At 48.0% G+C, this 115,873-nt stretch overlaps 3 protein-coding genes across 3 annotated transcripts; 1 reads left to right on the top strand and 2 right to left on the bottom strand.

The window, feature by feature from the left end:
• Positions 1-13,988: 13,988 nt before the first annotated feature.
• Positions 13,989-30,182, top strand: NOS2 (nitric oxide synthase 2). The gene is made up of 26 exons (XM_066563372.1): positions 13,989-14,095; positions 14,729-14,825; positions 15,408-15,530; positions 15,620-15,768; positions 17,191-17,353; positions 17,746-17,837; positions 18,213-18,354; positions 18,757-18,896; positions 19,446-19,620; positions 19,961-20,062; positions 20,645-20,839; positions 21,189-21,271; positions 21,563-21,707; positions 21,939-22,043; positions 22,204-22,253; positions 22,346-22,520; positions 22,972-23,104; positions 23,490-23,568; positions 24,013-24,191; positions 24,820-24,983; positions 25,753-25,963; positions 26,300-26,387; positions 26,778-26,899; positions 27,425-27,573; positions 28,276-28,470; positions 29,417-30,182. Exons 1-26 carry the CDS (start codon positions 13,989-13,991, stop codon positions 29,495-29,497), a joined length of 3,444 nt encoding a protein of 1,147 aa, XP_066419469.1. The 3' UTR covers positions 29,498-30,182.
• Positions 30,183-32,610: 2,428 nt separating this feature from the next.
• On the bottom strand, positions 32,611-82,236 carry KSR1 (kinase suppressor of ras 1). The gene is made up of 20 exons (XM_066563436.1): positions 81,982-82,236; positions 56,618-56,758; positions 48,935-49,082; positions 47,651-48,047; positions 47,423-47,427; positions 45,611-45,671; positions 43,959-44,042; positions 43,321-43,382; positions 43,106-43,212; positions 42,653-42,821; positions 41,452-41,493; positions 40,854-40,908; positions 40,146-40,191; positions 39,656-40,035; positions 39,474-39,570; positions 39,091-39,224; positions 38,556-38,687; positions 38,145-38,280; positions 37,682-37,815; positions 32,611-35,319 (listed from the first exon to the last, which is right to left on the bottom strand). The coding sequence occupies exons 1-20, from the start codon at positions 82,204-82,206 to the stop codon at positions 35,241-35,243; spliced, it is 2,634 nt and encodes an 877-aa protein (XP_066419533.1). The 5' UTR covers positions 82,207-82,236; the 3' UTR covers positions 32,611-35,240.
• Positions 82,237-103,484: 21,248 nt separating this feature from the next.
• On the bottom strand, positions 103,485-111,504 carry WSB1 (WD repeat and SOCS box containing 1). Its single transcript, XM_066563594.1, has 9 exons — positions 111,397-111,504; positions 110,709-110,877; positions 109,565-109,833; positions 108,603-108,734; positions 108,080-108,180; positions 105,779-105,951; positions 105,368-105,481; positions 105,091-105,198; positions 103,485-104,600 (listed from the first exon to the last, which is right to left on the bottom strand). Exons 1-9 carry the CDS (start codon positions 111,434-111,436, stop codon positions 104,441-104,443), a joined length of 1,266 nt encoding a protein of 421 aa, XP_066419691.1. The 5' UTR covers positions 111,437-111,504; the 3' UTR covers positions 103,485-104,440.
• Between the last annotated feature and the right edge of the window lie 4,369 nt (positions 111,505-115,873).

The following is a 115,873-nucleotide window of genomic DNA, read 5'->3' as shown; positions in this document are numbered from 1 at the left end:
AAGCAGGAAGGTGATGGACTTTCTCAACAGAGTAGGTGTTTCTCCATGTGAGGAAAGCCACTTGTCTTTCTACCTAGGTACATTTTTTTTTTAAATTGCAGCCATTTTGGTTTAAACTTTCAAAATAATTTTGTGCAAGGTAGAGCACAGAAAGCTTTAATCCTGGCAGTTGACAAGGAATATCCAGTATGATCTTGAACACTAATAAAAAAGCTCTAGCATTTTTTGGTAGAAGCTCTCTGAATGTGCTGCTTCTGATCAAGACCAGCAAACAGGTGACCTGTGCTGTTCTCCAGGTCTGTTCTGTGTGTGTGGTCTATAGCACAGAGATGCACTGAGTTTTGTATCATTGCAATGGTGATTAAAAACTCTCAGACTTAGTGGGATTAACAGTGTATGGAAGCATGGCAGTTTCCTGAAGTTTAGAAGTGGAGTGATCACACCCCTCTATGGCTTTAATTGACTTCTGGTAGTGTGAGATGTAGTATTTTGTTCAGTTACAAAAAGGATAATTGCGTGTGTTTAAATCATTCTTACATGCCTGTTATTTAATTTATGGCTAGTTCAAGAGGGAAAGGACCATGGATCTGGAAGGTAGAGCTATGGCTTGTCTGGAGCTCCAGATGTCTGAGGTGCCAGCTGGGATTTGGGAGCATCAGACCAAAGGTATGGTAGATGTAATTGCTATGGAGGACAAGGATCTGTGAATTTTAGGGTTTGGAAAGTGATAGAGCATTCAATTCTCAGTAGGGTACAGACGGGGAGCGTGGTTGGTGAGGCAGGAGACATCATGACTAAATATTTTGATAGTAGTGATTCAGCTGGAGGCACGAGGAGAAGTCTGAAGGACTTTTGTACAAACTTAATCCGGTTTCCAAAGTAAAAAGGCTTTTAATAGAGTCAAAGATAACTTTATTTACTCAATATGCAAGTAATTTTCCTGCTGGTGAGGAGATATGATGCTAACAACTATTTACTTCCTTGTAATAGTAACCCCAGTACTTCAGACATGTTTCTGTAATGACTGGACTGAAGAGTCTTTCAGCTGCAGAGCTGAGGCTTTTATGTTTTCAGCACAATATATAAATTCCATTCTCCAGCAGCATAATTTGAGACCAAAGATGTTACAGTAACCCAGATGTAGATGAGAACTCTGAAAGGGGTTTTGGGTAGAGCTTCAGTACTTTCGACCAAAATTACTGTTCCAAAAACAACTGCTCAGAAGTCATTTGACCCTGGAGTTGTCCAGATTTATCACTCACTGACCTGCCTGACCTGAGAGTTACACAGTGAGTTCTCTTCAGCTGTGTTTGAGCAGCTCTCTGCCCCTCTGCCCCCCAGCCCTGCTGAGCCTGAGGAGCTGTTCCCTAATCCCTTGGTGCTGCTGTGCTGGCAATTACTGCCCACAGAGACAAAGGTACAGTCACAGGCAGCATCCTCCTGGGTTCTGCTGTGGCAACTGGGGAGAAAATAGCAACCCCAAGTACACTGGTGCACCTGTGTTCCCAATTTCAGTCCTCCAGAATCTCTGACCATAAAGATGGTGGGTAAATGAGGCTGTGTTGTGTTCTGTAATTATTTTTGAAGAGTTTAAAAAACTCATGGTGCTCACGAGGCTGCTGACAGAGCAAGGGATAATGTGACTAAAAGGAACCAAGTGTATTCATAGGCTTCAGTTTCTTTTACTGCAATGAGGAACCCATTTCTGTGCCAGTTCTGGTAAGTGATGAGCCATTGATAGGTGATTGCAGTAACCCCAAAACACTGCCAAAACCACTTTTGCAGCTAGTTCCAGTAGGATCTTGAGTCCATAACTTCTCCTGGGTACTCCACAGATAGGAGTTGAGTGAAGTTAACAGTTCAAATGTTATGTGCGGGCAACTCTTGATTAAGGTAGTGAGGGTTTCACTGGAGGCTTGTTATGCAAGGGCAAGACAAACATTAGAACAAGGAAAGACAGTGGGAGACTTCTCATTAATAAAGTGATATCATGCTTTACATTCTTGAAGTATAGAGAATTAATAATTTAAATCACTTCACAGACTTACCATCATCCAGTCTATGCCAGAACCAGCACTGGTGCTATACTTTTTGTTTTGTGTATACACAGCCTTGGAAACCTAAAGCTGAAATTGTGTGTGAATAATCTGGACATTACAAATATGAAAGTAACATGTCAAAAAATGGAGCAGTAGCAGTAGATGGGTCAATGTATTTTTAGTGTTTAAGTCCACAGAGAAATGGTAAAGACCACTTTGGTTATGACCAGCCTTGGAGCCTCATGAAGAAGCTTCCTGTGTAGTGCAAATCTTTCCCTTTTATTTATTTTTGTAATTCATTTATTCATTTCAGGTTTTGGTACGGATGAGATTGTAAATTCCTGGTTTATGTAATATCCAGGATAGCATTCCACCCTTTATGTGGCCAGAGACAAATACACTTCTGATCACATTCTTGTGTCAGAAGTGTTACTGATTTCCATTCACACTCTCCACCAAAGTAAATTGAGCCCGGTGGGTACTGAATAGAATATTTCCAACCCAAGCCAGGCCTTGCTTAGCACCATTTGTCAGTAATGGAATATTCTTTAAATCATTCTTTAGCACTTTGTAAACTTCCTCACGTGGTGGGTTATGTCACAGGTATTGCCTTTTGTTTAGGGACACTTGAGCATGAGGACTTGATGCTAAACAAAAATCTCTCCTCCGTGGTGTTTGGCTCATTTTCAAATGTCATAAGGAAGTAATCTTTACTGTGATGCTATAAAGAAGAGGAATGCACGCTATTTCTGGGAGAGACAAATAATATTCTCTCATATCTTTTTTAGAGGAAAGTTTCTTATTTGTAAAAGCTTTTAACGTGGCATTATAAATTGTGCCTTCATATAAAACTTTGATAAGCTGCAAACTGAACAGGCAACACATCTTTGAGTCTTAAATACTCAATATCATGATATCTATTCATTGTGAGAATCCCTGACCTTACACTGTAAGGATGAGTTGTTAGAGCTTTATGCTCCACAATGTCATGTCCCTCAGTGTCACCCCAAAGACAGGGATGGTTTGGGGTGAGCAGTGTCTTGGCCAGAGCAGTCCAAAGCAAGCCCCTGACCCACAGCACTGCTGGACACAGACCTGCACTGCCCGCTTGGTCTGTCCCTGTCCTGCAGCATTGCCTGCTGCTCAGAGCTGATCTGCCTCTGCTGGAGCACGAGCCAGCTGGTGCATCTTTCAACTTCTCTATTATTTGATTAATTTATCTTATACTTCTGTCAAGCCAAGTTTTATGAAATGGTGTTAACTGAAGTATCCACCAGTCATCAAGTACTCCTTTCAGCTTGTGATTAAGCAGGGCAGACACATTACTTTAAAAAAACCCTGTTCTTTGAGGACTATTTTCTGTTTTCCTCATAATTGTGTTTGATATTTAAAATAGGTTTTTAAAAGTTTAGAAGCAGAGGGAGGCATCTGTCACTTGCACCTTAGAGCTTAAGGGTGTTTGTGTTTGTCACTGGGGAGAGGTCCCTGGCATTGCTCACTGCACTTGGAGAGTCCAAGGAGGAAAGTTCTGGGACTGCTGTTTGCTGCCCTCACCTGTGGACACTGAACTTACCCCTTCTGTAACCATCAACCTGGGTGACTTTTCCCCCAGAAGAATCTGCCTTCATGTTCTGCATGAATCCATTCTGAAAAGGATTGATTTGATTTTTGTTTTTTAATCAGCAGCTTCTGAGCCAGCTTGGTTTGGGTGCTTCCAGAATCATTCGGGCAAAAGACTTCCCGGCCCATGGAGTCCAAGCTGTGCCCAATCCCCACCCTGTCCCCAGCCCAGAGCACTGGGTGCCACATCCAGCCCTTCCTTGGACACCTCCAGGGATGGGCACTCCAAACCTCCCTAGGCAGCCCCTGCCAATGCTTGACAACCCTTTCTGTGAAGAAACTCCTTCTGCTGTCCAACCCAAACCTCCCCTGGCACAGCTCGAGGCTATAGCACTAGCCCATATAGAATATTTTCTTTCAGCTGCAGCTGCACAACTTCAGACTGAGTGGCCTCATTACCTTTGGGCTTCCTTCTGCTGGGGTTCAGCATCATCTGTTCAAAAAACACTGCACTTAATATCTTTTTAGTGTTACACCTTATATTTTGCACCATCTCTGGTATTCATTCTTGTTGAGAGGAATTTAAAACTGCTGGTGTTTTGATTAATATTCTCCCCTTCTACAGAATGGATTTTAAAAGATGCAAAATTGACAATAAATTCTTGTGGCTGATGAGGTTGACTTACATTCTGCATTAAATAAAATCACACAAGATCTGGGATTTTCTCAGTCTTGCTTCAATTTCTTAGCAGTCATTTCATCTACAGAAAGTGGTCTGTGTCTCAGCTAGTGTGAAACAAGGAACAAGGAAAACTGAAAAAAAATGTGAAACAGAAATTAGTCTGGAAAATGTTGTGTCATGATGGTGGGCACAGGCAAAGGTTGTATATTTTGGAGCCACCTTCGTTATACTGAGTCAATGTGGGGAGTGACTTTTCATGCTTAAAAATAGAATATTTTGGTTTCCACAACTGCAACTGCAACGGCTGCTTTCTCTTTTATTTTCTGTTTTTCCCTCCCATTTCTAGAGGTCACAGAAATGGTGTGTTAAACCACAGTTTACAGTACAGAATGCAGACACCTGTTGAGTCTTGGAACTTTCTCTCCCCCAAGAGCTCTGTTGAGTTTGTCCTTTTCCTAGCTGGAAGTATCTCACAGAGTACATTGCAGCTTTCTGGCCAAGATTTCAAAAGTAATTCTCAGATTGCATTTGAGGTGCTTAACTCAGGAGACCTTTAAAAGGCACACAGCAGCTCTCAGACAGGTTGAGACTCAGGGGACAAACAGCAGGAAATTGCTTATTCTCCACTAGCATGGCTCTGAGGTGGGGGGTACTGACATGGTAATGATCATTTTACAACTATTTCAGAAATATGGTTTAAAAATACTGAGCTCTCCAAATCCTGCTCCCAGCTGACAGAACAGAGCCTGCAGGATGTCACAGTGACACTATGGCAGGTCTGGTTATTTCTAATTGATTAAATGCAGTGAAAAGGCATCCAGGGTTTATTATGAAATTTGAGATAGAGAGCCAGTCCCTGCACTCTAACTTCATTATCCTCATAAGCAAAGGTGCAGATTTTATAGCTGGTAATTATACAAAGAATATACACAATATGCAGGGTATTTAGCATTAAAAGTAACTTGAATGCAATCCATGTCTGGTTGAGAGAGGAACAGAACCACAAACCCTTTGATGTAACAATGAGGCTTTGAAAGGAATAGATTGGGTACAGTACTGAACCTGTAATCTGCTCACTTTATTGCACTATATGGGGAGGGCCTTATTTATTTACTACATAAAAAGTGTTTTCAATTTTATAAGTATCTGAAAGAAATCACAGCTCATAATTATGTAGCTTTGCTCCACAGAACTCTGTAACACTTGTAAGAACCTCTGGAATTCATAGGGACTGTCTGTTAAATGGGAGACACCAATCCTGCCTTCCTTCTCTATCAAATTCTGTCTTGGTCTGTACTAACAGAGGCAGTCTGGTTATTGCTTATCAGGATGTTTACCTTCCATGCTGTTCTTGGCTTCTGAGCTGAAGCCACTGGAATCAAAAGCAAAGGCTCCCATGTACACTCCATGACTTCAGTGGTGTTCACCATCTTAAACCATTTCACACTACCTGGAATACTCAGAGGAGTGGCCTGTGCTCAATCATGGTTACCAGAATTAAAAGTGAAACAGTTTTGTTTTTTCAATTTTACAAAACATAGTGTTTGCAGTGGCCTGGGTGGACAAGTTCAAGAGGTGGGTGTGGTGCTGAAGGCAAATATATTCTCCATAAATCAGCTTGGAATCTGGGCCCAAAAGCATCACTTGATGTGAGGGGAAGGCAGAAAGAATTCTGAAGTTTTTTTGTCCAGTAATTAGTTGCTTTCTTTTCCCATGCTTATATGCTCTTTTGGAAAAATAAATATTAAAAATTCTGCTACTGCCTTTAGTGCTGAAGAACTGCCTTCCTTTTTTCTTGTTTTCAACTTTATCACTGTTAAATCCAGCAGTCTGTTTAAAAATGAGCTGATGGTTTGCTGGGCAGTGGTTTATACTGTGCTCATTTGTTTGTCTCACCACTGGCCTGGGTCCTTCCTTCTCCACGGTGCATTCAATTTGCTGGTTAGCCAGGGATGGGGTGTTTCCTGCAGAATTATCATCCACCTGGGTAAGAACTTATTACAAGACCCTGCCAAAACCATACACAGCTCTCATTTCTTACATCCTTTTCAAAAGGTGGCAGAGACTTGAGAAGTCACCTTTTCTGCAATGGTCATTCTACCAAATGAAGACATTAACTGCGAGGATTTCTCTGTTATGAATGTGGAGTCATTGCAGTCATCTGTCTTTCACACATGCAGCTTTGCTCTTCCATTAAAAACAAGTGGGACTTCAAAAGCAAAACCATGGGAGAAAATCGGGATCAGAGATGTTACGTTGAACAAGGACTTTGACACTTCATGGAAGAACAGAAACTGTTGGTCCTCAAAAACACTACTGGGAAGAGCAGTGGTATGTTCTTTGGGAGAATTCTCAGATTGCAATTAAGTCTTGGAAGCTGGTACATGAGAAGAAAGAAGGAAATGTCATGGTGGTGTTCAGCTTCTACTGGTCAGAGAGGTCTCTTGAGCTGCCCAAACCTAATGGACAGTGTTGTAAGTCACAGGAAATTCCCCTTTATTTTCCCTTCTGCCAGGTTTCAGATTACTAATCAAAAGTAATCATCATAAAAACAAGGTGATGCAAGAACATGGTTTTGACCAAAAAAGGTGCTATTTCTGCCCTGTAAATAACATACACACTCTACATCAGCTCCTCTTGCTTTGGAGGCTGTGGTCCAAATACCCCTCGCTGCAAGAGTTGGGTGAAACATTTAGACTGAATGAAGTAATTGTTTTGCATCTTATCCTTTCAGAAATTAAATCAAAACCTGTTATGGCTAATAATAGCACCTGCTAGTTAATCTGTAACAATCCTTTGATATGTGTACTAGGAGAGTTTATTATAGATTAACCCCTGTGACTTAACCCACTCCATAAAGCCATCACTTTCTAGAACCTGACCTTGCCAACACATATTCCTCCACATCTCTTTTTTATATTTTCAGTAAGTGACTTTTCAAGCTCCCAAGTGGTGTCCCCCATTCCAAATGTAGCTTCGAAGACCATCCTCTCTGTCACTGTGGCCAGCAATGAGTTGTCTCAATCAGCAGCATGTTTTTTCACTGAATGAAAGCTAAGCTAGATGGTATGTCCCTAGCCTGGAATTCCTATAGAAGGAGAGAAGGAAAAGCAGCACCATTGGAGTATCTGCATCCTTCACTGGTGAGCTACTGAGTCCAGTCTGGGCCTCCAGTGCACAGAGTGAATTCAGTGGAGGTGGTTGGGGCTGGGGCACGGTGCTGCCTCATGAGGAGAGGCTGGAGGAACAGGAGAAGAGGAGCAGCCTTCCAGTGGCTTTCAGGTCACTGAGGAGATGGAGCTAGGCCCTTTGCAGGGGTGGGAAGATGAGAACCAATTGAGCTGGACTTGCAGCTCCAAATCAATGAAAACTGACTAAAAATACTCTGAAGAATGTGCCATGGAAATTGTCCTTTTCAGTCGGGGAAGGTAGATAGCTGCTAGAGAAGGAGCTGTAAGCTCACACCCCACACCCTCTGGCACCACTTCCCTGTCGGGAAGGGCAGAGGGGAGGCAATTTCATTCTCATGGAAAGTTTTGAAAATGTGATGTAATTCATGCAGACATTGAAAGTCATGCAGGCATAGGCAAGACTGGCCCAACTGTAGTGCTTAGCAAGGAGTCCTTAAAAACAACTGAGGTAGTAAAATAGTGAGTATAGATAAAGCAGAGCCATAAAATTACCTGAGAAAACCCCTGTCTCCATGCAGGAAACATGGAAAGCGGGTCAGCGTGCTTTGGTTTGTGTAGACTAAGGTACACTGTCCAAAGTGTGACACCTGAATGTGCAGAAACAACTGAGTAGATAAAGGCAGGTGTAAGGAAAAGAGACCCAGAGGTCACCAATAAACAGAAGCGCATACATTTTACTGAAGTTGTTCCAATGCTGTGTGTTCTGGAGTAAAACACCAAAGTTTTTAGATTCAGAACTCAAATTACTTCTATATTTCAATATTCTGTTCTTCATTTTGGCCCAGAAATTTATGGGTTGTTTTTCCAAAACCAGTTTTTAAATCTCTTCTGTTACCTGTCCTTGGTTAGAGATTCTGCTGGCCTCAGCCAGTGCTCTGTGACTGAAATTGGAGTTTCTTCTTCAGACCATGATTTTGCTAAAGAAGACATTTGCAGCTTTGTAGTTCACCGTTATTTTTAAATCATAAAATTCTTTTTGCACTTAGTAATCTCACAGTAATTTTTTTTTTTCCTGTTCTGCTGTGAAAAGCATGGATTGCAGGAGCAGAAGTACCAAACACTGTTCTATACTTTTTCCAGATCCACATGCCAGCTTTCCTTATGCTCCACACAGGGACATCTTCAGTGTAGTGAAATGATGGCCAGGAGTGCAGGACACAGAGCCTAGCGTGTGGCAGCCACATGCAGGACACCAAAGTTTAGGCCCAGTCAACTGTTAATTGCTTTTGCTCTTTTTTTTGCTGTAATTTTGTCTTTGCTGCTGCAGCTGTGGCTGAGGATCTCAGGGGTGAGTCAGGAGTGTCAGCAATCACTGCTGCCTGAGCCAACGTGCAGCCAGGCACAACGAAGTCTGGCTATTGACTGCCTTTGGTCCTCCCTCACTTCCTCATCCCTGGGAGTTTTGGAGAGGTGACTGATGAGGGAATTCTGTTCTTTCTGCACGTCTGAGTTTGGCCTAACTGACAGCGAGCAGACAGGAAGGGATGGGTTTACTGGCACATCTCTGCAAATTTAGCACTCTCCTTAACTTTCATTTTCGCCCTCAGATGGTCAGACTGGGAAATTTTCCACCCTGCCCTGCCATCATTTGACAGTCAATCTTCCACTGGAGAGCAGGACATGGTAAACAAAACATTGCACTTTCCACACTAAACTGCTGCTTTAAACATACCTTAAATCTGCAGAAACTGAAAAACAGTCCAGACTGGGCTGGGATCCTACTTTTATTTGCATGTTTTCAAGTACCAAGGCCTGGATCTTTTATTTTGCTTTTGGTAGAGTTATTATCCCCACTTTATCAGGAACATTTTGAAATAATAATAAAGAAGCCAATGAAGAAGGGGCTATAGTTACTGGTGAATATCTTAAAGTCCTTAAAGGAATAGTCGGCGATTAGAACACAAACAAAAAAAAACCCCAGAGTTGCCATTGCAAAGTCTGGGGGAAGATTCAAACCAAACAAATTTTCTTTGGGGAATGAAAAACCAAACCAGTGTAAAAGAAGATGACTGACAGTAGTCAATGAGAGGAGACATTTGGGAACAGCAATAGTTATTATTGTTATTAACTGTGTCTTTGTCAGAAACCACCAGATGTGAGAGTAGCTCTAACAAATCTGAGATGCTGAGTGTTTACAGGGGTTGCAGTACTGTATTTATTGTGCTGTCACATGGAGCACTGCTGCAAGAGATATCTCACACAATAGTTACATTAGTGAGGAAAAGAGAGTCAGAAGGAGTTCACTAATGACCTATGAAATGCTGGGACAGTTGAACATCTCCCTGGGTTTCCATGAGGCTGGGAAGATCAGCCCTCCTTGTCATCAACTTTGCCTCGGTGTCGTGGTTCTTTGAAGACTCAAAATGCCCTGATCTCAGAGGAGCAACCTTGCAACCAGAGCTTGATTTGTAAATGTTTTCAGGAATATGACTGCTTGAGCTCATGCAGAATCTTGCAGATATGATGTATATTATAATATCAGACACAGAATGTGACTCACTTGGAAGGAGATTGCAGAGAGCTGATTGTTGAAGCTGCAAACCATCAGACACTCAGAAAGAAAACAAAATTTAAGTCAAGACGACAGCATTGAATAGGTCAAAGTCTGCTCTGAAAGGGCAGCTCTTTCATCAAAGTTAATGCAAGGAAAGCAACCAGTTTTTTCACTCTGATATGGCAGAGGAAGAAGTGTTTGTTCAAATGGGCAGAATTGGTTTTCTGAAGGAAAAACCTTCCAAGCCCTGTAGAATATTTGTAGAAGGAGTTCCCAGTGAGCTTGTTTAGTTCATCTCTGATCCACCTGAGGATTGAATGGTTCTCTGTTGTTCTTACTATATAGAGGGAGTTTTATTATTCATTTCAAGTGAGTAAAATATCAGGTCCTGTTTGAGCAACTGGAGTGATTAAGCAGTTCCCTGAATGGCTGTACCTGAGCCAATCCTTTTAACAATTATCCTAAGGAAAGATGCTTCTCCTCCTCTGGTTATCCTAAGGAAAGATGCTTCTCCTCCTCTGGTTATCCCAAATCTGATTTTTCATATCCAAGCCCTACCTGACCTTTCCTAGATTTCAGCAGTTCCAAGCACAGGGAAATAAGGAGGGTGAATACTAAAAGCTTAGAACCCACTGAATTCGAATAAACTTCTAAGATATGTTCTTTCTTCCAGTACTAAACATTAAGATTCCCCATGTTCTGTAGAAGAAAGAGGTTAATAAGAAAGGAAAGGATGAAAAGAGAATTTTTTAAACCCTGTTACAAGGTAGCAAATGCAAAAGAAGAATGTAAAGGCAGAATTTTCTGGCATGGCATTGAGTGGCACAGTTCTCAGACATCGTTTCTGCCTGCTGATTACATCTGCCTGATGACTGGGATATTTAAAACAAAGGGATTCACCTGCTAATTCTGGTGAGAAGAAAGTCACCACATTAAAGAAAAATCCAACTGTGAAAATTCATGAGCAGTGGATGCTAAGCAGAACAGGCTTGATAAAGCCAAGCAGATGAATGCTCAAAAAGCTCAGGTCTGTTTATCAGGAGGTTCATCTCTAGCAATCCTGGATGGGATGCATTCAGGGGATCTCGTGCATGAACACGTGTGCATAGCACTTGTTTTGCCTCTAGAAATGCTTTACACAATCATCTAATATTCATTTTCAAATAGAGAAGCTAGACACAGAGAGAAGAAAACACCTTGCCCAAGCTTGCCCAGTAAAAGAGTGACAGATGAGAAAAGAACATACATTTCCTCATTTCTCTGGCTGCCTTATGCCTCCTTTCTGTAGATCTTTGGTCAGCAACTGTAAATCTTTCCCTAGTTATCAATGTACCTCATTTGATTCACATTATTCAGCAGATTTATTAGTCATCTTTAATTTGTAAGCAGTTTCCTTAAAGTAGCCATAGATAATATCAGAAACAAATAAGACAGGTCAAAATCCTTGTTGGGGCACTCTCTGGCACCAGACTCGTGGGCTGCAGGTGCCTGACAGCCCTGGGCACTGCTGCCAGCCCTGTCCTGAGGGGGCTCTGCCTTCCAGACTGCCGGGAGAAGCCTGGTTCTGTAAAAGGTCTGTGTCCACGTGTTGTCTGAGATTGAAAATCAGCTCAGCAATCCCATCTTCCTCATCCAGCTGTCCCTCTGGTATTCCCACAGAGCATGGTGGGAATGGTTTGTACTTCAGGAAGTTGCAGTTTCCTTCCAATATTCCCAATACTTTGGAAAAGTGCCAAGGGACAAATCTCACAGGCAGCAACAGGCAGAACAGGGAGCTCTGGAGAGCAAGAAATTCTACAAATACTCTATTGAGAAAGATCCTTTAAAACTTGATAAAAAGTAAGGAAGTATGTCTAGGTGAAACTTAAAATACCTGTCCTTAGTTATAAGCACATGGTTAAATGCTTTCCTGGCCTGAACTGTAAAACTCTACAGCTCTTTACATTTCTCTTGAAGTTGCTCACTCTCTTCCTACAGCCATGGGTGGTGTACAGGAGGGTGCCTGGAGACTGGCCACACAGGGGTAAAAGCTGTAAGAAGCCCTTCAGCATTTATTTCTTTTAATTTTAACGCTGTGGGCAAGGCTGCAAACAGTGTTTGGTGTGATACCCTGCCCTCTCCAGGAGCACCAGCAGGAGGGAAGGCTGCAGCACACGGAGGGAGGGAAGGAAGGAGGGATGCTGAGAGCTGCCTCCCTCCTCAGCCCGGTTGTGTAACGCTGCTCACACGGCAGCACACACCCTGCACTTCTCCAAGTGGACAGGACGGGAGTCAGGGGAATCCCCGATTGCACTATCCCTGTCCAGCCTTGCTCAGAGCTATTTGCATAGATGCTCTGCACTATAAAATGCTTTTGCCTCCCGGGAGGGATACAGAGCCTGAGCTGGAAGGCAAGGAGCTCTGAGGGAGAGAGGAGTCTCTCCTGGCAGGGCTGGGACACCTCTCACAAAGCGCGGTAAGAAGCACCGTGTCCAGGTGCTGTTCTGTCATTCATTTACTGCCTCTCACAGGCAAAGTAATTATATGGCAAACTGTATCTTTTTTTCTCTGTTAGGAGCAAAGTGTCAGACTCGGTCTCCTGCTCCAGTTCCAAGCTGTCCAGCTGCTCTGAAAACTTTGTCCCTCCTTTCTGCTGATTTAAAGGTTTGTGCGTGTAACTGGTAACACTGACAGTGCTACCCACAGAACCCACGAGGCTGGACACAAAGCAGCTTCTTGCTCTGAGTGCCAGTGAAGGGAAATGTGAGTCTGCTCTCTTTCTTTTTGTTTTTTCTTATTTTTTCTTTTTGCTATTATCTTTCTTTTTTCCTGTTATTATTTTTCATCTTTTTATCCTTATCCTCCTTTTCCTTCTTTTCTCCTTTTTCTCCCTGTGTATTTTTTTATGTTTGTGTGAGGTTCCCCCTTTTTTTCTTTCTTTCCTTCTTTGTTTCTTTCTTTCTTTTCTTCCCCCTCTCCATTTCTTCTCTCTTTCCCCCCTGTATTTTGCAAAATTGTATAGGCATCTCACTACATTTTTTTATTACAGAAAAATAATTTAGATTTTTTTTTCCTATTTTGTAACTGCAGAGAAATGCCTATTACACATTTTTTCTCTCACCTGGAGTGGCAAACAATCCTAACACCTTGCAGTTTCTGCACACACAGTTGGATGGATTTCTCTTCTTGTGTGACTTTATAGCAGACAGTATCTTCAGAGCCCAGCATAAGTTTAACTGTAAAAGTAATATAAATATCAAAATAAGACATAATTTACAAAAGGAATATGTGACAATGTCTGTTTTCTCCCTTTGTCTCTAACTTCTTGAAAACATCAGGTTTTGATTTCTGTTATGAACCAGATTCAAATGCTGAGGCTAATTGTCTCTAACCCTGCAATTTACTGGTTTGATCTTTCTCTTCTGTCACACCTTCCCTAGCACAAAATCCATCTTATGTTCAGAAATGAGCAGAAAATGTATGTTGAGATGAATAGCATAAGCTTTGTACACCCTTATGTAAATGCTATGTGTTACATTGAAATAAGTGCTACAGATCTTAGAAACTACAGACTTCAGCCTCTCAGAATCCTGTTTGTCTCTGGCAGGTGGGTACACTGCAACGTGGTGAGGTTCATATATGAGCAAGATTTTTTCATTACTGTGTGATTAACACAGCAACACTTCACATCCCTTTTCTAAGCTTGTGGTCTGCTCTGACACCAATATTTGCTGCTTTACACGACCAGGGGTCATGTGAAATTCTCTTGCCAGTCTTTTAGATTAGTGCATGGCTGTACATTACACTGGCAGTGTGTTAGTTTTAGTATCACTATCCTAAGAATCGAGCCATTTTCATTTTAAACACAGACTGTTGCATCAGATCAGTTAGGCTGGCGAGTTTCTGAAAGATGCAAAAGGGAGCTGCCCTCTTGGGTAAAAACTGACCTTGTTGGTTTTTTTATGTCCTTAGAAGTGTTCCCACATCACACAAAACAAGGTTTCAGCGCAGTGAAGTAAAACCACCAAAAAAAACCGTACGAAATGCTGTGCCCGTGGCAGTTTGTGTTCAAATCTCATGCTGCCAGGAGCCAGTACCCCAGGGAGAAAGACATCAACAACAACGTGGAGAAAAATAGGAACATCCATGGGTAAGATCCTGGTTTTAATGGTTTCACAGTTTATCTTTGATTGGAAAAGGGAAGATATTAAGTGGTTTGGGTCCTGGAGGAACCCATAATGTGTTTTCAAAATACTGATATTAACCAAAGAACTGTGGGTCTCTGGATGGTGTAACTTGGTAATGAACATTAAACACTTGTGTCAAACAGTCATTGAGGATATAAATCATCTTGCTTTCTCTTTCATAGTCTTAAATTTATTTGGTGTGCTAACATGGTTTCATGTATTCTAAGTCTCAGGAGGTGTGTATGCTACAAAAATAGCAAAGTGATTATTTATACTGTAATTAAGTTGGTGAAGTAGTTCTGTGATGCATACCCAACACTTGTATACAATAAGTTGCACATGCAGCTTAAATTTCTCAGTCTTCAGGGTGTTACTTATTTCAGGTTTCATACCCTGCCTTCCTTCCTTTCCTTCCACACAGAGCTCTGGGCAGGGGGTACTGTGGCTTTCCTGCTGATTCCTGCCCACTGCCACTGCTGGGTTATGGCTCAGTTCATATTTCAGAGACAGCACTGAGCATCTCCTGCTGATGCTGAAAGCAAAGCCTGACATAAAGAACGTTGCCTTGTGCTGACTTTTCTTTCTCTCTATTGAAGCTCAGAAAAGGATGATGCCAAATTGCACAATCCCAGCAAGAAGCAGATGGAGAGGCTGCCTATCATAACTTCAGCAAAGCCCAGTGAGGGAGGAGAGGTCTGTTCCCAGCAGCATTGTTTGATGGTAACAGTTCACATGAGTGGTGCTTGCTGCTCACAACTGCTCCACGTTCTCCTGAGAGGTCTGACTGTGGTTGCAGGAGGTTGGGACTGCTGGGACATCTTTGGGTGAAAGTTCTTTTCTGCAAGAACAGAGCATTGATAAGATTCGAAGGAAGAGGGGACCCCACGGGGACTGGGATGCCTGATTCCTTTATATACCTTTGCAAATCTTTAGTAACAAACCTGTCCTGTCTCTAAAATTAGTTCATTGTTTTCCTGAGACTGTGACTATAATGCTCAAAGATACTCAGAGGGCTTACTGAAATTATAAAGGTATTTGCAGTGGCAGACCCTGTTTGATTAGTACAAAAATACTTTTTTCCTTCATTTCACATCAAACTGTAGATTAGCTCAGTAGTTTTGTAGTCAAATAATCATGTTGGAGCAGATCACATTTATATCTAGTTTCTTAAATTTAAACTGAAATATTTTGATGATAACATTAAATCTAAAATGAAACTGAAAGATATTCAATAGGTCTGAAGACAGTATGCATTTTTATCTGTTCTCTGCCCAGAATCTCCCTTTAAATGACATCAAAGTTTCAAACCAAATATCAGGATGTCCAAGACATGTTAGAGTAAGAAACTTGGAAAATGGATCCAGCTTTCTGGACACACTACACCTGACTGCAAAAGAGGTAAAATATAGAAATATGAAAGGAAGTTTTCATAAATTTTAAAATATACAGAGTGCAACATTGTTTTTTGACATTTGATTGTTTTTCAGGTTATCAATTGCCAGACCAAAGCCTGCCAAGGGTCACTCATGACCCCAAAGGGCCTGGTGAGAGGTACCAGAGATGGGCCAGTTCCACCAGAGGATCTTTTACCTCAGGCAAGAGACTTCCTCAAGCAATATTACAGTTCATTTAAAGAGTAAGTCAGCTTGATTTTTGGCTACCTCTACCTACCTCTCTGTGAGCCTCCAGGAGGGTTTGGTTTCTTCACAGCTCTTGGTAACTGTCCTGTTACACAGCATGCATTCAAAAATATATAAGGACTGTTAAAAATGCCAGATAAAACTGTCAGTGCACTTCCTGTGCTCCATCTGTCAATCCAAGTTCTTGGGAACACAGGGAAGGACTCTGGACCATGCACTCCTCAGCTCCATCCCCTTGGAGTGTGCTACATTCCAGGACATTGAGGACTCTGCCAGCATTACCTTCTGTTTTCTTGGGATTAGCTGCACTCAGATCAGTCTCAGTGTGGATAATGCCTTTTGTTTGTGCTGTTCCAAGTATCTTTTCTCTGTGTTCTTCTCAAGGCTTTGGCCAAAGATTGGAAGGCCAGTGTTGCTTCTCAGCCTTGCTCTGTGCTATCGGCATAGGCTCACTGAGCATTCTGAGAGGGGTTTGTGTTTTCACAAACACGGCCATGGTGCAGAGGCATCTTGTGGCAGGAAATGCTGGAACAGCTGCTTGATGTCCAAGGGCTTGCAGTGACATTCCACATGATGAGCTTTCAAGCAACAGTTCAGTGTTTGCTCATCCCATTAGAAAACATTATCAAACTTTCAAAGGGACTCAGCCACATAATGGCCACTTCTTTAGACACTTTGAACTCCTTTCAAATCTTTCTTCCCTCTGAATCTTCCTGAAAGTCCCTGTCTTACACACAGGCTGTCCTCACCAGCCCATTGCATCCCTGTGTCTCTGCTCATGGCTGTTTGATCACATTGATTTACACTATCTCATATGCTTGCCCTTGATCTTTCATCTTGCTGAAAATGTGAAACTCTCAGACAGTGCAGGCTATTTTCATTCTGTCTGTAAGACAACAAAACAATTTTTGTCTCTGCTGTGATAAATATTTTCTAATGTTTTGACTTCACTCTCTGTTATCAACTCAAGAATTTTAGAGTTGGTTTCCCTGACAAAGGAATTGCTCAGCAGTTCCCTTAGGAATGAAAATCCTACTTACTTAGAAGAGCTGTGGCCTTGTAAACACAATGGATCTTTGAGAGAACAGTCACTCTCAGCCTACATGTGCCCTGAAATTCACCTGTTCTCTGGTTTTTATTTCCTTGTGATTTTTTTCAAATTTATCTAGAAAATCCAAATTTAAACCAAAAACTTACACAGAATAGCTTGTGGCCAATCTGTGCATGTCTTGGGTGGTGAAAGGATAGTACCACCACTAAAATTTCTAGTATGTTAGTTTCTTCATGGGGCCAATAAGCTCTGTCCTTGCACTCCATAAGGACAAGTCTTAAATTCTGAAGCCAAAATATAAAGAGAATGTCTGCACTTTGAATGAAATTCTCATTGTTTCTTTTCATTGCTGTTTCCTGTTCAAAAGGCCAAAAATCAAAGAACAGCTGGCTCGGCTGGAAGCAGTGACCAAGGAGATAGAAACAACAGGAACCTACCACCTGACAAAGGATGAGCTGACCTTTGCTGCCAAGCAGGCCTGGAGGAATGCGCCCAGGTGCATCGGGAGAATCCAGTGGTCCAACCTGCAGGTGAGCTGTGGATCCACACCTGAGCTGTAGCCAAGTAGTCCTTGCTGTGACTCAGAAGAATGGCCTTGCCTTTGCTAGAACATGTCACTGTTTCGATGCAGGAGGACTCCCTCCTGTCCATATCAGGAGATTGCTTTCTTTGTAGTTCTCTGCTTCGTGGCTGAATGAAAATGTGTAGCAGTGTGAGTGTGGGAACCAGGTGTGTCATGGAACCAGGTACATGTTTTGGTCCTTTGTGGATTGTTATGGGTGAAAATGATGGATATAAGAACTATAAAAATGAACCTTTCCTAGTGGAGCCACAATCTTTCCTTAAGTGCATAGGAAAAATAACAACTTTGCATAACTGTTTCAAAATTAGTCTTCTTTGCATTTCTGTTGGAAACACACAGGTGTTTGATGCACGGGACTGTAAAACAGCCAAGGAAATGTTTGAGCATATCTGTCATCACATTCAGTATGCCACAAACAATGGCAATATAAGGTAGGTCTCTAATATTAATTTAAACAACAGCAATTTTAACTTAACCAACAAAAATTATATCCAGATCTGGCATCAAAAACCATGAAATGGTTTATCTAAACATTTTGACAACTTGTCTCTGCTCTTAATTTTCCTGGTACTTACATTTTCCTCTCATGTGTTCCATCAACCGTCTTGAAAATTTATAACTTTAATGGCTGATGTTACAAAACCTTTTGCAATTCCTTGGAAAAGAGATGACTTGAAGATTTGGGGAGGTGGGTAAAGAGGACAAATGATTTTATTTCTACTGATGTTCATTTGGAAATGTAAAGCATTTTCTGCTGGTCCCAGTTTCTGTGTGCAGAGTGAGGATGTGTCTGTATGTCCGGGCAGGTCAGCCATCACGGTGTTCCCGCCCCGGACAGACGGGCAGCACGATTTCCGCGTGTGGAACAGCCAGCTGATCCGCTACGCCGGCTACCCCATGCCAGATGGCTCTGTCCTGGGGGACCCTGCCACTGTGGACTTCACTCAGGTACAGCTCCAAACTCACCACCACAGCTGCTTCCCATCTTGGCTAACCCACCTCCCTGGGGCTCCCTCCTCGCGCCCTTATGCAGAGGGGTAGGGAGGTGAGGACTGAATGGGATGGTCTGCCCCACAAGTTCCAGGTGCAGGCTGGAACAATAATTCCCTACAGTTCTGATACAAAAATGCTGCCCTCCATCTCAGAACAGGGTGAGCTAATATTGTCAGGGAACACAGCCAGCACACAACCAGCACTTCATCAGCATGGCTCCACGTTGTTTGAATGGCAAAGACAACCTTTCTCACTTAGAATTTACCTCAGCAGATTTCAGAGGGTTAAAATTCTTTTGTCTTCAGATCTGGAGGGGAAACCTGAAAAGAACACAAAATGTGCTTTCTGTATTTGCAGTTGTGCATCGAGCTTGGGTGGAAGCCGAAATATGGCCGCTTTGATGTACTTCCACTTGTTCTCCAAGCAAATGGCCAAGACCCAGAAATATTTGAATTACCTCCAGAAATTGTCCTCCAAGTGCCAATGGAGCATCCAAAGTAAGCACACAGGATTTAGATAATTGCATTTTTGCCTCTGCCTCACCTTGGCAGGTTATTGGGCTGCGCCTGTGGCAGTTGTTTTATGAGTTCTTTGTCAGGATGAAACGATGGTAAATCATCCTGAAAGATAAAATGCCTGTTAGAACAATGAAATGAGATTTAAATTAAGGAAGCAAATAACCATTTTGTTGGAAAGCTTTTTTCCCAATCTACATTTCAATCATATTCAGAATTTTAAAAATCCTTATTTCTTATGCTAGTGTAATACACATGTAACACTGCACTCATAACAGGGTTTATTGCCTTTCTCTCATTGCTTTTTTCTTCTTGTTTGTTTTGGGACTGGCCTGCAGACTGCAGAACTCTGTGAAATGGTTCTGCAGTTCCTGTAGCTGGTGATTCCCAAACACTGCAATAAAAACTGGTGTGAGTTTCTGCAGACCCTGGTCCAGGGGTTCCTCCTAGAACTGGTACTCTTTATCTTCCTGGGCTTTCCTGGTTTTCAAGGAAAAGACACACAAATAATGCAAGCTGCTTGTTGGGCAGGTACGAGTGGTTTAAGGACCTGGAGCTGAAGTGGTACGCGCTGCCCGCGGTGGCCAGCATGCTGCTGGAGGCGGGAGGGCTGGAGTTCACCGCGTGCCCTTTCAACGGCTGGTACATGGGCACCGAGATCGGAGTGCGCGACTTCTGCGACGCGCAGCGCTACAACGTCCTGAAGGTGACTCTGCAGGCAGCGGGGCTGGCCTGCCGGGGAGGGAAGGGGCAGGAAGTTTTGGAAAAGAGACACTACCAGTGTTCACTGCGATGGGAGAGAACCACGTCCTGCTTTGTGAAGCTGGAACATCCTCAAGGACCAGAACTCCAAAATTCCATTTTACCTTTAATCTCAGGTGTTTCTGCTGCCATCACTTTCCCCAGCATGAGAATGACTCTTTCCCCTTCTTCTTCTTCTGCACAACTTTTTCCTGATACAAAGCTGATGAGGTTGACAAATCATGGGGTCTCAGTTCCATGTAGTAAATTTGCTTTTCCCTTTTGTCTCTCTTTATCTCATGTAGGAGGTAGGGAGGAGAATGGGACTGGAAACAAACAAACTGTCATCATTATGGAAGGACCGAGCTGTTGTAGAGATCAATGTGGCTGTGCTTCACAGCTTCCAGGTAAGTCACTGAGTGTGGGATCTGGACAGACACTGAACACTCACTGTCCCTTTTTCCTCTCACTCAATGGAGATGGCATTATGATTCCAATAGAGTTATTCTTGATTTTCACCCGAGAAAGTGGAGGAATCCATATTTCCTCACAGGTAAAGGCAGAAGACAAAGAAGCAAAGAAAGTTAAGGGAAAGATTTTCCATCCCTTTAACACATTTATCTATGTTTCAAAACCTGTGTAAAGCCATTGGATTAATATATTTTAGTTTCAATTCAAGTTTAACATATCATGACAATATGAAAAGTGGGTAAAAGTGAGTCAGAGGCTTTGCAACATGCACTCCCAGTGCTGCAGAGGTAAAATGCTGATGTTAAAGAAAAGATCTAAGAGTTCTTAATCAAAGGCCCGCGCCTCAATCTGTATCTTTACAGTAACTGCTGATAGTATTTATTTCCCATAAATACTCCCTTTACTCTGAGTAAAGTCCGTGAAATATTGACCAAAGCAAGAGGATTACTTTAGCTACCCCAGGTAGAAGGGCAGAATAGGGTTTTTAATGCATGTTTTTCTTTGTGCCATTGTTCTAGAAACAGAATGTGACCATCATGGATCACCACTCGGCCTCCGAGTCCTTCCTGAAGTACATGCAGAGCGAGTACCGCGCGCGGGGCGGCTGCCCGGCCGACTGGGTGTGGATTGTGCCTCCCATGTCAGGCAGCATAACCCCCGTCTTCCACCAAGAGATGCTGAACTATGTCCTCACTCCCTTCTATTACTATCAGGTACACATCATCAAAAAGAAAAACCGACTCTAGCAGACAACCTCAGCAGTGCAGATGCGATACGGGACCTGAGGGAGTCTGGGTGCCAAGCCCTGGTTCATGAAAGTTCACTAGACAGATTCAGAATAGCAGACAGGAGCTATTTTACGTGGGAGGTGCTGTTAGTTCTGTTGAATTCTCTGGCTTTAAGTAAAATGCAGTTTAATGCAACAGAGACTGATACCATAATATTTTTACTCAGTGGATTGTATATACAGGTTCTATTTAATCCAGCCCCTTAAAGATACACAAATTGTTTATTTACCATTTTGCATTCCTTCCCTAAAGCATAACTTCTTTTTCTTTAAAGGTGGATGCATGGAAAACACATGTGTGGCATGATGAGACCCGGAGGCCAAGGAAAAAAGAAATAAAGTTTAGCATCTTGGCAAAGTAAGTTGTTCAAATAAGATTCTTCATGCTTTGTCCAACTATTCTATTCTTGTAATGTTTCTGCTCTACTTCTTTAAAAAACATTTTTATAGTTAGGACCACTTGAGTGGTTTGAATCATAGCCTTACCTGTCCACCCTGAGGTAACATTCCTATCTAAGGTTCTTGCTCAGCTTCTGAACGATCTTCCAAAGAAAAGCCATGCTCAAGCTCAGTCTTTCCTAGCTTGTTTGTGAATCAACCTGAAGTAGTGTAGCTCCATTAAAAGTTGTGTGTGATTGTTCTTCCCCAGGGCTGTGCTCTTTGCATCCTCGCTCATGCGAGGGGCAGTGGCCACCAGGGCCAAGGTCACCGTGATCTACGCGACAGAGACGGGCAAGTCGGAGACCCTCGCCAACAACCTGTGCAGCCTGTTCAGCTGTGCCTTCAGCACCAAGGTGAGCAGTGCGAATCAGACACACCTCGTGGAGACAGGAGTTTGGCTTCTGCAGGCTTGTCCATTCTCCAAACCTGTGTTTGGAATGTTCTGTAAGTCTGAGCTGGACTAGAACTTTGATTTAGTATTCATTTAGCATAATGCCGTGTGAGTTTGGTCAGCGGTCATCTGAGATATCTAAGGCTAGTTCTTATGTGTGCTAGCAATGTCTCATGAGCTTTATTCCTTCCAGATCCTGTGCATGGATGAGTACAATATTTGTGACCTGGAAAATGAAACACTTCTTTTAGTAGTTACTAGCACTTTTGGAAATGGAGATTCTCCGGGTAACGGAAAGGTAAAGTTCACCTCAGAAGTGTGTATGAGACTCAGCTCAAAGGCCAAAGACAAACCTTTCGTTTATCTCATGTCCTTCAGTAAGATATGGATCAGGTTTCAGATCAGAGTATTCTGTCTTAAATCAGAGTATTTTTCTAACCTTAAGTATTTTTATGCAGGCCTTGAAGGACTCCTTGCTCAGACTGAAACTGCTGAGAAATAAAATTAGGTAAAAATACTTTGTTGTTTGGTTTGCATGCGATTGAGTCCTTTAGCAATCCATAGGGCAGAACACAGCGATCTTCTTTTCATCTCCTGCAGGTATGCTGTGTTTGGTCTGGGGTCCAGCATGTACCCCGAGTTCTGTGCCTTTGCTCATGCCATTGACCAAAAACTGGCCCAGCTCGGGGCTTCCCAGCTCACTCCAGTGGGTGAAGGGGATGAGCTCAATGGGCAAGAAGAAGCGTTCCGCAGCTGGGCAGTCAGTGCTTTCAAGGTGAATATAGAAATACAGCTCATATTCTGCTCACTCAGCCATTCACTTCAGTTCAGTTCCCATAAAAATGAGGGAAAATGAAGGAAACCAAACATCTGAATTTATATCTGAATTTGGAACTCCCCTCTTCTCTACTGCTTGCCTAACAAGGAGAGAGAACTGGGTCCCTTTTCTATTACTTTTTAATATCCACACAAAATTGTGTGAACCCTTTTGGATAATGGAATGCTCAGTATGAACAAGTTTAGCATCAAACATATTTTGCAGTAGATCTTTTTTGGCAATACTGTTATAGAAGTGGAACCTTACTGTGAACTCACTGAACCCACACACCAGAGGCACTAAAAACCAGCAATCTTTGAAACTGATAGCTCCTTATTAGGATTATGACAATGCTAAGAATCATTTTTTTACTGTGAATAGCCTTTATTTTTGTGGGTTTTTTATCTAGGCTGCCTGTGACATTTTTAACGTCCGTGGGAGACACAGTATTCAGTTGCCTGAGATCTACACCTCTGAGGAAAGCTGGGACCCTACCAGTTACAGAGTAGTGCATGACTCCCAGCCCATGGACCTGGCTAAAGGTATTGCTCCCACCTTCCCTCCCTCTGCCTTTGCTGCTTCAGAGGGGCTGCACTGTGAAGGTTTCTCAGAGGTGCTCTTGGCCCTGCTGGATGCTAGAATGCATCTAATGAAGTACATGGTCAGATTTAAAAAGACACTGGTTTACATTGTGTAAGTTACCTTTTCCAGCACAGTAACACTGGAACTATCACACGTTTGTACAGCCCCAGAGGAACAAAAGCTGAGATGAACTGCTTTTAGTCAGGGAATGGGGCACACACAGCTGACTGGTGGTTGGTCACCTAGGGCAAGCGTGGTTCAGTTCTCCTCTGCATATTATTAGAAGGCATTTTAAACAAACCTAATCACAAGGTTACCAAGAATCATTTCTTATTTTCTCACCAGCTCTTGCAAACATTCATGCCAAGGATGTAATTCCCATGAAGCTGAAATTCAGGCAGAATCTTCAAAGTTCAAAGTCCAGGTATGCCACCTCATTCTTTTGAATATTACAATACTACATTTTACTAAATCTTAAACATCTGAAGTGCCTGGTTATAAACATCTTCTCCCTGCAGTTATTACAAAAGATACTGGATTTTTGTACTGTCCTTAGTAGAAGCATGTGAGCTGTGCAGCCTGCAGTGGGACAGCACTTCCACTGGCTGATTCCAGGCATGTTTATTCTGTACTGGACAGAGCAGGCAGAACTTCAGCACCCAGTTTGTTTGGATACAAGTACTTCACATGCCTCGACTCTGATTTGTTTAAGTCTCTGTGAAGCCCTAAGCTGGTCTGGTATTTGGTAATGAGCACAAGGGAGCCCTTGCCAAGAGCCACTGCAGATTTATTCCTTTCCTGTGCAATCCAAGGGAAATCCTGTCAATGTAACCAAGATCTGTCTCATTTCTCTTTCTTTGCTATGCAGTCGTGTCACCATTCTGGTTAAGCTTCACTGTGAGACTAACCAGGAAGTGCACTACCTTCCTGGGGAGCACATTGGGATTTTCCCAGGCAACCAGGCAGAATTAGTCCATGGCATCATTGCCCATGTCAAGGACGCCCCTCCAGCTGGTCAGACCATCAGGCTTGAAACCTGCATTGATGGTAAGTTGAGTCTCTTTAGACAAAACAACAGAGGATGTTGGACAGATTCCTTTAAAATTCCTAAGAATTTTTGCTGACTGAATTTGATTCTGTGATCTTTTTCTCAAGTTTCAATAGGATTTTGTTGCTGCTTTTTAATTATTCTTATAATTCTTGGTTCTGATTTTGCCCTTTCTGGAAAAACCATGACTTCACCAGGGTTTGCAGAGGTACCCGAGGTGACACTGTAATTCAGTTGCTGAATTGGCCATTGACTGCAATTAAATTAATCAGCAGTTTGCTTATTGCTACATGTAAATATCCTAAAATAGACATATATGTCCTGCACATCTTTCCCATATTAGTAGGAACAATCATAGGATTCTGGAACACAGAAAGATGGTTTCCCCAAATGAAAAACTCTGCCTTTCCAAGTGGTGTTTTGTTGTCATGAAGTTTTCCGTGTCAGATCCTCCCCTTACAAAACATTGAAAACCTCACAATAACGTCTTTCAGAAGGGCCCTGTGCTCTGGACCTGCTGCACCCTCACCTGAAGGGTTATTTTGAAGGACACTGAGTTTTGCAAAGCCCTACAGCAGTCAAATACCACAGGTGTTGCTAAGTCCTTTTTCTTTCCCTCATTTCCAGGTGGGTACTGGGCAAGTCACAAAAAGATTCCAGCCTGCACGCTGCCTGAGGCTTTGACATACCTGCTCGATATCACTACTCCACCCTCCCAACAACTGCTGAAGAAACTCTCCCAGCTGGTGACAGCAGAAGGAGACAGGCAGAGGCTGGAGGTGCTGTGTCAGGTGAGCCTTAGGGCTGGAGTTTTGTTTGCACCACTGTCCACTGGGCCCTCTGATGCCCTTTGACTCTGTAGCAGAAGCTTAAGAATTTTTGTAGTGATGGATTTTTATGCCTCTGTTAGATATTCTGTGGTCTTAGAAAGCCAGCCACAGTGAGAGAAGGAGGGGTCTGAGGCTCAGCTTGGGTGTGGGAGCCAGCATCTGATGTTTCCTGTGTGGTTCTGGGTGGGTCACTTGCCTGCCTGGTTCTCTTGCCTCGCGGTGGTTTCTGATGAGACATCCCTGAAGACCTTACCTTACACTTGGCATGTGGAGGAGCTGCAGGGGAGCCGGTAGATGGTTTTGTCAGAGAATTTGCTACCCTGAGAGTCAAGGGATGTGGCTTTAGTAAGGTGTGGTGAGTGCTGGCTCCTCCTACCAGCTTCAGGGAGGCTCGGGAGGGGTCAGGACCTGGGACTACACAATTTCATGGATGTGCCATGACAGGGAGCTGAGAAATGAATTCTACTTCAGTTTCTGCATCCTCACTGAGAGAGCAGGTGTCTAAGAACATTGTAGTGGGGTTCTGAACTTCTGTGTTCAAAATTAAATTATTTCTTAGGAAACCCCAGTATTGGTCCTGACAAAGTTTTGAGAACTCTTTGTTGATTTACCTGAATATTTAATTGACTGTAAAGCAGGAATCTTATTTATAAGTGATGTTTCAAATACGCCCGCTCTCCTGAGCTCAGCATGACCTGGTAATGTTGTGGTGATGCCCTTTGGCTTGTAGAGCACAGAGGAATACAATAAATGGAAGTTTTACAACAGCCCAAACATCCTGGAGGTCCTGGAGGAGTTCCCCTCTGCTGAGGTCTCCACAGCTTTCCTGCTGACTCAGCTGCCACTTCTGAAGCCCAGGTACTATTCTGTCAGCTCCTCCTGTGACATGACAGCCAGAGAGATTCATCTGACAGTTGCAGTTGTAAACTACAGGACAAGAGGTAATGAACTGTTGTTTTCATCTCTCTCTTAATTAAATGGTATTTAGACTACATTGTGGTTCAGGGGAAAAAACCTGTCTGCCATACAACATGAAGCATATCTGTAATAAAAAATTTGCATTGTCATACCTGCAGAATAGTATCTGCAGAGCAGGTGCTCCTCCTGGGCCAAGATTTGCTAAAATCCTGCACCATCATCAGTGTATCCATGTTCTATAAATCATTACTAGACATACATTTATTTTAAAGCTATAATTTTAAGTATAAAGAATGCTTTTTTAAAAACAGAGGGCTTTTGGGTGCTATCAGAGGTGTTCTGCCTTGCTCTGCTTTTAGATGGAGAAGGGCCTTTGCACCATGGAGTCTGCAGCACGTGGCTGAACACAATAGAGCTCAATGAAACCATTCCCTGCTTCATCCGCAGGTAAAGAAAATTAGACAAATAACAGCAGCTCCTAGTTCAGCTTCTTCAGTGGGTTTTCCTTTGGATATTTTCAAGTGATTGATGAGTTGAAGTTGGAACAGCTGGGTCTGAGAAGAGAGGGAATTCCCTGTCTTCCAGAGATTTGATCTTTTACCATGCCTTTCATTTAGTAAAATTACACATCATTAGAAAATTTTGAAATAATTTTATTCCTATGACCCCATTCTCCACTGCAGAGCAAGGAAAGGGGAGGGAACAAGGAGCACCCAGTTCAGCCCCGCTGCTGCTTTCACACCAGGGACTTGGGCTGTGCTGCTCAGTCATTCAAGCAACTGAGCATGAGTTTTGGTCAGAGACCAGTTACCTAATTAACATATTCTTGCCTTTTAGTGCTAATGAGTTCCACCTCCCCGAGGACCCAGCCAAGCCCTGCATTCTGATCGGCTCGGGCACGGGCATTGCTCCCTTCAGGAGCTTCTGGCTGCAGCGCCTCTATGACCTGGAGCACAGAGGTACCTGCAGGGCCCTGGGGCAGGGCTGGCTCAGGGACACCCCCAGCCCTGCAGACACCCCCAGCCCTGCAGGCACCTCCAGCCCTGCAGGGACTGACACCCCCAGCCCTGCAGACACCCCCAGCCCTGCAGGGACTGACACCCCCAGCCCTGCAGGCACTGACACCCCCAGCCCTGCAGGGACTGACACCCCCAGCCCTGCAGACACCCCCAGCCCTGCAGACACCCCCAGCCCTGCAGGCACTGACACCCCCAGCCCTGCAGACACTGACACCCCCAGCCCTGCAGGCACTGACACCCCCAGCCCTGCAGGCACTGACACCCCCAAAGGTCAGCCCAGAGCCCCTGCAGGGATCAGCACCTCAGGCTCATCGGGCACTGCACTGGCACAGCCAGTCCATCCCCCAGGGACCATTCCCATGGGCAGGGGTCCTTTGGGGACCAGGAGGGCACAGCCTGTGTGCCAGTCCTGTGTGCCAGTGGCTGCCCAGGCACTCAGACTGCCACTGTCCCTGCGGGTTTCAGGGCTGAGAGGAGGGGACGTGACCTTGCTGTTCGGCTGCCGGCAGCCAGACCTGGATCACATCTACAGGGAGGAGACTGAGGAGATGAAGAGGAGGGGAGTCCTGAGAGATGTCTACACAGCTTACTCCAGACTGCCAGGCCAAGAGAAGGTAAGGCTGGTTCCTTTGTTCTTTAAGGGTTAACGCCTCTAGAATCATCCCTCAAGTTTAGATCTGGACTCTTTTTGTTCTTAAAAAAATGTTAGCATTTTGCTTCAGTGTATAGTGAGCAGGTTTGAGATTCTTCAAATGAAGGAAAATCTCCCTGTGCACTCCAGCACAAGCAAGCTGTGCTATAAATTGCTATAAATATAACCCCTCACTGCCATAGAGAGGTATATCCAGTGCAAGCAGCCTTTGGAACTAGAACTGGAACATTTTCAGAAACCTTGTATTTTGCAGGATTTGATTAGCCCATGAGTTAGAAATGAGTAGGCACTGGCCATTTTTCCCCATTTCAATGATACAGAGACCATGGAAATTAATTTTATGTAGAAGAATCTTGACTGGGAAAAAAACCACAACAGAATAAAAGTTATCCTCTTTTTAGCTCTCCTGGCAGTTAGGAGGCTTTGGCATGTACAAGAGTTTTTGTCTGCTCAAGTTTGATCAAGAGACAGGCCCCAGCTTCCAAATCTGGGCTTGTAAAGGGCAACCTGAAGATATTTTTCACCTTTGCTGTGGTGCAGGACAGAGCTGGAGCAGACAGGGCACTCGGAGCCTTGGTGCTCAGACCCACGATGGACTCCGAAGAGCCGGCAGCCAGAGCAGCGTTTCAGAAGCCGGGTGTGCTGATGGTTTCTGTGTTCGCAGGTCTATGTCCAGGACATCCTGCAGAGGCAGCTGGAGGCCCGCGTGTGCGAGGTGCTGCACGGGCAGCAGGGCCACGTCTACGTGTGCGGGGACGTGCGCATGGCGCGGGACGTGGCCGCGGCGCTGCGGGCGCTGCTCGCCCGGGCCCTGCGCCTCAGCCCGCAGCAGGCGGACGAGTACTTCCAGCAGCTCAAGGTAGCTCGCATCGCCGGCCGCTCCCTGCAGCGGGTGCGGCACGGCCAGGCTCGGGTGCTGGGCCTGCCGTGAGCGCCTGTGTGTGCAGGCACAGGGACCGGGCTCTGGGGAGCAGCCTGGGAGCGCCTGTGAGTGCAGGCACAGGGACCGGGCTCTGGGGAGCAGCCTGGGAGCGCCTGTGAGTGCAGGCACAGGGACCGGGCTCTGAGCGAGCAGCCTGGGAGCGCCTGTGAGTGCAGGCACAGGGACCGGGCTCTGGGGAGCAGCCTGGGAGCTCCTGTGTGTGCAGGCACAGGGACCGGGCTCTGGGGGACACACAGAGCCTGGGAGCTCCTGTGTGTGCAGGCACAGGGACCGGGCTCTGGGGAGCAGCCTGGGAGCGCCTGTGTGTGCAGGCACAGGGACCGGGCTCTGGGGAGCAGCCTGGGAGCGCCTGTGAGTGCAGGCACAGGGACCGGGCTCTGGGGGACACACAGAGCCTGGGAGCTCCTGTGTGTGCAGGCACAGGGACCGGGCTCTGGGGGACACACAGAGCCTGGGAGCGCCTGTGAGTGCAGGCACAGGACCGGGCTCTGGGGGACACACAGAGCCTGGGAGCGCCTGTGAGTGCAGGCACAGGACCGGGCTCTGGGGGATCAGCCTGGGAGCGCCTGTGAGTGCAGGCACAGGACCGGGCTCTGAGCGAGCAGCCTGGGAGCGCCTGTGAGTGCAGGCACAGGGACCGGGCTCTGAGCGAGCAGCCTGGGAGCGCCTATGAGTGCAGGCACAGGGACCGGGCTCTGGGGAGCAGCCTGGGAGCTCCTGTGTGTGCAGGCACAGGGACCGGGCTCTGGGGGAGCAGAGTGCCAGTGCTACAAATACAAAAGGCCTTTTAGTTACTGAACTGATGGATAAGGAGTAGCTGGCAGCATTTCATTCATCTCTTGGGTGTCCTTTCTTTTTGCAGAGCCAAAAGCGATACCATGAAGATATATTTGGGGCTGTGTTCCCACATGAAGTCAAAAGAGCTTTGCAACCCACCAGCTGAAGAACAAATCCACTTGTGTTTTAGACAATACTTGCACATTTGTTGTTATTTTCAAAAAACAAAGAGTCAAATCCTCCTTCTTATACTTGTTCAATCATGCATGGGTATAGGATTGTAGGATTTGACTCTTAAACCTCAGCCTTAATTAAGTAAAATATTAAATTTAACTTTTATTGCTATTTATTCTGACATTTTAATACATTACCTGAATAGTGAAAATGCAAATTATTTTTTTAATACCATCTATGCTAGTGTAATCTGGTGTTTTTTATACATACAAGGAAAATCTATAGTTTTGTACTAAGTTAACTAGAGCCGAAATCTTTTTTTAAAATGTACTGTTTATCTTTGTGACCTTATTTATATCAGATTGGTTTACTTGCATATTATCTTCACTTGAAAGCAAGTGAATTCATGGTTGTGTTGCTGGCCACGTGCCTGGATCTGGAGCAATGTTTGCAAATGAAATAATCATGTGCTGGTCCCCAGGTGGCACCACCTGCTGCACCCACCTCAGATGAGTCTGCTCAGCAGGTAGCAGTGGGGAGTTCTGCTTTGTGGACTCAGGTACATGAGCATCAGCTGTTGTTGTTACAGAGCCCATAGCAGGAAGGTTCCAAAATTTCCAAAGCACTTTGTACATTTGAATTCTATGCTCTGGTTTACTTGATTTGTTTGTAATAAATCTGTCTTTATACTCACACAAGCATGTGGATCAGTGAACCTCTTCTTGCTCTTGGCTCCAGCCTGCAAAGGCAGAGGTAACAAACAGCTCCCAGGCTGTGGTGAGGTGGGTTTGGCTCCTCCCTGAGCTAAGGGCATCTCCAGCAGTTACTGTCTGCCTAGCAGCAGTTTTGCACTTTTGTTACTGCCAGCCAAGTGTGAGTTTGCACCAGGGAGTGACACTGGCTTGAAACTGCCCTCATTCTATTTGGACTTGGGCCCTTTCTAGGTGTTGCAGTTACATCAGAAATAGTTCCTTCTCTGAAGTTACCAGGACTATTTGAGCATATTAAAAAGGTGAGATTTTCCTGCCATCCCTCATCTCCAGGAGCTGGAATTGATGAAGGCAGAGTTGAGACTCTAAAGCAGTTCTGTGTGTGAACAGTGTGTTTGACACGTGCTTCAGGACAGCCCTTAGGGCCTGGAACTGGGCTGGGTTACTGAGGTGGTTGTGCACCTTGCTGGGCTGGGACTGGACTGGGAGTTACAGATCAACACTTGCTGAAGCAATCAGTGGCTTGTTTCACTTACATTTAAGCCAAATTTATATGGCTTTGAGGGAATGCAGCATCCAGAGCAGGCTGTGTGCCAGGCACTGAGGTGCAGACAGACCTTGCTCACAGCCTCATTCTGTACCTGGTTTTGGGTGCTGGTAAAAGCCCAGGAGCTGGGCTGAACTGGGGCAGCTGGGAGAGGCTGGGCTGGCAGCACAGGAGCACTGCTGGCTGCCCTCCACCCCTGAGTGCACAGGGTGCATTCCTGGGCTTTGGGGAGCAGTCTGACATTGGGATATACTTGGAACCTGATTTTCATAACACCATTGACTGAAGGAAAAGGAAGGGAATGTGTGGACAGAGTCCATGAGTGCAGGGAGATGTGAGAAGGTTGGGCCCTGCATCAGGGAAATGCAGGGAAGCTGGGGACTCACAAGGAACACCTGAGGCTCATTAGGGACACCTGAGGCTCATTAGGGACACCTGAGGCTCATTAGGGACACCTGAAGCTCGTTAGGGACACCTGAAGCTCGTTAGGGACAGCTGAGGCTCACAAGGGCCAGCAAAGGTCTGTGGGGCAGGGAGGGTCTGGCAGTGTTGGGGTGATGTGCGAGGCTGTGGAGCTCTGAGCCCTGGAGACAGTGAGGCCAGGTAAGTGAAAAGCTTTTTCTTCTCCTCGGTGTTGTGGCAATGCTGTGTCACGTTGTCCGTGTGCAGAGGGGCTCTGCTGCCCAGTAACCCTGCTGGGAGCCAGGGCTGGAGCCAATGCCTCGGCTGGGAGGAGCAGGCTGGCCTCTGAGGCTGAGGCCCGACGTGCTGTGTCCAGCTTTGCTGCACTCAGTTCATTTGTAGCCTGAGCTGTGCTTTGTGAGTTGTTATTTGGTGCCTCCTTTGAGTGAACCCCCATTTCTGTGGCTGCTCTGGGATGTTTTGCCATCGAGCACCCAGCTGGGCTGGCGAAATGTTCCTGTCGGCTGTGGGGGTTTTGGATGCCATTGAGTGCTGCAGTGCAGCTGGCAGGGGCTGGAAATGCTCCCTTTGTGCTGGGCTGGTCTCTGGTGGGGGGTGTGTGCTGGCTGCTCCTGTTCCTGTTTGCTGAGGCTCTCCCAGGGCAGAGGGACCCGATGTTGGTGCTTCCTGGGGCAGTTCTGGGGTACAGCTCTGAGCAGGGAAACATCAAACTGCTCCAGTCACAGCCAGGGCAGAGCCTTTGTGCTTGGGGACTGGAGTCTGTGTGGTTTGGTTTGTTAAATGAAACATCTCTGCCCTTAAAATATAATTGAGAATTAAATTTATTATTTCTTATTCTTTATAAAAGACAACAAAGCTCAACTTATCTTAAGCTTTTTATTGTTTGCATGTGAGATGTAGATAAGATAGATGAGATGTAAGACTGTGCTTTTATGATGCCCTGGCCCATTCCTGGCAGGATGGCACAAAGCTGCCGTTATTGCCAGCACAAAGCTGCTGGCAGCAGCAGAACCTTCCTGGGATTAATGAACACCCGATAATTGCCCTGCAGTGTGGAGGGCTGGGTCTGTCTGGCAGAGCTCTGCCCCACTGCAGGTGGTGGCAAAGGACAGAGAAGGTGCTGGGGGGCCCAGAATGGCCTCAAGTGCTGCTCTTGGGAGGGAAGCAGCTTCTTAAACAGTTCAGTGCTTCGAGAAAACTCCGTGGTGGTTTTATTACCCATTCAATAATGTGACTCATCATATCTGGGAGGGAAAACTTTGGTAATTGCAGGGGGAGATCACCCGGTGTCCCTCAGGGAATGGGCAGGGAGCAGAGGGGGTGGAGGAGCTGTTGTGCTGGGGGTCTGTGGGAATCTGCTCCTGTTGTGGTTCAGTTACAAGTCAGTGGGAGGGAGAGGTCAAACCAGGACTCAGTAACACTTGCTTGATCCAGACCAAAGATTTATTCACTGAAAAGATTCCTACATATCCAGAATCCCAGTAGCATGGAGTGCACTCTTTTTTTTTTTTTTTTTCCTGGTTGCATAAACTAATACAGAAACTGTTGTTAATTCTAACAATTTGTAATTAATTTAATAGCAATTCTGGAAGACACTCAGTTCATAGAAAATATAAAAAAAAATTTGTACTGTACAAAGTTTACATCACATTTGAAAAGAAAACGTGTCCATGTTCACCATGTAACGACCATTTACATTCACTACTGACATGTGGCTCCTGTAGCAGCATTGCACAGCATTGTCACATTGACAGCTCCACGGGGCAGGACGTGTGACACAAACACAACCCAGGGACAGCTTGGTGTGCGGGGCTGGGGCAGCTCCATGGCCCCAAGCTCTGTGCCCAGAGCCCTGCTGGGCTCGGCTGGGTGCCCCTGGCTGGCCAGAATAAAAACACCCACAGAGGCTGGCCAGAATAAAAACACCCACAGAGGCTGGCCAGAATAAAACACCCACAGAGGCTGGCCAGAATAAAACACCCACAGAGGCTGACCAAAACAGAACCACTCAGTGAGGCTGACCAGAACAGAACCACTCGGTGAGGCTGGCCAGAACAGAACCACTCACTGAGGCTGGCCAGAACAGAACCACTCACTGAGGCTGGCCAGAACAGAACCAGCCCACAGACACTGCCAGCCTCTCCTCTGGCTGCGCTGGGGCACAGGATGAGCTTCGTGTTCAGGGGCAATTTCTGGGTGTCCCACAGAGCACCCAGGTCGGGCTGGATCCCAATCCCCTGCTAAGGGCAGGCTATGAACAAGCCCCTGTGCCAGGACTGGGCACATCCCACAGTGTCCAACGCCCTGAGCCAGGGCATGGCAGGACACAAAGGGCTTCACAGCCAGGGCCTGCCCTGCACGGGAGGGACCAAGGCTCAGTCTGGGGCTGCAAGGAGCCAGGGCCCGTGCATAGCCAGGCCACTGATCCCACACAGAACATTCTGGGTGTCCCAGCTCTCAGGGCCTGCTTTATGCACCCAAAAGCTGAGTGGGGAGCACCCCGAGGCCGCTGCTGCCCTGAGCCAAGGGCCGGTCTGCACCCAGCAGCAGCTCCTGCCCTTCCCTCCCTAAGGCAGGGCTCCAGCCAAGGGCAACACCTTTCTTCCCTGCTTTGGGTTTGTGCTGTGCTGCTCTTAATTAAGCAGCACTTGGAGGAAAACAACTTCTGCTTCAGGCTGCTGACACACCATTAGTGAGAACAGCAGAGCCTGAGTGGGACAGGGATCAGGACAGCACTGCAGTGCCCAACCATGCCAAACACATTTTGTTTGATCTGAGACACATTTAAAAAGCCTTTGTCAACACTTGTAAGAGGCTCCAGCAGACTTGCACACAGGACTGAGGCTCTCTGCTCAACAGAACTCAGGTTTTGTGCCACTTAGTTCCTCACACAAGGCAGCCAAACTGAGGGCTGGTGCTTTGCCTGCTCAGAGATCTAGGAGCTCCCCTGAACCTCAGGGATGGGAAAGGGGAGCCTCTGGTAACGGGGCCTGCACTTCATTTCCAAGGATGATGCCTCTGTCACCTCCATAACCTCCACACTGTGCACTCAAGGAGGGGGTGGGTTTTGGTTTTAAAACTAACCTCTGAAACAAGTCTGAGGTCAGGGGTTGGGGTCAGGCAGAACCTCCAGGCCCAGATATTGCCCTCTTGGTTACAAGATTTGTTATTCTTAAAGGTTTTTTCCCTCAAAGTAACGGCTTTGGTCCTATGTTTCTCAAAGAAAGAACTTGCAAGCTCAAACGTGGCCAACTGTGGGCAGTGGCAACACTCTGTGTTGTGTGTGTGCAGGGCCACTGCAGCTCTGTGCATCAAGGCCTTAGTTAATGCATTATTTAGGGACAGCTTTTCCCTTGTCCTGTTTCTCTTGCCTTTCCCTGCACTCAAACTTGTGTCTGAACCAAAAGAAGAATTTGGTCCCTGTGCAGAGCTGTGACAACTCATGAGTTTATTTTTTAAGGCCAGCAATTCTTCATTCCTCTGGGATTGTATGAGAAGGAGCAGGTTTTAGTGTGAGTTCTGTGGAGAAGAGCACTTGAGTCACTGAGAGCCAGCCCCCATGGCCAGACACTCCACCTGCAGCAGCTCTGTTCTGCTGTAGCCCAGTTCAGGGGGAGCCAGAGCTGGAGCAGCCCTGCTGAACAATGGGTGGTGAGGGCAATGCCAGGGCAGCAGGCTGGGCTCTGCCTTCAGCAGAGAGCCAGCGCTGGAAGGCAACACCTGCAGGAGCCACGTCCTGTTCCACTGCCGGGACCCCGCTCTGAGGGCAGAGAGTGGCTCCTACCGACCACGGACACGAGGAGGAACGGGAACAGCTCAGCTCCTTCTCAGTGCTGTTTGAGAATGGCTGTAGTTCAACTTGATTCACTGTTTATTATGTTTAAAAAAATACAGTTCACACAAAAGTATCATGTAAACATTGTTAAATAGCTGCTGGTGCTCAGGCAGGACCCGGGGCTGAGCTGATGCTCCTTCAGCCTCGGCGGGGAGCAGCCAGGGAGGGTTTCTGGTGCTGTGTGGGAGCAGGCAGCCAGCATGGTCACAATGACACCGGCCTACAGCTTTGGGTTACTCGGCTCCAGGATTCCCAAGCCAAATCTTTCAAAACGCAGGACAACTTTGCTACTGTTAATGCTGCAGAGAGTGGGGAGGGAGAGGAGAAGGGAGGGGGAAACAGTTACTGATGATTCATCTTACAAAGCTACTGCCCTGTCACAGGAGCTGCAATGAGCTTGGTTCTGCTCTGCATCACTTCAGTTCACCCAAGAGATCCTCAAGTAATTCAGCAGCAAACACATGAAATTATTCATGCAAACATTATCAGTGGGAAGAGACTGCACAATCTGATTTGCCCAAGGGGGAGGAGTAGGAAGTTTTCCCAGGTCTCTACCGTGGGTAGGAGCCTGACACTGGTTTTCAGTGGGCACTTACTTCTCTTGAAGTAGAAGGGAAGGAAAAACTGACATAATTTTCTTTGTAAGAGAAAGGGGAGTTTTGACACAGTACAGGAACAGGCTAAGAAACCTCAACAGAACAAACTCAAACCCATTTGCTCTTCCTCAGGCTCTACAAACATATAAAGGGGTCTCTCCCCTTGCTCTCACGCTGCTGGCAGAGCCAGAAGCACTTTCAGCTCAGAGCTTTCCTGAGGAGGCTCAGGGAATGATGTGGGAGCTTGTCCTCAGGCAGCAGAAACCCTCTTGGAGTGTGCTCTCCCCTGTCCCTGTCCTCTCCCCTCCAAACCAGGGCAGACAGACCTTTTCTAGAAGGCACATGTTTGCTGTGGTAGCTGTGACTCTGCCAAGGCCCTACATTGAGTCCTTCTGCTGCCCAGCGATGTAAACAGAAGCAAACTGTAACATTCCAAGGCCTGGATCTGCAAGGGGAGGAGCTGAAGGCTGCTCTTGCTTTCCTCCTCTTTTCCACAGCTTTAGCGGATCCCAGCTGACCCACGTGGACCTGCCCCGGACACTGCCCCAGCCTGGTTCTCAGTGGGCACAGGAGCCTCAGCTGCTCCCAGCAGAGCAAGGACCATCCTTCCTTCCACTCAAGAACTGCCCCTGGCTGCAGCGCTGGCTCTGTGCCTGAGGGAGAACCGGCCCGGCCTCAGCCCCTGCTGGTTTGCAGCGCAAGGGCTGTGACAGTGGCCCTGTGACCGCAGGCACAGACTGCAGCCCAAGGAGCAGCCCCAGAGGGGCTCAGGAGGACACGCAGAGGTGCAGCAGTGTGGGGACAGCCCTGAGCTGCAGCAGGACAGGCACCCTGCCCTGGTGTGCACCTGCTCGGGCAGAGGGGCCCCGTGCCCTGCCCAGAGGAGTCTCAGCTGCCGTGGCACAGGAGCCCGGTGTTAGCCAGGAGGGTCTCGCAGACAGGAGTGGTTATTGAAGCTACAGCCCACACCAAGCCAAAGGCAGAGAGGAGAATCGGATAAAGTGTTGATTATGTCCGTGGGTTAATTTCGTGGTTTGGTTTTGCTTTTTTAATGGAAGGTGATTGTCCAAGTTGCCGGTTAGGATACGACACATGGAAGCATGCAAGGTGGAGCCCGTTATTGCACCAGTAGCTACAACCTACAAAGAAATATGGGAGGGAAGGGAAAAAGACACCATGAGAGTTAGTTTTCAGTTATTTAAAGCAAGCCCTTGAGAACTACACGCTGTACAGCTTTGACCAGGCTGCAGCAGGGGTTAGTGCAGTGTGTGAAAGGATCTGGGTGAGGTGGGGGAGCTCCACTCCTCAGTGCATGTTCTTTGTGTGAGGGTGAGCCCAGAGCCTGGGGGAAGCTTTCTGCAGTTTAAAGTTGTTGGACACCACTGGTGTGTCAGGGATCCAGTACAAATGGGGGGGAAATTGCACAGGAGAAGTGACAGAATTTTCAACCAAAACTCCAAAGCCCCCACACCAAGCAGAGACCAAACTGCCATGACAGTTCCTGTGTCAAGAGTTTGGGTGGTTCTGATCAGGTGTTGCAGGAAGAGAGTGAAGGATTATAGGAAGCGAAGGGGTGGGTTAAACATCAGAACAAAGAGAAAGTAAATACGAGCAGTTGAGGAGATGAAGAGAAACACTGAGCCAAGGACATGGTGAATGGGCACGGGGCACAGATGAGTCTGTGGCCTCAGACCCACGCAGTCTGAACCACTTCAGAGAGAAACAGTTCCTGGGTCCTTCCCTTCCCCAGGCAGTGCCTGCCATTACCATCACTGGGGAAGTTCTGACCACTCTGGGCTCAGTGGGGCCCTTCCAATGCTGTTGTGGATATTCTCTGACACAAACAGGGCAATCAGTCAGCTGCTGGAGAGAGGTGAATACGGTGAAGTAGGAAACTGTCTGAGGCTCATGGCTTAGTCACATCATTTCCCAGGAACTAGAGAAGCAGAGAAGCAGCGCTCCCACCCTGTCAGGTCTGACAGCCCCAGGAAAGCAAACAAAGCTCAGAAATGACCAGTTAGCAAATTGCATGGCATCAGTGTTGTGACCAGCAGCAGGTACTCACTCAGCAGACTTCCAGAAGTGCCCTGGGTGGGAGAGCCGGCGGTTCAGTTTTGGCAGTTTTTCAAGCATTTCCATGAGGACAGTGAAGCTGGGCCTCTCGCTGAGGTCAAAGGCCCAGCAGGCCGAGAGGATTTCCTGCAGAGGACAGTGGTGACTCATTATCTCCGTTCATGGGTCAACTGTGCAGACCAGAGAACTGTCTGAGCACTGGGATATGTGTGAACCCAGGCAGACGCTGCTCACAGAGGGCCTGGACGCTGTCAGAGCCCAAGAGTGTCCCGTGCTGGGGATGTTCACTTCTGCACCACAGTTACAGGCACAGGCTTAACCCGGTCTCCCATTCTCATCTGATCTCTTTCCTGCCCTTTCTCTTTCGAGTTCTGAGTATAGTAACTCTCTTGAAGCAGCCCCCTCTGTCCCTGACAAGCAGCTGTGTGAGGGGCTCCTGCAGCTGAGCTACTTACATTGACCTCTTTGCCCAGGCTGACAGTGGCAAGGACTTGTCTCACTCCCTCGCCGCTGCCGATCTGCCAGATGAGAGCCTCTGCAGGCTGGCTCCGGAAGGGCCACTCCCGTGCCTGCAGCTCGTACCACACGGTCCTGCAATGGCAACAGACTGTCAGGCCTCTGCCTGCTCCTGACAGACAAAGTGCCCGATGCTGGCACTGTTCCAGCTGCTTCAGCTGAGCTCTGGGAGGTGTCCAAGGCTGTGCAGCAAACCCCTTCCACCCATGACTTTTGGAATAGGTGAGGAAAATGTGTCCCAGCTGGAATCCTGAGTCTGAGAGAAGGGGAGGCCCTGACTGGAAGGCTTAGGCCAGTAGCCAGTCTCACTTAGCAAGCTCTCGTGGTACCCCTGGGTGTTCCTTTCTTACCCAAAGGCATAGATATCTGCAGCTTTGGAGAAAGGCAGCTTGTCTTCATCTTTCCCTGGGGCCATCTCACGGACAATCTCAGGGGCCAGGTAGCACAACCAGTCATGAGGCAGCTTCAGCTCATTCTCCCTCCTGAGTCCGAAAGAAAGAAGCAGGACTAAAACATTGGTGTGGAGGCCATATCTGTGCTGCACTGATGCTTTGGCTTTATTTACTCCAATGCTTTTGCTGATGTTTTGTTTCTAATTTTCTTGCCATGTTAACAAATAAGCACATGTCAGCCTGACACTCACAGCTCCTTCCTGGCCTTAAGGTCTTGTTTGTTCTGTGCTCTGAGGCTCAATCCAAACTCTCTAGCTGTGCTACTGCAACTGTAGGAAGAACTCTGCTAAAAAGGAAAACAAAGCAAACATGCACAATGCAAACTGAGGGTGTACTAAACCAATGGATGCTTTTTGTGCACTGCAGGAAATGTTTCCCTATGTGACCATTTGTAATTCCAGAGCTGGAACCAAGCACTGAAACCTCCACTTACCTTCCTTCCTGAACCACACCCGAAATTCCAAATAATCCAAAGTCGGTGATCACAACTTTGCCATTGTCATAGAAGACATTTTTGGATTTCAGATCTTTATGTACAATGCCCTTTGCGTGGAGATACCCCATGCCCTGGGAAACACAGCAGAGATGGAAATGTTTTTGGGGTTTTATTATTTCCAAGCATACTCTGCTTTCTAACATATTTCCCCTTCCTAACTCCAGTGTCAGGGATTAGTTGTAACTGGGGGCAGGGCCCCTGTGGGACTTGTGCAGGAAGGTGTGGGGAGAGGCTGAGGGAGCAGCTCCCAGTCCTGTGTGCAGCTCTGAGCTCTGGCTGAGGCCCTACCCAGTGCTTCCCTTGGCATAACAAGCTCTTACCTTAATGATCTCCTGTGCTATCTGCCTGGTTTTGTTGATGTCCAGGGAGATCTTGGGGTCCCTCACAAAGGAGTGCAGCGTCCTTCCTTTGCAGAAGCTACAGGAAATGTTTATATATGAGAACATTAGCTAGCTCTACAATACATATCCAGTAGAACCAATAGAAAGATCTCTCTCCCTACCTGGTAATGATTGCTAGGTGAGGGGGGTTCATGCAGGCTCCCATGAACAGCACCACGTTCTCATGCCGGGTCTGCCTGTAGTTCATCACCTCCTTCTTGAAGAGCTTGAGGTGATCCTGGTTGTTGCCGTCGATCTCCAGCAGCCTGATGGCCACCTCCCCGTGCCACTTGCCCTTGTAGACCTTGCCCCAGCGGCCCTGGCCGATGGGGTCCCCCAGCTGGATCTGCTCGAAGGGGATGTCCCACTCCTGCAGGTACACGCTGGTCTGGCTGGGTTTGCGGTAGATCATCCCCTGCAGGTGCGGCCGCCGGTTGGGCAAATCTTCCACCTCATCCTCATCGTCCTCGGGCTCCGACTTACCCGCCTCTGCTTCCTCCACCTGTGCCCAGCAAGGGAAGGGAGAGGGGTGCTCACAGTCCCCCGGGGCTGGCAGAGCAGCCCAGCAGCACAGGCTGCTCCCGAGACCTCCGGGGCAAACCACAAACCCACCTGTGCTTCCCGTGCGCCTCCGCCCGTGCCCGGCTGCTGGGCAGCGCTGCAACAGAAACAGGGAGGACATCACTGGGGAAGGGGGCCTGTGCTGCCATTAGGGAGCAGAAGAAGCCAATACAGAACAGATCCTGACAGTTGCAGAAGCAGAGAAAAACACAATTCCTGCTCCATATAAAAGAGAAGGACTCTAAGCTCACTTTGGCAAATGAGGGACAAAGATTGGAAGTGGTTCTTGATAATTAAGTGGCAGGAATTGATTTGGCAGTGGCATGGCTCTGTTATTACACTGTGTTCCAGGAATAGATGTCCCATTCCTACCCCTGAAACACCTGCAGTGGAGCAGCTGGCAATGCAGGCTGGAAGCTTTTCCATGCCCTGCAATTGGGATCCTGAAAGAGCTGTTTGCTTGCAGCTCAGTGGGCCGTGCCCTTCAAGTTACAGAACTCCAGCTTCTGTTTCATCTGACCCTTCACACAACCAGGACAAGATATTAAAGGCTTGGACTCCTTAGTGAGCCATTTAGAGTTAAGTGTCATATTCAGCTTTATAAAACTGGCAATACCAGCACCACCCTCACTGACCAAAGTTACCCTGGGAGTTCTCGGGTGTTAAATCTGGTTTTGGCCATAACACAGCACTTCTGGGCTGGCTTGAGGATTACCAGCTAAATGATGTGCAAATGAAAAGATTTAAAACTCTACTTACTTAGTGTCTGCAGCAGTTTCTGGAAGCTGTGCTGTTTGTGCAGGACTGGGAATTTCTGGGAAAGTAGAAACAGTTATGATACATCTTCTACACTTCAATCTCCTATAGACTGCAAGTTTTAACACTGCAATAGCAACTATTTGCTTCTTGTTTAGGAATTATAAACTCAACCACAGACAAAGTGATTTTATTCTTTTACTGATTTAAAACTATGCTCATCTCTCCTATGCCTGCATGTTGGCTGAGCCCAGTCCTCTTCCATTTCCCCCACCTATCTGTGAAGTCCTTTTGGCCAGGCACAGAGCCATAAAAGTGAATCTTTAGAAAGGAGGAACATGGATGTGAATAGAATCCCACAGCAGAAAACAAATGTTCTACAGCTAAATATTCAAAGTTCCATCTCAATACATAAATCAAGTCACTACCTCAGATTAGGGGAGAGAGGCCTGAGTACACACTGAGATAAGAGAAAGTCTGGATTGTTTTAGACAGGTTTTTTAAAGCAGAATGATTGTTCTTGGGCAGCATGCAGAGGTTTACAAACAAGTTATATTTTGGCAGTAGAAGTTGGTTAGTGGAATTAAAACAATCAACTCACCTGGGAAGACAAACTGTTGTCTATGCTGAAGGTAGTAGGCAGCTTTTTAATTAATTGGGGTTTTGTAAAAAAGGAACAGTGAAAAAAATACCAGGAGAAAAAAAAAAAAAAACAAAACAACACAAACAAGTTAGAGGATCATCCGTGAGTGCCTCATATGCATACAATGAATTAGCCCCAGGTCACTGCTGGGAACAGATTAGTGGATTATCAGCCTGCTGGGGGGAATTTCAGCACATGCATTTTGGGAGGGCCCTGACAGATGACAGGTATCACACACAAGCTGTGCCACCTCTCTCAAACAGCCCTGTGGGCAAAGGGGGAGCCCAGGAATGTGCAAGGCAGGCCCACATCAGGTGTGATGTGATGTGCTCTGTGTCTCAGCTTTGCAGAGGTGCCCCACAGAAGCTGAAGCTCATGAACCATCTGCCTTTTTTATTTTTTCAGTGAATCTGGGCAGTTTGTCCCAATGCAAAGTAGCTGCAGTGGAATCCTTACACTGAACTGCCTCTAGTCCTTTTTAGCAGACTCAAACAGCAACTTGAATTCACAGGTCAGAAGCTGATGCAAAATTCAGCAGTGTTGAAGGCCAGATGTAGTAGCTACTGAGCACCATATGACTTCAGGTCAAAGGAATTGCATTTATTCTCACTGTTTAGATCTTTGCCCTTGTCAGAGATACTTGCCCCTCTCAGCTCTGGTTAAAGCTGCACACTGGGGCTCTCAATCCATAGGGCATGAAGGGTAAACCTCTCTCCACCAGTTATGCTTGACAGTGGTTTAAAAGTTGGTGTTGATTGTGGGTTATATTTTGGAAGGGTCTGGTAAAGTAATTCATTCCAGCTCTCACTTTTACAGCCTGCTCCACCAAGCACCTCCCTCCTGACTGAAAGCCCCTAGTGAGCACTCATTGCAGGCAGCATGCATTGTACAGCACAAAGGGGAAAGGAGGAGAAAAAAATAGCTCTTTTCTTCAGTCCTTTTCCAAAAAGGAAAAGGAGAAACGTTCCTCAATAATCTGTTCCCTGCAAAGATATCTTGCTGATACCCTTTAAAAGTTTTAAGGAAGACGTTTTCATTTTATCAGATAATAAGATACACTTTTACACCTTGTTTATAAGGCACAACCATGTACTCAGAAACCCACAAGTGCCTCTGAATTCTGGTCAGCCTCTGCAGGGTCTGGCAGGGAGGAGTTTACCTGGGAAGTTGAACCGCCCGTCCCTCTGGCCCATGGGGGATGCGTTGGGGGGCGGCGTCGCACTGGGAGGGTTGGAAGACTGGAAAGGTGCTGGAGAAGAGGGAGTGGATGAGGTTGTGGAGGAAGGATTACTGCTGGAGTCCAGGTGGTTTATTGCTGGTGGATGCTCCTGCAAAGAGGGAAAGCCACTCGTGAGAGAGAATAAAGAGAAAGGAGGAGTTCCCCTGGGCCTGCTGCACAACAGACAGAGGGAACTTGTTCCTTCCCAGGCTTGATGGTGGCATTGCTGTGCTGAGTAAGCACCTGGAGCTCTGCACAACCCCTGTTTTACAGGGACAAAATGTCTCATATCCAAGCCTTGCAAAGTGAAAGCTCTCACTCCAAGCAGTGAGATCCAACCTCTCCCTGCTGCAGCTCCCCAGGGACTCTGGACATGCCCCAGCCACCTCGTACCTTTTTAGTTAGTGCTTTGGGGAGAGTTCCAAACTGGGGTTCTGTGGGTCTGTCTACTGGATTATTGATATCAGATGGGACAGACTCTGTTCTTCTTATTTTTGTTACTGAAAAACAGTTTGAAGAAGGGAGAGAAACAGCTTTAATGAGACTTTTTATTGTTTCCATACCATCAATTACATTGAAGTCCCAAGAATTTGTAGAAAATTACTTACTGGGAAGGAAGGATATTCTACAAGCAGGTGCCTCTTTAGTACATTTGTTGTGACATTTTAATCTGAAAGATAACCATTACATGTTAAATAGCAACTTGTTCTTTCCCAAAAAGAGGAAGCCTACCCTTAATTTGTAATTCTTATGCTACTCTCAGAAGGAGTTCTGGAATGCTCAGCCCCAGAGCAGCAGGCATTCATTCACATGGAGAATTCTATTATTCAGCCTAATGAAACCACAAACATATCTTAGCATCTGATTTATTTTTAATAGAGTTACTTTCACTGACTCTCAGCCAGCAACCATGAAACAGTGAAATCTCAGTCCTCTGGACTAACAAGCCTGAGAGAGAAACAAAAATTAATATCCTGGCTGTTATTTAGGGATCCAGCTCCCACTACAAGATTTGCCCAGGACGAGCTAGGAAGCCTGTGGCAAGGAAACTAATTTGGTTCATTCATGTGTCAGGCTGCCACCTTCAAGTGTGAGTTGTGCCAGGAGCATCCCTTTGCCAGGTCAGAAGGACTGAAAAAATGATGCCACTGCCAAAAGTGCATCACATCAAGAGGCAGGAGTTACTGCAGGCTGTGGTGAGTCCAGTTCCAGGCTGTTCTGAAGGAGACCATCCCCGTGTGCTCACCTGCAGTACTTACACTTCACCCCGAACATCATGCTCTTCTGGCACACTTGGCAAATCTGAGATAACCAGGACTTTGTAGAGAACCTACCAGAGACAAGAGAGGGAAAACTGACATTAGCTGGTGTCTGAGGGAAAATGAGCATTTGTAGGTAGCTGAACTTGACAGCTGAGACACCCAACCCAACTGCAAACCCATCTCAGAGTCCTATGCCACCATGGCCCTGCCTGGGCTGCTGGGCTCTGTCCCTGGCTGCTCCCCTGTGAGCTACAGCCAGCCCCAGTCCCTGCTCACCTGTGAGGCACAGCCAGCCCCAGTCCCTGCTCACCTGTGAGCTACAGCCAGCCCCAGTCCCTGCTCCCCTGTGAGCTACAGCCAGCCCCAGTCCCTGCTCACCTGTGAGCTACAGTCAGCCCCAGTCCCTGCTCATCTGTCAGTCACAGTCAGCCCCAGTCCCTGCTCACCTGTGAGGCACAGCCAGCCCCAGTCCCTGCTCACCTGTGAGCTACAGCCAGCCCCAGTCCCTGCTCCCCTGTCAGTCACAGCCAGCCCCAGTCCCTGCTCACCTGTGAGCTACAGCCAGCCCCAGTCCCTGCTCACCTGTGAGCTACAGTCAGCCCCAGTCCCTGCTCATCTGTCAGTCACAGCCAGCCCCAGTCCCTGCTCCCCTGTCAGTCACAGCCAGCCCCAGTCCCTGCTCACCTGTGAGCTACAGCCAGCCCCAGTCCCTGCTCACCTGTGAGCTACAGTCAGCCCCAGTCCCTGCTCATCTGTCAGTCACAGTCAGCCCCAGTCCCTGCTCACCTGTGAGCTACAGCCAGCCCCAGTCCCTGCTCACCTGTCAGTCACAGCCAGCCCCAGTCCCTGCTCACCTGTGAGGCACAGCCAGCTCCAGTCCCTGCTCACCTGTCAGTCACAGCCAGCCCCAGTCCCTGCTCACCTGTGAGGCACAGCCAGCCCCAGTCCCTGCTCACCTGTGAGCTACAGCCAGCCCCAGTCCCTGCTCACCTGTGAGGCACAGCCAGCCCCAGTCCCTGCTCACCTGTGAGGCACAGCCAGCCCCAGTCCCTGCTCACCTGTGAGGCACAGCCAGCCCCAGTCCCTGCTCCCCTGTCAGTCACAGCCAGCCCCAGTCCCTGCTCCCCTGTGAGCTACAGCCAGCCCCAGTCCCTGCTCACCTGTGAGGCACAGCCAGCTCCAGTCCCTGCTCACCTGTCAGTCACAGCCAGCCCCAGTCCCTGCTCACCTGTGAGGCACAGCCAGCCCCAGTCCCTGCTCCCCTGTGAGCTACAGCCAGCCCCAGTCCCTGCTCACCTGTGAGGCACAGCCAGCCCCAGTCCCTGCTCACCTGTGAGGCACAGCCAGCCCCAGTCCCTGCTCACCTGTGAGGCACAGCCAGCCCCAGTCCCTGCTCCCCTGTCAGTCACAGCCAGCCCCAGTCCCTGCTCCCCTGTGAGCTACAGCCAGCCCCAGTCCCTGCTCACCTGTGAGGCACAGCCAGCTCCAGTCCCTGCTCACCTGTCAGTCACAGCCAGCCCCAGTCCCTGCTCACCTGTGAGGCACAGCCAGCCCCAGTCCCTGCTCCCCTGTGAGCTACAGCCAGCCCCAGTCCCTGCTCACCTGTGAGGCACAGCCAGCCCCAGTCCCTGCTCACCTGTGAGTCACAGCCAAGCCAAAGTCTCTTCGTACCGTCTGGGGGGATCCCTGGGGGAGCTCTGATGGAGAACAAGAGGAGGGTTTAGGGAAGCATTGCTGACATGTGCTCACTGCACAGAAACTGAGCAGTCACTGCCCAGGTCAGCACCTCCAGCCATGAGGAGTCACAGGAACACAGCTCAGACTGATTTGCCCCCTGTGAAGTTGCTCTTGTATTTGTTTCCATATGATTGGATAAATCATGATGTTTTACATTTAGAGATTACAGAAGTCCATCTGATCAGGTCTAAGCCATTCTTAAAGTGGAAAGTCAGACTTTACTCCTAATTGGTTTACTCCCAGTTGGTTTACCACAAATGCCATCACCCAGTTTTCCTGCAGTGTCAATAGATTTCAGAATATTCTATTTCACTGAAAATTATCTCCATTTTCTACAGGGCCAGCATGACCCAGAAGAATGAAAACATACATGTTCTGGAAAGCTCACCTAACTTTCTGCTAAGTGCAGAAAGTAAGATATAGACTTCCAAATGCCAAACCAGCATGCCAGTGGTTAGAGCACACAACTTCCTGAAAACTCTCCAATACTCAGAATTCTGGCATTATTTCCTGAACAAAATCTACAGAAATATTGCACATCTGAGGCAAACCCCAATGTGCAAGTGTCAGCACAGCAGCAGGGCGGGCTCAGAGCCAGTCTCCTCATTTGACCATAGATGGCACCACAGTCTTTTTTATCATTAGTCCAGGGAGCTCCTAGAGGCATCTGTGATCCTCAGCCTCTTGGAAAAGGCTGGAATGGCTAGCTGCTGTTCCTAGAAATGCTGCTGGCCTGGTGTGGCCATCCACACAATCCCAGCACAGCAGTAAAGAAGGCTGTGAACATCGGGTCAGATGGTTAAATCCTCACTGAATGAATATCAACCAGTCTGGGATTGTGCAGGACTCACCAGAGCCCACAGCAGACACCTCACCCCAGCCAATCGGTCTACATGAAAAGGAGCACCACAATCCTTGATTTCTGTTTGAGTTTATTCTAATGCCTTTTTCATTTATCACAGCAATTATCTCGCTCTCCCCAGGGAAATGCTCAGATTTCTGCTGGCAGTTTCATTTTACAATCTTTCTATTTCTGAAAGTAATTCCTGAGATTTTTGTTTTAGAGGCATTAGCTATATGTGCAGTGCTTGGACTTTCATACTTGTTTTTAATACTCAGATACTTCTGGACACTTTCCAAGCTGCTCCAATCTCTCTCCATTAGCTTCCAAGGTTTCTGGGACACACCTCAGGGATGGCCAGAACTCCCGGTGGCCCTGGAGAAACCCAGCCCTGCTCCTGCCAGCCATCACCCACATGAACAGACTCCTCAGCACACAGGGAACACCCCACATTCCAGCACATGCTGCAGCTTCCTCAGAAAGCTGCACACAAGTGTCTTAACTTCACTGCAGAAACACTGGGCAATGCATATCCAAAGCCACTGAATGGTTAGGTGTGAAATTCCTGTACCAAGAGGCATCTGTGCCAGCTGTCTGAGGTCATAGATAAGCACCCCCCGGCTTTAACCCCTGAAACATCAGTATTCCTTTGCCTTGCTTGTGTCATCCTAGAAAATACCAGGTGCAACCAAGTAAAACCCTGTGGTTCTGTGGCAGACCAAGCTCCTGCTCAGTTAACAGAAGCTCTGGGATAGGAGGGCCCGTGGAGAACCTCCAGAGGCTGCCCAGGGATGGCCAACAGGGAGCTGACAAGCACAGGTTCTTCTCTCTCAGCAAGGCACTGCAGACACCCCTGTGAGAATCTCTTACCGAACCTAGAAAGAAGAAAAGATATATTTTTTTAGGCACTGATACTCCTGTGACAGGTACACCCTTTGCTAGAGCAGGAACTTCTGCCTGCAGCGTGTGCTGTCAGGTTTACAGACACCTCTGGCTTTGCACAGGCTCCTGAGGCTGCTGCATTGCCAGTATTTTCCTGCCTACCTAGGGCAGCCTTTGGCAGGGAGAGCCCCAGCTCCAGCCTGGGAGGAGACTTACTTTATTGGAGGAACTTCGTCTATCCTGTTGCCCAGCTGGGACTCGTGGGACTTGCTCCTGGTGAGGGTGGGGAAGTTGGGCAGCAGCTGGAACACCTTGCGGCAGGGGGGCGGCGGCGTCCGCGGCGGCTTCAGGCGGTGCCGGCGCTTGGGCTGCGGCGTGGCCGGGGGGGTGACGGTGATGCTGTGCGGGGTCCGGGGCCTGCCCCCCGGCAGCACCAGCGGCTCCAGCAGCGTCTCTGCCGAGGGACAGGGCTCGCAGGGCGGGGCGGCGGGCACGGGGCGCTGCTGGCTGCCCTTGGCCGGGGCGCACGGGGAGCAGGCGGGGTCCGGCTGCGAGCAGGAGCTGTCGCGGCGCTCGGGGAGGGCCAGCGGCACATCGTCCCTCGGCTCCCCTCCTGTCCGACGGAGCAGCGTTAGTGCCGGCCCGCAGCCAGCCGAGCCCGGGCTGCTCGGGGCTCCGGGCAGGGCTCTGGGTGCCCACGGCACCTGGCAATCATCGCCCCTGAGCCTCAGCAGGGCCCCAGGCTGAGAACACTCAGCACAGAGCCTGAGCTGAGCTTTTGAGAGACATAGATCTGGGTTCCTAAAAACGCCATTTCTTTCTAAAAGGTGAACACCATAACTCCTGAGCAATGGCTGGTTTATACAGTGTGGATGGGAAATATTTGACAGCCTGGGACAAGAAAGATTAGAAAAAAGGAAACATAAGACTGAGCTGTTTGCTGATTTTTTCCATTAACTAATCTTTACCATTTGCAAATGGATGAACTGTCATAATACCAACAGGAAACATCACCTTTCAGTGACAGATTGATAACTGCTACAAAGAAAGATGTGGTGCATGTGAGTCCCAGTCTGCTGGGAGAGGCTCTTGTACAAACAGATTGTACAGTGCCTGTGGAAGTGCTAGGGGAAGGTCTCTCTCTGAGCTGGCAGTATTTGGGAAAGGCATTACCTAGAAGGAATCTGGTTGTATTTAAGTAAGTCAAGGATGTGTATACTGACCCATGGAGAATGAACTGGAGCATTAGACACAACTCTGACAGAAAGGGTTAATAAGGATAGAATCTACTGAGTAGGAGAGGATTCTACATCCATTTATTTCCATTTCTTTATCTGACTTGATGTCCAAACCCAACCCGGCTGACAGCTCTAGATAGGTTTGATCAGTGCACATCCCAGAGCCATATGCTGGTCACAGAACATCCCCAGTGTCTGCAAGGCAGCAGATGGGGCTGGGCTGGGGAACACCAGGGCCCCAGGAGAACAAGGCAGTGTGTACCTGACTCCGTCACCTTCCGCAGGCAGCTCAGGGCCCCGTTGAGCCTGGAGCACTCCTCGTCTCTGGCTCCACATCTCTTCATTGTTTCTTTCACCTTTGACTCGTTCATTTCTAGTAAGGCATCCAGGGTCAGCTCCTCTGGTATTCTCTGCAGGAAGGCAAGAGAGACCCTTTCTGTTGCTCTGTGTACAAGCAGCAGTGTCACCTGTCGGGTACTGTGAGCAGTGGCACTGCCTGGGCTGACTCACGGCTCACTCCTTTGGGCAGTGCCCCTCTCTGGCACGGCCAGCAGTGCCCACAGCTGCTCCCTCCCCTGCCTGGGGTGGGAGTGTGCTCTGCACCTCCAGGACTGGTCATCCTCTGCTATTCCACTTAGGATTACAGGGGACCAAAATACTCCTCCCCTTGTGGAAAATTTTAGCAAAGCTACTAATGAAACTTAACTTTCTCATTAAAAATAGGGTCAGAAAAAAAACAGGTCTAAAACCTGAAAAATAGTCAGATAAGGATGTTTGGCTTTTCAGGACTGAAGCGAACAGCAGAAACAGTGAGGAAAATTACTTCTTTATTAGAACAAAAAAGAAATGTTTTGACAAAGATAGCGGCCTCCTCCTCAAGCAGTTTTTCCTTCATCAGAGAACCAGCCTTACCCATATCCTGCCTGGAGAGATATCTGGGCAGAACTCCTTCTACATCTTAATACACCAAAGCCCCACAGTGATAAGGCTCAGATCAGGCAGACACAAAAGATACAAGAGCCTGGAAAACACAAAATGATCTGGTATTTCCTGACACAGAACTGAGCTGTGTCTCTCCTCCCCCATTCAAATGTTTCCAGTGTAAGTCTGCAGCAATTGTGGTTAATAAACAAAACCAGGATACTTAGCCCAGTTACCCAGGAATTTCCCTGTAAAGTTCTGCCTAAACAAACCTCCCTGTTGCCTATTCTCACAATGAGATCACAAATTTCACAATATTTGGCCTTTATCCTAAAGTTTCGACTCCTGGAATCAAACTATATAAAAGGCTTTGAACTTTATTTGAAGGGGAAACTCAAAAGTGTGTGTCACTGCTTGGTGAAACAAAAAGCTTGGAATCCTCTAGTCCTTAAACCCCACTTCCGACCCAGAAGCAGACGTGAATGTGCTGAATGCCCTTTAACAATTGCATCTTTCTTAAGCCAGACTCTGGCTTTGAGAGCTGACACAGCACTTTCAGCTGTGACAGTGCCCAACTGCCCCAACTTTTGGAGCTCTGTAGGTGGCAACACAAAGAGTTTCCAATTTTAGTTACTGTGGCATGGAGCAAACAAAAAGAATAAATTAAGAAAGGGCAGAAGTCTAAGAAACACATCCTGTATCTTCTGTCACATGCCCTGAACTGGATGAAACACAAAACACAGCTGACTCAAGGGAGGCCAGGAATTTAAATGAGCAGTAAGCATGAAGCAGAGCCAGACTTCAATGAAGCTTGGGTAGACTTTCTTTCTTTTTCCCTGTAACTAATCTTTATAACAAATAATAACAGAAGAATAACAAAAGCACAGACATCACAACTGATGCTGGGTATTATTCATTTTTCTGTACATCTGCACCACCATGATGCAGGACATAGGACTGCCCCCTCCCTTTGAAGGACGCAGTCTCTCTGTGCCCAGAGCTGACTGATGATGGTCCCCAGCTCTGCACCCCCAGCTCAGCTCTCACACAAGGCCCAGTCCCCCTGAAGGGACTGCACCCACACACAAAGCCCAAGCTCCTCTTCTGCTCAGTAGTTTAATTTTAGAAAGACAGAACAGCAAGTTGTAGGAAAGTAGAAAGTACAGAAAAGGAGATTATATTTAAACAATCCCAATGACCTTGAGCTGGGAGAGCTCAGACTTTCTGAACCTGCTGCCAGCCCCCATGACACGCGACAAAAGAAATAAGCCTTCAGAGAGGGGGAGGGAGGGGAAGTAAGAGGCTTTCTTTAAACAGCCACTCATGTGCTGCACATATGTGGTGGCTTAATATAAAACTGGTCAACCTGATCCCTGTAAGACTGGCCTGCTCTGCCTTGGTGTGTGTCACCCCCAGGCAGTGTGGCAGTGAGGAGGGTCACTAGTTCAGGGTGGCTCTCAAACGGGTTCTGCTGCTGCCCTGGCTCAGCGGCTCTGGGGGGAGAAGGGCCCCTGCTCAGGGGCACGTGGTGGGCTCTGGGCCCTTGCACAGGGGTTACTCCAACTCTTCACCACTCAGGGTGAGACATGTGGGTCCAGCTGACCTCTCTTTACCTGCTTCTTCAGTGGGTGCTGAGGCCTTTTTTAAAAACAGCTTTAAAAATGCAGATTAAAGGCTTGCATTAGGACCAAGCTCAACACCACCTCTCTGGGCACACCTTGTCTTGACAGGGAGAGCTGCAAGATATTCAGACAGTACTCTACTAATAAGGTCAGGTTTAAAAACAGAGAAAAAGCAGAAGATAGAATCTGCTTTCAATCTTCAGCACCTCATAACTGCCAGCAAAATCTAAAGCCTAACCATGCACTGCTCAGCAGAAGGGATGCTAAAAAGTCCAAAGCAGGAAATGATTCCTCCCTACAACAGGTAAGAGGACTTCTCCCTGAAGCCCTCCTGCTTATCAGACACAGACTGCACTTCATGGTGCACATGTCTAAAGAGAGAAAAGTGAGTACCAGTGCATGCAAGGAGCCATCCAAGGGTCAGTCTCAATTAGTCCAGGTGAAGAGTTCACAACAGTCTTTAATCTTGTCTAGTGTCCAACTTAAATCCCTGAAACATGGCAAAAATGCTGGTATCTAACACAGTGGAGGGGTTATTTTTGGTAAAGATTCCACCCTGCAGATAAGCCTACATAGCTAATGCTGCTGCAGGCACTCTGCAAAATCAGCCTGACCTGCTCCTCGACCCAGTAGCCAGAGCTCTTCCTGTAGAGCTGGACAGTTGTCAAGGCCCCAAATGCCTCCTCTTAAATCAATACATTCCCTCTCCAATCATCCTCCCGTGAAGCAGCAGATGCTAGAAGAGAAAGCCCATTACATAAGGTGCTTAAATTCCCACTGATAGCTCTAAGCAAAGCATGTAAAGATGCTCTTAAGAACATCTTGTGCCTGCTAGTTGTTATTTTGCAGTGTTTTTCTGGTGCCCAGCAATGAAGGTACTGAAAAATTGCTGTATTATTAAATTCCTGGAGATTTTATGGGCATTCTGGAAAGCCTCTCAATTGAAATTTCCAGCTTGCATTGAGCTGTAAGCATAAACAGGCCACAGTTCCACCTAACATCACCCTCCTCACTGTTCCACCTCCCAGCAGAGGCCGGAGGGCAGCTGACAGGCTCAGGCACTGTGTCTGGCTGGCTCTTTGGGGACAGGAGAGCTGCTGTCACTACTCTTCTGTGGCAGACAGGTGCAGCAGTTGCAGATCCCTCGGGCTGACCTCAAGGCATGAAGGGTTCACAGTGCCCAAAGCTGCAAGGGGCACCTGGAGCCCTTGGCAGGGAAGGGGAGCCCTGGCAGTGGTAGAGACTTTCTTCCAGGAGCTGTTTACACTGGGCAGGGCCTTCAGCTGGAGCACTGAAGGAATTTTATAGCTCTAGGAAGCCTGCAGGACAGAATTAATTTGCATACACACAATTAGCACATCCAGGATCTCTGCTATCTGGCTGGCCAGCCAGAGCTCCTGCTGCCAGACCCATGGAAATCCCCAAGAGCCAGCCACGGTCCTCATGGCCTGTTCATGCAGATATGCTGACAGAAAAAGATGAGAGGATACAGCTGGGGAAACCTGATAGGCGTAGGCAGATCTGCCTCCTCTATCCCCCATCCAAAGGATGCACTCACAAAAACCCCTCCCAGCTCCTCCAGTGACAGACCTGCTGTGAGCTGGGGCCACCCTGTGCTAACAGAACCCTCTGCCCCGGGCTCACGGCAGAGCCCCAGGCCCTGGCTCACCCTTGGCAGGGGCATTTTCACAGGGGCAGCACAAGGCCCTGGGCAGACAATTCCTGCTCAAGGCATGAGCCCCTCCTGCTCTGCTCCTGCCCTTGCCTTGCTCAGCTCTGCAGCTCCTTGGCATCAATGCTGGCTGGGGATGGGCTTCACAGGCAGGCAGGAGGTATCCCAGAAAAGGGCACAAGGGTACAACTGGGACTCAGACTGTTCCCAAAAGGAACAGCCTCAAAGCAGCCCCAACCACAGCCCTGCTCCACCTGCTCCCAGTCTCCCTGGTGACACAGCCCTGCTGATGGCCAGAGCCCGGGGCAGGATGTGCCCCTCCCTGTGCAGGACAGTTATCCACTCTAAAAACAGCTTTCCAAGCTTGACTGACTGGCACCCCTGCTCCAGAGCCAGCAGGGCCGGTCCAGACATGCTTCAGAAGATGATAAGAAGATGACTCTGTTCTTAAGTTAGTTTTTAAGACAGTGACAAGTTACACGTGGGAACAAATACAATAGTTATGTTTCTGGGAAGCACAGTGATAAAAGCAGAGAAAATCACTTTCTGGGCTGAAGAAAATAAGCCAAAAGAATTTTTTTAGTCTCTTCTATTTGGCAGACATACTCCAAGCTCAGAACCCAGTAAATAGCTCTGCAAGAGACTTCTTCCATCAGCTCAAGAGTGGAGAGAGCACTCTGTTCCCATCCTCCTTCTCTCCCATTGCCCTCCCAATTCCTGACTCCAACTCCCAAGGCAAGCAGGACAATCCAGATCAATGTATTTTTCTAGGACCATTTTCAGAGCAACTTTTATCCACTCAAGATGACTACATAGCATGAGCACACCTTCTGTCTGTAAGGCTCCTTGCCCTATCTTTTCTAGATCTCAGTTCAAGAACCTCTTTGCTCACTTTCATCCCACCATATTTAACCATTTATACGTCATTTTTGGCATTAAACTACACATACAATCGGTCTCTAGAATTAATCAATCTCTAGAACTGATCAGATTCTAGAACTCCTAAGCAAAAACAAGGACTCCAGCATTCCCTAGAAAAACACTTAAACAGCAAGTTACAGCACCACATTAGCCCAGCTCCAAAGCAGAGCCTGCTGCCACTTTCTACGATAAAAATCTGTCTGGCAACTGATTAGAGGAACAGTAACAAAGGCCCAGGAATAGCACAGGCTGGGCTGGGGGCTCCCAGTTCCCTTACCCCTCTGGAAGGAGCTGAGTATTGCCAAGGAGGATGCCAGGCTGGGCTGGCAGTGCCCACCTACCTGCAGGCCCGCGAGGTCGGCGCAGCCCAGCCCTCGCACCCGGCGCAGCGTCACCGGCTCGCCGCTGTCCGTGCTCTCAGCAGCTCTAGCTGTTGCCCAGTGCCATAAACACTGCATTGTTATTGCTGTAATCTCCTCCACAACTAAAGGATTTTACAGGCAGTCATTATTCTCGTTTTAAATATAGGTTTTCAAAGAAATAAAGGAGCCCAGCAATTATAATCACCAGAGCTTTCGAGCTTCACAATGTCTAGAGCAAGTCACTGAGCAAAAATAGTTTTCACTCAGGAGCAGAGGAGTCAGCAGATATTCTAAATTGGAGCTGCTGCTCTATTTCTGACAGGAGAGCCTGGGAGCTTCTGTGCTTCCCTGCATGGCAGCTTTATTTGGGAGAGGACTGGGGGGAGCGAGGGGAGGGGAGGGGAGACAGAGAAACAGAGCATTGTTCCTCTCACCGCTGAGCTAAAGAGCTCCTACAATTGGGCTGCTTTTCAACAGCGTTATGTCACAGATTAGCACAGTCTTGAAAATACTCCCTCCAGTAGCACTAGAAAGGCAAAGGGAATCAGAACCATTTTAAAAAGCAAAAACCCCAATGCAACCCAGGCCTTTCTCCTGGTTTGTCCCTGACAGGCAGCAGAGCCCTCCACTGCCCCTCCTCCTGTGCCAGACCTCCTGTTCTGTTCAGCTCTCAGAGGTGCCCAGGGCAGGGCTCTGAGGCAGCTCTTCTGAGACTCCACAGGTACTTGGCCGCCTCTCCAACTAGTTTCAGAGCCTAAAAGGCACAAGAAGAGAGGGCTGTTCTACAGTGTGACCACACTGTGACACTTGTGCAGTTTTCCTCCTCTCTGCACCATTTTTTGGAAGCCTTCAGAAGGAAACCCAGCATGCCTATTTCCATTTTACAGCGAGCTAACAGTATCTGAGAGATGGGAAGCTGCTCCCCAGAGCACAGAGCCAGAACCACTTGAGGGTCCCCATTTTCACAGCATGACCTGCTCAACCCTGTCTGCAAAGGCTCCTCCCCATCCTCTCACAGGCAGTGTGCACGAAGCAGGACACCACTCTAGGTTTTGTAATAACTAACCTATTAAAGCTCCTTCTGTCAGTGATTTCCATTTTGAAAGCTTTCAGCTGAAATGCAGTTCAACGTGCTGTATGAAATCTAAACAACAGCAGGAATGATCCCATGATACCTGAGACATTTCTGAAAGGTAACTCATCCCAGACAGCTCAGCACTGTGCTGATGTCAGTGTCCAACACCAACAGTGGCTGCATGGCTATTTTTTGAGCAGTGAAATAACAGGACCAAAAAAAAAACCACTGCAAGAGCAGAGCACTTAGTTTATTAGCCCAGCTATTTCCACTTCTCCCAGCTCACAGCATGTTCCAGCATGCCTACTCAGAAATTATTTTAATGACCCACAGGGTGTTGCAGTTCTGCTGTCCAGCTAATACAAGTGCTACAGAAGCTGCCTGCAGCTGCATGAAATGGATGCAGAACCCTTAAAAGATAACCATACATTTGGAATCCCAGAGGAATTTCAGTGCTTTGTACACTTCTTACAGTTCTGTCCCGGAAGGAACAGAGTTCATTCGATTGGACACTGCTTGGGACAGGGCAGCAAGAGAGCACAAATCAAAATAATACAGATCTGGGAAATTCTTTCTGCCTTAGACCAAACCCGAATTTGTTCACCTCCCTGAATTAGCAGGATGTAGCAGATTTGAACTGTCCACCTCCCTCCTCCCTTTCCTTCACCTCTTCCCCCCTCCTTTCTGTAGGCATCACAAAGGATTTATAAAAGAGCTACAAAGACATTCTTTTAGACTCAGGCAATTCCAGTAACCTTAGAAACCAACACTAGCTGCGAGCCTGGCAGTTTGGCCACAGCAACAGGCTGCTTTTGTCCTCTCATTGCCACTGCTGCACCTTAGGCTGTGCCACCCAAAACCTCGCTGGGCTGGAAGGCAGCACCAGCACCACGTTCAAAATGAACAGTAGGAAATAAAAGGAACAACTTGGTCCTGAACCCATACTGTTTAACTAAGAGACCGCTTAGTTACATCAGAACCAAGCTGGAATAACTTCCATGAAAATTTGTGGAATTTTTCACCCAGGCAGATTGCTGCTGAGGTCAAAGAAAAATTGTGGTTGTTTAGCGATCAAAGGAAACTGAATGAGAACATTGTGACCTGGCCTGCAGAGGCAGAAATGGGAAAAAGAACAGAAAAAGCCTTTTCTGCCTTAACTGTCAGTGAACTGAGCTCTACGCGTGTGTGTGTGAGACTGTAACACTGGTCCTGTTTTGGCCCATGCTGGACACAGAACACAGTGCAGCACGGTGCTGTTAGTATCAGAAAGGCAGTGAGTGACTAAGGCCTGCCGTGACTCTCAGAGCCACAGGCAGCTGGGAATGTACTGAAGGGACAGGAGGGCGCTGTGAGGGCTGTGTCCCCTCCTTACCTGCACCACCTCCTTCCTGACGTTGACGATGTCCAGCCAGTCGTTGAAGCGGGGGTAGCTGTTGAGCTCGGCGGTGCGGTCGCTCAGGGGCACGCTCAGCTTGCACTGCCGCTGCCGGTGGATGTAGTCAATCAGCTTCACCTGGGGACCAGAACACAAACTCTGAGCTTCCTGGGCACGGGCTGACCTTCCCAGGCTGTGCTTGTACACGGGGTGTGCTGGCTTGGGAGCAGGGCCCTTACATGACACAGGAGTGACATCCTCCCACGAGCTCTGGGGAAATCCACGCAGTGCATTTCCCTCACACTGAGCATCTTTGCTCTTCAGCATTCCAGCAGAAGGCAGGACCTGCTCTAAACCCCCATCAACAGCAGTTCTGAGGAAGGAATAGCCAAAGTACCCAAAGACTCTGAGGCCTGTTATCTGATGGGCATTTCTATTACAAAATCAACATTAAAACCAGCTAACTTAAAAGAACAAAAATTCAGGCAGTTGGGCTAGATGATTTCTGCACATCTTCCATTCTAAAGTTTTATTCCAAAGCTTTTATCTCCTGACCATCTCATGGCAAATGCACTACACAGAATTCTTCACTTAAGGCACAAAAGAATAAAACAGCAAAAAGGAGTATTGTTTGTGCCTTATGTTTGCTTATCAAAAAGAAAATACTCTCCAAAGATTGCTCACTGTGTCACACATTCCCATGAGGCAGGCTTAAGCTTCAAAACCTTCCTAACAAAACAATGCCTCAAAGCAAGTTAGTTGATCCATGATTTATAAACCAAAACATGTTCTTAGTCAACAAATTTTACATTTGGGACATGATCAGACTGAAAACATAAAGGAAAAAACAAACATGGATTCTTTGACCATCATGTGTCTCCTCTTACAGTTCAAGTGCTTTCCTGTGAAGTTAGTTGAGAGCATGTTTTATGAGCAATCTATTCCTTACAACTATCAGCTATAACAAGTTTGTCGCTGCCCACACACCAAATTCTGACAGCAGTGCCATGCAGTCTGAGATTTATCAAGAAGTGTGTGAATACTGAAGTGATTCCAATTCCTGTAATGCCCAGAGCAATGCAAAGCACTGCCATTCCAAGGAGAGGCAATCCAGGACTGCCATGTCCTAGAAACTCAGCCACCCCTTTGCATTCTCACCCTGACCACCCCTGCTGAAACCAGAGGAGCCTTTCCACCACACCTTCCCAGCAGGGCTTTGGAGCACCAGCCCTGCAATGAACTGGAAATCCCAACCACTCGTTCTCAGTACCCCTTTTTATATAAAGGGGCTGACAGCACTTCCTTTTTTCCACCCCTGCTCTGCTTCCTCTGGCCAGAGCAGGGCAGGGCAGGGCCAGCCTCGGGAGGGACTGGGCTGTGGGCTCAGCAGTGCCTGGGCCCCAGTGGCTGCCGCGCTGCTGCTGTGTGCCAGGCAGAGCCCAGGGGCTCTGTGCCTGCCCTGTGTGCCATGTGCTGGGCCCTGTGTCACCCCAGGGCTGCTGCTGCTGTGCTCTGGCTGCCCTCTCTGCACCAGCCCCTCAGCTCTGCCCCGAGTTCCCCTGATTCTGGAGCAGGGGAGCCGGGATCCTGCAGGAGCTGGGATCCTCCAGGAGCCGGGATCCTCCAGGAGCCGGGATCCTCCAGGAGCTGGGATCCTCCAGGAGCCGGGATCCTCCAGGAGCCGGGATTCTCCAGGAGCCGGGATCCTCCAGGAGCTGGGATCCTGCAGGAGCCGGGATCCTCCAGGAGCCGGGATCCTCCAGGAGCTGGGATCCTCCAGGAGCTGGGATTCTCCAGGAGCTGGGATCCTCCAGGAGCCGGGATTCTCCAGGAGCCGGGATCCTCCAGGAGCTGGGATTCTCCAGGAGCTGGGATCCTGCAGGAGCTGGGATCCTCCAGGAGCTGGGATCCTCCAGGAGCTGGGATCCTCCAGGAGCCGGGATCCTGCAGGAGCCGGGATCCTCCAGGAGCTGGGATCCTGCAGGAGCTGGGATCCTGCAGGCAGCCCTGTGCACTCTGGGGCAAACACGTGTCACGGGCTGCCTCAGTGCTGACCTTCTGCTTTCTCACTGCCACACGTCCTTTCCCACAGCAGCCTGTCCACAGGGCTCTCCTGTTCACTGCCATGGCAGAAAGGAGCTTGCAGGTGCTGTCCCAAGGATTTTCCTGCTCGGGGCTTGGTTTAAATTTTCTTTCTTCTCAGTGTCCTTTACCCCTCTATGGACACTGACACTGGGATGAGTAGATGGGCAAGGGCCTCTCAGGACAGGCAGAAAGAAGAGGATGCAGGAAGTTTGTAGACTCAACAGCCCCCGGTATGCCAAAAATCAGCTTACACAAATGAGAAACAGCTTCCCAACTGTGCAACAGCTATGTCATGGAAAAGAGAAGGAAGACAGAAATCACCCAAGCCTTGTCTCTTTGCAGAGGCCACTCGAGGGAAGGGCCAATGACGATTTGTGTTCTGATATACAAACTGCAGCCACAACATCCAGCCCCAGGCAAACAGCTCAGCGAGTTTGTGAGCCTGTCCATGGAATTCCCAGGGCACTGCAGGATGTAGCTGCTGCTGCCCCTGGCTCACCTCACCCTTCCCCATGGCTGGGAATGCCTCAGGGTTGCAGAGCACCTAGGGACAGAGGCAAGATCGCACAGGGATTTTGGAACTGGTACAGCCAGCCCTGATGGGCCTGTGTCTAAAGCAGCAGCTCGGCTCTGCAGTCTGACTGTAATCTGTTATTTTAGTGTAGGATCTCCCATCAGGCAAGATTTATTTTTCCTGGAAGAAGGATGAGCTATCAGCATACTCTATAAACCAGAGCTCCACATTTCGTTATATGGAACACCAATTACAGGCAAATGGCCCAAAAGTAGCACACGATCCAGAATAAAGCAGGGAACTGCAGGCATTGGAGGTGTCAGAATCTGTTCTAAAAACCACAGGGGAAGGAAAGGAGGGCTTAGCATCTATTTATAAATGAAAATCACAAATTATGTAAAAGAAACGATACAGAAAGTGTGTGCCCCACGTTATCCACTTCCAGCGTGCAGTGTCACGAGGACAGCACGCTGTTCGAGGCAGGATATGGCTGAGGCACAGCCACTGCTTCTGCACTCCTGGCTCTGCCACTGACTGATCTGTCTGACCAGGAGCAAATGCACTCATCCCTCCCCTTCTCCCTGCACACAGCTCTGCCTGCTCATCCTGCAGGAACTCCCTGGAGCGGGCACTGGCCTCTGCTGGTTTGGTACTGCTTAAAAAAATACTGGTTTGAGAATTTCCCCTGCCCAGGTGTCATCCATAGCACAAACTCCTAAAGGACCCTGCTGGAAGGGACTCTGTGCAGCATGGATTTCAATGGGGAGATTTTCTCCTTTGCTGGAATGTAATGAATTCTCCAAAATGGATAAGCACAGGTCTGAGTGTCTCAGAGGGCCAAGGCTGGTTTTTCCCGGATAACTCTTTCGTTTTTACTCCTCAAGTCCAAATTTGTTTTCCCCTAGTCCTATAAATAGTGTATTTGCATTCTTGTCCCAGCCTACATACACCACGCTTCTCCCCTAGGATGAATTTCATTTTGTTGTTTCCTGCCCAGACTTTTTACTAAACTACATGGTTTGGCTTTAATAGCTGAGCTGTTGCAAAACCCTTTTCTGAGAATATAATAAAATTTCTGGGTTCAGTGACGCACATAAAAACCCACAACCAGCACACAGGTCTCCAACCACAAACTAGACTGAGAGATAAAGCCAATAGTAGCTACTCACTGCCTGCTTGCTAAATGGCACGTCCTACTCATCACAAATGCAAACCCCACACCAGAAGCAGCAATACTCCAACTGCCTTGATCCCACAGAGATGGGAAAGGGCAAGAACAGAGACAGGATCCAGAGCAGCTGGAGCACATCACTGACTCCAGGGCAGAGCCCTGCTGCTCTGCCTGGTGCAGCTGATGGCCGGGACACCAGTCCTCACTGCTCTGAGAAGGGCACGTGCTGCCAGGTGCTCCTGGATGCATGTTCATCTCCTTACAGGGCCTTTAAAAGATCCCTTTACAGCACAGATGAGAAGCAGGTCCAAGAAGTTTAGGAGAAAACTGTCAAGCTTGTACTTTTTTATTTATTTCTGCAAAATAAACAGCAGATCTCTTGAGATGCAAGTCTGCCCGTATCCATGACCTCCAGCCAACAGCTGGGACTTTAGAGGATGATAAACAAAAAGCAAATGCCCACAAGTTTTTCAGCTGCACTTCTGCAGACATGGCACAGAAAGGCATCTGAAAAACCAGATCACAGACACTGGGGTGGAGAATTCAGGAGATACTAACCAGATAAATCAAGTTTCATTCATTTGGGTGTCAACTCTCCCCAAGCTTCTTGTTGATTATGTTTTATTTGTGTTTAGGAAAGTGGCATCTTGTTCCAGAGTCACTAAAAGGCAATAAACTTAGACCTATTGCAGCTTCTGCACTTGGTCAAAACCCAGTCTGAATCCAATGCACTTGATCCAAATAAACATGGAAAAAGGAGCATAGGCTAGAAGACTCCCCATTTTTCTGAAGCCTTCTGTGGCTTAGTTTCATGCTTTTAATCTGCTTATCTTGAAATACCCTATAAATGCAGCAAAAATAGTAATTTTCAACTCACAAAAAAAAAAAGGGAAACCATGGCAGAGAATGGAAATTATAAATTAAACAACTTGGGGACAGGCAGAGGGAGGACTCTGCTATACCAAGGTGCCAGCCAAGATTTCTTCAGAATATCAACAGTTGGAGACCAAGTTTGATTCAATCATACGTTTCACAACCAAATGCCATGTTTTCACACTTCCACAAAACTTATAATCTGCTCAGTGAAGCCTGCAACTTTTCTTGTTGACTTGAAACATACGCAATGTTTAGAAGAGGAGTTTTGCAATACCCAAAACAAACAACTGTCATGATTTAATCAACAAATCAAGCACATGGTCAAAAGCAGATCCTATTGCTCCTGTGCCCGGAGATGAAATCTCAGGGAGCCTGGCAGCACTGGAGGAGACAATAAACATGAGCTTACACGGAAACTTCCAAGGCTGCAACCAAGTCCTGCCCTGCAATTTACCCAGCTGATGGCTGAGGCTTTAAAGGGATCAGATCGATGTATGGCCCAGCTCTTGCATGTGGTTAAGAGAAATGCAAATCATCTATCTTGCCTCAGACAGGAATTAATCAGGAAGGAACTGCTCTATTAACCTCCTGCCAAGAGCCAGCCCAGAGGGCAGGGAGCACTCCCTGAAGCACCCAGCAGCTCCTGGTGCAGCAGGACACTGCACTGGCCAGATCAGGATCACAGCGTGAGGGATGTTCTGCATTTCTGCCTCCTCAAACAAAGACAAAACTTCTGAGCTCGAGTTTATCTGCACGGGGCCCTGGGGAAGGTCAGATGAGTCATCTGAAGGCATCCAGTGAAAGTGGATTCCCTTCACACCTTTTGCTGACTCTTATCTATTCTCCCCAGTGCCATTATATACACAAACGCTATGTCAGACCAAAAAAACCTTCTAGGCCACCTGAGCACTGAAGAGAACATAAAAAGGTCAGAATTGGACTTACCAAATTTGTCTCTGAAGTCATGCTTGGCAACCATGTGAGAAACTGATAAAGATCTCACCAGCTATGGGAGAGCAGCAGCATGTGAGGATGCTTCGGGGCACTTTCTCAAAGTCATCCAGTTTAAAGTGAAAAAAGGGTACAGCGGGGTTGATCCATGCAAGGGAAAGAGCTAGGATGTCACTGTTATACAGCACAGATGTGGGGCAGAGCCTGGGCTCTGTGGAGCTCAGAAAGCCCCTGTGCAGGTGCCCACAAAGGCTCAGCTCTGCAGGGGTCTGCAGGCACAGGACAGGCTTCTCTGGGCTGTGCAGCCAACCAACAACCCAGCTGTGCCTGCAGCTCTGCCCACAGAGCACTGAGCTGCTCCTTTGTGAGCTCAGGCTCTCAGCAGCTGACTCATCTGAGTGCCCCCAGCTATCTGATGGTTATCAGCATCTGATCACAGCATCACCAGCACCAACTGCAGCCTCAGAAATTCTCATTTCCCCCTCTGTTCAGAGAACTCCTCCTTGTGCCTGTAGGTATAAAGATACCTGATGGCAGTGTGAAGTGTTCCCTTTCTAGTACAGGGAGAATTGAACCACTGCCTGGTTTTGACTGGTTTAGAACCAAATCTGCTTGCTTAAACTGAGAGAGTGGGTCTGTACCCTTTTCACATGACATATGCTCAATTTGCAGTGAAATCTGATCCAAACCTGTTCATAGAACACTTCGTTCAGCCACAGAGAAAACCATCCTTCCCATCTGTGCTTCCATTAGGAGCAGTCACATAATGCAGGATTCAGCTGGAGAGTCCCACAATCTCACAAATTTCCAAACTACCTTGAGATCAGCATGAAATTCGAGAAGCTCTTTCCAAGGCAAGCAGAGGATCTGCACAGGACCCAAAGTACGAGGATGAGAAGCAAAACACTTCATTTCAAGGAATGATTTGTATCCTAAAAGATTAGGTCACTCCATTTGTCACCCACATGGCTTTGCCCTCAAAACCAATAGAACTGAAGCTACTAAAGGATGATATTGTGACCTGTATTTTCACCAGCCACGCATGGTAAAATAGGTATCAGACAAAATATTACAGAGAAATAACTGGCAGCAAAGTCATTTGCTTTATTTGAGGTGCCATCTGAGAAATGAAAGGGGCTCACTTACTTACACGTCAGCCTCTGACCTGCAGCCTGTGGAATTCATTCTCTACTTGAACCCAGCTGACTCATTCAGCAAGAAGCCTGGCAGTGAGCAGGACACCTGTCCAGAATGGGAGGCCTGGTTTCTGTAGCTTTAGCTGTGCTAAACGGTAGCAGAGCTCTTGCTCTCTTGGGTGCATTTGCTATCCCCCCCTGCCCTGGTCACACAGGTGCAGTCACAGGCTCCAGGTCTGGGGGTGACCGCTGGGCTGGGCCAGGGGCACAAGGCCCTTGAACAAGAGTGGCTGCACAACAGTGACACTGCTTTGAATGCCACAAACACCTCAGGAACACCAATGCGCTCAAAGGACCCCATGCAGTAGCACCTTGGTAAAAACAAGAAAGAGGAAGAAGAATTAAAATAATTTGCACAAAGGGAAGGAGCAGCTCTGAAAAGAGGCCATGAAAGCTCTCTCAGGGCTCTGCTCTAACCAGTGGCTCCCAGCAGCAGGGACTCTGAAAAGCAGAAGGTGTCAGAAGGATGCCAGGGATGGAACAAGCCCCCGGGGAGCAACCCCACCATGGAGCCCTGGTGCCAGCCCTGCTGCTCCTGCAGGACCCAGCTGTGCTGCTCAGGGACTTTGGGCTCATTTGTAACAGAAAAGGAAATAGTTTCTCAATGCATTGCTAAACAAACCCTGCAAAACAGGACCCAGCACAAGGCAGCAGGAAAATGTGCAGGCAAGGTGTGGGGAGAAGCCTTAGGAGAAACTGGTAAATACAAGCACAGAGAGGTAGAGGGGTAGGGAGAGATGGAACACCAGATGGATGGATTTTCCTTTGAACCCTCAGTCATGCCTGAGGCTGACACAATAGCCACTGCCCAAACACTACAGTATGTTATTTCTGCTTTGTCAAATGATGCAGACAGCATCATTTCTGGGTCACTTGGAGGCCACATACCACTCCTTTTCTTCTCCACTCTTCTCTTTTTCACAATCCCAGCAAGTGAGGCTGTAAACATTCAGTTGAGGCCTTCCCAGCTAAGAGTGGGAGGATGAAACTGCACAATCAAGTAGTTCCCTGAGCCTCATAACATAATTCTCTTCAAAGATTTCGTCCCAGCGAGGCATCCGAGCCTAATGCAGCTACAGGAACAGTGCTCTGCTTAAAGATCAGAGATTTCACACCCACTGAACACTAAAAATGAAAGCCCTCCCCCTTCCTTTGCAACCCGAGGACACACAAGTGTAACAGAATGACTGAGAGCATTCTGCAAGACTAAGAACTGTACTTGCCATTTGCTGAGCACAGCCCTGCTGCTGCCACATCAGATCTGCAGCTCTGCTCCTCTCAGCTCACAGCTCCCTGCACCCCTCAGCCACGCTTCATCAGGCTTAGCTGTGCCTCCAGACGAGCACAGCAACCTCCTGCTGCCCGCCTCTCCTGCAGGCTATTGTTATTTCACACTGCCCGCAGACTGGGCAGGCATCCCATCCCTCACGGAGCTGGTGCAGGGCCATTGAGCAGGCCAGTGGATTTACCCTGCTGGGAGGAACACCACACAGGCTTCTCCCAGTAATGCAGGTAAACAAGTACCTGTCCAACCCTGTGGAGTCCTACAGAGGCAAATGCAGACCAAACATAACATTAATACTCTGCCTCTCTCTATAATTATTCAGTATCTTGGCAAACCCACTGGATCTCTCCTCCCATTAAGAAAACAATTACCCCCCACCCCTGTGGGCTTTCCAATGACTGCAGCAGAAGGCAGCGAGTGACAGGGAGAAAGACTATGGAAGGCTCAGAATCTGGAAAGGAAGCACCAGGCCATGCTCTGGGGAGCATAGCTGTGTTACAGCCCGTGGATCTCTCTGTAAAACTCAAAACTTAAAAGTGCCTGTAAAGAGAATATCCTCCGTAGTTTTTATGATGGCACTAATCATTCTCACACATCTCTGAAAGAACTCTCAGGTATATTTGGCTGATGGTTCAGGAAGTAGAAATAATGACACCAACAAGCTGTGCATGTGTAAACTTAGAGCCTAAATAAAGGCGAGTTTACAGCAGACAATATGAAGCCAGACATTTCCTTCGGCAAGGTCAGGAAGAGAATGACTAATTGTGGATCCCCGTCATATTCCTGCACTTCCCTTTCCTCACTGCAAGCCTCATTCTGCAGGTCCTGAGCACCCCGAGCTGGCACAGACAGTGAGCTCCAAGGCAAACACCTTGCATGAGGTCTGAACACTCCCCAGGACAGAACTGAGAGGTCTTGGAAGGAATCAAGCTCCTTCAATGGAGCATTTAGGTGTCCCTAATCCCAAAGGTTTTCTCCCATTTTCTTCCCCTGCCTTCACAGCGATCTTCCTTTTGTCTTACACATTTCTTTTTCTGTAGCCTCAATAAAATACAAGCACAAACCTCCAGTCTCTACCATTCCCTCACCTGGCTGGGGAATGAGATTAGCAGTTTGTTCTCAGGCTTATTAGCACACCAAGGGAAGGAAACAAAAACACAACAAAATCAAATCCTCTGCATGTTTGACTCAATTATTCCCCAGACTGCTGCCGGGCTGGGCTCTGGGGAAGAGGCTTACACAGAAAAGTGTTAAATCTCTGCAGGAGCAGGCTGCAGGTCTTGGAGCTGAAGACGTTCTGTCTCTGCACCCTGGGAAATCTCGGCTAAGAAACTGTATTCTCTGAAATGCTCCCAATTATTGGGTTTCTGCTAGAAAGAATTGAGCTATTTTGGCAAGGACTGGGGGTCACATTTCTCTTTTCACAGACAGTGAGTGAGAAAGCTGCCATGGCTCACTGCTCACATTTTGTTTTTCAAAAAATCGCCTTGGGGCTCTCTCTTACTGGTTCACATTTGTCCGTAGCAACCATGAGGGGTTTCTATCATTAGTTAAATACAAATACAGGATTTAGAGTGCAGACACCTCAACCCAGATTGCCAACCCCGAAAAGAACATTTTTTTCTTATGACCCTGAGACTTTCACCCAAACCATGTTGTGCCCACTTAAAAAGTAGAGCAAAATACAGGTGATGACCCAGTAATAGTTGTATGAGGAAAAACACAAAGGGGATTGATAAGCAGCAATTGGCCATACACCAGACCGTTCTGCAACAGCTACCTGGCATCATACAGCAGCCTGGAAAGATTTTAATCAACGCTTGAAAAAAGATCACAGATACAAAGATAACAAGCTCCAAGCTCACCATCTTTCAGGCAGGTACAATATCCATTGCTTTTGTGAATTTCCACAGAAACTTCACACACCACATTTGTCTCCGTACCTAAGCAGAACAGGAGGTTGGGGTTGGGGCTGCTTTTCCTTTGGTTTTGTTCATTTAAGAGAAGGGTATTGTGACAGTTGGCTAAAACCAAGTTTCTCATTTTCAAAGCATTCTATGAAAGCAAATTAAAGTTCTCAAAACATATTCTTCTAATAAAAATCGGCATTAAACGTACAATGGAAGAAAACGTGCCAGTTCAGAATCAGAGTTTAAGCATTTTGCTTGTGTCCAAAAATTATTTTATGCAGAATTTGTGAAAAATCTGAGCCTGACGTTTTTGCTCCAGTTGGGGGTTAGAAAAAGGCCTTTAGAGCAGAGCAAAGTTCTCACACTTGCCATCACTTCCACAATTCAGAAGAAAATCCAGAGCATCAGCCTGTAAGAAACATTCTAAAACAGTATTTATACACTCGTATACTTTCATTCCATTTCTCTTTTCACGCTCTACAGGCTCTTTAGGAAATACTCTTCAGAAAACTTCTTCATCACCCCTTTGCATTCCTTGTGCTGAGTTACATCTCTTTTGTCTTAAAAGTATGTCCTTGGATTATGTGCTGAGGAGAAGCTGAGCAGGCTCTGGGTTCAGGCTTTCCACTGCCCCTGCTCAGCCCAGAGGAGGGACTCACTGTGCTGAGCCACATCGACCAGAAATACACAAAACCCAGACTGCTGAGGAGAAAAGAAAAAGCCATTGTACAGCCTGTGTGCTAGTCTGTCATGGAAATACTCTCCTCCCAAGGAGCAGGGGAAACACAAAGGGATTTTGTGTTGTATTTCTCTGCCTGCCAGCAGACAGCTCTGAGTGCTGGATGCAAATTCATGCCACAGGAGTTGAGATTTTTCACTGCAGCCAAGCAGCTCTGCATCGTTATACAGAGATCACTCATGGGTTTGTCCGACTCCATTTCCAGTATTTCACCTTGATCTCTCCAACAGGAACATGGATAAGTTAGGCATTACTGAAAATCCTGCATCCTGAGGATGCTGTAGAAAGCTGCAATGCCACACCTATACAGTGGCAGACTCTAAATGCCACTGCTACTCTGCTACACCTCCTGCCAGGTGTGCTGTAAAACCCTACTGGGAGTAACTCTTTCTAGCTCCTCCAGAATACCAGTGAAGGCCTACAAATGGCTAAGGCATCCAGCAGATCTGCAGACAGCTTCTTACCTGTCTCACAGGCACAAAGTCAGTGCCCACACTCAGCTTTCCTAATACTTGGCTTGATCCAAAACAGAGCACAAGCTGTCCTTCCACAGCTCAGTCGCTCTGAGGATTTCTACAAATGCAAAACTTACAGCGCTCAGCCATCACAGGAAGAGCAAACAAAATAGCAGAATTCCCTAAGTATCAGCAGTCTTGCTTTAGAATCAGCTTCTGAAGCCAAAAATGTCTTGAACAAAAAGAAAAAAAACCTTTTTACCTCCATCCTTCCTTCATAGATAGTCTTATTTCTCTTTTGTGTTTTGGTAAAGGAAATTTATAAATTCAACTAGATTGTTTACAGTATAATCTTGAAAGTGCAAATAATCAGCAGCACATTATTATTAGCTTTCCAGCTGTGATCTCATTCAAAGAACACTGAAGTTATCTGAAACTTCCAGATGCCCTGATTTCCCCGAATGCTGGACAAGGTCCTGCCCGTGCTGCCTGTTACCCCAGCAGTGCAGCTGAGCCTTGGGTTGGGTTACAGACACAGGCATTGGGGAGCTCAACAGAAGCAGTCTGGCTGCCCAGGCTCTGGAGCCCATTTCCATGGCCTGCCTGCAAAGCCCCTGCATGTCCAGTCTTGCCTCTTCAGCACAGCCACTGCCAATCATTTCCTTCAGCTGCAAGGAGAAAGGGAGAGGACTGAGCACAGTAACCCAGAAATAGGAAGCTGTAGCATTACTCACTACCTGGAGGACTTGCCTGCTCTTCCTTCTCAATGACTCAGCAGATGTTCTTAAATCAGTGACTGGGTTTCTGCGTGCACCTGCCAAGGCCCAATTTCGCAGGACACGCACGCACCCACTGAGCTCAGCCAGGCCCGTCCTGCTCCCGTCCCGAGCTCCCGCCCGCTCCCCGCTCCCCGCGCGGCCACGGGCGCTTCCCAGCCGCCGAGCCGCTCCTCAGGGCTGCTGCGATACAAAAGGGCAAATCTACCCCCATGAAGGAAAATGCTGCTTCCAAAAAAAGCCACAGCTCTTAAAAATTCCAGTTTGCCACATGCACTACAGCTCCCCGTGCCAAGGCTCCGTGTTCTGTTCTCATGATGAGACTCAGGAAGGGAAGTTTGCTTCAAGTATTAATGCAGAGTTGGGGGCTTCTGTCTTGTCTGGGGTATTTTGTCTTCTTGCAGAGAAAACAGAGTAGGGACACGGCTGAAAAAAAAGTGCATTTAAAAAAAAGTCAACTATAGGAAATTGCTTAACTGGAATGTGGCAACTTGCCACATTCTCTCTTTTAAAACTGCAAAACAGCTTTATTTTAACAAGCTGCTATGAGATTGTACTTTGGGATTGTGAGGAAGAACAAAATACACTAAACTCCACTCTGTTCAAAATGCTTTGAACCTATAACCCAAGATTTTAAGAGGGAGAAAGAAAAGCTTTGCTATGTTCTGCCACGCAGTGGGCTCGGAGATTTTCAGTTTGCTCACCAGTTATCAAGAATGCTCCCAGAGTGCTGTGTACAGGCACTGAGACACAAAATACAGGACTGGAAAAGCTGTGAGTGTAACTGAGATTCAGCTGCCAGGTTAACCGAGTCCCCCACAGCTCAGCTCTAGGAGAGACTCCTAAAACAGTTCAAAAGTGAAATGGTGTCAGTGGACTGTCTGAGCTTTATCTTCCCTCCAGGACTGGTGATGCCATTTGCCAGTGAGTCTGCTTCCGGGGCCAGCTCTCCTTCCTTCTCAGCAAACCAACGTTCTCACCAGCACCTGTCCAAAGGCCCCTCTCCCTGCAGTTCCACATCCTCAGTTAGCCTTCCTGCTCTCTCTGGAACAGGAGCATCACAGTCCCAGACAAACCTCTGTGCAGATCCTTTCTGAAAGCCCAGGACCATCCCACTGATGGAGGCAGTACAATTGCAGTGAGAATGAAGGGTTACTTAAACGTGGGCTGTGGGGAAAGGCTGTGAGACAGAAGATGGTGTTGCAGAGAGGTTTTATTTATGGCCCTTTCCCTGGTTTTGTTTTGAAGTTACTGGGATGAGCTGTGTGTTCTACTCTGCTCAAAGTTGCTGGTCAGTTGTTGGGTGTCTTTGACTGTTCAGTGAGGTTTTGTACTGGACTAGTTCTTCCTTCCTACTCCTCTGCTACTCTGCAGGGCCACGGGCAGAGCGAGTGAGGCAACAGGAAGAGCAGGAGTGTAGGAGTCACCTCTACAGAGACAGAGCAGGATGTCACCTCTGCTCCCTAAAGAGGGCACAAATGGTCAGATCCTCATATCCAAGCTGGTCTCTCTCTAAAGGAAAGGCTATAGCAAGGACCAAGTGAAGCTGTTAATCTTGAGTCAGAAATTAAATGTAATTGTATCATAGGTGCTTTGTAGGAGGAACTTAATTATTAACTGCAAAGAAATCAAATTATTGACTATTCGGATGGATGCTTGCTAAACTAGGCTTAAACACTCTAGTACTTGATGGAACTTCAATTCTCACAAACTTTTATCTCACAAAGTGCTGGTGCTGCTCCTACATGAAAGCATCCAGCTCCTGCAGCCCTGGAGCTCTGCTCAGGTAGGACAGAGCTCTGGAAACCTGTGTGACCTGTTTGTCCAGCGCAGAGGCTCCCCTTCCCCACCGGCTGTGCAGCCCTAGTGCACTGTGAATTGAACAGCCTCTGACCCCAGCTGGCTCCATGAGCCGCCTGAGCCCCGTCTGCCAGGGCAGCACAAACTCCGCTGGAAAGGCAATGACAGGCAGCCACCACAAGTTAGTCTCAGCTGCACATACAGATACTGAGCTGTGCAAAGAGTCCTTCCAGCCTCAAATCTTAACAGAAGGCTGCTGTATTAGCGTGCGGCAAAGTACAGTTGAGGGAGGCTTTACTGCTACTAACTTGGTGCTCCCATCCTGGCTGTAGTTACACACGGATTGCTGCTGCTGGGTGTGCACAAACACCAGGCATGGATCCCCAACACTACAATCTCATACTCTGAGGGTAATGATTCACCGAGTTCAGTACCTTTAATCTCCAGTCTCTCTAAGAGACCGTGGCAATAACTTCTGAACGTGCCTGCCTTCAAAGCTATCCTAGATCCTGTCTAGGAAGGGCTTCTGTAGGATCCTGGATAATGAGCAAAAAGGCATTGCAGTTAAGATGACCAGCTCAAAAGACAAAAACAGGGAGCTCCCACTGCTGCTTTAGAGCTTAGTCCTCCATGTATATCTTTTTCTACTTCAAAAAGGGACCCTACTTAGTCCAGTATGGATGTGTGCTGAACCAGCTTCTTACAGTGCCTCAGCTCCTGCTTGCTCTTCCTGTTTAGCTGAAACCCTTGTGTATGAAGCTAAGTAAAACTGACCTAGAGGTTGTTTATGTTTTCAAAGGGTATATGGTCTGTGCTGGAAACGAGTACCTCGATCCAGCCTGACTCCCTACTACAATAATAACTGGAAATGAACTCTGGACTATCAGTTCCCAGCCACTCTGGGTTAGATCACGTTGCACAAGGAATATCCCGGCCTGGGGGAGGGGAAGGCTCTCAGTGACACGGAGCAGCACCTTCGGCTACAAAGGCTCTCCCAGCAGCTGCACAAGGCTTGGGACCAGGGATGGTCCATATGGAACCAACAAACAGCAATGGCAGACAGAGAGAGGAAAACACCTGTGGGTTCCACACAGCTGAAAGGAGAGGAACCACTATAAAGCCAACTACTGTACAGTGTCACCTGAACGTGAACCTTGAGACTCGAAGGTAACCTGTCAGGTGTGTGCTCCAGATATCCAACCCAGATAAGCAATGCTAAGGCTCCCTTTGTCTCCCAGCCAGGCCATCTGCAGCAGCAATGTGAGAATTACAGGGCAACAAAGGTGCAGTTAATTCCCTTCTTATCCCAACTTCCACAATGTCCTGGCACAAACACTAAATAAAATCAGGACTAGAAGCACTTTCTCTGAAATGCGTCTGCCCTTGCTACTTGCCAAGAGAAGTTAGAAAAGCCTCTCATGAATAGGCCGACTGCTTTCAGTTCCTCTCAGCGAGACTGTAACTACTCAGCTTTCACTTGCCAACATTAAAAACTCCCTCCTCGTCTCTGGTCATTCTAGCGAATGAGGAAGGATCAAAGCGTGGGTTGAGTGTAGGCAGTGTCTCTCTTATTGCAGAGGGAACTGCAGAGTACACAACTTCTCACCCTATTGTCCCTTCTGAGGAGCCTGTGAAGCATGCTGACACATCCAGGATTTCAACACAATTAAATTGTAAATTAGTCTTGTCCTTCACAAAAGGCTCATGACACACAATGATCTCCAACGAGTTACGATGACCTGCTAAATTCTCTATTGGTCTCTTGGGGGTTTCCAGGATCTCCCTGTACATCATTCCCTAAAGGCAAACAGCTGCACTGACCCACTGAAAGAACGCATGGATTGGACAATGGTAGGGGTCGCTTTCCTGCTTACAGTTCTTGATGGCCAGCTGTACTAGTTCACTATCAGCCCCAGGAAAAGGTCCAAGCACTTAAAAATTCAGAGAAGGAGCTTAAGAGTAATGGGACTTTAAGGCACTCCTGTAATCATTTCAGTGGCAGAGATTTCAGAGATAGATGTGAGCAAATTAAATCTTCATACGAACACTGAATATTATTTAGGCCGTGGGTAGCAGCACTTGCATGTTAAGGATGAGACCATCATATAACAATTTCTTGCCACATACATGGCTCAAAAGGGAGAAGAACAATTAAGTGTCGGTTCTGGATGCCAAGAGAGAGCTGAACAGTTATTGCTGTAAATTTCCAGGTGTACTTGTATGGATGGCAGCCTCATGCTGGGGCTGTCTCATGCAGAATAATGGGAGCTGAACTGGCAAAAGAGCAATGTTGCTGAAACATGCATTCAACAAGATGAAAATTGAAAGGTTATCTTGTAACTGTAGAATTTCTACCAAGAGTCAGGTGAAATAAGGCACAGAAAGAATCCTTCTGTATTCTAAAAATACCCCCTTTCTCAGTTGGTTATCCTTTGCTATGTGAGTGTTGTTTTTTAGTCCCTTGCTCATTCAAAACACACTTTAGAGACCAATTCTGAAGACAGTGCAACAGTACTTTATGTTTAAATAGCTGGAGCTTCAAGTGGGGTCAAGGCCATGCTGTTTAAGGTATGCAGCCTTGAAAGGCACTTATAAAAGAACTGAGCCAGCAGAGACTAGGGCTAAATTCAGCTCTTACCCTAGTTTTAAACTGCTTCAGCTCCTTTGTTTTCAGTGCAGTCACATTCAATTGCTGCTCCTGCAAAGGAAAGTGGGCTCACATAACCTGAGATTCATCTGATGTCAACTGGACAATCCCAAGGAACATAAGTGGGGTTCTTGGTCAAAGCCAGCCCTACTCTTTGCTACAGATGTCACTTACATGATACCTTCAGCAGACCAAGTGTTCCATCAAGTGATACGGCTGTAAATAATTCACCAGCAACCCCATAACACTTGATTAAAACCTACTGAAAGAAGATCTAATTAAATTGTCCTTTAAAGAACAGACACGATATGACGACTGTGTGAAGGGCAGATGGCAAGCAGAAGCTCATTGGAACATGAGAAAATCATTTGGAGGACAGTACTTGGTAGGCAATACTGTAAGCTTTGCAAGGCTGTTGGCTTTAGAGCTGTGTATCTGCTGTGCTGTGAAATATGTGTCTTATTGATTAAATAATAGCTGGACAATAAATACGTTCTAGGAATGTAACAGCTACCTTGCTGGAAATGATATGTGCTTTGAGATAAAGCACCACAGCTCACAGAGGGTTTTCCATGTCTTTCACCTTCTGAGGAATAAAAGAGCTTTATTTCATACCTCAAATCCAAGAAGAAATATGAACATAAAACTCACATCAGAGAGTCAAGTATAAATCTAAAGTAGCCCCAAAGTTCAAATGTGCTATCACCCAGTTCAAAGTTTTGCATGAAAATAAGAATTTACTGAAGAAAACACAGACTTTTGTCCTCTGCATAATGAAGTCCATCCCAGTTGGGGGAAGAGAATCTACTGCTCAGAGACAGGCTTTCAAAGTAATTAAATGTGATCCTGGTGCAGCTACCTGAGATCAAAGCAAAGCTGTGCCATGGTACCCACCCTGACCTCCCAGAAGCTACGGGCTGTTTGCAGTCAGTCATCTTGGAGGAACAGCTCCCCAAATTCTTTTTCCCAAATAAATGAGTGTTTCTTACTGATAAATTTCAAAATCCCCCATGCATCAGGGCGGCTCTCCAACTTCCCCCCTGTTCTCTCTCCCGGAGTTTGAGGTTAGATAAATCTCAGAGGCACAGCTACTTGCATGAAGAGGCTGAAGGCTCAGCACTTAGAAGAACTCTTAAAGAATTCGAGCAATGCAGAGACTTGCAGAGCTCACTGATGCTGTTCCCACAGCACTGAGGCTCAGTGAGGGAAGCTGACAGACCGTGCTGCTAACCAACCCTATAAAATACAGCCCGAATGTGGAGACTTTATTCTTTGCAGTATAAAGGGGCCATGCCTGCAGCGGCAGCGAGCTCACTCCAGGCTCCTCGTGTCAGGAACACAGGAAGACTGAAAGGGCTGAGCCAGCCTATTCATGTGGAGGATCCACGAGGAGTGAAAGGCAGAGGCAGGGATCAGACCATGCATTTCCTCACGTGTTTCCCCTTCCCCTCTGCACCTTGGTTTTACAGCTGCAGGAAAGATCAAGGCAGAGGTGTGAAAATTGCTGAGTCAGGCCATGTCTGGGGGGCCTCAGAGAGGCTGTCACAGCACCAGGGCCAGAGGACAAAACCTTGTGCTGAGGCAGAGCTGAGCAGACACTGCAGGGTGGGGACAGGCAGGACACGGCCACTGCAGGCACAGGCAGGAGGCACTGGCAGCAGGACACAGAGCCCTGCCTAGGAAAGATGAAGAACCAGAAGCATTTTGCATTAAGAGAACTGTGGAAAGTTTCAGTTTTGCTCATAAAGACAAAAAGCCTGAAGTCTTTTGCTTGGCAGATTAAGAACAGTTTTTAAGGAGACATCTAAAAAAGTCCAGAAGCTTTAAAAAACAGAATCTCCCTACTTCAGCTTATTTCAGAGGAGCTACGTAACTGTATTTCAAAGCAGTATTTAATCCTCTAGCTTACTCTAGAAATAAAAGGGGAAAACTGCTCTGGAAGTAGAAAAATGTGGCTAGAAAATTGGTAGGAACCAGGTATGGAGAGGTTCTCTAAGAGCACTGTAGGCAGCATAAGGGGCATGGACACACATCTCCCCATGCCTGCACCTACTGACAAACCCACCACCTCCTCCAGCAGTGTCTTTTACTGCTGATGGCCAAAAATCAATGAGCAGTCCTCAATCTGTAAAACCTACTAATTATTTCTTCTCTTCAGTTTATAACTAAAACCTCACACTGGAACCTACAGGCCTCAACAATAACCCATACACAACAACGAGGAGCTCAAGACTTCCTTTCCAAATTTAGGTTGCTTCAAACAGAAGTGAAAGTTCTTTGATAAATCAACAAGCCCACGTTTTAGAAGCACGTAAGGGGAGCAGAACTGGACAGGAAGGTACTAAACTCATTGCAAAAAGCTTCTGAAGATTTCCAAGGCCTCAAAACCCTGAGGCTCCTGGCTGCATGCTGAACACTGGGGTCAATGACCTGTTCTGGCAGCATCAGATCAGACCAGATCAGAGCCTGGATCTGCTGCATCCCAGCAGCATTCCTCAGTGCCACGTTAATGACTGCTCTAAAGAGAGCTCACAGGCTCTGCTATTAGAGCTCTTCATGCGGGGTAACTACTAATCATCCTATCAGGGGCACTCCATACCCCAACCAAAGTGTGATTCCTGACTCTGCTGCTTAAGTGTCCTGTGACCCTTCCCTGCTTCCCCAAGATGCACACAGAACCAGCTGGATGTTCTCACTGGGCATAAGAGGAACCAGAGACCTGGCCTCTGCTCACTTTAGAACATATACACAAATGACAACTGTATTTTACCTTTAAAGAGAGATTTTGAACAGTCTTGAGCTCAGGTGTGTAAGTCCAATGAGATTTGGATCTTCATTCTGCCTCCAGCCCCAAGAGCTCAGACTTCAGCCCTCTGTGCTGCACTTAGAGCAGGATAAACACCAGACACCTATGATCAGCCTGGGCTGTGATTCCCTCAAACCCCAAGAGCAGGGCCTAAGAAAGGCTTGAGATTCCACCTCAGGAATGCTCCAGGGTTCATTTTAAACAGGTCATGCAGAAAGCAGGTTTCCAAGGAGGCCAGGGAGCCGAGCACAGAGCAGGTGACTGCCACCTAGCACAGGTGCAAGTGAACACCACAGCTGCAGCAGTGATTACCTCATGTCCTTGGAGGTGTGCAGAGAGCAGGGCTGCCTGGGACACGCCTCTGCGATCTGTAGGTGGCACAGGAGCTCTGTGCAGCTCTAGCTTAAGGCAAAAGGCCTCTCTGACCGCCTGTAAACTCTGGTGCTTCCCAACTGTGCTCCCACAAGCAAGGCAGAGTTTATCTGGTTCAGCTGGGGACTGATCCTGTCCTAGATTCCAAGGGCTATGCCAATGAGGACTGGTGCTAAGCCAGAATGCCAAACTGTTTCCTAATAATGTGCTAGTCTGACTAGGTGCAGATTCCCACCAAGAAACAGGAATGCCCACGACACTTGCATGCACAACTGCTCACAAGTCATGTGCTGGAAGAACTCCTCGTTTCCTTTGGAGCAGGTGTGTTTCCAGATTCAGAGAGCTTCTGTTCCCTATATTTGCCGGCTGTGGCAACTCTGTGCTGCTGGTAGTGTCAACTGTGTGGGATTGCTCCACAGGAGTGAGAAATGAGCAGGGAGGGGAGTCTGAGAGCTGGCTGAGTCAGGATCACCCATACATCACTCTGTGCCTTTCACCACAGCAGTAATCAGCCAATACCTTCTCCAACCCCCTAACAGTGGAGATAGCCAGGCTTGCTTTCAGCACCACTTTCCTTTTATTAAGGAGAAAAAAAAAGAAAAAAAAAAAAAAAGGAATCCCTCTAAGCTGAAAATGAGGGAATGAGGGTAAGAAATATTGAAATATTAATCTTAAAAGAAAGGTGAGGGTTTATCCCTCAAGCATCTGATAGATTACACACTTAGCTGGAAATATTGTAACAGACACTATTCCTTAAATAATTTGGTATGTCACCTGACTTCTTTGTTAAGTGTTCCTATTTATGACCAAAGCAGGTGATAAATTTGTGTACCCAGTGCTGACTCATTGCTGTACATCTGTCTCTAGCATGCAGCTGGACCACTGTTTGGGGCTTTCCTTGGGTGAAATGCAGTTCACAGCATTGGAAATGGGGTAGCAGCCCAAGGTCTGTGCAGGTGGGATCTGGGCAAGCTTGGTCACAGCCAGGAGTTCAGCTGGACACAGCTGGGGCCCAGCTTGGCTACGTCCCTGATTAGATCAGTTCTGTGTTAGAGGCTGTATGCAGAGACCGAGGCCAGTGTGGCACCACAGGCTGTGGGTTCTGTGGCTGTGTGCAGCACAGACAGACAGACAGACAGACAGACAGAGCTCCCAGCCAGGCTCTGCTGGGCTCCTGCCCCGCAGCTCCAGGGGTGAGCAGGAATAATGCTGTGTTACCAGTGACCACACAGGCAGCCCTAGAAAGGCAAAGGCAGCACAGAGCCTTACTCTGACACTTCCTTCCTTGTTTCCCAGTCAGTGCACCATGGAACCCAACACAAGGCAAGGAGTACACAAGCCTGACAGAAAAGTGAAGAGTCTCTTGTCCTGTCTTCATACTGATGACAACCTGCTCACCAGAGCTGGTCCTGGTAACTCCAGGTAAGTGAAAACACTGCTGCTGAGTTTGTGTGTCAACATTTATATAAAATCAGTGGTAAGAGGTGTGCTAAATTCCATTATGATATGGAAATTCTGATCATAACTGTCACAAAGGAAAGATGATGTCTGCAGACTACATAATAATATATGGTCTTCCGTTCTTCCAACTCAAATAGAATCTCTGTTGAAGACTATCTTGTACAGTAAGTGCACAAATTTTAGAAAGGAGAAAGAGTCCTAAAAAAACAAAAGACACTTTAAGAAAAACAAATGTGTTGCATATATGCAAAAAGTAAGATGAAGTAAGAGACTTTCTTCTTCTCTTACATAAGACCTGCTGGGAAAGGAAGTCTTTTCAGCTGAACAAAGCTCATAAACATGTGGCTACAGGTTGCAGTTTGGCCTGAAAAATTCACTACTCCCACTGCTTCCAATTTACAAACTCAGTTGTCCTTCCCTTATGCATGCCCAACTTCCAATCTGAAAGTGTGGACTATTACAATCCTTCTTCCTCTTCTCTCATGCCTCCCCCCAATTTCAAATAGTGTGTTTCTGTTCAGAGATTGCTTGGTAAGATAAGCCTTTTCTAGACAAATTGCCAAATGAATTGAGATAATGCCAAAGCAAGTTCAAACAGATTTAATGCACAGGTACCATTCAGCCACTGAACTACTGATTTGTGGAGACTAGACTGAGTTATTTGTGAGACAGCCCAGCTGCAGTCAGGCTTTCTGATCTGGTGCCTGGTTTGCTGAAGGTGTCAAACAGAAGACATCCCCGAGGAAGAAGGCAAACTGATCTTTGCACACAGGCCCAGGAGTGTCTCTATCACGGATCTAGTCTGGCCAGAGAGCCAGGACATTTTCCCAAAGAGCAGGCAGACCTCAGAATGTGTGCACTGCCTCACCCCGACACTCCCACCATAACCAGTCTGGAGGCAGCTGCCACGCCAGAGCCACTGCAGTCAGCTCTTGTGAGGCAAGAACCCAGCTAGAGAGAAAATCCATCTGCAGTCTAAATCCACTCCAGGTCTCGCAGTGCAGCCTTCCTCCCTCATCTTCGCTGCAGTCAAAACTGGGAGATGCTGGGGGAAGGTGTCCCCCTTAGTCTGGGGACTCCCACAGCTCACCAAAGCAGCTGTTTCCAGCTGAGAAACCACAGGAACCTTTCCTGCTGCCAGCACCTGTGACTGTTCTCCTGCTCACCTCCAGCACACTGCCTTGAGCTGCAGTTGGAAGTTGGATGTGCTTCACCACAGATGCCTAGTCCCACCAGCAGTTTCCCAGCCAGGGAAATGAATCCAGAAAGATACTGCCTTCATAAAGAAATACAGCTAAAAATAATATGCTTCTAACTTTGCAAAACCAATTTAAGTCATACAAGGGATTAGTGTAAGGACAGAGGTAAAGACTGACAGAGCTATTTCTTTCCAAGGATGCTTGGAAGCACACTGGATGCTCACTACATGGCAACATTTTTTGCTCTTACATATGGGTTAAAATTACCATTATTTTCCATTTCAGTTTTGTAGTCAACTTGAGAAGTGAGTAAACACGCTAGGACAGAACTGAAAGCACAGACCAGCACTGGGTAAAAAGAAAAACACTCAAGCACTTATTGGGCAGAAGATATAAAGCTTAAAAAAACCCAGACCTTGTGGCATCAAAGAACCCAGTCTGCTAATAACCAAACTAACAGAACCTACTTTCCACTACAGGGAAACTCCCTGCCCTTCTAAGAAATGGCCTTCGTACCCTGAAACAGGGTCAGCTCATACAACATATTACACTCAACACATCCTTTGCAAGCAATTCCCACAGCCCTTTCTTTCCTCTCCTTCCCATATCTCAGTTTCCCCTGAACTCTTCTGAGCCACCGTGAGTGCTTAACTGTACCTGCCAAGGTCCAGTTTGAAATCCTTATCTACCGTGTTTTATTTTGAGAACACCTTACAAGCAAGAGGAATGAGGAAGGAATTAAAACATTGCAGTAAATGGGGAGGGAACTAAGCTCGAGCCCAAGTGCTCTCGGTGAGGTTGGTGTTCTTTACCTGGCAACTACACATCACTACACAGTCTACCAGTTATATTAATGGACCTAAGTTTTCACAATTCTTTTTCCTCTGAAGTCTTTGCAGAAGGAAAGCCCTGTGAGAGTTCAGCCCCAGCCTAGACAAGCTCTCAGTTCAGGACTAGTAATATGTGTAGTACAGATGTGGATGTACAGTACAGATGTGGCTCACAGCACTGCACCACCAGCAGACACTAATCATGACCTGCAGAGCCATTTGGTGACTTGTGGAGGCCACCAGGGAAGCACAGCAGGCCCTGGAGAACTCCAAGCTCCCAGCTGCACTCTGGACTCTCCAGGAGCTCCCTGCAGGAGCAGAGCTCACGTCTGTGCTGGCACGACCCCACAGACAGAGGCACACTGCCTCAGTGGCACTGCTGGCACAGCAATCAGGGCACAGGAACTCCACCTGGTACCTGAGACAGCTCTGGGCCCACCTCCCTCGGGGGCACCACAAGCAATGACAGCCTGGGGAAGCAAACACGGCCCCTGAGCTCCTCCAGTGTGGCTCTGTGACTGCAGCCTGGCACAGTCAAGCACAAGACTCGGGCTATGTCTGACATATGTATTTTGGTACAGGCAACCCAACAGTGCAAAGAACACGGAGTCTGTACCCATGCCCACAGCTCCATGTGTGGGCAGAGATCCAGCATTTGGTTGGACTCCCAGAGAAATCACATACTGGACTGTACATCGAAGAGATTTTCTTCTGAACATAAATTTTATGCTCATTGGTGAATGTGGCACACATTTGTTTAAACAGATAAACGCTGAAGAGGATTGTGTGCACACACTCAACAGCTATCACTAGAAACAGCTTTCATTGCTTTAAGAAGAGCCTCAAGATCATAAAAGGCCTTTATACTTTGTCAATAAGGTTTTCTTTTAGACAGGTCCACAAGCAAAATAGTGATGATCATTTCCCAAAATGATGCTGATTGACATTGTTTGGGCATCGAAAAGGCCCTCCAGCAGGGCTGCCAAAAGGCTATACAAATATTGTTTCACTGAGAATAGCCCTTGGGATGCTATTTGGAGGTGACAGGAGGAAGAACAGCACTATAAATTTTTGGGGAAAAAGAACGAACCAAAACAAAACACCCCACAAAACAAACCTACCAACCAACCAACCAAAATCACAAAAAAAAGTCAGACAAAAAATAAAGGAAGAATGATAGATTTCCAGGAGACTGTGCCAAAAGCTACCTACCACCTATTGTTTCATGGTTTTCTTCCCAACCTTCATTTCTCATGTGATGGATTTTTCTGCATGTACATTTATTACAGTTACAGTGTTGTGATGATCCTTTCTTCCTAAAAAGCCTAACGCTCTATTTAGCTCCACTGTCTCCAGTAGCAGGTAGAGAAGAGGAGCATTAGCATTTACATCAAACTTAAATCAAAGAAGGGAACAGGAGGGGATTGATTGCTTAAAGCAAAACTACCTGCCAAGAAGGTAAAAGGAAATGTTATTTAAGTTTCTAAAGGTCAAATTAACTAAGGAAAAATACATCCTACGTACTTATACAGACTTTTATACAGATCCAGCTCTTCTTTGAGAGCAACACAGCAGCGCATGTTTTGTGTTTGAAGAATTTCGTTTAATCTTTCTACACAGCGGAACATCTCTCCAGCCCGGTCCATGATGCTGTTTGAGCCACAGCAACAGAGGGAAAAGGAGGATCAGATTAGATCAGTGAAACTGAGCCAGGGATAGAGAGACAGGCCTGGAGCAGAGGGCAGGAAGCATCAGCAGCAAATACCAAGGACCTGAGGCAAAGGGGAGTTTTCCCAGCACGCCAGGCCAGCGGTGTGGGGACACACCTCCTCTCAGCGAGCCCGGAGTCACCTTTGCTCCGCGCCTCACATCGCATCCCGCTCCACAGGGACACGGGAGCCCGGCCCAGGCCCCGGGGCGCGGCAGGGCGGCCGCACGCTGCCTCACGGAGCTGCCGGCACCCGCCCGACAGCCCGGGGCACCCGAGGGGCTGCCCCGCACCTGTCCGCGCTCCGCCGGCACCGCGCTCCGCTCCGCGGCTTCCCCGGGCGGCGGGCCCCGCGCCGGGAGCGCCGAGCCCGCTGACAGCTCCGCGGCGGGGCCGGGGCGCCGCTGTCCCCGCCAACAGCGCTCGGCCCGCGGGAGAAGGAGCGGGCGCGGCGCGGCCCCGGTGCCGAGGGGACAGGGCGGCGGGCAGCGGCAGGCCCCGGCCGCAGCCCCGGCCGTGCGGGGCAGAGGGGGCAGCGCGGCCCCGCTGCGGCGCCCGCGGCTGCCAGCCCGCGCCGTACCTCCAGCGTGCGGATCTCCTGCTGCGTGAGGTCGTTGGACGCGGCACACTTGGTGCGGAGCCCGCGCAGGTTGGAGAGCGAGATGTCGATGAGGTCCTGCAGCAGCCCGCACTGCTGCAGCGTGGTCCGCACGGCCGGCAAGCCCCGCGGCCCCGCCGCCTCGCCGCCGCTCCGCTCCTTCCTCTCCAGCATGCCGGCGGCTCGCAGGGCAGCCGCTCTATCCATCCCTCGGCATCAGGGAGGCCGGGAGGCGAGGCGGCGGCGGGGGAGCGGCGGAGGGAGGGAGGAAAGGAGGGAGGGAGGCGGACGGGAGGCGGCCCGGCCCGGCTCGGCCCGCCCCGCTGCGCTCTCCGGGCAATCACCGCGCGGTACATGCGCGGCCGCCGGGCTCCGCAAGCGCGCCCGCTCCGCCCCTGCCGCCGCCCTCAGCGCCCGCCGCCGCCCCGCGGCGCTCTCCTCAGCGCGTCCGTCACCCTGCAGCGCGTCCCTCAGCCCTCAGCGTATCCCTCAGCCCTCATTTCCCGCCTCACTCCTCAGTGCCCGCCTCACCCCTCAGCGTATCCCTCAGCCCTCATTTCCCGCCTCAGCCATCAGCGCGTCCCCGACCCCTCAGCACGTTCCTCAGTGCCCGCCGTGTCCCTCAGCCCTCATTTCCCGCCTCACCCTCAGCGTGTCCCTCAGTCCTCATTTCCCGCCTCACCCTCAGCGTGTCCCTCAGCCCTCATTTCCCGCCTCAGCCCTCAGTGCCCGCCTCACCCCTCAGCGCGTCCCTCAGCCCTCATTTCCCGCCTCAGCCATCAGCGCGTCCCCGACCCCTCAGCACGTCCCTCAGCCCTCAGTGCCCGCCGTGTTCCTCAGCCCTCATTTCCCGCCTCAGCCCTCAGCGTGTCCCTCAGCCCTCATTTCTCGCCTCGCCCCTCAGTTCCTGCTTCGCTGTCTCCGTCCCCTCTCCGCGCCCGCCTCAGCCCCTCAGCCTCCCCTCAGGTATGTCAGGCCTCGCAGCTCGCTCCGAGGAGCCCGCAATCGGCTCCGCTCCCCTCGGCGCCCCTGGAGGAAGCAGGACCAGGGCAAGGGCGGCCTGCCCAGCCCAGGGGAGGTGTGAACGGGCATTAGGATAAACGTGTTTTAGTGAATATAAGCTTTGCGGTAGGTGTATGGGTTCATCCCTATCATGAGTAGAAGGGAACTTCATGATGTCCTTGTGGAATTGCTGTGGTTTCAGTTTTCACAATGGAGACGTGAGAAATATAGTCCAGGTAACTGCATTACATTTGGTTTCATATCCAGCCTGTCTGATGGACTTGCACAGAGCTGAGCTGTCAGTGCAGGAACCACTCATCTCCCGATTATTAGAATTGGGACGGTTCATCTGACATGAGGGATCCAGGGAGGCAGTTAGGTTGTACCTTACTGACAGAAGAAGACAGCCTCCTTAATTTGCACTAAATTGATACCAGGTTTTAAAAGCTTAAATGACATCTGAGCCACATGTGGCAATACAGAAGGGAGATTCCTGAAAAAAAAAAAAAAAAAGAAACTGAATTTAGGACATGAGGCAGTGGAGCAGGGCAAAGCAGCTGACACTGAGCTGTTTTTCTCATGGTTAAATAAATACTGGTATCCACATTAGTTTGTGTGGATTTGCATCAAGTAGTGTGGCATATGCTGTTTAGTAATTTTCTTAAGAATGTGGGTCAGGTTAAGTATTTGATTTCATTGTCATTATTCACATGCTGTAAATTTCATACGCAATAAGGGCTTTGCTGGATTAGGGTTTAATTAGTTTGCCATCTGATGAGTCTGTGGTTTTGGGAAAGTAACTTTGCTTATTACCTCCATATTTCTGACCTTGTGAAAAAGCCTTTATCTACCCTGTCTGCGCTCAGGAGCACTGGAGATTTAGTACTGGAAATTTTTATTTCTAGGACTCTGACAGGTTGAAATCCTCAAATTCAGGTGACTGTGGAACTCGGGAATGTTATTAACAGGATATTGTTCTCATAGACATTCTCTGCTGTGTCCCCACCTGAGAATATCCATTTGCTTACAGACAAGAGGCCGAGCACATTGCATAAGAAAGCAACCTAGGAAACTTGTGGGCCGTGCATCACAGGATACTTGGCATTCCCTGCAGTGTTTGTGTGCTGGGAGTGCCGGCCTCATTAGCCGGCTGCCATCCGTGGGCAGCATTCCAGTCCCAGCGCACAGGGCTGCCCTTGGGCCTGCGGGAAGAATGTGCTGACTAAACACTGCCTCTGCGTCCATCCCTGCTCAGCAGCGCTCAGCATCGCAGGCTGTGGGGCTGGCGCCTTCCCTGGAGCCCAGGCTGCTCTTCCACCACAGACCTTGGGTGCAGTCCTGGTAGTTTAAGTTGTGTGGAACCACAGCTTTCTGTCTATAAGGAGATGGGGTAAAAGCACTGCTTATCTGAGGGTTTGAAAAGAGAAATACCATGGCTGGGACATGCTAGAAGGACTGTGTGAGCACACTGAATGAGCTCTTTTCCCAGAGATTTCAGGAAATTACATATTTCGTGTTGTACTTTACACATTTATTGATGCACCTGTTAGGATTTTTCTTTTAATGTACAGTTTATGTAGGGTGGACATAAGAACTGTATTCTCTAGCCTAAAACAACTGCTTTTTTCTTGAATTGAGTGAACCGTACCCACATTGTCAACTTCATTGTACAGTGGTCTTTTTTGCCACTGTGTCAAAAAACAATAGTTTTGAAAACAACAATAACATGTGGAATGCCTGAACTGGATTGGAGAAAACTTATAAGTCCTTGGTTAAGCCACTGGCCTAAGGATTGAGGGGATTTCTCTTCCCCACTGCCCCATCTCTCTTGCCCACACAGATCAGGTTCTAGCTACCTCAATAAAGCCCAAATCTTGCTAAGCACCCCTGGAAATCCTGGATCATAGCAATGGTCTTGGACTCAGTAAAATAAGCTCACTGGGGAAAAATACCTTTTTTTTGTTCCTGGAGAAAGAAAAGCACTGATGCATTTTACAGGCTGCCTGTATGAAAAGCCTCTATTACCTTTTTAGCTATCTTGCCCCAATTTCATTCAGCTATCACAACACTGAATTTAGATGATGAGACTGAATTGCTCTATTTGATGTGTTTAACACATAATAGAGACCTGTTTTAAGAAAATGCAGTGTTGGGATTTGAAGAGCTGAAATGTTTCAGATAAAAGAGGCCTTTATTATCGGTGATTTTCCCCTCAAAGGCTTCCTCCTACACACCATAGGAGTATTCCTCTCCCGGCACAGCACAGGAATACACAGTAGCTCTGGCATGCTCCTCTGCTGGGAAGCTGAGAAATTTAAGTCCTATTTTTAGACATGCTGCTGGATATTCTTGTTAGGATATACAGAGAAAGTGAGGATGGTGAGATGGTGTTCCCAGAACAAATCCTCACCATCCCCCAGTTTAGATATCTCCATGGCTTGCAACCGAGCCAAACCAGTTCACACAAGTATAAGATATGACCTTCACCTTTAGGAAAAGTTTTAGTCTAAGTCCGCTTCTTCCATGGATTTTTCCTGCTCAGCTGTCTGTGCCAAATGGCACAGTCGAATGCAAGGGATGGACCAGCAAATCCACAGGTTTGGCAGTGGTGGATCCCAGTGAGTCAGGGATAGATACAGGAGACTGAACTGTGTGCTGATAGTAATGGAGGACAAGATGTGAAAATTAAACACTACTCCTTTTCTTAAAAATAATTTTCATGGATGGGGAAAACAGCTGTGTTTAGGCAACCTTGAAGGAATTTCTGCCCCACAAGTGGAAGGCACAAGAAACTGCTGTCTCTTCACTCAGTGTTTTCTGTGGACAGGTGTCATGGTTTAACCCCAGCTGGCAGCTAAGCACCACCAACCCCCTGCTCACTTCCCCTTCAACAGAAAGAGACTTTGAGATGGGACTGGGAGGAGGAGGACTGAAGTGATGTGTTCATCTTTCCTTCTGGAGTCACGTGAGTAAACAAGCATTGCAGCTGTTACAGCAACCAGAAACTTTCTAGCTTTAGAGAACATAAGAATTTTCGTTGTCTATAAAACAAATAAAACCCCCAACATTTATTTTTAGAGTAATCTCATGGGTTTTGCAGTCTTTCTTTAGCATCAGCTGTGTTGCAATAGTGCTGCCTTTTTGTCTGCTATTTATCACCAGTAAAATAAACTGTTTGGGCAGGAAGAGTCTTTTACTCCCTGCTTGCACAGCAACGCCTGAATCTCAGCGAGAAGCCTCTGAGCTCTGCTGTAATATAAATACTCAATAATTACAGGCCCAGAGGCTTTAGCCCCCACCCCCCTTGGAGCCCTGCCAGCCCGTGGGGTTTGTTCTAGCAGCAGACGTGCCAACAGTGAAAAGTGACAAATTTTGTTGGCGAAAGAAATTCATAGGTCTAACAAGGATAAGAAACACCCGCCTTTAGAAACAGAGGCTTATGTCTCTCCAAGGATATACACACCCTGGATTGACTCATGCTGGCATAATCCCCTTGTGCAATTTGTATATTGGCATTAGATATGTGTGTGAGGCAAAAAGGCAAATATTTGGTTAATGAAACAACACAGGGATAATAAAAAATAATTAGGCAGCTTTACCTCTCAGAACAAGGCAGCAGGTGAGCTGCTGCTCTTCCCCTCCAACAGGCATATCCCTGCAAGCAGAGCTTCCTGATGTTTGTTTTATTTGCAGCAAAATAACTTGTTGATTTTGTTAAATGCTCTCAGAGTAAAAATAAGTGATAAATAATTAAATTAATCAAGTCCAGTAGCGCGCAGTCTGGTGAGGGAGGGGGTATGTACTGTGGTGGAAAAAGCAGGCTCATATTCCACAAGAGAGCTTTGTCAAGTGTATTGCATAAGGAGATTACAGGCCCGAGTCTGAAAGAGGCTGAAGGTTTTAGTTGTGTTTGTCATTAGCACGCTGTGAACTGCAGCACAACAGCCCCTCTTTCATCTGGGTGAGAGAAGGCTCCAGGTCCATCATTATGATTCTGGAGCTGGGACTCCACATGGCTATTAGCTTCATTCCCCAGAGCCCTTTCTTGGTGTTTAAATAATGGCGAGGAGCTGGGCGGGTTAATCATCTGCTGCCATTCTTCCGTGCTGGGATCCGTCTGATGTGACAGCCCTCTGGGAGGGCCCCGGGCCAGGCTCTGCTCTGCAGCCCCGCTGAGGCTGAGGCTTGTCCTGTGCCCGGGCTTTGCCAACCCACTTGTGTTGATTAGCAAAATGAGAACAAACTCCTCCCACCCCCGTGCCCTATGCCTGTTGGCAGCTCTGAATCAATGCCAGTTTTTCTGGTGAAAGGAAAAAAAACCCAACTTCTCCTGATGCAGCCACTTCTGTGTGGAGATTTTACCAGCAGCTCTCGTCCTGCTCTGTGGGAGGCCTCCTTTCCAGTTCTGCAACCCTTCCTCCGCAGCTGTGTGTGCAGTGCCTCACAAGTGGGGTGACCACAGCCATTTCTCAAGCACTACATTATGTCTCTCATTACATACCTAGCAGGAATGCTGTCCTGGGATCATCAGGGTCTGCTGGATAATCCACATCCCTTTCCATGGGAGGAGCAGCACCACAAAGACCACTAGATCCAATATCCACATTCTTCCCAAGATCCACCTGCACGTTTGATGTAGCTGTATCCCTCTGCTGTGCATGATGGGACCTGGGAGGATCTATTGCCATCTTCCACCTGTGAAACATCCAGAAAATATCTTTTTGTGAAGCATTCTGGTGCATGTCTTGTAGCTCTCAGTTATGTAGAGGTCCCTGGGGAGAGCTTGCATGCACTGACAGCTCTGTTTTAGAAGAGCTGCAAGAACTCTGCCATAGATAAAATGGAAGGAGCTGAGTTCTACAGGTTTCTAAACATGGAGACACTGTAAAAGAGGCTGGGCCAAATGATATGAGTGGAGGGACTGCCCTGATGCATCTGAGGGGCATTGCCTGTGGCATTCCTTCATTGGAGATGGAATTCTGTGTGCAACTGCCTGTGTGTTCTGCTGTTCCTCCTGGCCTCACAGCCTGATCCTGCTCTACTGAGTCAGGCTCTTGGAAACCAGGTCTGTGAAAAGCCTGCAGATGGTCTAAAGAGAGCTTACAACATTCTGAAGGATATTTAGAAATGTAAACCTGTCTGCTGCAAAAAAAATGGCTCAGCAGGAAGTCCTTAGAGTATGATAATAGCAAGGACATTTCATGCAACTATCAATCATTCTCACTCTTGATGAGTTGAGAATTAATCTGCAGAAGGAAAAACAAACACAGATCTTTTGTTCCTTCCAATTCAAAGTCCTTTGAAATCAGTGTCTTCCCAGCCAGTAAGTTTTGGATTAAGTCCTCGTTCCACCCTCCTTTCCCCTATCCCTACAGTACCATGAAAATTCAGGCTGTTTCTCTTTACTTCCTTCCTCTTCATAAAATGTCTAATAATCAGCCATCTGGTGTCCAAGATGCCTTGAGTATTAGGGCATTTCCTTTATCCAGGGGAGGCTTGTGAGAAGGAAGATAAATGTGTCCATGACCCATCCCTGCTGTGTGCTGATTAGAGTCTGGCAGTTTTTCTTTGTTCACAGTGATTACAGTAGTGCTAAGTTGTTTAGGGGAGAAACATATTTAAAGGGAAAATCTTGGTTTCTGATCTACTAGATTTCATGGCATTACTTAATTATGCTTAATGAGAATTCTGTAGAACAGTATAATACTTGTAATATATGTTAAAGACAGAGTGGGATTTTGAAGGGAAGATGCAAAATGATATTTATAGAAAACACTGTGTATCCTAAAGAACTGCAGTCTGGATTCATTCTCATTTTAATTCTGTCTCTCAGTGACACCCTATTTTTCAGAACTAGCTAAAAACTTAACCCTTTCCTTTAATTTTGTATTCCAGAGACCACAGCTGCAAGACAAGCTGTGCTCAGAGCTCTGTTCAAGTCAGTGTCAGTCCCTGGGAACAAGGGTTCTGTGTGCCATGCTGTGTAAAACTGGGTCAGGTCTCAAGGTAGCCAATGGCTTGAAATTCAGGTTTAGGAGGAAAATACTGAAGGGCACAGAGAAACTGTGACTGAGCATCCACTGGACAATTGCAGTTTTTTAAAACAAAGCCTGGAGGGACAGAGCAAGTCAGACTACAAAGAAAACAAAAACAGCAGGGAGAAGCTGCAGTCTTAGCTCTGAAGTAAAAAAAAAAACTACCCCCTATTATTCTGTGACAATTTGTAGGCCAAATTCATGACATAAAGGAGGTTTGTGTCTTGATTTGTGAGCCCTTGAGAGCTGCAAATTTGTGTTGCCTTGACTGTGGTGGTGTGAGGAGATGCCAGCAAGGTTCTGTTTTATTCCCAGAATGATGCTCCCATCCCATTGGGGTGTGGACAGTCACTAGACATTTGTACCAGGAGTCTTCCCTTGATGGTGTGTTTATAAATAGTGAACGATTCTGGTCCAGCTGGAGTTTGTCAGGTGAAAGAGACATAAAAAGAGATGTCCTTAAAATACCTTTAGGCTGTTTCTGTACACCTTGGTTCTCAGCAAAGAAATATTTCTGACTTACTTTTTTCTGTTGAAAGTCACCTCACCTTTAAGGGCACGTACTGTCCTAATCCCTGCTTGAACTCTGTGTGCAGTTCAGGCTGTGGATTATGGCACTCATACAATACATAAGCTATTTAGTGCACCCATTAATTAACCAGTTAATAGCACCCATAGCGTGAGTGTGAGGAGTATGGCAGCCCAAACTTTCTGTGCAGGACTGTGCAAATCTTCCTTTAAATGGGGGCTCAGAGCTTCATGCATATGCTTAACTTCTCACAGAGGAGATAGATGCTGCCCAAAGGACCCACCAAGAACAAACACACAAGCAGATAAAGCTTTTCCTGATGATGCCAGAGAAAATAGTGAGCCACACACTTGCAGTCTACTCAAACACAGTAAAAGTCTTTATCAAATCAAATGGGCATAAGTTGTTACTTTAACTGTTGGCTTGAGTTTCTCATTTTGAAAGGAGAAACTGTCAGTAACTGCCAGCATGCTGGGGCTCAGCTGCCCCAGTTCTGCACGAGTGCACACCCTGATCTTGCCGAGAGTGTCTGAGGAGAGAATGGTCTTGGCTGGTTCTTGTCATCATTTGAATTCAGTCTCCTGATTTTCTGCTCACTCTTCTTCCTCAGTTTCCATCACAGTCATTGACTTTCTCAATAGCACCATCTCTGGAAATAGTTTGCACCGGAAGCAAGATAAGAGAACTTGAATGCTGGCAGGAGCTGAGCCAAAGTTTTGAAAAATTCTGGCTCTTACCCCACAGCACCAAATAGGAAACCTTCTGCATTCATGGTGGACAAAATGGACAGGAAAGGACAAAGTAAACCCTTACCACTTTCCCTCATACTTGAGTTTAGTTTTCCCTGATCCAGGAGCTTGTATGTTTTACCCCTGCTCTGAGTGCAAAATGGGAGAATTCAGCAGCTAAGGAATGGCAGCTGTCCCTGGCTGCTGCTCCTGCCATGCAAAGGGTGCAGGTCCCACTGGTTCTGAGGGGGAATATGGCCTGACAAGACCATAGTGCTTGATCATAATAAGGACAGAGGGCTCAGTGCAGGAAAGTGGTTGTACTCAGAATGTTGCATAAGCACAGAGTTAGTTTGAAGTCCCTATCCATACTTTAGTGCATGATTTCAAAAACCAATTCAAGGCAGGGAATGATGACCCTGTGGCTGAGACACTGAGACTGGACCAGTCTGGTTCAGTTCCTGGCTCTTTTACAAAGTGTAGCCATGGGCAAATCATCTCATCTGTCTGCCTCCCCCCTGGACCAGAGATGAGAATGTTTCCTCTGTCTGACATGTCTATTTAAACCATGGAGAGCACTGAGGAATTAAACTCAGAAGATGAAAGGGGTCGATGTGATCCACATCTGTGCTTCCCAGGACCCTTTTCAAAAGGTCAGATTTTGCCCATTACAGTGGGCATAATAAAACATGAATCCGTGGGTTTAGTGGAGTTACTCCACATATTCACTGAGCTTAGTGAAGTCAGAACTTAGAATACTGGACTTTAATAATCATTGTGGTGATCCTTTGATGAGGCTGTGGTCAGAGCTATTTGATAGAATGCTCCCAGCTCCCATCCATCCATGAACCCCCTTTGCAAACTCCTCCACATTCAAGAGCCTTGTTCAATTGTATTGCCTGTCTCTTACCAAAACATGAAACAAGGCATCTCTCCTCAAACCATAAACACTGTAATTTACCCCCAAAAATTCACATTTAAAATAGGAAATCAGAAATATCAAATCCACAAACATCCAAGTATTTTCATGAAGGATAATCAGGATGTTAAGAGTTGCTAATAATTTTATGTAGATGTTCAAGCTATGAAAGAACCTATGTGGTCCTTTTTCCATTCAGCATTTCTGTTAAAAAGTGAGACATCTGTAGAATTTTAGCAGTTGTTGGTTGTCCTAGATGTCATGCTGTTCACCTGTGCTGTGAGCTGGGAATTTTAGCTCAGCCAATGCTCCCCGTGCTCCCTCCACATCCTGACCCCTCTGGCACCCTTCAAACCGGGAAAGTTCCACCGTCACCAGTTCTTAGAGGAATTTGCCCAGCTGGGCTCATCGGCCGTGGCCCATGTGGCAAACAGCGGGGCTGCAGGTGCCTTTGTGCTCCCATCTCCCCTCGGCCACAGGGCAGAGCTGTTGGGAGTCCCCGGCGGGGTTTGGCCCTGCCCTCTGCAGAGAGCTCCCAGCCCACAGGAGGGTGCAGCCGGCAGCGCTAACGCTCGGTGTGCTCCCAGGATCGCATCGTTCAGTGCTGCCAGCTCCCTCTCCTCGCACAGTGTGCCTCGGATATTGGCTGCACAGGAGGTCAGCTTGTGCTAGGAGAGCAAACTGCTGCTTGGCTTGGTGCAGCAGTGCGGGAGGGCTGGCAATACCCTCTGACAGGAGACATTTTGCCTTGTTAAGTGTTGTTACTGTGATGTGGTCAAAGCATTTTGACCCAGCTTTAGTGGGCCAGGCTTAATGCACTTCTTTTTCCACACAGTGATGTGTAGAGGGACTAATCCAGATTGGCTTCTGATTGCATTAGTGACAGAGAGCTCCCAGTCCAAACCAGTGACTGTCCTGGGGCACGGGGTGTGCAGGTAGGGGTGGGCTGTGCTCTCAGCATGGAGCTGGGGCACACAGAGTTCTGCTCCACATGCTGTGCTGGCTGCCTGTAGGAAAGTACTGGGTACAGCAAGGCAGCTCGTGTGAGTCCCTAATAAAGTATTTATTTATTTCAAACAAATGTCATAGAAGGCTAAAGGTATTAGTGATAATTAAATCCCTGCCCAATCAGGGAAAATAATCTTACAATGGAAGTGCCAAGCTGTGGTATGAACTCATTGCTGATTAGACACCACAGAAGGGTTCTCAGCAATGTCTTTCCTGTTAGAAATGCTTTGTTTGGAGCTTGTTACCTCAGCCAGGTTATCCAGGCTCTTGCAGTCAGCACAGTCTGACATTCCCAGACACAGTAGCTTTGCTCCCAGAGAATCAATTGGGAATTACAGAGGGGAAGGAAAAGTAAAGCTATGCATTAGCAGCTGAGCTGAGAAAAGAGCACAGAGGGTTGCATTTGGGCAAGTGAAAAATCCCCACATGGACTGCAGTGTGCTGGGTGTGCCAGGGGCTTTTGTGCCTTCCAGAATATTCCCAAGGGTCCCAAGTGTACATGGGGTTTTTTTCCTAAGTGGATGGAGTTAGAATGACACAGCCTTGCCTCCCTGGGGACACTAGAAAAGCAACCAAGAAGTGCCTAATTAAGGCATAATTTATTTTTCTCTTCTGCAGCAGCTATTGCTATTCAGTTAGACAGATAAAGCAGCACATTAGGAAGGCACTTAAACTGTGCTGCCAGGGAAACCTGACTTTGGTTCTTGTTTCCTTTCTTCCTTCAATCCCACATACGGTATCCCTGCTGAGAGCAGACTGGTAGGAGCTTGTGAATAATGGAGAGGGGTAATACTGAGCAAAGTCATCCCAATGCACATCTGCTGCACACACTGTTTGTATTTAACCCTTTCTTTTTAACAGGTGCTTCTAAGGTATATGGATTGAGGTAGCTGCATGCATAGAAATTGAAAATATGCCACAAGAAGAAATAGGAAGACTACTAGGAGAGGTAGAAATAGTAAACACCTGCTAGGTTTGGATTTTTCCCCCAGGGTATCATTTTCTAGAATGAAGTGGTCACCCTAGACAGCCCCAGCAAGATGCAAGGCAGGGTTAGTGAGTGGTGCAGTAGCCTGGAACAAGGGTGGGCCCCTCAGAGACCAGTGCAGCTCAGGTGCCTCTTCCTGCATGTTAAAGAAGCAAAATCTACCATGTAGAACGATGAAGAAAAGAGGGCTCTGAGGAGAGGCTGTGCTGCCAAAGGCTGGGTTTGGAGGCAGCATGCTGGGGAGAGGACAGCAGAGGAGAGGAAGGCAGAACTGGCTGCCTCTCCTTGTGTGCCACATGTAGCTCTGGGCACATCTCACAGGTGATCCTTTGATCTCCTTGTAAACTGGGCTGATAGAATTTACCTAACTGTCTCTTGCACAACGTTTGGAGAAGGTTGGTTATTTTATTAGGGGTAATTTATCATGATGACTGCTATGTAGAGTACTTTTTGGAGGCAAGCCCTAGTGGGCAAGCTCCAAACTTGCCTGTAGACATGAGTGCTGTTCAAAGTCCTGCAGGACCTGGGAAAGGCAGGGAGGAATGTGTCTGTCTGAAGCTGTGGCAGAGCTGAAAATGGACTGCAGCTGTTTTATCTGGGAAATGCTCTGTAAGTGTGGAATGATATAAGAAATTGTTGACCCTGAAAATCAGGAAACAGGCTGGACTGGCTCATCCCTCACGTGACTGGGCACTCCCTTCTGATAATTACCTGGGGCTGTGATAGCAAAGAACAGGAATGCAGGCAGGGTGTCACAGAAGGCTCTGGCCTGGGCTCTCCAGGTGTTTGCTGGATGGTCTCAACACCTCCCCGCTGCTCTTGAGAGCTGCAAAAACTGAGATGAAAGGCAGAGCATCGTGCTGCAACTCCAGCAGAAGCTTATCTGCACACAGAAACAGTGCTTGTAGGTCAGCTCTTCATACCAGTTTTGTGATTGAAATTATTTGGCAAAGAGGAAAAAAACCAAGTGATTATACCCGTAAAATCCTCCTGACCCGGGCTGTGGAAGATGTGTCTCAGTTGGTAAGTTCTAATGGCCTCACCATGGAATTGAGACTTGCAAGTTGAGGCTGGGAGTCCCAAGGGCAGCACAGATTCCCAAGCACTTGTGGAAGCAGTTGTGATCGCTGTACTTTCCCTCACACACAGAACAACCTCAGAGAGCTTATACATAAAGATAGGAGAAACAAAAAGCCGCTGGCAAAAAGAGACAACAAAAGCCTTCAAGAGACACTCTCTTATCTGCAGTTTGCACTCAAGTAACCCCAAATGGCTGCTTATCTGTAGCAACAATGGAGTTCTGACCGATTTAAAAGTGGGAAAAATAAACCCCAACAACCCAGCCCTGGAGGGCTTATCGAGTTACTCTGATAACTGTTCTGCAGTGATGTCAGGAAGAGAGCAATGATGAGGTCATAGAGAAAATGCAGTGTTTTTCTGTCATTGGGAATGAAGGATCGTCTTTGCTAAACTCAGGTGAAAATTTGAAATATTGACATGTTTGGGTTGTGCAGGGCTGAGATTTCAGCACTTGGAAATCACAGTAAAATGGTGACCAATATTCGCCCAGAATGGGGCTGTTTAAAGATGCTGGGATAAAGGAGTGTGAACAGTTCTGTAACAGGAGTTTCAGAACACATGCCAGCCCGCAGTGAAGGCTGCAAACAAGGAGCGCTGATGTAAGAGTAGTGCTTATTTCCTGTTCCCTGTGGACTTCATCCAGTGCCTCAAAGTCTTGCAGAAGCTCCCAGCTGACTTTGTCTAAACCAGTGCTGTTTCTGCCCAAACCAAGGCGTGGTTTTTATGCCATTCTCCCCCAGTTACAAGCAGAGCATGCTCCCGTGAGCCAGGGAGGGACACAGACTCACTGAATTTATCAAAAGCCAAAGGATATGGTCTCAGCATTTTATGTCACTTTTAGTGACATCCCCTGTGCCTTGAAGTGACACAAGAGGGAGAAAACAGCTGCCCAGGAACATTGTGCAATTCTGCATTTTCTCCCAGTCCGGGAAATTACTTAAGTAAGAAACGGAGCCGGTTGGGCCAATGTGTTTATTGCTACTTGTTTTGGCGTGCAGCCAGTACCCAGATGAAGCCGTTCCCCCGGGGCTGTAAATCCCTGCTCTCCTCCTGGCACAGCGGCCCCGGCCCTGGTTCCGCAGCAGCAGCAGCAGCAGCAGCGATGCCAGATGGTCCTGAGGTAACAGAGGGGGGCTCCCCCGGCAGGCTCGGGGGGCTCCCCGGCAGGCTCGGGGGGCTCCCCGGCAGGCTCGGGGTGCCCGTCACACACTGGGGGCTCCCCGGGGGCTGCCCGGCGCTCTCTGGGCACTGCAGCCGGCCCTGGGCTGTCCCGGCTCTGTCCCTTGTCCCCCGCAGCCCGGCCTGCAGCCGCCCCTGCCCGGCGCTCTGGTGCCCTCTGCAGCCGCGGGGCTCCTGCGGGAGCTGCGGAGCATCGCAGGCAATGCAAACGGTAATCCTGCCGGAGACAGCTGTTTTCCTTAGATTAACTTCACACGCTGGTGTTCCCCCGGCCCGAGCCGCCGGTCACAGCGAGAGAGAGAGGGAATCGTGCAGCCGCGGATGTGATTCCGGTAAACCAGCCCGGAGACAGATCCTTCTGCCCAGATAAGGGACCTGCATGCTTTTGATGCACATCAATCAAAGGCAGTCCTGCAGAATAACAGCAGCACAACCACGCTGAGAGCCACCCCCCTGTGCTCCCTGTCCTCTTGCCCCTCGTGTCCGGGGCTGTTTCATGCACAAGGAACACTTACAGTGAGGACAAATGCAAGCTGCTCCCCTCAGAGTCCTGCTTACACCAGCCTCTTGCATCTCCTGTGGGCCTATCATTTATGAACCTAAGTATTCTGCTCTTCATTGTGCTATGCATTTAGTCATGGCTTTGCCCTGGGAGCCTCAGATGTGGTCTGCCTCCCCACTGTTTGAATCACTAAGGAATATGGTTAGGGACAGATCCAGAATAAGAAAATGATTCTTGCTCCAAAACATTTAAACCCCATCCTTGTGTGTGTTATAAAATAGCAGAGGTGTGTATAATTTCTTAACAGACTCACTGCATAAATCTTTGTCAAGTCTACTTTCTCTCACAGCCTGTGAGAGTGTTTCTGGTTTCTGGTTTTGGGCATGATGAAATGAAATAGATTCCTAGTGATTGAGAGCACCCTGAAGGGAATGGTTCTTATCCTTCCACCTACCCAGTACAGCCCTGCAGAGAGCTGGAATGGGGAGGTAAATGCGGGGAGTGAGCTCAGACCATCTCAACTACACAGTAACAATGCCAATGAGATACTGGTTCAGATGGCTGTTTTGTGCAATTGGCTCTTATCCCTGGAGTCCTGTGCAGTAACATAGTCTCTCTGGGAAAACTGGTTTCAGGTCTTTCCCTTCCTTGTTTTCTTGTCGTTGAAGTTATTTCTATTTTAAATGCAGCTATTCTAAAATCATTGCTAATGTCCTGCATTGCAGTATCCCACTTTCCTCAAAGGTTCAGTTGCCAGTAGAAATTGACTTTGATGTTGGTGGTGCAGCTTTGTCTGGAGCCCCTGTTGTGTAGGTCAGAGCATCTCTGTTCTGGAAAAGGAGCTCGTGGGGTGGCTGCTGCTTCAGCCCAGGTGTTGTGCGAGCTCAGAGGAAGAGGATGTTGGATCTCTTGGGCCCTGCTCAGCTCTTTGAAGTCACTTCAGGCTGGTGGCCAGCTGTCAGCCGTGCAAGGCTCTGCAGGAGTCTGTTTGTAGCAGGCAGATTCAGCAGGCACAATGCACACTTGTCCTGTGCCCCCAGGCACTCCTGGCATCTCTCCTTTCCTGTGGAGCCAGAGCTTTGTGGGGACCCTGCAGCTAAACCCCCTCTGTGTCAGTGCTGGGGAGTCCTGCTGGGGAGATTCCTCCTGAAGAGTGTTCTGAGCACTGCTTGAACAGTGCCTCTGCTGAGCCTCAGTCTGAGCACAATGCTCCTGCTCCTGCCAGCCCATGAAAGGAGCTCCTCTGGGTGCCTGCTGGATGCTGGGCGATGTGGAGCACACCCCCTTGGCTGGACCGTGGTCTGTGCTGAGTCCAGCCCCAAGCAGTGCTGGCAGGGAGCACAGCAGCCAGCAAGGAGCCGGGTGTTTTATTGACAACTGAAACTTCAGGGCAGTTTTGCAATGCAAGAACATTGACCCTGCTTAGCCATGAGGAGATTGTGTGCCCTGTAATCCCACATTGATCTGGATTACTTTTTTATTTAAAGAAACTGACCTCCAGTAGCCACAGCAGGTCTCTGTGGCCCAGCAAGCAAGTCCTGAGCACAAGAACAGAAACAAAAGTTCTAAGTAATAAGAAAAAATGGTGAAGACCACTATTGTGCCTCAATAAAAAGGCCAAGGAGAGCAGTGTCTTCCATAGGTCTTGACATTTTATTAGTAGATTAAGTAGTTTAGCTAATCTTCTTAATTCTTTTTCTGAATTAATAAATTAAGGGTTACCAAATACTCAGCACATTTGTTTAGAAAGAGGGCATCATTAAAATGCTGCCTTCTCTTTCCAGCAGGCAGCCTCATTTCTTTTGGAGAACCTCCATAATGGAGTTTTAGCCAAGCAAAGCTGTGCTTACATCTCTGGTGTGACACTCCCTGTGTGACTCTGGGTAAGGTACCCAGCTCCTCTGTGTTTTAAATATATTCCAGAACTTCTCCACCTCCCAAAGGTGTTCTGGTGTCAAAGCAGGTGGTGCTCAGACGTGTTATGAACAAGGCCATTAGGGTCATGACATGCAGGAGTAAATGCAAGGTAAGAATGTCCAAGGCACAGTTGTTCTGAAGCTGGAAGCCTCTGAAGTGGTCACTGGCAGCTTTATTGTGTTTGGGACAGTTTCAGAAAGCAATTCTTCATTACTTGCTCGAAGAGCAGTTTTTCAACTCTTCCTTAAGGCAGGAATTAGTCTGGTCTTCCCAGAAGTGATGAGAATAAGCAGGTTTAGCTGGAACTCTGCTGACACTCCCCAGTGAAAGGACTCTGCAGTGCAGCCCCACCAAGAGCTGCAGGACAGTTCACAGGCCCAGGGAACCACGGCTGCAGATGTCAAGTGAGCAGCTCCAGAAGAGGAAACCCAGTGTTGATGGATGCCCGGGTGCAGCCACTGCTGTCACGCTCTGGTGACTCACACCAGTGCATCAAGACAGGCCTGGAAAGCCGAGCTAATTTGTCACTTCCTTCCTCTTCCTCTCCCAGGGCAGCAGTTCACAGGGGGCCCTCTGACCTTTAGCCTCTGAAGGGATGCGAGACTGAAGAGCTGACAGAGGTGTGTGTTCAGGGAAAGAAAGCATCAAAGGCTTACATTTATTTGCTTTTCTGGCACTCCTTGTGTTTCATGCATTGGCTCTTTTCTAATTAAGGCAGGAGAAACAAAAGAAGTCCGAGGTTTGTCTCCCAGCCTTGGCAGAACTCTTTCATGCTCAGTGCCGCTGTTTGCAGCCAACACTGAGGAGAGCACAGCACCCTGATGAGACAGGAATTCCCACCCAGCTCATTTTCTGTCTCTAACGCTGACAAATTCGACCTGCAGCAGGAAGCAAGGCACCGATATGATGCAGAGTGGAGGTGCTGCAGGAATCTCCCCTCCAAACCCGGGCCAAGCTGCGAATCCCTCTGCGGACACTGCCATGGGGGTTATTGAAGGCTGGAGGAGCCGCTTTGCTCCTTCCTGGCCTCCGGGTCTGCATTCGAGCAGGACACGGGGAGCCAGCAGTGAGCGCCACGGCCGCGTGCCCGGAGCCGGAAGCCACCGGGACCGGGATCGGGATCGGGACCAGGACCGGGACCGGGATCGGAATCGGGATCGGGACCAGGACCGGGACCGGGACCGGGATTGGGGCGGGGCGCGTGCCCAGGTGTGCAGAACTGCGCATACTCAGGTGTGCAGAACCGTACGTGCCCAGGTGCGCAGTGCCGCGCGTGCCCAGGTGTGCAGAACTGCGCGTGCCCAGGTGTGCAGAACCGTACGTGCCCAGGTGTGCAGAACTGCGCGTGCCCAGGTGTGCAGAACCGTACGTGCCCAGGTGTGCAGAACTGCGCGTGCCCAGGTGTGCAGAACCGTATGTGCCCAGGTGCGCAGTGCCGCGCGTGCCCAGGTGTGCAGAACTGCGCGTGCCCAGGTGTGCAGAACCGCGCGTGCCCAGGTGTGCAGAACTGCGCGTGCCCGGGTGTGCAGAACCGTACGTGCCCGGGTGTGCAGAGCCGTACGTGCCCGGGTGCGCAGTGCCGCGCGTGCCCAGGTGTGCAGAACTGCGCGTGCCCAGGTGTGCAGAACCGTACGTGCCCGGGTGCGCAGTGCCGCGCGTGCCCGGCAGAGGGCGCCGCACACCCGGCAGCCCGGAGCCCCTCCCGGGATTTGGGGCCGGTGAAGGATTTGGGGTTTGGGGAAGGGGTTTGGGTGTCCTCCCCTTCCTGCCCTCCCAGGCCTTTCTCTCCAGGCACGAGGGTACAGCAACAAGCCAAACCAATTCCAGCTTTCCAGGAGGAAAGAACTGAACTAATTAGAGATCTTGTTCTCAAACATCTCTCTAGAAATACAACAGAATTTTGCTCCTCTTGCTTTGAGAAGGGATTCAGCTCAGATCACTTTGCTCTGGAAATTGAATATTTAAGAGCATTGGTACTTGGTGTGAAACCATAAGACCAGAGTTTGAAAGAGCTTGAAGAGAGAAAATCGAGGCAGCAGCAGAACTGCATCTGTGCTGAATGAGGGCAAGCCTCTGGAGCAGGCCCTGCACACTGACCATCAGGAACTGCATTCACATTTGACATTTGTTTGGAAAGCGTGATAGGCTTGTGCCAAAGGGACTTTCTGACCACATCAGGGAGGAAAAGCAGATTCTGAGGTTGGCCACAGTTTTCTTTAGAATCCCTTTCTGTGCCTCATTTATTTACCTCTTAAGTGAGGGATTATGTTTTCTGTTCACATCTTTGTCTCTTGTCTGTTTAATTTAGGAGTTGTTTGGATTAGAGAGGCTTCTTTATTAAAGGCTTGGATGCTACTGTAGTGCACAAATGAAGATAATTCAAACATTTCCATGTTCCCATAAATACTCCAAATGTTATTATCCTTACATTTCTCCATAAATGCTACTGAGTTATGTTTTGTTTAAAGTGTGATTTAAGATAATTGGTGAGTCAGAATACTGGTTTGTTTCTGAATAATAAGTAGTTAATAATAGAAGCCAAGAACTATTATAGATTCCAGAAAAAATAGGCTAAAAAAAAACCCTTCAACATCACATTTCTTATGAATTACTAGACGGAAGTGATACTAAAAAGAGGAAACCCTTCTCACCCCACCACGGTGCACAGAATGTCTTCCCAGGCAGTGTATGAGGATCCCTGTCCAGGGGAGTTTCCTTGGGCAAAGAGCTCCATAGGAAAAGTGTCATTTCAGAAGTTCTCCATGCACACAGATGGACATCTTGGGTTCCAACAGAAGCTGCAACACTTGTGTTGGCCAAATGCCACCCTGGCAGCTCTTCATCAAACACAAAGCTGTGAGCAGGTCAGTCCACTTCCAGCTTCCCTACTGTCTCATGATCCAGTGGACACAGTCAATAAACCGGGGGATGCCAAGGGGCCTTCGCACCTTGCCCCAGGAGGTAAATGCTCTCCCAGTCGCTGCCTACCCAGTGCACTGTTGTCACTGTGCAAGCACTGAGCTTTTCCCAGGCTCCAGAGTAACCCCTGGCAGGGAGTTACACCGTGTGTGAGTTACACACAGACACAGCTGGATGGAGGCACTCACCCCCACATCGACCCACAGAGATATCCATGTGTGGATCTCAAACTTCCCCAGCTTTATTGCAGGCCTTTGCTATCAATATGCTTCATTAGAGCCTGCTCAGTTGTTGCTCGGATGATTGCCACGGTGGACTCTGTTTCATTAGATTTTTATTTGTAATGTTGTGCTGGAGTAGAGTCAGCAGAGGATTCTCTAGGCAGCAGATGAAATTCATCTCTGAGAGCACGGAGGTCAGAGGAATGGCAAAGTGCAGGCCAGATGTGATTTATACAGTCACAGCAGCAGCATGCCACCCCAGTTCCTGTTGTTCTCAGAGCCTGCCAACTGGAGGTGCTTCACTTGAGGATCAGAACTATCTGAACTCTGGGATCAGCGTGAAGGAAACCACGTGGCAAGTTCACACCTCCCTTGGAGGCCAGGTGGCCTTGGGGCTGTCACAGACCTGTTGGAAGGCAGGGAGGGACCTTTCTCAGCTGCTCCTTTTCCTTCCGTGCCAGTGACCTGACAGAAAAGAGCACGGCTCTCTGGACTGGGCAGCAGCAATCACCTATCTCAGTCTTGTGACATGCCACATTGGGACCAAAGTTCTGCCCAAACTCTTCTCACTGCTGTTATCTGCAGTGGACCTTGGAAATTTTTTTTTGGTTTTTTTTTTTTTTTCCTTTCCTCTGATGCAATTAAGATGAAGCAATATTTTAAGTCTTTCTTCTGGACTTGTTCCTTCTGCAGTGACCACAAGGAGCTGGTCATGATTAATAAATATCATCAAACACCCTAATGGCTCCTGGGCAGTTGCCCCAGAAGGTTTGAATTACACTGTTAATAATGTACACTGATAGATTTTTCCCCATCTAATTTCAGTTTAAGTTTTCCATCCTGGCCTTTATTCTGGTACAAGAGTTTTACTACAATTGCTGTTATATCAGGAAGCAGATTGAGATAGTCTTCCCAAAGAGGTGCTTGCCTTTGGAAGCAGGAGGGGAGAGGAACACCTGAAGAAGTGGGCAGAACTCTCCAATTAAATGGGAGAAGTTCCTCCCGTTAGTGTGCAGGGGCAGCAGGAGTTTGTGTAGGCTGAGAAGTGAACTCAGAGAGGGAGAGGGGTTATGATTTCTGTCAGGGAACCCCAGTGTAGCAACTCTTATTAGAGCCCCTAGATAAATATTTTCCTCCTTGATGCAATAAAGCACTCAGCCAGCTGTAATAAAAGTGAGCATTCAGGAGCTTCTAATCTCACGTTAGAAATAAATCATATCTGCCCCGGAATTTCTGTTTGGAATTAGCTGGTTACACAAGGCATAACCTTGCTGATAACTACCAGTGTTATCATAACTTATCTGAAGTTTACTCTGGCTTTCTTTTGGTTCTAGTACATCAATAATTAGGGCTGTTCTGATCCAGCTCATTGCAGTGGGATTTGGGTGTGGAGCAGTGTTTATAAAACAAACTCATCCTTATGCAGAAGCCAGCATCCCACAGAAACCCTCTGCCTGCCTTACTCAGGTGGTTCTAATCTGAAATAATTACTTGGATAAACAGTTTCTGCCTGACACCTCTAGCAGATTTCCCATGGGATCTTACATAACCTCTGTCCTTTATGAGACTATTGTAATATATAAGGAAAAGGTCACAGCATTCATCCACCCTATTTCTAAAGAGCTCCAATGGAAGTCCTCATCTAGCACTGAAACAACAAACCCCACACAATACTTAGCAGTGGTATTCACTCATGATTCAACTGAAATGCCATATATGAATGTGGAAAATAGAGTTTTCAGAGCATTCCAGAGAAAAGTGGAGCTTCAGCCACCAGGAAGTTTCTCCATGGTGCTGTGCTTTGCTCGTTCCCTTTCCCCTGACAGTGGTTACTGAACACAGCTGGGAGGAGCCGTGTGCCTCACCCTGCTGAAGGGCCCAGCTTTGTGCTCTGCTCACAGCTGGGAACTGCTGGGGATCAGGCCTCACCTTGTGGTGTCCCACCATGGCAGGAAGAGGCTTGTAAACGTGGTACATTATTATAAATAGCCTCACTAATGAGGAAAGCTTGTGTACTTGGTCTAACACTATCATTTGTGTCCTGGGAGAAAGGTTAGAGCAAACAGAGGAGCTCCTGCAGGCAGAGGTGGTGAAAGGGGGAGCTGGGATGTTGTTTCCTTCCTCCACTTCCATAAATCAGAGCTTTTGGTGAACACAACCTGAGGGGACCCTTCCTAAGGCCCTCCTGCAAGAGCCCACACTGAAGTCCTACTTGCTGATCCAAGGCTGGAACTGTGATCTTGCAGAAACAGGCTCATGGCAAGCTCAGCTTTTAGCTCAGCTCATGAAGGTGCTTAAATAGGCAGATTTGCAGCTCACACACGCCTATAACACTGTCATGGCTTTAGAGAGCTCTGTAAGCATCTGTCTGGGAGCACAAACCAGGCCTCACCAGCTCAGCCTGGAACGCTGCAGCCAGACAGTGTTGATAAATCAGTCACCAGATGAGACACCAGAAAACTTTTATACAAGCTTTAATACAAAATTCAACAAAAATATATATAATCAGGCATTTTATGCAATGCATACATTCTTTATATCTGCAGGTACAGATAAATAACAGAAGGCAAAACCAAGTATTTTGCTTATCTTTGGCCATTAACCAATAATCACCCCCAAACAGATATTATAGGGTTAAAGGATAATAAACTGAGTCTGCAAATGTCTCTCATTACAGACACAGTATCAGGCAAAAATACAGTAGTCAGATTTTCAGAAATGTAAGGAAATAGTTCTCTAACACTGCCCAATACTGAAATTTCACCTGGTTTGCTGCTATGGAGCATAAGGCCTTCAGCTGACTCAGGCATGGTCCTGGGTTACCTCAGATGCACTGCACCCCTTTTAACCTCCTGCCCTTCCCCACACACTGCTCTCTACAAAGCTGTACCTCTCACAAATAAACTAGCACAAAGTCTGACCTGAGGGCAGCTTTCTGCACCCCAGCCAATGTAGAGAAGGAAGCTTAACTGCTGTGTAAGTCAATAGTTTTCCTACCTCAGTGTGCCAGAACAGCTGTCCTTCCACTTACAGCTCAGATGCATCATGGCTCTACCAAAGCAATATATACATGAGACACATGAAAAATCATACAAGCAATTTTAAAGGTACACTGATAACATGTAGCAGCTTATGTCTATATATGTACATGTTTTCACAGTTACATTTTAGAAAATTGAGAACACCGGGAATACTTCTACTGTGTTTTCTATAAATAGTAAAAAAAATTACCTGTCAGGCATTTTGATAAAATAGTATTTAGGTTATCACTTTAAATAGCTCTTGAAAACCTGTAGAGTTTTAAGCTTAAAGGCTGTACAGTTTGAGGATTCTGTAAAGTGTTTGTAGCCAGTTTCAGCAGCTGGGCCACCTCCCAGTTGTTGGTTTCATTTGTTTGTTTTCCTCCCCAATAACTCAGATCTGGTAACAAAGGAACTCCACCACTTTGCCCGGGATAGGCAAGTTCTTGACCTGGCTGGTGGGCATCACCCTGCGGATGGCCATGCGACACAGGTGCTGCAGGCTGGACACCTGGCTCGGGGTTGCCCAGAAGTACAGGCTGCCATCCTGGGTCCTGCACAAAACCCACAAAACCCTCCAGGTTATTCCACATGAACCAGCTCAGCCTGCTACCAACACACACACACACACATGACTAGGTAGGGGACTTGCTGGTGCTCAGTTCCAGCTGCTCCTGACCCTGCTTTACTCCAGTTCCTATTTTAAGTTATAGCAGCACAATAAGCAACTTGTCTATGCAAAGGGAGCGGATCTCCCAGCAGCTACTGCTGTGCCACCTAACACACAACAACTGCCCTCAGCTATCCGATGGGCTTCTTCCAATCCTCATGTTTTGGGTCTCTCACATATTTATTTTTAAAGATAAGAAACGAGTTTATCAGCTGATTGATTTTACTGCTATTCCAGGCATGTTTAAACAAACAGTACCAGTCAGAAGCACCAGGCAGCAAGTCACAAATGAAGATTTTCAGAACATTGAGCCACTGTTTTCAATCTCTTGTGTAACCTTCATATTTTAGAAAGGAAAAGAAGTCTATACTTGCCCTGCAGCCAGAACACTGCCATCAGTAGAGAAAGTACAGCAGAGTCCATTGTTCAGAGGTGCAACTTGTACAGGGTATTCTTCATCAATCCTCCAGAACCTCACCATTCTGAGGGGGAAGGACAACACAGGAAGTTACCAGAGTGGGTTTTTCAGTGTGCTTGGTGTTTTCTGTATGCTGCACGAGAAGCTAGTGTGGAGCACTGCAGTGACAGTGCTTAGAGGCTCCTGGGCCAGGGCAGAAGGCAGGAGGGCAGCAGCCCCGTGCCCACACTCACTTGTCATCGGCCAGGCTGGCCACGTGCAGCCCGTCGTGGCTGAAGCACACCGAGCGCACCCAGCGGTCGTTGGCGCCGCCCGCGAAGATCGGCGTGGGCGGGGGGAACAGGTGCCTGTGGACGGATGGACAGACACACGCTCAGGGACAGGACACGGCCTCAGCCAGGACAGCAGAGCTCAGGCACTCCCAGACAAACGGCGCTGGGCCAGTTCCCTGCGGATTCGGCAGCGGGGACTGAACTGCCGCGTGCTCTTCGGTGTCATTCAAACCTTAAAATGCCAGCGCTGTAAACTGGCTCTCAGATGGAAGAACAACCTCCAGCCTCTGCTGCTTTAGGACTTCCACCAGCCACTGCTCATTTCCAAGTCCACTCTGGGAGACAGTTCCCAGATCCGAGTGCTTCACTTACCCAAATTCCCGAAGGATCACTCCAACGTGTGGATCCCAGACATAGACTCGAGTATCGTAAGATGCAGTAGCCAGTAACGCTCCATCAGGAGAGAACTCACAAGCTACCACATCATTGTGATGGCCTTCAAGTTTCCGTAGCATGCAGTATTTATCCATATCCCAGAGGAAAACCTGCAATTAAATCAGCTAATGTTATAGCTCTGGTCAGAGAGGCAGTGAAGCACTTAATTTGTTTTTTAAGTATAGCTAGTCTTATTTAGGATTACACTAAAATCAGGTATTATGAATTACTACAATTAAGAAATATGCTCAGTGTCATATTCAGATTAAAATCAAGGTTTTTTAAAAAATAATTAAAGCAGACATGCAAGTTCTAACTCAAATTTGTTAAATGTTATTAACAAAATAAGCCAAAATATAAGATAAAGGCAACACAATTTAACCATGTAGCTTACTGAAATTCATATATTACAAAACTATTTTATTAAAATATTCAGAAATAAATAGGGTTAAACTCTACAATCCCCTCTTTTCAGTAACTACCAAAATTTTAAGAAATATACAGACAGAAAATGTAAGGTTAACATATTGTTACTCCAGTGGCATCCCTTTGAGTTTAAGATCACTTGTTTACAATTGCTTGGATCACCAACGTCAGCCTAGGAAGAGAAACAGATACTGCAAGCAAAAAGAATTTTCACAGCCAAAAGTCATGTCTGTGGCAAAACAACAGGGAAGTCTAACCACATTATTAGAAAGAATTTAGTCATTTAAAATCAAGTCAACAGTTAAAAACAACATTAATATTACAATTTACCAACTAATTGCACAGTGTATTGTAAGAATTCATGGAATATTACAGTATTTTACATGCAGTTGTATATTATATATTATCAAAATAAGGACTGTGCAGAATTACTTAATAGGAACTATCCATGTACTTCAGCATGGTTTTACAGGAATGTAAGTCTTTAGCAAAAGCTATTATGTCCCTCAAAGCACTCACTAGCGGCCTTGATTTTTCCCTTGACAGTTTTACTGCACAGGTTAAATTCTGACAACTTGGATAAATTTATGTTTGACCAAAACAAACTCAGCCTTAGTGCCTCCCATACCACCTAACTCTGAACCATTTTACAATCAGTTATAAACACGTTCACTAATTTTTCCAAGGAGACCCCAACATTCTATAAAACTGGAAACTAAGTTTGAGGAGTCAGTGTGTTTCACTGCTGTGAAAATTATAAAAAAAAAAAACAAAACAAAACAAAAAAAAACCAAAAAAAAAAAAAGCAAGCAAGCAAGCAGACAGTGGACATGGAGCAGCACCTGCGTACGTACAGGACCCCTTGCAGCCGAGGGCAAGGTTACTTCGTCCTACGGTACAGACGGTACAGCTCGCCGGGCTGGCGGCCAGAGCTGCCACTCTCTGCCCGCCAACACCACTGTGCTCCTCAGAGTGGTGCCAGCTTAACTCAATCACACCAATATTGCTGCCACCACCTGTGACAGGGAAAGCAAGAAGCTTATGGAAAACACACAGCCTCCAGACAGCAATGTACACATCCCCCTCTGCTCCACTAAGAGCCAAACCCCAGAGCTCGGCTGTGCTCGCCGCCGTGGACAATGCCTCTGAGCACTCCCGCAGGAGTGATAGCCAGTGCCTCAGCTGGGCCTCTGAGCCTGCACCACGCTGCCTACAGAGCCCCTGGAACCAGGCTGAACTTCCTTTCTGGTCTGCCCTGACTCTTCAGTGCCAAGAGTAGCTTATGGCATACATGCATTACCTGCACTGCTTTCAGTTCTCTAGCAGGGCATTAGGATGGAAGCAAAACCAGTGTGCTCCTCTTCCCTCTAACTCTTAGGTACTACTGCCATTGGTAGGGGAAAACAGGAGAAATGTTTTTGTTCAGCAGCAGAAGCCCTGACTGGCTCCAACTTTGGGAAGTCTTTCTCATTGAGCACGAAATAGGAAGGACAAAATCAAAACCAAAATAGTTTTATGCATTAATCTAAGTATCTTTTAACACTGGCAGCTTTAGTGGTCTTTCTTTTATGCCATGACCCTGAGCAGACCTATTTCTCCACACTTACAGCCTCTTCAACTAAAAGCAGTGCAAGTTCCATTCACAAATCAGGGTCTCAATGCACCATTTGCCAGTTTAATTTCATGCACTTTCACATCATCATCAAACATTAGAAGTTCATGACACCGAGCACAAGCTTAATGTTACTTAGATTTAAAATGATTATGCACACAATTCAGGAGAATCAAGGAACAAGAAACTCTGACACATACTGCTTTACTAGCTCCAACAGAGCAGAGGATGGAGGAGTCTGGAGAGAATGCACAGCCATACACCCAGTTCGGATGGCCTCTCAGCACCTTCATCATGTTTCCTAAACAGAAAGGCATTGCTGTAAGAATTGGTTAAGTATTACAAAATTCAGATGGGAAAGCTTTTCCAAGTTAGTTATTTCTTTGTCAAATTTTGTATTATTTTCCCAAAATACTTCTTGCAGAGTCATTCTACACAGAAATAAAACCCCTGGGATGCAGCCTCTACTTCCATGTCCCTATTCAGAAAGGCCACTTCATGCACTCTTAGCCCAAAACCTGCTTCTGCCTCCAGGGTTCAGTCAGATAAGGAATTCCAAGGGGCTGCAGAGTGAGTGACTAAAGAATTCCCAGTGCACAGTGAGTGACTAACAGAACACGCAGTTTTTAAGCAATCCCAACCAAACTGAGTCTAGAGCAATAAAAGAGGTGAGTACATGGGTGCTTCTCTCAGCTATTGGAGCAGATAAAGCTCAGACATTACCATCATCTTTCAGGTCCCACACTCGCAGGGTTTTGTCTCTGGACGCAGACACAAGAATCAGGCTGCCATCGGGGGCGAAGGTTAAATCTCTGACAACTTCTGTGTGGTCCATCAGGTTAAGGAGGAGTTTTCCTGTTACATGAGAACACCGCAATTTAACACGAAGGACTCCTGTACTTAGATCAAATGTTTTATGGATACAAGTACTAAATATAAAATTACTGCATGTAAAGACAATTTTCTTGGTAGAAATGCTCCCTACAATGAGCAGTACATGGATCGTTTCATTCTCCTGTATCAAGAGATAACTCCTGGAAAAGCTACAAAATCTATATAGTAGAACCTCAGAAATAAGGCAAGACTTGTCTTTTGATCAACATACCTGTTCCAAGCTTCAGTTTACAAGGACAGATTACTCAATAATCATTATTTTTCTTAACTGAGTTCTCTCCAACCGAGCAGCTGTGCTACCAGCAAAACTGAAAGTCCCTAAGCTCAGATTCAGTCTTTTTAAGTCATTCATTTTCTTTTTTAAAAAATTAAAGGTCCTTATCAACATAAACCAGCAATTTCATGCTTTTAAAGCATGGTATAACTAGGAAGACTGTTGAGTAAAGAACCAATGTATGTATGCACACATTTAATTATTTTGCATCTTCTATCTCTCACATCTCAAAGCATGACATGCCTCTCTTGTTCCTTTGGCAGTCTTTCGATACTTCTAGTTGCAGAAGCTCATGCTTTTTTAATATTTTCAATTTGTATTGAAGGTTCAGTTCCCAGTTACAATTCTATAACCAATTCCTGGTGTGTACCAACAACATGATCACGGCAAGAAGTGTGAGCCGGCACCCGAGTGTGACAAGGAGCGTCTGGACAACGCTCTGAGGGACACGGTGGCAGTGCTGGGGTGTCCCTGCAGCTCAGGGCGCCCGCTGTGCCCTCAGCTGCTCTGCACTCACCCGTGTACACGTCCCAGATCTTGATGCGGCCGTTGTTGAGGCCGGTGGCGAGGAGCAGCTGGTCCTGCCCGAACTTGAAGCGGTGCCACTCGATGTTGACGCAGCGGCTCTGCTTCTCGGGCACCGAGGAGCCGAAGGCCAGGCTCCACACGATGTCCCCGCAGTCGATGACGTGCTCGCAGGGCTTGTTCTTCTGGCTGCCCTCGCTGCTCTGCCGCGGCAGCCGCGTGCCGGCCGCGTTCGCGCCATTCTTGGTGCCGTGCAGCAGGCTGAAACACAGCACCAAGCACGCTGCAGCACAAGGTACAGCCAAAAACAAACCCTTCTGCAGGGTCTGATGACACCTGGGAGCTGTAATGATGTACACCTCTGAGGCGCAAAACGGTGCATCGTTACTTTAAAATTATAAACGTGACTTTTTCTGATAACTGAGAAAAATGACCAGCACCTAGAAACCTTCCAACACAAAATAATATTAATATCTGTATACAGTTTTACCTCTGTAGAGAGCAAGATACTAACTTAATCTAGTGCAAAATCCAACAGTTTTGAAGCATTTACAGAAAAATGAGCCACAAAATTTTCTAGGATTTTCTGCTAAAGAGTTACTGAGTGTCCAGCACATGGAAAACAATTAACCACCCCCAAAGGGGAGAAAAATGGGTCAGAGAAATGTAACCAGCTACAAAACTGCAGCGGCCAGCTACCAACTTCACTAACATGCAACCTGCAAGTGTCAATAAAATGTGTGTTTTGGAACTCCACTTGCATTCGAACAAGGATGATAAGGAAAGAGGTCTGACTTTAAGTAAATTTCTAAAAGGTCAAGCCAAACAGCATTGTGATAGGAAGTGTAAAGGGCCAGCCAGATCTCCCCACGTCTCTAAATTCCCTTTTCATTCTAACTTCCTCTTATTTTAGAGTGTCTGAATTGATTAACAAGTCACTCCTCCACAGGCTTTGTGAGGTTGCAATAGTTGTTCCTCTTGCTGGCCACATAGGAAGAGACAGAACAGCTGTTATTTTAAGGAATTCATTCCTCCCCAAGGTGTCAAAGCCTAAAAGATCAATACATGCGTTTTAATCGATCTGAAGCTATCTCCTGTTTTCCAGGTGCACCGAAAGCCATAGCGGTTTGTCTTACAAGTTGTTGAGGCACTGTGCCCAGGGGACCAGCTTCACTATGCGATGTCCCTGTGACCACGCCAGGTACGAGCCATCGGGAGCGAATGCGACCGTCCAGTTCTCCCTGCCGCACTTCTTGTCGAAGGGAGACGTGGGGGCCAGGAGCTCTCCTACCGTGCGCGACCGAGCTGGGGGGACAGAGGCGATCCGTGAGGGGAGGAGATCCGTGAGGGGAGGAGATCCGTGCAGCGCCTTGCGCCGGCTGCACGGGCACCCACCCGCGCGTCACCCCGCGGTTCCACGGCGATTACCGCCATTGGGAGGGGGCCCGGTGTCACCGAATAACCCAGCAGGGCTGAGCCCCCGCAGGAGGACACGCGGTGCTGACCGAGCTGTGCGCGATGCCGCAGCCGGTACGGTACGGGCGATGCCGCCAGGCCCGCGCCTGCCCGTGGCCGCGAGAATGGGCCGGCGGCCGGGAACGGCTCCGTGTGCCGGAACGGCTCCGTGTGCCAGGAACGGGCTCCGTGTGCCAGAACGGGCTCCGTGTGCCGGCAAGGGCTCCGTGTGCCGGGATCCCGCCCGTCACCCGCGGGCAGCCCCGAGCGCGCTGCTGTGCCGCGGGATGGGCTGAGCGCCCGCCCGCCCCCGCCCGAGCCCGGGCCCGGCCGCGCTGCCCCCGCCGAGTCCGCCCGCCCCCCTCTCACCGATGAGCTTCTCGTTGACACTCGGGGGAAAGCTGGCCATGGACGGGCGGCCTGAGGAGCTGCGGGGCTGCCACGGAGCGGGACGGGCGGGCGCGGGCTGGGCAAGATGGCGGCGGCAGGCGGCAGGGCGGGGCGGGGAGCGGAGCGTTCGCGGGGGCCGGGTCGGGCTGCGGGGGAGCGGCTCTGCCCGCCCTGCTCGGCTCTGCCCACTCTGCTGTGCCCTGCTCTGCCCGGCCCTGCCCTGCTCTGCCCGCCCTGCTCGGCTCTGCCCACTCTGCTGTGCCCTGCTCTGCCCGGCCCTGCTCGGCTCTGCCCGCCCTGCTCGGCTCTGCCCACTCTGCTGTGCCCTGCTCTGCCCGCCCTGCTCGGCTCTGCCCACTCTGCTGTGCCCTGCTCTGCCCGGCCCTGCTCGGCTCTGCCCGCCCTGCTCGGCTCTGCCCACTCTGCTGTGCCCTGCTCTGCCTGGCCCTGCTCGGCTCTGCCCACCCTGCTCGGCTCTGCCCACCCTGCCCTGCTCTGCCCGGCCCTGCTCGGCTCTACCGGCCCTGCTCGGCTCTGCCCGCCCTGCTCGGCTCTGCCCACTCTGCTGTGCCCTGCTCTGCCCGGCCCTGCCCTGCTCTGCCCGCCCTGCTCGGCTCTGCCCACCCTGTTCGGCTCTGCCCACCCTGCCCTGCTCTGCCCGGCCCTGCTCGGCTCTACCGGCCCTGCTCGGCTCTGCCCGCCCTGCTCGGCTCTGCCCACTCTGCTGTGCCCTGCTCTGCCCGGCCCTGCTCGGCTCTGCCGGCCCTGCCCTGCTCTGCTCGGCCCTGCTCGGCTCTGCCGGCCCTGCCCTGCTCTGCCCGGCCCTGCCCTGCTCTGCCCGCCCTGCTCGGCTCTGCCCACCCTGTTCGGCTCTGCCGGCCCTGCCCTGCTCTGCCCGGCCCTGCTCGGCTCTACCGGCCCTGCTCGGCTCTGCTCTGCCCTGCCCGGCCCTGCCCGGCCTCCCGGGACCCTGCCTTGCCCTGCCCTGCCCACCCGCAGCCGTTCGCGCTCCCGCCCCCGCTCCGCTGCCCGTCCCGGCCGCGCTGCTGTGCCCGGTGCGCAGCCCGACCCCGTCCTCCCGCCGTGCGCCTCCCTGGTTCGGGGGCTGGAGGAGTCTCCTACTCTGTAGTGTTATTTTCTATACGAGTGTAGTTCAGCTTTTAAATCCAGCAGCATCTGGTTTATGATAAAATTTTGCTGTTAATGAAGTTGTTCACAAGGAAGAGACCCTGAGAGCCCCTCATTCTCTGTGATTTTGTATTAACATCTCTATACATCCCTCTCTCCTTCTATTACCTCTTTTCTCCTTTTGCATATCTAAATTCTGCCCCTCTTCTCGACGAAGTGACTCTTCCTTGCTCTGTGTATGGACTTCAGAGAGGCACGCAGCAGGATAATTAACTGCAGATAATAACTGTGATTTCATTCCAAAGCAGTGGCCTCACTGGCAGGCGCATTGCAATAGCCATGGGATCAGCTATTCAGCTGTAGCAAGAGCCAGGAATTACCCCAGCGTGAGCAAGGCCAGCAAAGCATTTTTTAAAAATTATGCAGTGATACAATGTCAAAGAAAGGAGCAGGGAGAAGTTCGGCATGTTCTTGGTGATGTGAGCGCTAGCACGGATTAGCGCTGGTCTGTATAAATTCCCCGAGCACATCCTAGCACTTGTTTGAAGCAGCTCAATCCTGTTCCTGCTCTGTCCGTCCCCCACTGCCCGCTGAGGGAAGAGCCCTGAGCAGCTCTCTGCAGCTAATCCCTGGACAACTCCTTGGAGCAAGGCAGACTTGAAGCCAGTGAATATTGTGAAATGCTGCTTGGAATTGCTCATGGGTTGTGGATGCTTGAGCCAGGCCAGCCCAGAGCTGAGCTGACTCACGTAAGGATTCTCTGGAGGGTTTGAGCTTTGCTCAGAGCCAGCACACGCTGCTGACCCTGGGGCTCTTACAGCCAGCAAACTGCAGCTTTGGCTTACTCAGCTGCACAGGGGTGTTACCACACTGCTGCCTTTCTCACTTCTTTTTCTCCAGTCCACATTTTGTGCGTTAGGGACACAAAAGGCAGAAAGGGATATGTAAAACCCCAGGGGTCTGCAAGCTTGTTAGGAATTGTTTGTTGTCACAGGCTGTCCTGGTAGCACCTTCTCTGTTTGGGAGGGACTGGAAGGGCTTGTCCTTGTGTCTGCAGAGAGAGAGGGAGGGGTGAAAAGCTGCGTTCTGTCTGCAAGCTGCCAACTCATCTCCTCTGCTCAGTAAAATGTATCTGTCCGAAATGCAGTCTAAACTTGAGGAGATAAAGAAACCACACTTTCCTTCCTGGGGACTTGCTGTGTTTATTTTCCTGGCAAATGGTGTATGCAGGGTGATTTTTCAGTTCTTCCTGGGTGAGGTGTGGCTGTGGGATCCCGGGTGTCACACCCCAGGCAGTCACTGCCAGGGCCTGCAGCGGGTGGCTCAGGCTGATTTATGGGTTTTCCATTATCTTCCTTTAGGCATGCAGCTGCCAAGCCTCCACAGGGCTGCTCAGCTGGGAAACTCACAAACTTGGTGCCATCTTTCTCCATCAAGTCTTTGCTCACTGCAATAAGCTTTCACAAGTGAAAGGGCTTTTGTCCTTTTTGCCTGTCCTGGAAATACCTTCAGGGTTCCAGGCTATGGAACTTTCCCCAGGCTGCTGGAGCACCGGCATCTGCTGGTTTCACACTCCTGTATTCTGACATGGTGAATTCAGTTCTACACATTTTCTTTGCTTTGTCTTCTCTTTTTCAGGCCCAAAAGTGATGTTTCTCCTCCTCACAGCTGTCATTCTATAAAGCACTCCTGTCAAATTAGTAACAGTTAGGTCCAGTCACACTTAAATCCGAGGTAGCTCATCTGTGCAGTAGTGCTTGCCATTAAAAATTACGCTATTTTTAGTCTACACTGTTAATTATTCACAAGCTCCTCTTTGAGAACCTCTTGGGGATGGAAAAGTTCAGCCTCAGGGCATGGAGGCAGAAGAGAAGGTGAAAGGAAAACACAGCATGGAAGAAAGAAGGAGATGGCAAAGAACATTGAGAAGAAAAAGGGCTCACAATGAAGTGGATGGTGAGCAGCAGAGGATCGAGACAGGAAAGTGCTGCCAGGAGCTGGACTTCAATAATCCTTGTGGGTTCCTTCCAGTTCAGGACATTCTGGGATTCTGTGATCCTGGGGAGGTCCAAGTGACAGCTGCCCCCAAGCTGAAGGGTTAAAAACTCAACATGCAAGTAAAGCAACAGCCCAGCCCTGCAAGGAGCTGTGAGAGTGCATGGGACCTTGCACACGAGGCTTTGCCAGCTCTTGGTCTGTAAATACATTTTCAAAACTCTCAGTAGTTTTGGCCCTGAGTGTCTCCTGCCCCCCTTGCTCAGCTTGGTGCCCTGAGGTGCTGCTGGGCTGGCACCAAGGCCCCCTTGTGCAGCAGTGCCCTGAGGTGCTGCTGGCTGGCACCAAGCCCCCCTTGCTCAGCTTGGTGCCCTGAGGTGCTGCTGGCTGGCACCAAGCCCCCCTTGCTCATCTTGGTGCCCTGAGGTGCTGCTGGCTGGCACCAAGCCCCCCTTGCTCATCTTGGTGCCCTGAGGTGCTGCTGGGCTGGCACCAAGCCCCCCTTGCGCAGCAGTGCCCTGAGGTGCTGCTGGGCTGGCACCAAGCCCCCCTTGCTCAGCTTGGTGCCCTGAGGTGCTGCTGGCTGGCACCAAGCCCCCCTTGCTCAGCTTGGTGCCCTGAGGTGCTGCTGGGCTGGCACCAAGCCCCCCTTGCGCAGCAGTGCCCTGAGGTGCTGCTGGCTGGCACCAAGCCCCCCTTGCGCAGCAGTGCCCTGAGGTGCTGCTGGCTGGCACCAAGCTGTTGCTCCGTTTCCCGTCCGTGCTGTGTGTGCCTGCTGACTGCGAGCAGCACTGGCACCACCGTGGCCCTGGAGAGTTTGCAGTCTAAACAGACAAGGCAAACAGCAGCTGGGAGGAGGAACAGGGGGATGAGGCCACTTTCTCAGGGTCATCATGGAGCAGTCAGGAGCAGAACTGTGTGATTTTCCCACAGGCAACAGATAAGGCTGCCTGCCTTCCTGGAATTCTGGGCTGTCATTTCTCTCTCCCCTTGTGTCCATTGCTCTGTGATCTCTTTACCATTGCTTCTTGTGAAGAATTTTAGGTGATTCTAAATTGATGTACATCTGGTACTTAAGGGGTTAATTTCAAAGGTCTGCTGAAAGAGTGTGCAGTGGAAAAGTTGCACAGATGGAATATCAGACCATGGGAATTTTTTCTCTGGTTTTTTTGGTCTCATTGGGATTTTACAATTTTTGGAGCATGTCTTTGGATATAATAAATAGAGCAGATGGCTCAGTGTATGTGGGGAATTCAGTGCTTCCATGATGAATAGCTGCACTGAAATAACAGAGACAGAAGTTTGGGGTTATTCCTTTTAGATTCAAACCATC

This window comes from Molothrus aeneus, chromosome 20, assembly GCF_037042795.1.
Source record: "Molothrus aeneus isolate 106 chromosome 20, BPBGC_Maene_1.0, whole genome shotgun sequence".
Lineage (NCBI taxonomy): Eukaryota > Metazoa > Chordata > Aves > Passeriformes > Icteridae > Molothrus > Molothrus aeneus.
Note: the sequence above shows the minus strand (reverse complement) of the source record. Positions and strands in the feature narration are given on the sequence as shown.

Bases quoted from the DNA above. Each gene is read 5' to 3' on its own strand.
- NOS2 (XM_066563372.1), top strand. From the start codon at position 13,989: ATGCTGTGCCCGTGGCAGTTTGTGTTCAAATCTCATGCTGCCAGGAGC. The intron at 22,521-22,971 runs GTGAATATAGAA...TTTTTTATCTAG, and splicing joins GGGCAGTCAGTGCTTTCAAG to GCTGCCTGTGACATTTTTAA. The intron at 26,900-27,424 runs GTACCTGCAGGG...TGCGGGTTTCAG, and splicing joins CTATGACCTGGAGCACAGAG to GGCTGAGAGGAGGGGACGTG.
- KSR1 (XM_066563436.1), bottom strand. From the start codon at position 82,206: ATGGATAGAGCGGCTGCCCTGCGAGCCGCCGGCATGCTGGAGAGGAAG. The intron at 49,083-56,617 runs GTAAGGAGGGGA...GCCTTCCTGCAG, and splicing joins TCAGGAAGGAGGTGGTGCAG to AGAATACCAGAGGAGCTGAC. The intron at 42,822-43,105 runs GTACGAGGTGGC...CCCTCTTTGCAG, and splicing joins CCAAAGCACTAACTAAAAAG to GAGCATCCACCAGCAATAAA.
- WSB1 (XM_066563594.1), bottom strand. From the start codon at position 111,436: ATGGCCAGCTTTCCCCCGAGTGTCAACGAGAAGCTCATCG. The intron at 109,834-110,708 runs GTAAGACAAACC...GCTGTGTTTCAG, and splicing joins GCACAGTGCCTCAACAACTT to CCTGCTGCACGGCACCAAGA. The intron at 105,199-105,367 runs GTGAGTGTGGGC...CTTCCCCCTCAG, and splicing joins GCCAGCCTGGCCGATGACAA to AATGGTGAGGTTCTGGAGGA.